We start from the raw sequence: 144179 nt of genomic DNA on the forward strand, positions 1-144179 counted from the left end.
GGGGAGCCGAAACAGACAATAAAGGTCATTAGTTTAGGACAGACACCAACGCCGGTCAAAAGGGCTCTGAGTTGTCGTCGGACCCTACATTGCCAGGATAGAACGACTGCTTGCCTGAACCGTTCGGTGGGATGAGAAGGTAGGAGCCCGTCCGGTGATTAAACCACGCGATGCCTTCCCTGAATGGCTCTGATGAGAAGGTATATCGACTGTTCGGTGAACCGAGCGGTCGATAGCCCTCACCAATGGTTCGGTGTGAAAAAAAAAATGAGGAAGGGCCAAACGGCCCTTCCGTCCGATCGACAGGCAAAGGAAAGGGCTTGACGGACCTCCCGTCCTGCAAACAGGATGGGTAATGAAAAAATTATCCTTGTCGCACGGTGGTGATCCGACATCTTGAAGAGGGCAGGACAACTGACTTGCCCTACATACAAGAAAAAACCAAACGGTGCTAGGAGGGCCAATCAGCCCTCCTCCGCCTGCGCTTGGTCGCCAATCCTAATGGATCATCGTGGCAAAAAAAATATATATATAGTAAAATCATATTTTCAACTATTCAACGAAAAACATGTGCTCTGATACCAATTATAGGATTATAAATTCATCTGAAAACTAAATCAAGATCGAATACATGTTCTCGCTAAACCGTTGAAATCATAAAGAGAATAAAACCAAAAGCAGAACTGATACCTGAATCCATAGCGCTCTGGTTGATCGTTGACAGATATGATCTTCCAAAACCTGTATATTTGGCTCTTTTTCTTTATCTAAATATAATAAGAAGGACTGAATCTCTTTCTGACTTATAGAGAATCTGAAGAAGGAGTGGCTAGATATAAGGTTTGGGGACCATAACCTAATATATTTAAAAGTCTGTCTTCAACTCAACCCATTACAGAGTTATAGACAGGGCAGGTCTCTCTAAATAATGTTTCATACCATATGAGATACTACATGACCCATCTTGATTGGATCACTTGAATCAAGCACGAACCTAGGATAGCCTTACAATGTATGGTATGTAGGCAAAGGCAGAGCGGGAGGGGGGGGGGGCAGCCCAGTCCTGCCTTTCGGCCCAGTTAATATATATATATATATATATATATATATATATATATATATATTTAAAAGCCAAGTCCTAGCTCAACCCTCAATCCCAACCTCAATGCAATGCCATTTAAAATTTTAGTTGGTACTTTTGTATTTTGATTTATTTTGTCATAAATAAAATTTATGCATTGTTATGAGCTTCAATTTACCGCACCAGTGTTGTATATTGCCATTAGATAATGTTTAAGAACTTTTGGTTGAGTTCGAGAAAGACTCCAGTAGATAGTTTGTTTTGTCCATCCGAAATAGATTTTTATTAATAATTGTAGCCATTTTTTATTTTATCTCAAAAAAAAAATGGGGGCGCTGCCCCCCAACCTCCTACTATCACACCAAATTATTATTTTTTGCTACACCCGTGTTTGCCCCCCCCCCCCCATCCCCACCCTCACCCACATGAATCCTAGCTACGCCCCTTATGTAGGCCTCCACGATTTTCTAACACCACGCCCTTCATGGTTTTCATTGAGGTTCGATATAATAGACACTTGCGAGCCTTCATGCGAACCACCTTTGATGCCCTCCCTCGTTTCCTCTTCCATAATTCTTTCTCTCAGTTAATCTCGAAGGGAGCCGACCAGACCTCCAACGTCATCAACGAGACCGCCGTTCACTTGTCAGCAACAACGTATCAATTCACCACCAAGTCACTCTCGAAGGCATCAGCAAGGATGTTGGCGACCGCCACCCCAAGATCGGCGTCGGCTCCGTCGTGCTCAGCGACGTTCCCCCAAGACCGCCACCACGAACGGCAATGACGAAAATAGCAAAACACTCACCACCGTTGTCACTAGCCCCCATCACCAACCCTCCTCTATACCTCCTGTCTCTCCCTCTTAGTCCCTGCTACCGCCTGCCGTCAGCGCCGAAGATAGACGATTTGTCCTGCTCGATTGCTTGCCTTCATTGTCCTCTCCCTCTCAGCCCCCTATTGCTGCCACCTACTTACTTTCTCCCTCTCTTCGTCTGTTCCCGCAAAACCAGGCAAGACCGTCAGGGGTTTGGCAACCGGTTGGACCCGGTCCGACGGCCACCTGTAGGACAGGGTAGGCCGTTGGGAGCCACCCTCGTCAGCGGCATTTTTCCTGCCATTATCGGTTGGAGGGTTCGCTAATTCAGCATGAGGGATGACAGTGGGGGATGCTTGCCCCACCATCCCTCTCATATCGACAGGGAAAAACCCAGCTGGTTGGGTGGCTATCGTAGGGGGAAATCCAGTTGGCGATCGTCTGCCAACTGGATCTTGTTGGCCACCACCCCTCTGACCAATCAGTGGGGTGGCTGGTGTTTGGGAGAAGCAGGTGGTGGGAAGTAACCCCACCGCCTTTCCTCACGAGAGTGGGAGAGCACTTGATGAGTGGCTGGCTCGACCCGGTTTGACCCCCTTCCATTCGGATTCAGACCCTCTCAAGTTTGGTTCAACCCAGTTCTTGGACTCATCACCCTATTTCAATGGGTTTGAACCCAACCCAACTGCAATCATAACCAAATACTCTTAAATTTACCAGTTTTCTACCTCAAATCCACAATAATCTAAATAACCAAAAACTCTATTTAAATCAAATGAATTGTCACGGTACCCATCCATTACTTATCAGAGCTAGTCAGAATCAATCTAAAACAATTCTCTAAATTATTCAACTCAATCCATGGTCTAAAATTAACCCAAATCTTAACCCCACTCAGAGCCGAGCTTGACTATTCTTCCCAAAAAAAATTACCGATAAAGGATCTTGAAAAGTGAGATTTGATCCCTAATCTCTCAAAATAGTGCACAAATGATGCACCGTTACACCACACTAGGTTGTGATTATTATAACCCAGAAAATTTATATATACTGAAAACTCGTTAAATTATCGTACAAAAAAGTTACAAGGCGATAGATTCAAACTCATCACCTTTTGAGAAATTGACTAATGCCTTACCCATTAAGGAAACAACAACTATTGAGTTTTACTTTGTCAACATATTTTATATATACCTCTATTGAGCTTAATCGAGCTCAACGACTTGATCAAGCTCGACTGGTTTATCTACACTGAGTCTAGACTTATGTTCAAGCTCAGCTCGTTTATTTTTTTGAACGTGTTCTAGCTGGGCTTAAATGAATCGAGCTCAAGCTAGCCCAGCTCTTGTGCATCCCTATCCTAGAAGATCATTCACTCAAAGGAGATTCACATGGTATCTCACGAATGTCGAACTATATATGTAAATGTAGAATATAGTATCTTATTTACAGATCGGCAAGAGTGCGAAGGTCATGATATTTGCAACACTAAGATGCAAATGTTTTCAATATTTGCAGGTTATCTTAAAAGATATGGGCACGGTATATTGCAAATGTCAAACTATATATATGAATTTAATACAATATTTGTAAAGTCATGTAGGTTTCAATTACAGGAGGTCCACAAAAAAAAAACACGTGAATTTACATTTTAGTAAGTCTGTGATTACCCAAAGAGCATACCGATATATCGCACAAACCTCACGAAGTTCGCTTGTGTGAAACATAAAGTCCTAAAAAAAATTTACAAATTTTATGAGGCAGATTTTGAAAATTGCAAGGTATTTAAAAAAAATGTCATTTTTGTCATACAATAATCATTTTTCATTAATAATAAGCAAACGTTAGCTTGTTCGACCTAGATAAATGTTCCTCGAGAGATTAGCTTATTTGTATCTAGGACGGAGATTTTAAAATTTTTTGCTGTTCCAGTTCCGATTCCCATCCGAATCACCACATATTTTGCTGTTCCAGATCCGAACAGTTTGCATCCTTGTTGACAGGCGTTCAAATTTGAAACACCTGAAGACCATGAAATTCTGGATATATAAACACCACCGAACAGGCAGACTTATGGAACTTTACAACGTTAAAAATGGCATCGTAGGTAGATCATCAAACTGTGGATGCCATTTCGACCATTCCGAATATGGCCAGCAGTTACTGCACAACACCTTGTATTGGGACGTTGCACGTTCGAACCCCAAATGGTATGGTTGTATAACTGGAAGGGGTCGGCCAAACCCCAGCTATGCCCATCGAAAAAATACTGTGATGCAATGATCCAAATTTTCAGAGTTTTGGGGTACCAAGGTCAACGACCAACTTTAGGGGAGAAATTGGAACAATTAGGCAGTGGTCCATTACACTTTTTTTGGGCTAAAATTAACGAGAGAGAGAGATCATAACATGAAGGGATCGTGTATCTAGAAGATTAAAAAGATGAAATGATAATAATTGGAGGAAATAGAAAAACTTGGCTTATGAACAGAAGATATACATATTTCACAACCAGATACAAGTGCCAAAGCAAATTAACCAATTGAGGGCGCATTAATTAATTTATAAATGGAAGATTAATGGCTGTTGTCCGAAATGGGGCCAGAAACAAGTGAATCATCCACAGACTTGACTGCAGGCCCCCCACACGATCTTGCAACAGAATCAAAGAGCTTCTCGATTTCTGGTGCACATCTCGTAAATGACCGATTCCAAAAGTTGTACAAAGGGTTCTGTAAAACAGATTATATTTTTCCTCAGAAGATAATATTTTTCCTCACACACACACACACAGAGAGAGAGAGAAAGAGAGAGAGAGAGAGAGAGAGAGAGAGAGAGAGATTTTGCCTTTATGAGCTCAATGAAAGTTATAAGTAAGCCCCAAGGATGGGGCCGGTTGACAATCAGGCGCTCCAGTAACACCCTTGTAATCTGCTCTTGGATGATATCCTGAACCAAAACACAACCCAGCAACAACGTAAGGCAAATGATGTATGTAAACCTATGTCACATGGGTGCGGGGGTGCGGCAAAAAAAAAGGACCCGAGTCAGATTCAGATCCAACCCAGATCCAAACCCGACAAAACATACGCTGTGTGCTTTAAATAAGCACGCAGGATAGGGTTTCTATTCGAGAAACCCTCCCCACGCTGCTCACTCTCTCCTCGCTCGCCTTCTCCCCCACCATAGGCTCCCTCTCTCCCATTCGTTCTTTGGACGCCGGCAAGCCCCACATCTGGCGAACCTTGGATTTCCGGCCACCCGACGTCGGTCCTTGTGCCAGCGATGTGACCTCCGGCCCCCTTTCAGGTGAGTTCCCTCTCGCCTCTCTCTTTCCTCGTTGTCTTCTTCAGGCGAGCCTCCCTCGATGGGGTTTTCTTTTCTTTTTTTTTACATAGCGGGTAGACCGCACCAGGTGCCGCACACGCACCTGCACCCGCGTCGTGTCGCATCGACGCGGGTGCGGCACCTGGTTAGCCGAATCCCTGTGACATAGATGTAAACACATGAACATCCTGAACAGGCATGGCAGGATGTAATTGTTAAATTGTATCTTATATATATACCCGATAAGGGTAAATCTGTCTTTTCCCTCTATTTTACACATATTCTACTCTATGAATATGTATGTAATTTTATACCTTTTTTCTTTTTTTGTTCTTTTTCAGCCAAAGAGGGGGGGGGGGGGGGCAACATAGAGGGGCTCCAAGTCCCTCTTTGGTCTCATAAGGTGTATAAATAGGGGTCGTCCCCCTTTGTATTTTTTAAGATTTTGTAAAGCTCTATTTGGTGATTCAATAAGAAAGTTTATTTTTTATGCCTTTGTGCATGTGTATCTGTGCTTTTGTGCACTTGTGAGTGTTCTCTTTGTGCCTTTGTGCACACTTCTTATATCTAGGGTATTGTGTTTTTATGCACATATTTTATCTATAGACATTTTCACAGTAATCAGATCACGAAGACATCAACCAGACATCCTCCAGCTACTGCCTTTAGAACCATGATCTTTCAAATACGGTATTCCAGGTGCATTACATGAAAGGATAATCCAAGGCTTGAATATAAACTCACCTGATTTGCTTCTGCAAACAGAAAAAGGAGAATGCATGAGAAAAAATGTGTATGGTTGTTTGGATATCGCAACTGATTTGCAACCGCATTAAGGAACAGATAGCGCCCTTCTGTATCTAAATCTACAATGAGCTTCTGAAAAATGTCCATGTAGGCACTATTGGTCATCCTTGGTGTTGGCACAGCAAGCTGTTGTGGTGCCGACTTACTCTGCATTTGCTGGATCTCCTGCTAAGGGTGTCAAAAACCATGAGAAATAAAAAGCACATAATACATCTAATTAATCTCAAGACAAAAGATGTCTTAAGAAATTGCTAGGAAAGGGGATTAACAAAAAATCTTTTGTTGCATTCCTAGTATAAAATGGGAAATGATACATGTCCCTTGTTCTTCCACTAACAAAACTAGTTGTCAAGACACCAGACAGGTTATATTGGTTCAATTGTAAAACAGTGTTTCTTATTCAAATTTTAGCAAGCCAGAAGAATAGACAGATGGTAAGTATACTTAAAAGTGAAGCATGATCTAAATATTCATATTGCAACAAAGTCATCAAATAATACCTGCATACCAACATATAAGACAAGTGAATTGATCAAGGGAACATTGTATCTGGTCCCAGCTAATGATGCCTCACTTTGGGGAAGCATCAATCTCTGTTTCAGTTCTGTTAAGAATGTAGATCCAGGCTGCCTAGTCTGAGAAGTCATAATGAGAAACAGAAGGATAAGTACATGCAGGATTGGAGCAAAGCATTATCAAATTAACTGACTTGACATCAACTTGACCGGGAAACAATGAAACCATAAGTACTCATCCAAAACTCTTTTCTGCAACCAGATCAAAAGAGCGCCAATTCCTTAGCACAAAGATACCTTAAGGTACTCATCCAATTCTGCCTTCATCTGTTTCACCTTTAAGGCACTATCGACATCAGAGAGAATTCTTGGTGGTTGGCTGATTTCAGGAAGAAGGTCAACCTGGATTGGAAATTTGTTAAATTTCATCCAATCGTAGTTGATACAAATGAGTCATTAATAATACTCCAATGATATAATCACCTTCAGATTTGGTGTAAAAGGATCAGGCAGTCGCATGTTGCGTGGGAATGCACTGAGAATAACATTTCTCATTTGTATGCAACTGGGTGGAATCACATCACAGAAGCTGAAATGATAATCACATAGAAACTCCGGAAAATCATGAAGAAGTACCAATAGCACCCTAAGTGTGCCTTTGTATAGAAATTGAACCTGTAAGTGTACAAACATTTAAGAAGAAAACTTTAACTTGTAGCTACAGAAACAAATCCAACAAAGAGTATAGAAAAAAGAAGCAGAAAAGAAATTGACCGGCTCTCCAAGCTCAGCATTCCTTAAGTACGGCTCAAGAAATTTGAACAAATCTACAAGTAACTTTTGGATAAACGGCCATCCTTTTGGAGAGTTGCTCATAAGCAATTTTGGCATGAAGCTTCTGTGACTAACCAACTCAAGCCAAGCAAAACTGGAAACAGTTCAAATGTGTCAAACACCATTATCAAGCAATAAAAGGGGGGACAAAAACAGTAGATGGACCACCAGTAGTCAGGGAAAAAAACAAAAGAAAAAAAATCCTCTGCCACTCATGCCACAAGAGCCACTACCACAAAAAACCTGTCACTCTCATGTCTCAGAGTCACTACCACCACGCTCATAAATCATAAATACAAGATATTGATGGCAAATTCATTGGATTCTTATTGCTGTTTTATTGAGTAATAAAACTGTTGAGACTAAGAGGTTTTTAGTTAAAAGTTTTCTAAACTAGAGGTCATTTGAATTTTAATCTTTAATGAGGGACCTAGGTGTAATTTCATTCTTTTGACTATCTCTATTTAATATAGAGATTAGCCCTAATCCAAGTAACGAGTTCTATTTTTTCATACAGCGGTCTCTCTCTCTCTCTCTCTGCCTCGGTTTCTGCATTTGCTTTCAGGTCGTCAACAAAAACAATAATCAATCGCAATGGCCCCAACCTAGTTAAAACTTATATGTTAGAGCTAAGCATTTTCCCCTCACAAAGCATTAGTTTAGGATCATAATGTTCAACTACCAAACAAAAGAGTTTATTCACACAAAGTGGATTCCCTTAATGCAGGCACCCTAACAACTGAGCTGATTGAAAGGCTAGCTATTAGTGGAAGTATGACTTCGTTCAACCATCTAATATTCCAATTGATATGAAAAGTAATTTTCACATTAATTGATGTGAAAAAATAAGATAGTGACCATAACCTCCATTATTCCAGTTGGTAAGCAGATGTCATTTGTGCAGAGGCTGAAGATGAGCCCCATTTGTTTTGGCATTGTTCCTACTGCCAAAGGTTGTTATGCCTAACCTGGCCGAAATTTATAGTGGAAATGAGGGTGGTTTCTCACTTTGCCTTATTGGGCTAAGCAGAAGAAAGGGCACCTTCTTTGGCATTGGTGGCTGGTATTATAGGAGAAAGATTTCAGAATCTTTGAAGAGCAGGCTGCAGAACCTGAAATGCTCCACAGCAAGTTACCGGTACATCTTAAGTTGTATTTGGTTACCAGTGGGATTTGTTAAATTGTAACATGTTTATGTATGGTCATGACTCATGTATGTATATATATATATATATATATATATATATATATATATATATATATATATATATATATATATATATATAAGTATGTATGTCCACATTGTTGTAATAGGTAATACCCATTAGGGGTATCTTGGTCTTTTAACTAGTATGTAATAGGCTGTGCCCATTAGGGACATATGTGCCATTGTAGACTTTTCTTTTTCTTTATTTTTTACATTTTGTAATTTACATATTTGTAATGGGCATTATTGTAAAATGCCCAATGTAGACTACATTTATAGCCGTTGGGATGCTCCCAATGGCTCCATAGAGGCTCTCATGTGTATATATAAAGGGGTCCGCCCCTTGCATTGGGTCATGCTTTCTCAAGCACCCACTCTCTCAATAATATTCTTTATTTTTTACTTGTGTTTTAGCCCATAAGTGGCTTATTTGTGTATGCTCTTGCACTGGCCCATAAGTGGTCATTGTGTTCTTGTAAACCCATAAGAGGCATCTACTTGTATTTTTCCTCTTTCATTACAGGGTTTTTGAACCTGACTTGGATCGGTGTTTCCAGAATAGGGAAGATGTAGATTCTTGCTGGAGACTTCTTGTCACCTAATAAATTATTTTGCTATCTTTGTTTCAATAAAATTTTACTTCTCTTTTGAAACAAAAAAGTTTCAGAGTCTAAAGCCAAGTTGTATACTGCAGTAACAAGATAAGCATAGAATTTGAGATTTTAAATCTAAAATTCAGATTCCGAATTGATGCAAAAATTGTAGATGAAGTGTAGATAAAATTGTGACCACCAGAAAATGCCCAATGATTGCAGGTGTAGTATCTTGATTAGCTGTACAGAAGTAAAAAGATAAATGCAGTTGACTCCAATGCCAGCCTTCACTTTATAAGGCTGATAATCCTCAAGTAATATATGTCCAAGCCATATGGTGAACCTCTAGAAATGATAATATAGAGAACTATAGAGAAGCTAAAATCGACATAAAATGTATGAATCTTGAAAAAAACCATGAAGCAATGCTTTCTTTCAGAAGGGGGTGTTGAAGCCAGTCTTTGAGAACTGAACAAACCAATGCCCTATCCAACTCTATGGGAGAAGAGATTCAGATAAGAACAAAACCCTGAGAGGAGTTTTGCCAATTCCACCTGTATCCCTTGGTTTGAATCCCTGATGCAGGGAGAAAATCTTTATTTTCCCATTAATCTATTTTCTGAATTCCACAAAGTATATGATGATCCCCAAACTTACCATCAAACAGGTGGCTTATCTCTCACATTTGTCCTATCATCTGCCATTATCATGTTGTCCTAGCCTACTCATCCACTGAATAGCAAGATAAGAGAATGCTTGTTTTTTTCTTCTTTCACTAACCATTTTCTAAGATTTTTCCCTTGTGCTTCCTTTCATCAACCAATGCAATATGCAACAATTTTGATTATGATGTGGATCCGGCAAGAGGCCAATGCGCATAAGCTAAACTGGATGGTTTAAACTTTAGACTGACAATTTTCAATGCAGGATCGTTTGGACCCTGTTGCGGTCCAAATTGAAGGACAACGCTAAAGTGGAATTTGTAGATAACAGATTCTCCTTTCTAACGATTCTGAAAACTCGCAAATTCGACCACTGATAGTCGAGATACGGAACGGACACCAGACCAATGGATCGGTGTTCATAGGTGGGTCTGCTGAAAATATCCAGTATGAACAGGATTGTTTCATATGGATTCAGTCCGAAAATGAAAGTTGTAGGAAATTTAGTTTTGAAACCAGAAAAACCGAAATCACTCGAATCGGACGTCGTATGACTCCGATACGACCCGAGCAAGTTAGCGGACTGGTACAGTCCTCAACAGTCACCTGTGGGACTGTTCCGTCCATTCCAAGACACTTTTGACTGTACTGACGGTTGATTCAGCAAGTTTGCTTAATATGAAAGTTGTAGAGAAATTAATGACCAAATCAGATAAACAAAAATCACTTGAATCGAAGTTTGGATGACTACGGTACGAACCAAACAAGGAGTCAGACTGTTATAGTCCAGACAGTCACCCAAATGACTGTTTTCTCGATTCCAGACCAGTTTTAACAGTCAAAACGAATGAATCAGGAAATATGTTAAACATATAAGTTGTAGCCACAAATGTTAGCTTTTCATCAAGCTATCAAACAATAATTTTCATGGAGCAAATTAAGAGTTATACTTATGTTTCTGATACACAGACAGACACAGAAATGTTAGCTTTCCAACATTCTCTCTTGATAAAAAATTGTCTGGAACAAAAAAAAGAAAGAAGAAAGGAAGGCTTCCTCTCTCTTGGATGATTTTTCTGAAGAAACTGGAGTCCACTCCCTGCGTGAATACAGTTTCTGCATCCTCTGTGAAGGACCAGCTACTGTGAAGGTTCATAATGATCGTGTGAAGCCCTTTGAAGCTGAAAAAAAAAGTTACAAAACTGTGTCACGTGAGTTGTCGTGGCCTGTTTAAGGATCTTGACAAGCTCTCTTTAAATCCAATTTAAGAATATATTCACTTATTTTTCAGTAGATCTAGCATCTAGACTGATCAAAAAAATTGCATTTTCTGAATTTGAATCCTATGAAAAATTTCTGCTAGTTAGTTTTTAGAACTTAAACTGTGTTTTAATTTCTATTAGACAAGCTGGAGTTAAGAATAAGGTGGAAGGGCTTTTGACAATTGAAGAATATACGATTAGAAGCGTTTCTATGTGCAGGTTGAACAATAAACCCAAAGATTAAAATTGGATTAACTAAATTTATTGTTAAATCGTGTAAATATAACTCGGTTTTGTGACTGTCTGTCCAATCGAGATATAACTCTTAATCTACTCCATGAAAATTGTTGTATGATAGCTTGTTGAAAAGCTAGCAGCAGTGGCTACAACTTATATGTTTAACATATTTTCTTATTCATTAGTTTTGACTGTCAAAACTTGTTTGGAATCAAGAAAACAGTCATTCGGGTGACTGTTAGGGTTGTAACAGTCTGACTCCTTGTTTGGTTTGTATCAGAGTCATCCGATCTCTAATTCAAGTGATTTTTTGTTTCTCTAAATCGGTAATTAATTTATCTACATCTTTCATGTTAAACAAACTTGTTTAATCAATCGTCCGTAGAGTTAAAAGTGTCTTGCAATGGACAGAACAGTTTCATGGGTGGACTGTTCAAGACTGTATCAGTCTGCCATCTTGATCTGGTCGTATCGGAGTCATACGATGTCCGATTTGAGTGATTTTAGTTTCCCTGGTTCCAAAACTAAATTACATACAACTTTCATTTTCGGGTCATTAACTGAATCCATAGGGAATAGTCCTGTTCTGACATGTTCGTAATAGACAGTTACAACAGACCCACCTATGAACACTGATCCATTGGTTTGGTGTCTAGTTCATATCTCAACCATCGATGGTCGTATTTTCAACTTTTCAGAATCAATGAAAAGGGGAATCTATTATCTACAGAATCCGCTTTGGCGTTGTCCTTCAATTTGAAGCGCAACAGGGTCCAAACGACCCTACATTGAAAATTATCAGTCCAAACCATCCGGTTTAGCTTATGCGCATCATGATCCATTTGGATCTTGGATCTTGGATCTTGGATCGATTCCTTGCTGGATCCACATCAAATTATATCATAGATTTCTCTTCCTGGACTTCATGAGAAATTTGGGTAATTGATTCTTTTCATAAGGATGTAAAATCATTTCTTGTGACATACATGAACGGATGGAGTACAACCTATGTCACATAGGTGCGGGTGCGGGTGCGGGTGCGGGTGCGGGTGCAACGAGGGTATATATATAATTTTAACAATTTTAAGTTAACACTATGTGTACGTGTGTGCATTTATGTATATATATATATATATATATATATATATATATATATATATAATATAGATAAGAATGAACTTGATTAGGGTTAACTGAATCTACTTTTGGATAGAAATGGACCTCAGTGTGGTTGACTTCACCTAATACAAAGAAAGTTGTGTCAAAGTGTCACACTTTCCTAGGTGCGGGTGTGACACGGGTGTGGTGCCCTATTAGAAGAGTTTGTGTGACATAAAGTACAGCTTGTTACTGTTGCATCCTTTGAAAGGCCTAAGCAGGCCAAGCAGGTCATGTTAAATGACTTCAGACACCTACCAAGCTTACTCAAGTTGAGGCCAAGAGTACGTGAAGGGGCCATGATTGACATTCAAAGTTGAGGGGACCCCTACAGGATCGAGGTCCACTTTCAACTCTAGTACAGGCAGATTAGGTAGTACCATTGTAGTTCTCGATTTGATAGGTATGACTCCCAAGTCATATTTGTAATGAAACAAGAGTGCACAATTAAAATGCCAACGAAGGGCTACACAAGTGCACAAATATAATATGGTCTCTAATGGACCAATGACAATTTCATAAAAGAGATACACAAAAGCACAAAATCCACAAGACCACATAGGCACAAAGTCCAGAAGAGCACGATAGAAAAATAAATATTGTATTAACACTTGAAATGCTTTAGAAAAACATTAGCATACATAGAGAGGTGAGGCTCTAGTCGTTGGACTGTCAACCCAGCAGTCCATTTGATTTTACAAATAAAAATTAAAAAATAAATAAAACAAAAAAGACCTTATAGTCCCTAATGTACTGTACTAAAATACATATTATGAAATGACCAAAATACCCATAATATACATATATTGTATAAATATACATATATCAATTAGGTATAAATATATACACAATAGTTCAACACTCTCTCAAACTTACAGTGAAATCACCGAAAGTTTGCTAAGAAGATACAAGAATCTTGGTAGAGGAAGAGTTTTAGTGAAGAAGTCTGCAATCTGAAACTCAGACTAAACATAGTAGAGGAAGAGCTTTAGTGAAGAAGTCTGCAATCTGAAACTCAGACTAAACATAATAGAGGAAGAGCTTTAGTGAAGAAGTCTGCAATCTGAAACTCATACTAAACATATAGTAAAGTAATCATCCCTTTTAAGTATTCATCTCAAACATAGTGACAATCCATCATAATATGTTTTGTTGGCTCATGAAACGTGTGATTGCTAGCTATATATATGACACTTGTTATCACAACATAATTTTAAAAGTTCTGAAACATCAACACCCATATCTGAAAGTAATGATCTCATCCACACGACCTTGGTGGTTATTGCAGTCATTGCCTTATACTCAGCTTCCGTGAAAGATAAAGACACTTTCTATTATTTTTTGCATCGCCAAGAAATGAGAGAATCACCTACAAACAGACAAAAACCTCTAGTTGAGTGACGGTTATTGAGATCTCTTCCACAGTCAGAATCAGTATAAGCAATAAGATTTAAAGATGACGAAGAGGATAAGAATAGCCATTCAGATATAATTTTTTTGATGTATCGAATTATTCTTAAAACGACACTCATGTGAACCGACGTGGGTGCATGTTGAAACAGACTTGCATTATGTACTGCATGCGTAATGTCTGGCCTGGTAATAGATAGGTACATTGATGATCTGATAAGTTGCCTATAAAGAGTTGGATCATCTAATAACATTGTCTTCCGCTCTCATTTTTGCATTTATCACTTTAGGAGTATCGACATCTTTTGTGTCAGTGATTCCCGAACGTGCAACAATATAAAACTTGATTTGAGACAAAATGTACCTCTTGACGAGTATGCTACTTTAATTCCTAAAAAATATCTAAAAAAACCAAGGTCAGTCATATCAAAAGATTTTTTAAGTATAATTTTAATTTCCTCAATTTTCTTCTGATCATTCCCGGTGATGAATAAAGCAGAATGATAAGTGAAGCACCTGTAGATCTTAGAAAAAGAACATTGTCAGTGTAACAAGACTTAATTCCAAGGTTCAACACCAACACAGTTTCACTAAAACGATCATGCCATGCTTTAGGAGCTTGTTTAAGCCCATAAAAAGCTTTTTAAAGATGAAAAATCATTTTATTTTCAATAGTCAGACCAAGAGAGGATCCGTGTACATTTCTTCATTTAAATTTTCATTTAAAAATAGGTCATTTTTTAATAGATGCTACTGCAACTAAAGCCCTAACTGTGGTCATGCGAGCTATTGAGGCAAATGTTTCCTCATAATCTATATTCCATATTCCTAGAAGTATCATTTTGCAACTAATCTTACTTTATATCTTTTTGGAGACCCGTCACTCTTTGTTTTGATTTTAAAAACTCATCTGCACCCTATTGTCTTATTTTCCTTAGGAAGAGGTTCAACTGTCCAAGTATGGGCCTTGTGTAATGTATCTAATTCTATTTTCATAACTTCTCATTCTTTGTAGTTAGATGGTTCATGATATGAATGAATTGCTAAAAGGCAAGCCCTATACTTTTGAGAAAAGGATTCATAAGAGACGAATCTATTTGGAGGCCTATGTATTCATTCAGATCTTCTAATATTAGCTTCTTCAACATTAGTAGATTGATTATACCTTTCAAAAGCACGTGGATGCTCCTCGTTATCTCGTCTAGAGTATTGTAAGAGATTATGAGTTGGTTCTCTTTCTATACTTGATTCATTAATAGACTCAAAATTATCAATATCATTATTATCAACAATTTCATTATTTGATTTAGGTAGCAAATCAAATAAGAAGGCATACTCAGATTCTTCCTTAGGTTTTTCAAAATCAAATCCATTTTCATTTTCAAGAAATATAACATTTTTAGAGACATAAAGTTTATTATTTATTAGATCATAACATCGATAGCCTTTTTTATTTTCGGCAAATTTATGATAGCGAAAAAAGGTTTAAATCTAATTTTGGAATAACCCTCACATTTGGAACAAAATTTTTTTTGAGATATTGTTGAGGTTTCCTACACTTTTAACTTTTAAAGAAGTACCATCCGTGGTTGATACACAAGAAAAATATGAATTAATGCAATCGGATAATATAGACTTATTATGAGTCATGTAAAAAGAGTCTCCCGAATCCAAAATTCAAAAAGTCTCACTTGGAAGAGAAGAAGAGGAGATGGCAGCACCAAATGTAAAAGAAGTGGCTTTAAGAATTTGTGAGACGGCCTGTGCTACTTGGGAAATTGTCAAATCATTGAAGTTGCCCCCTTTCTTAGATTCTTGAGGTTCTTCACTTACGGTGGTCGCTATCTTGAACTTGGGACAATCCGGTCTTATATGCCCTGGTTCTTTACAATGATGACAAATAATTTTACCTTTCCATCCTCCTCCATTATGTCCTTCTCGATTGAATTTTCTTTCAAAGTGAGGTGGTTTATAAGTTTTTACAAAATTATTGGGTCTTGATACGACAAAAACCTATCATTAGACTTGTGCATTCCAAGTCTTGTTTCTTCTTGACAAATTTGAGCAAGAGCCTCACTTATAAAAAGAGTCGAAGTCATATGAAGCAAAGATGACCTAACTTGCTCAAATTTCGATCGGAGACCATAAAGAAAAGAGAAAAGGTTTTCTCTTTCAACTTGTAATTTCCTCATTTCAATAGCCGAACCTTCCAATTTTGGTTCTAACATATCTAGTTCATCCTAAATAAGAGATAAAATACCATAAAAGTCTCCTACACTTTTATCTTCTTATTTAGTATTATGTACCTTGTCTTGAATATAATATAGCCTAGCCATATCCTTCTAGATGAAGGTGCTCTTTAGAAAAATGCATGCATTACATGCACTTTTAAATTTGATAATGTTGGTGAAGATTTTGAACTCCATGGTATTCATGAACCATGAGAGAATTTTGCAAAGCTTTCTCATTTTCTTCTTCGAATAGAACTTTGACTTAATCTCCTTTTCTTCTTGTCAAATTAAGTTGAGGTTCATTAGCGGTTCCACTAACAAAATCCCAAAGCTTTTAACTTTGATGTGATTCTCCATAGTAGTCGTCGACATCAAATAGTTGTTTTCGTTGAGCTTGTAGGAGATGATGGAGGCAGAATCTCTTTCTCATAATAAAGAAGACTTTTATAGGAGTGGTTGAGGACTAAAGGGTGAAGATCATCACCACAAGAAGAACAATCCCAAAATAGCTTTCACTACTCCAAGAGCCTAGCTTTGATACCATGTAATGAAACAAGAGTGCACAATTAGAATGCCAAAGAAGGGCTACACAAGTGCACAAATATGATATGGTCTCTAATGGACCGATGACAATCTCATAAAAGAGATACACAAAAGCACGAAATCCTAAAGAGCTCAAAGGCACAAAGCCCACAATAGCACAATAGAAAAATAAATATTGTATTAACACTTGAAATGCTTTAGAAAAACATTAGCATACATAGAGAGGTGAGGCTCTATTTATAGAGCCTCACGCACCCCAACAGTCCATTTGATTTTACAAATATAAAATAGAAAATAAATAAAACAAAAAAGACCTTACAGTCCCTAATGGACTGTACTAAAATTCACATTGTGGAATGACCAAAAAAACCCTGATATATGTATATTGTATAAATATACGTATATCAGTTAGGTATAAATATATACACAAAATTTTAACAATATCATATCAAGCAAATTCTCCTTTTTAGGCAATCTGAGTTACATATATGGCTGGATTGATGTTGAAAAGGAAGAACTATGTCAGCATTTAACTAGGATCAGATATGAGGATAGATCTGAGTATTGACAATGGAGTTTACTAGATCAACACTTCTATTTAACTAGATCTGATCCTTGTGATCTACCTTTTCTTTTCCAGACACCCTGACTATACATTCTAGGGCACCAGCCCATCAAATTATCACTTGAAGAGGAGAATTGTTAGCTGGAATTCCTTAGGTCACATTTCTCCCTACATCCCTTGGTTCAATTTTCTACAAAGCAATTTCACAATTTCCTCTAAGCACCTCTGCAAAATTCTGTATCCTCTCCAATGTACTAAACCCAATTTTACTGACCATTCTTTCTCATACTCTTATTGAAATTAGGAACTCCGCATAAAGGCAGTCTTACATATTGGAATCTGCAGTAGGTAACCAAAATAAACCTTTCAAAAGAATTTATCAAATGTCATTGTGATGCTTCCACTCCCTGGATCACTAGTTGCTTGAAAAATATTTTTCAACATACAAAATCAATAACAAGCAGCATCTTATTCCTCCATTAAGTGTCTGGGTTGACTATTTAGAAGGATCGGGGATGGGGTGGGGCAGGACAAGGTGGGGATCGAGGATGGGGACGGGGTTGGGGCGGGCGGGCAGGCAAGGGAAAGTGTAAGTCCATCCCCGGTCCAAACAGGGCGAGGAGAGGCAGGGCGGGGCCCCGTTTCCTGCCGGTCCACTGCCATCCCTAACTATCAGCCATGATCCTGCAGCTAAAGGTTAATAAACAAACATGAGCTTCTGGAATCAACCTTTTACAGTATGATGCTGTTAATGCATTTTCCTTCCAAGAGTTCCTGTCTTACCAGGTTTTAAGCTAGTTTGCATGAAAATATTCAATAATAGCAATGCACTAACCTGAAACCAGGAACTTTCAATGGCTGAAGTGCATGAAAAGCATTAGCCAATGCTGTCAAAACCTGAAATGTAGATTCGATATTAGATAAAGACATCATAGTACATAACAACAAGCACATTATGTAGACACTGACCCTTACCTGGAAGTTAATAGCATCGATAATGGGATTAGCAGAATTGAAATCAAATATCCAATTTATGAACAACCTAAAATATGGCCTAGGATTAAAAGATGCTTTCCTTTCTTCAGCATCCTTCTGAATGGATCTCACAGTTACAGTCAACACCTGCACATAAACCTTAATAAGGATAGATAGAAAGAAGAAACAGAAAATTCTGAAAAACATAGTTCCTGAGTATTTTCAACTGGCAATTAGGGTCAAGCCTGCAAATGAACCTTATAAAGATAGAGACAAGGTGGCAGCATAAAAAGCAAAACTTAGGATTTCCAACCTTGGGAAAAAGCATAACTTTGTTTGATCCCTGATCAGCAGCAAGGAACTGAAAGCAGAAGGGAAAGAGAATACTTAGTTATTAGCATGCACATATAGTAACCATCCTAAAGTGTTGTTTTGCCAGCTTTGGATTTTGACCGTAAAATGTATAAGAAAAACAAATAATGTTAGCTCATTACCTTGACAAGCAAAAACACAAGCTTTGCATACATATCAATAGCTGTGAAGCTTAGACTATGCAAATGTTGTGGAGCTTGGAGTGGAATTAAAACAGGAGAAATTCCCTCCGAATTTAAGCAAAGTGACACAGCAAGTTCCTGAAGAAAAGAAAGGCATATTCCAATCTTCAGAATTAACGATCAGGAGCATTGTCAGATCATAAACATAACAGTGTCATTTTAAGAAACAAGTAAATAACCGTGAGTATGCGAAAGAAGCTATCAGAGGCATCGTCTCCTTTCAATATTCCACGTTGTTGCAACTGTGAAAGATAAGATAGATAGGCTGCTTCATTGCTCCCAGGAGATTCACAAATCCGAGCCCACTCCATAAATAGAAGAGAAACCTGCAGTAGATTTTTATTAACAGGCAACCCAACGAGAAAAAACATCACAATCCCTATCTTCAATACTAATCTTCCAAATTCTTAAATCAGCTGCTGGCTTCCAACAAACGCAGGTTTTTGTGCCCAGATCAATGTGGGAAAAGATCATAAACAATGTTGCAGGTCTCAAGGAAATATGTTAAGGCTACAATGGATATATAAGTAGGATAAGATGACGAAGATATCACACCATACTACTCTCACTCTACAATGTGTGTGATGGCTATACAATCTGTGTCCCATAGACAATTATATTTCATAGGCTGCAAGAATGGTTTTGCTCATCAGGCCACAAAACTAGCAACAAACCCCATACGATTTGGAGTTGTATTGAGTAAGGTGAATTTTGCAAAGGTTTTCTGTGTTTAACAGTTGAAGAGTTTGACTGAACCATTTTAACAAGAGGTTAAATTGTGTTGTGCTTGAGTTGAGTATTTCTATTCATTCTTGGATTCCTTGGTGTTTTGCTGGTTTGTAGTACTCAAGTCATAATGAAGAAAGCAAACATCGTGTCCCCAAGTGACAATACCCATATGATGCAGTGGCATCCTAAATGATGTTGCATAACTTGTTCATTTTGATGGCCACTTGTCCATCAGCATGACTTCCTCTTGTAGCATCAACTCATAATCATCCAATTCACAATACCTATTTGGTTGATAGACTCAAGTGCTTTGTGCCATCCGAGAGCGAACGAATTTATTCGTGTCGATTGTTTCCTAGTTTCAGATTCTATTGCATTTCTGATGTAATGTGTCACAAGTACATAAATTGGGACTACACATCATTCTGACATTTCTACTAGAATGTCTATAGATGATTTTTCTTAGTTTAGCTATGAAACTTATTTTGGTCAGCTCATTATTTTTCACTGCAAAGTGAAAAGAAGATGCTATTGGATCTTGGATCCAAGTCGGGTTTGGGCAGTACCAGACCCGGCTTGTATACTAGATCTTTTCCAGTAATGTTGTATTTGTCCTATTCATTAGAGGGCATTCCATACCCTAAAATTGTATTAGTAATGTATTTATAAGCTAATACTATGAAAAACATGCTGAATGGTTCTGGCATGAAACTGCAGCCTCTTCTCTTCCATATTACTCTTATTTCTTCTTCTTGCACAGGTGAGCGTGGAGGCCATCACGTTTTAACATGGTATCAGAGCAGAGTTGAAACTGGGTCTGAGATCGTTTTCAGAAAGAATGACCAAGGAGGTGATCTGAATCTTCAAATCTCAAGAAGACTCGTCCCGCTTCAAATCCTGTTCTCTGCATTCTCTCCCTCTCTTCAGTTTTTCGGTCTGGTAAGGTCTATTCCCCTGTCTCCTTCTCAAATCTGATTCTCCCTTCAGGGTCGGGTTTCTGCACATTCCTTCTTACTTCCTGTTTTACCGACTGGTAAGGGCGTCAACGCCTCTCTGCTTTACCGACTGGTAAGGGCGTCAACACCCTATCTGAGAAAACTCGTTTGTTTCCCTTCAAATCTGGTAAGAACGTCAAACCCCATCTGTTTCTTCTCTCTCAAATCTGTTTTTTTTTCTTCCTTCTAAAGTTTAGAATCAGTTGACGTTAATCCAAAGTTCCTTTTTACTAACCGAAAGGGATTCTCATTTTTTTTTCGACGTGATCAGACGTCGATTTCCTCTTTGTTGTTACCTGAATAATTGATTTCCTTCCAAAGTTTAGAACCTTCTTTTTTTTTATTCTCTCGACGTGAACCGACGTCGATCTGGAATTAGTTTTACGTCGAATCATTTTTTTATCAGACTCTCTCTTAATACTTTCTGATCAAACTCAAATATAATTTTTCTGTCAGAATCTCCTAAAAAAAAGAGGCAGAATATTCGAGTGATTGATTTCTTTGTTTGGTCCAGAAATTTTTTTCTTCATTTGGTCTAGAAAATTCATTTCTTTTTCATTCGAATGGATTCATCTTCTTCCCATTCAGGCCTTTCTTCAAATTTTCTTAGTCAATTGGTCTCCGAAAAGCTAAATAATTCTAACTTCTTGACCTGGAAAAGGCAGATCGTTCCTTTTATAAGGAGCCAAGATCTCACTGGTCATCTGGATGGATCGATCTCAACCCCTCCAGAGTTCATTTCGCAAGAAAAAAAGGATGATAAAGGGGTGATATCTACTGTTCTTGTCAGAAATCCAGACTATGTTGTTTGGATGAAAAGAGATCAAGCATTAGTGGCACACATCACCTTTACACTCTCACAAGAAGTTCTTGTGGCTATTCCCAATGAATTGTTCCGCCAAAGAACTATGGGACAAGCTAGTTCAGACATATTCACAGATCTCTGAGGCAAGGATTGTGTTTCTCAAGCGAGAATTTCAAATGTTGAAGAAAGATTCGATGTCTATTATGGAGTACTTGAATAAGATAAAAGGCATAACAGATCAACTGGCTATTGTGGGATGTTGTGTCAGTGATAAAGACAGAGTACATCAGACCTTAAGTGGATTGAGGCCCGATTATCATGTTCTGGTAACCTTTTTATTATGTCTCCCGAAACTTCCAACGTTCGAAGATCTTCGTGCAAAGCTACTGCAGTATGAGATGACCCTGAAGGGTTTTACTAAGGACACCTATGTGCAGTCAGGAACTCAAGATGTGTCAAATACGGGACTAACTTATGGTAGAGGAAGAGGAGGACAAGGAAAGAATATTTTTGGGGGTCGCGGGCTCCTTCCAACGCCCAATATACAGGACCAAAAGCGCATTCCTACTTGTTTTCTATGTAATAAGAGAGGGCACATTAAGGCGAATTGTTGGTATAATCCTCAAAATAATAAGGGAAAACGCTCACAAACATATGCCAAAAGGGATGGAGGAGAAGTAAAAGAGTTGTTATTAGCGGCCTTAGCAAGGTTGAATATGAAGCAAAACGATAAGGATGTTTGGTACGTCGACTTTGGAGCAACGACCCACGTCACGGGTGATGCAGGTAAGCTCTTGAATCTTACTCCTTATGTTGGTAAAAATAGCATAGTCACAGGAGATGGCTCTCATCACTCTATCTCACACATTGGAAATGTCATTATACCCATGTCTAAGTCTCCTCTTAATCTTTCAAATGTTCTTCATGCCCCTAATATTCAGAAGAATATTGTATCTGTCTCAAAACTTTTTGATGATGTTAATGCCTCAGTTGAATTTACTCCATCTTCTATTTATGTTAAGGATCCTCGCACGAGAGAGATATTCGCTGAAGGGAAGAGAAGAGGCAACATGTACATCTTTCAAGAAGATCCATCTTCCTCTGCATGCTCATCCTTAAAGTCTCATCAGTGTCCATCATTGGTTTCTTCTGAATGTGTGCTTGTTGTCTCTAAATGTAATAAGCCAACTCTTTGGCACAGTCAATTGGGTCATTGTGGTCGTCATTTTATTGAAAAACTTGTCTTGAATAAATTCATTCCTAAGTCCAGCTTGAGTTTAGAATCAAGTGATATAAAGCGTCCTAGTTGTCATTTATGGAAGGGTCGTGTCTTGCCCTTTAATTCTATTAATAAGAGAGCTTCAAGGCCATTTGAGGTCATATGTTCTGATGTTTGGGGCCCTGGCCCAATTGCCTCGGTCTCTGGTAGTAGATATTATCTTATTCTCATTGATAGCTATTCACGCTATAGTTGGATATTTTTCATGAAACATAAATCAAAAGTTTTTGGCTTGTTTCAAAAATTTCATGCTTTTGTCAAAAATCATTTCTGCACCAACATTCTCAATTTCCAATGTGATGAGGAGGAGAATTCTCTTCTAGTGACTTTGTTAATTTCCTCCAGCTTAATAGAATAAAGAGAAGAGTGTTTTGCTCATGTACGCCTCAACAAAACGAGATTGCTGAGAGGAAGCATCGACATATTGTTGAAAGTGAAATGAGCATGATGCATGATAGTAATCTCCCTATCACCCTATGGACGGAAGCTTTTCATTCCACCGTTCATGTGATAAATCGGCTGCCCATGACCATTTTAGAGAACATGTCTCCATATTTCTCTCTGTTTGGTATACATCCTAATTATCACGAATTGTGGGTTTTTGGATTTTTTTGTTATGTTCATATTGACAGCTCATTGAGACAAGTTTCAGGACAAAACCTTGAAGTGTAGGTTTGTGGGATATGCTAAAGACTACAAGGGTTATAGGTGCTATGATTTACTGAACAAACAAGTCAAAATATCGAGGAATGTTATTTTTGATGAGATGAACTTTGATAGCCAGTCTGCGAATCCAAGTCCCAATGCTACTAATCCAAGTCACAATGTTGAGGTTTACTACCCATGGTTAAACTCATAACTCTTTTTCAATAGTAGCAATGCTTGCCCTACAAACTGCATTCAGAAAGAGACATGCGAGGAATCAGCAGATGCAATTCAACTAGAGGAGGTTACTACTCAAAATTTGGAATCAAGGAGGTATAAGGGTGTTGTCTACACACGGCGAGAGAAGGAACCTCCGTCTTTTTCTTGCACTGACATTGGTTCCCCTACCTTTGTTCCACAGACGTTGGATGTTAGAAGATCTACTCGAACCCGACATCCACTTGAAAGGTGGGTGAGCTATAAGAAATTTTCTTTGGATTTTCAATTGTTCCTAACGTTCGTAAATAAAGAGGATGAGCCTTTCACTTTTTATCAAGCTGCAAACTCTAGAAAATGGGTTGAAGCGATGAATGAGGAAATGGAAGCCTTACATGAATGTGGTACATTAAAAGTTGTGCCTAGACCACTAAATAAAAATGCGGATCCAAGTGGGTGTACAAGATAAAATATAAACCAGATGGAAGCATTGAAAGGTATAAAGCTAGACTTATGGCCAAAGGATTTACACAAGAACAAGGACAGGAATTTGATGAAACCTTCAGCCCTGTTGTTGACCATTCGTATTGCATTGAGTCGAGTTGTTGAACATGGATAGACATTAAGTCAACTAGACGTCAAAAATGCCTTTTTACATAGGGATCTAAAAGAAGAAGTTTATATGGAACAACCCACTGGATATGCAGAAGAAGATGCCAATCAATATGTATGCAAGTTGAAAAGAGCACTCTATGGATTGAAGCAGGCCTCTCGGTCTTTGTTCGAGAGTTTTTCGCTGGAGATACAGAAGCATGGTTTCTCTCGGTCTCTTCTAGATCACTCATTATTCATTTACAAGGAACGAGATGTCACCACTCTTCTATTGATATACGTAGATGATATCATTGTCACAGGGAACTGTAGAGATCATATTGAGAGTAAAGAAGTTATTAAATCAGAGATTCAAAATAAAAGATTTGGGAGATCTGCGCTCTTTTCTTGGAGTTATGGACGATACACTTACTCTTACTCAACACAAGTACATGATGGATATTCTTAGTAGGGCAGGCATGAAGGATTGTAAGCCATTGGCAACTCCAAGCATCATCCATCAAAAATTTAGTTCTGAAGGAGATTTATATGGGGATCCTACTAGATATCGTAGCATAGTTGGCATGCTGCAATACTTAACTTTTACTAGACCTGACATAGTGTATTCGGTTAATCAGGTGTCTCAATTTATGCATCAACCTCATATACCACACATGGAAGCAGTTAAGCGAATACTACGGTCTCTAAAGGGGATGGGTTGGTGTATAGAAAAAGCGAATCAAATCAAGGTGCACATGAAATTACTATTTATGCTGATCCTGATTGGGCGGGTGATCTAGATGAGCGACGATCAGTGTCTGGTTATTGTGGTTTTATTGGATCGAACATGATCACTTCGAGTAGTAGAAAGCAAAAGGGGATTGTTAGGTCAAGTACAGAGGCTGAATACAGGTACATGGCCGATGCTACCGTTGAGGCTACATGGGTAAGACATTTCCTAGCGGAGATGGGAGAACCAATTGCACGATCACTATTGTTATGTGACAATCAAAGTGCTATTAACATATCCTTTAACCCTATTTATCATAGCCGAGCAAAGCACATTGAGATAGACCAGCATTTTGTCAGGAAAAAGGTCGAAGAAAAAGAGATTGAACCTGCCTTTGTGCGAACTAAAGAGCAAGTTGCAGATATATTCACCAAAGGGTTGACAAAGGACAGATTTTGGATGCTGAAAGGCAAGTTGTTCATGATCCAGGACCATGTACAACTTGAGGGAGGTTGAAAAGAAGGCGCTATTGGATCTTGGATCCAAGTCGGTTTGGGCAGTACCAGACCTGGCTTGTATACTAGATCTTTTCCAGTAATGTTGTATTTTTCCTATTCATTAGAGGGTATTTCCGTACCCTAAAATTGTATTAGTAATGTATTTATAAGCTAATACTATGAAAAACACGCTGAATGGTTTTGGCGTGAAACTGCAGTCTCTTCTCTTCCATATTACTCTTCTTTCTTCTTCTTGCACAGGTGAACATGCGCAGGTGAGCGTGGAGGCCATCACGTTTTAACACAAAGTTGTTTTCATGTCTATTGGTCCATATGTGCAGGATCTATTTCCAAGGAATTTGAACCTCTCAGTTCAGCTGTGAATCTATTCTGGTCAATTTGCTCGTTCTAACCTCAAAGTTCTTTCTCGTCTATTGGTTTGTATCTGCAGGATCTGTTTCTAAGGAAATTGATTGGATCTCGCCACAGAAAAGGTGGTCTGTATTGCATCTACCATACCGACATTAGTGACTTGCCAATATTGTGGCATCATCGCCTAGAGCATGTATCAACCTCTACACTCAACAATATGATATCTTCTCATACTCTGGGACAAAAGTTGAAAGCCTCTAACAAAGTTCTCTCACAAAGGGTATGTCGTTCATAGTGATGCTTCTCTAACCCAATTGCTTTAAAATGAAGCTCATGATATTTGCAATATTTGTTGATAACTACTCTCAGTAGGCTTGATTATACCTCACGAGTTATAAGAGTGAGTATAAGATAAAGATCATCCATTGTGACTTTGGTGGAGAGTATGAGTGATCATTTTCAGAGTTCTCTTCAGTTAAAGTTCATTCGATTAGTTTTTGTCATTATACACCAAAGAAAAATGGGGTCGCCTGAATGAAAGAATAGAAGTTCTTGGGCAAACGCTATGCTTAATTTGGGCTCACTTTCTCATGCACTATGGGTTAGGTGAATTCGTACTGCAATGTATGTGATTATGTTTCGTGGTCCCTTGCTGATATGTATCACATGTAGATGGGCAAGGGTATTCTTGAATACTTCTACTTTCCCCATTCTTTTGTCTTTATGTTTATACAAGGATAGTTAAGTCATTTTTCTACTTTTACTTTGTATATATGTTACTCAAAACTTAATAAAAATATTTGTTCTTGGAGAATTCTATCCACTGTTCAACAATATCAATGTTACTCATATGCATACAATATCTTACACCAGCTTATATTATGTGACGGATTTCCAAGTTTTAAAATGCCGAAATAACATCCAGGCACGTGGTCCGATGCAGATATACTGCAGATCCATTACTGAAATTCTAAATTGTTGGTCTGCAAAACTCGTCTACTGAATTTCAAAATAACTACATGATACCAATAAAATCCTAAGCAATCTTGAGTTAGACAAAACGTGTGACATGGTGGCAGAAGCCAGCACAGGAATTACAACTCATTTACATGTAGTAGACTTTGATGAGTACCCAAGGAAAGGACTATTGTGCCATGGCAGGGTTGCAAGGTTCCTCGTGAGTATGACACAGGCTAACAGTCAATTGAAGCATATCACTACTTTTGATAGAAACTTCAAGAATCTAATGGTTAAATTCAACACAGAACTATACATCAACAGAAAACTGCTGTCAAGGAGATGAAGTGAATGGATTAGAGAAGCAACCTAAAAGTCGTAAATACAACTTAACTTGATGGAAAAAAACAAACCTGATCACGGAATGCAGCAGAATCTGTAACACCTGATTCAGGAGTAGCCGAGTATGTGCCTTCCCTACCAGAAACTGCACGACCCAAGGGTTGCACCTGCTGCATAATATACTTGTGGTAAACTAACTACAATCAGGTGACTGGTATGGATACTTGAACCTTGTTTAAGTAGATATGGACCAATTTACCTTTTTGTCACGAAGGAATCTAGCTTTATCTACACTTCCACTTACAAGTGCAGGCTGGTTTGTTGCATTGGAAGGATTTCTCGCAATCTCCACTAATTGTTGTACTGATTCTGGAAGTCCAGTCCTCATGGACAACTATATAGAAAATATAAATAACTAAGCAAGAAAATTTGAGAATTTCAGGTAAGCCATAACAATAAAGCTTCATTCAGGAGGCCCTTATTCAGTATATTCACATTCTGTTTTTTCATAAAAGAAAAGAAGCCAATCAAATCAAAAGACCAACAGACCAAGCAGAGCCCCTGCTCACTACCTTTCCAAGTGCATCAAGAAGGGTCTGGAACTCAGATGAACTAACCCCAAGCTCCTGTGCTATCAAACTTTGGACCAGCACAATGGTAAAATCTGTAGCAGGTTCTGCAGACAATAAGGAAATAGTAAGCAACATGTCTAAACATATTCATTTCACTCCATACAGGATCCTTCTGATACATACTATTCTTTCCTCCATCAATCAGCTTCGCCAGGTGTACACTGTACTCAGCAAGGTTAAGCAGTTCAGACCTAATAAGGCCAAAAATTATATCCTTATTGTATTTCCGTTCCTCATCAGAGTATATCACCTGATGTCAAGAGAAACAGAAGAAAGGAGTTAATAAGTAAACAGTTACAAGCTAATACAGTGTCCTTCCATGATGGATAAAAGAAAAAATAGATAACATTCCTAATCATGCACCAAAATCTTTTTTAACATAAACCTCCTAAATTTTTCTTGGTTTAGTTATTAGGGAGAGTTGTTAGGAAGGAGATATGAAAGACAACAGGGGCATTTGGCAACTATGCAATTTATGTTTGTTTGTATCAAAGTGATGCCGGCCCTTTGGTGGCATTTACTGTAATAGAAGGGTAATTATAGCCCTAATATACATAATACCGATAAGGAATTATTCTTTTCTAGTTATAATAAGAGCCATAGGGCTGCCGCTCCCTTTGTTGTGGCTGTCATTATTATCTCTCAACAACCAAGCCTTTCCTTTCTCTTCCTTGCCTAACACAAGGATTTTCCTATTTTGAGTCTTCTTGCAGGGAATAGCCAAGTATGTTTATGGTATGAGAGCCATGAATGAGGATGGCTGTCCATCCCATTGAATCTAATTAATAATCTATCTCACCCACCTTCTCTTTTATTTCTTTTTCCCTTTTTCCTTCTTTTTCTCCTTCCCTTCCCTTTTATTCTTTCATTTGCTCCTCCTTTCTTTCCTTTCTTTATCTAACTTTTTTTTGGTCCAACACTTAATGATTTTTGTATTTGAGCATTGTTGCAGGGTTGTCACATAGATACAGGCGCGAGTGCAGTTCAGGTGTGAGTACATGTACGACAGAGAAATTTCCGACTACATACATACATGCATACATATACATATATATATGAGTGATGAAAGCATGCTAAATGACTTTTTTAGGTTTTCCGGCACTTTTTTTGTGATTCTGACCCCATAAACTCATTCAGCATGGTCAAATTACAAAGAATCGACACCTGGATCATGTGTTTTCGATGGAAAAAATGATATTTGGAGCCTTGAAATTTTACGAAGATTTATAAAAAACTATCCATGCATCGGAATCAAACGCTCCAAGAGCTGATCCTCATAAAATCAGGCACATAGATTGCAGCTGTATAGTCAAATTTTAAAAATAAAACTAAAAAGGCCCAAAAACCCATTTAGCATGTTTGCATCTCTCTCTCTCTCTCTCTCTCTCTCTCTCTCTCTCTCTCTCTCTATATATATATATATATATATATATATATATATAGGTAATGGATCAGGTCAGATTCGAAACTGGGTTGACCTGTACCCATGAAAAACCAAAACCAGTACCAGCGTCAACTCAGGTACAGCAGCCCTAAAAGAGCACCCATGTTACATAGCTGCAGGTAATAGTCTAGTTTCAAGAGTTTCTTCTCTAAACACATAGTGGTAATTGAACAAATTATATAGATCAAATGATGGACTTTCAACTCTTAGAAGCCTTCAAATTCATGAATCATTCTGTAAAATCATATTTCAGTTTAGAAGCACTTCAAATTCATGAATCATTCTGCATAACCATATCATAATGCAGAAGCGCAAAAAATAAACTAAGCTCTCAGCATCCAAGCCTTCATTTTCTACAATCTCAGAAAGTACTGTATGATTACAAACACTATACACAGCCAGTGATCACTTTAGCATTCACACAGAAACTGTGGGCCAGAGGATCCATATTGAAGGAAGACAGCTATATAAACTAATCAACACAGAATAGAGAAAAGATATTAACAATTCAAGCAACGAAATATATCAGCCATGTGTGTTCACTTCATGGGGTTCAACAAATAAGCATTATAACTTGCATAGATGTGAAAGGCATCAAAGAAACAACATTTTATGAAATAGAAATGGAAGAATACATCAATCTCAACATTTATTGACCCAGTAAATCTTGTATATGCCTAAAAGCTAAAAGCAGCATCTGTGAAATGCTTTGACAATATATGAAGCACTATAAAGAAGTTAGATAATAGATTTCACTTAGCAAAGAGTAGTTGCAAGTGAAGCAGAAATCATATGTATGGGTTGGCATCATCTTTAATCTATGCACCATTATTTGTTCAATAACACGGAATCATCGAGCACACATTGCCAATGCAGAAATTTCCAAAAGAACAACCATGAACTCATTCTGAAAACAGAACTTTTTAAAGAAGACAAACATTGAGCAGGAATGAAACAGGTAGAAACATACCCAGCTGGTCAATTCCTTGACAACAAGTTTGCACACATCTCTAATAGCAACCAGAATAGCAAGATTATAAGATACAAGGAGACTGTTTGATGAATACTCATATAAGCTCTTGAAAACCTGCATTTGAAAATAAGCAACCATAATTACAGACAGAAGACAATTATTAACAATGAGAATCCTAGCAAATAGCTTTTGACAAATGACCTTTTGTGCAATAGCCATGGCACCCTCATCTTTGCTGACACATCGGAGAATGATTTCTGGAACTTCAGCAATGACAACCTGTACAGACAAAAAAGGAAAAAAAAACATTTCCATGTAGAATATAATCAGCCATTTCACAGTAAACATGCATGCCATTTATTTAATATCAGCTTTCAAATTATATATTAATATATAATACCACCACTGGTTTAAACATATTAGTACCTGAATTTCAGCATCCCTTGCATCTTTTGAAATCAGATTTTCAAGCTGAAAACAATAAGGCATCTGATTAGGCATAGTTCCTGGATAGGGTTGGTAACTATCACGGGAATCCAGAAATGAAGACAATACAATAAATGTCCATGGAAAAGAAATGACAACAATGAAGGAATGCTAAAGTAGCACGAAGGAGAAAATGGTGATTAGCAAAGTTCAAAAACAAAATTAGGAATCAGAAATTATATTGTGTGTGAACTGTGAAGCAACATTCAGATGCAACTCATATTGTCAAATTGTAATCCAAAACCAGTATGGAAGAACTAGATTTTTAACTGAAAATGCAAATCAGACAAAACACATCCACCATCACCACCCAAAAAATAATAATAATAATAAAGATCAGACCCTACTGAAATGAATATTAGAAAATCTAACTGCATGGCAGTTACGACCTGCATGATTTATTGACATAAATAAGGTAAAAATTATGAGGCTGGACACCATATATCAAGAATGATTCAATCATTCAACATATTAGACAAAAATAACGGGAACAGAGGATACCTTCTGGGCCACTGCCTCATACTTATCTAATGCATCACCAGTAGTCAAAGGTTCAGATATGCCAGTTCCAAGGCGTTCTGCAGCAGATTGTGGAAGTGATTGCTGTAATGAGGGCACAGAGTCCTTGCATCAATTCATAGACAACGATGAAAAAACAACTCTTTGAAAGAACACACTTAATAAGGACAAAGAAACTAAACTTGACCAGACCTTGACAGGATTAGAAGATTCTGTGAGCTGCATTTCAGTGACTGCAGCAGGCAATGATGTCAATGAAAAAGAATTGATCTCTGTAACACCCTGGATAGCGCCATCAGTTGCTCCAGTATAGCCTGAAGTTATGCTGAAGAAACAAATACATGCACTAAATATTGAAGACCAAATAAATGTAAAGTAGAGATGATTTCACAAAACAAGAGAATCTGAAAGTTGGATGCCAACCCAGAGGCCAATTCCTCAGGAATCTGGTCTGAAGGCTGCACAGCAGAACCAAATCCTGCAGCTAGTTGTGTGCTTGAGTAAATGCTCGAATTAATCTGCACTGAGCCAGAAGCATAAGCACGAGACAATCCAGAATCAACAAAACCACCAGAAGAAGCTGGTTGAACAGCGGCCATAGCATTTGAACTCTGACTCGTCTGGTTTTGCCACGGGAACCGAGCAAAATCCTAACCAAATATGATATAAAATCAGTAGAAAAAAATTATAAATAAATAAATGGACACCATCCAGTCAGCAAATACAAAACCATCAGATGCTAAAGATGTGCTCCACAGAATTTACACTTTGACTCAATGAGACAAGGAATATTAGTGGATGCTTTGTACCAACCACGACATTATGGATTAAAGCATATCAATTTATCTATTCTACACATCCTCAAAAAGATTTTCTTTATGCATTTCATTATCCATATGTGTATGTCGATGTACGGATATTTTGCTAGAGTTCTTTCATTTTCAAATGCATGAAAATTATCATCCTAGAAAGGATACCTTATCCTTTTGAATCATTGTGAAATGGTAAGTTGAAAGATGGAATGAATTCTTCCCTCTTGTCCTCCATTTTTAGAAATGCATGCTTGCTTAAACTGAACTCAATAGCCAGATAAGGGAAACTTTTAAATGCGGTACCTATTACCTTGAAACCATCTTGGATGAGTACCTTCCAAGTTCCAACCTATGTTACTTGGACACTGACATAGATGGGATCTCGGACACAACAGGTCTTGAAAAACTAGACACTTGGACATGGCTATGTATCTACATCCAAAAAATTATACTATACAAAAAAAATGAGTGTTATAATCAATTATAAAATGCAAATTCATTTTTATTGAATTTGATCATTGATAATTTACAGGAAATATAAACACGTAACTACAAACAACAAGCATAGTAAATTGAATAAGGCGGCATACATGACCAGGTGACCCAGTTCCATCAAATTTGCCACAAAAATAACACAAATATAGAACCTTAACACATATACACTACCTATATGTTCCCCAGATATTCTTCAAAGAAAAGAAACCTACATTTAACCAATCTATCAAGAAGCTAACACCAGCATTATGAAATTGAATGCTATGCTAGCCAATGCATCACTGCTTTTACATTTTAAGCATTACTCTGAATCTGATACGGATCTCTAATTAGTATATACCTCATATACTCGCTGTTGTTCAGCAGATAATCGACCAGGCTTTGGGCGGAGTGCTTCTGGCAGTCTAGCTAAAGTTCCTTGTGAATAGGTACTGGCCTCAAAGAAGGCAGTACTAAGCCCCTCCCTTTGCTTCCTTCTCATGGACAGCAGTTCAACAAACTCATTTTCAATTCTTTGAAGAGCCTATAAAATTAATCAAAGTTAATTCCTCCAAAAGAGTATATCACAGCAATATGAAATCTATGTAGCTATCAGGCGCTTTAGCATACAAGTCCACATTTTCAAGTTTAAATACAATGAGCAAGAAAGAAAACAGAAAAGATTGGAAAGACTTCAAAGTACTAGATGAGAAGAACACTATATCGTGCCTTATCATAGGGGCCAACCATCATGCAGTTCAACAATGTCAACCAGCTAATTGCAAACATTGTTTGGAATGAGACAACGACTTTAAAGCAATAGATTCACTAGTTTGGCAGAACAATTAAATCTACCTACTAAATAATTTTTTCCTAGACAATGAAAATGAAGCAAAAATGAAGGGCTGATAGATTTTAAATTTTCTCTATGTTTAAAGCTAGATTTTAAATTTTCGCTATGTTTAAAGCTTATTACACGTGCACGCAAATCTATGGTATCAGGACATGTCGTTACAGGCGGCGTACCCGTGACACGAGGGAAGGCACCGGGCTCAATGCAGGTATGCCGCAAGTCGAGTCCCGCACTGCGTCGGGTAGGGTCCAAGGCAGACCCCTGCCCCACCCGATACAATCCTCTCTCTCTCTCTCTCTCTCTCTCTCTCTCTCTCTCTCTCTCTCTCTCTCTCTCTCTCTCTCTCTCTCTCTAACTGCAAGGTCACTTGAAGGAGCTCACCTTCGGCGACCTCCTGAGGGAGGTAGGACCGTAGGAGCAACATCTCTCTTTTTTTTGTTTTAGGGTGTTTTCAATTTATAATTTACATATATTCAGATTGTATTTAGTATCTATTTTCAGTTTGTATTCAATTGATAATTTATAATTATATGTTCAGCTTATAACTTGATATTTAGTTTGTTATGGCCTTTTTGTAATTTTGGACTTTTTTTCTTTTCAGTAAGCTTGTTATTTGTTAACTTAATAGTTGATATTATGTTTATGAATGTTTTTCTATATTTTTGTTTGCTAAGTGCTAATTGTTAGGTATTACTATTATATGACATTGTTATAACTTGTTTCTTCAATTGTTAATTTGTTAGTTGTAGATTGTTGCTTCTCAATTCTTTCTTGAATTTTGATTCTTTGAACAAAAGTTGTTAGCTTGTTACTAGTTTAGTTGGTTATTAAATGTTAAATTAATTTATGAATTTGATTCTTTGAATTTATTTTGCATTTATGTTATATTTAATATATATACACATATATATAGCTGTGTCCCCGTACCCATATTTTTTGGAATTGTCATGTCATACCCTCCGTACCCGTACCCAGGTGACATAGATGAAGATGCATGTGAAGCCGTTTCTGCCCATAAATCTATAGTAGTTCTGCTCATTACTGAATTTATGAGTTCCACTCATTGTGCACATCTAGAATATAAGAGTCAGTGATATTCTCACACCTAGATATACATAGAAAAGAGAAGTGGAATCAGGGCTGAGATTCTAAAGCAGTACATAGTCACCAAGAAGATTACGGTACTAAGCAGTTCAGTCGGCTTACGGGCACTGATATATTGCCTTCGCCATAACCATTGTATCATTCAGTAGGAAGGAACAATCATTTCATCATTTATTTTTGAAAAGGCTTTAACTAGTCTACGGATATCAGGCAGGAGCAGCCCGGCCCAATTTGGGAGCAACAGACCTGACCCATACCCAGGCCTGAGCATGGCTCTGATGCAGTCATAATCAGGCTCAGTCTGGGCCTGTCCAGTCCCAGTTATTTGTAAATGGGCTGGGTCCATCTCAGCCCCGATTTCTTACAGGGCTGGGTACCAATGGTCCAAAGTCCACCCCTAAGTATATCAAATTAGAACCAAACATATCCAATTCCTTCAAAGTACATAAAATTGAAAAGGGTGCCTCCTCATTCTTCTGACAAAGACAAGAAGGGTTCTAACTAAGAAACTAAGATGATCTAGACAAGTATCTGATTTCTTGGAGCAACATAAATCATGTTAGAATGTCGCATATCAAGAAGTACTGGAAGATCAGACACACCTACAAGTATTGAAAATGGTTTGCTCGTATTCACCAAGTACAATCTAATGCTCACTAGGAACAAGAAAAGTTGTCACCAGAAAAGGCAAAAAAATGCAGAGAAAAGCTATTTAAATAGACAAATGGATGGAAACCTGATAACAGCTCACATACTGTTCCTAAAGCTGAATGACAGGTAAGCAGTCAGTAAAATTTAGTAGTAACAATAATTGTTTGTAAAAGATTTTACACATTTGAAATCAGCCAAGGAAGGGTGGGAAAAGATAACTGCATGAACAAGCAACCACTGGCATGTTATACACGGACATCATGTTACCCAAAAAATCGACAGTAAAGAATACAGTTGAGGCATCTTCTATGGTAACCAGGTCAACTATGCATAAAGCGAACATTTGGCCAAGAGAAAAAACAACACATCTAAAAGGCTAATACATAATCCAGATTCTTCCATACACATTAGAGAAAAACATGATAAAAGATGTGCGACAAGATTGCCTGTAATATCACATATTTTCATACTTAGTCATTTTCAGTTTTTTCGAAAATTTGGCTAAGTATAGAAGAAAAATTGTTTGATTCTCGATTTTAGGCCGATGCTTTGGAATCTGGGCTTGGCACAGGTCTCATTGTCAAGGCCTAAACTAGCCAATCAAAATGTGAGAAAAAGTCTTAATTTTGACTTTTAAATTCAAGTGAAATTCGAGCAAAATTCAAGTTATTTTCGAACGAATTTCAGAATCGAAATTTGAGTTATATAACGTTGGATGTGTCATGAAATTTTGAGCGTAACGATATTTTATTCTCCTTGACTTAGGCTACGGTTGGCCTGAAAAACATATTTTTTAAAAAATTGAGCAGTTTGTCGGTTCATATCCATATTTGGATCGGACCGGATCTAATGGATTTGATCCAAAATAATATGTATTTGGACTCTATCCAAGACCCATATTAATATGGATTTGATCCAACTCAAGACCCATTTGGATTTCTAAGATGGATTTAGATCTTGGATCTGAATCCAGATCCAAATACATGCTCCACAATTTTTCCAACTTTAAATTCATCAAAAACCTTTAAATTGGGGTTTATTAATATTAAGAAACCTCCTAAGTTAATTTGGTAATTTTTGAAAACTTCTGAAAATTTATTTAATATTTAACATTAAATAAATAATTAATTTAATGTAATTCTGAAAATTTATTGTTGATACTTGTTTAGGACTCTAAGTAGAGCCCTTAAACCCATGTAAAATCACTTAATAAGTATCCTAGTTCAATAAAATAACTTTTGGAAGCTTCTAGGTATTTATTTATTAATAAATAATAATTAATTAATTAATTAATTTTAATTAATTCTAGGATTTATTTTTTTAGAATGTTTAGGACTCTTTATAGAGCCCTTGTTCATGCCTTAAAAGCTTTAAGAAAGACTTTTAAAAAACACTTAACTTTGAAAAAGTAAAACTTGAGAGTTCTGAAATATTCGGAAAACTCTAGGAGAGAAGAGAGTTTCAGCTAGGGCTGCACTTTCTTCTCCAGCCCATCTAGAGCTCTATAAATAGATCAAAAAAAAGGGGAAGAAAAAAAAAGAGAAGGAAAAAGAGAGGAAGAGGAAGAAAAAGAGGGCTATCTTTTTCGATCGTCCGACATTTTTCACCATTAATCTTGTTTTTTTTATCTACGGTTAAGGTACGGGTTCGTTCTCTTGATTCAAATAGGAAAAAAGAACCTAAATCTGATTTAGGTGATATTTTATGAAGGAAGCCATGAAACTGGTTCGATTTTTCATGTTCAAATTGGGGAAAATCGATATATTCATGGTGGTTTATGTATATTTCATATTTAAGATCTTATTTCATAATGAAAGCATGCTTTATTTAAAATTCATGCATATATATATAATATAAAGTTGTCTGTTGGAATCATAGCCAAGGTTTGGGCCAGATTCCACCCAAGCCATTGATTTTTCTAGAGGTGTTTTGCATTCCAAATGCTACTGTATTCTTCTTTCCATCTGTTCTACCACATGGGTACATAGTATGACATGGATACAGCTGGTAGAATTTGTCTGTTTCAAAGTGGGAGCAGGTGCACATGTACATACATACATATATTTATTTATTTGCTATTTATATATGTATGTATGTATGTCTCATATGAATGATTTATTTGTACATCATCTCCGGTTTAGATGTATTGCCAGTGGAAACCTGATGATGGTTGTTGTCTATAACTTGAAACTATTGTTAAGTATTCCCCTTTGAAAAGCTGACTTATTAGCAGTCAAACAACATCCTAAGTTAAATCTTAAAACTCAGGATTTAACCAATGGACTCACAAGACTCCAGATTGGATAGCTCATTGATAACAGATGCCCTGCCTAGGATGGGTTGGGTTTGTGTCAGGTTTTGGCTTAAACTCTGCCAGACAGTTTATGCGCCAGGGTTTATGCTATTCCAAAAGTGCAACAAGCCACACTTGTATCAAGTCCAAGAAATAAGTAAAAACATATATATATATATATATTCGGACCGAACAGGGTGTTGTCCAGTCCCAGCTGACACAGTCGGCTGGGAAGAACAGTACGTTGTTCAGTCCCATCCGACTGGTTCGGCTGGGGCTGAGTCCCTGTTAAAAAAAACAGTATATATGTGGTTAAACAATTTTTTTATATGCATATCATGCTGTCAAGTGGCTCAGTTTGGCCCCCAGCCAACCCAGTCGGCTGGGTGTGCTTTGGCAGTGAACGGACCCAACCGACTTGGTTCGGCTGGGCCAGTTGCCAGAAAAAAAAACATGGGGAAACAATATAAATATATATTGTTAAATTAATATTTTTATGATACTGGGCCATGTGCTTGCAGAAAATATTTTTAAAATAAAACTACTCGGCTTGTCAAATCTTAATTGTCACCACATGTACAGATTTTTATTAGATGATGTGGAGAATTTGATACATGATCAAGTCTTGTAATTTATGCATATGCTCATGCCTAATTGAGGTTGAGTAGAAACTCAAATTTGTATGTAAAATTCCAAATCTGCTATTTATATTAGGCTTGGTTGTTAGCATGCAAAAGAATGGTATTTTTCACATACTTGTACTTGATATATTGTGTTGAACCAAGGCATTTGGCATGGTCACATAAGCACATGCACGTGAATAGTGAACACATGCTTATAAAGGTTGTGTTCCATGTACATCACTAAACTTGCATATATGAATGTGCATACATGAGATAGATGATTTTGCATGTGTTAATTGGATTACACTGGGTTTTACGCATGCAAGAGAATGACATTGCACACATGTCTAGGTTGTTTTATGACATGCATGTTCATGGTATTAATGCATAGTTGGTTTTTATGCATGTAGTCAGTGGCACGAGTGTTCACATGTTCAGTTGTATGATTCATGAAAAAAGGCAAGTATTGGTTCACATGTTTATTTAAATTGGTTCATGAATGGAAGCGTGCATTTGGCATGAAATGTATATGGATATTATTTATGTGATATTACACTGCCATTCCACATACATGAGAGCACTCACTCCTTTGATATTTTCTGATTGAATTCAAATAATATAATTAGACCAATAAAATACATTTAGCAAAATCAGCATTTGGCATCACAAGAAGATCCTTTGGAAGGGAACAAATGGTGAACCCACCTTATCAGTTGCAACTTGCTCAATCAATGCACACCCTAAATCAAGGTTGTCATTTGTTGCAATCTGAACGACTTGTTCAAGAACATCACTTGAAACATTTGACACATTTACAGATTGAAGATAATTCCTCAGTTGATTTGAAATGGCAACGCGAAGAGGTTCCTGAAATTAACCAAAAAATCCTAAATAATGGCAAACATGAAACTTAAAATAGCTGCGCACCGCTGCAGTGGCAATCAGTCAACTCTGATCCACCACTTCTGTTTTCAGCATGTTAGGCATCAAAGATGAATAGACATAAAAAATGCAACAGCAGACCTTGCATGTTACATGGGCCAAACTTCCTGCTAGGCTTGCAACCATCAAGTTTGCAGCATTGTGTGTGCGGCTCTCATCTGTTTCCATAGCATAATCCTACCATGCCAAAATTTTCAAAATCATATTAGATAGTACAAGATCCTTCCATTAGAATCACATAAGTACCCAAAAAAGCAAGAAGTTTAACAACAGACCTTTGAAACAAGCTCTTTTGTTGTCATGCAAGCTATATTGACACTACGCTCAATAACAGGTGATATTATCTCCCTGATAGCCCTCTCCATGGCCATTGGCACTATTCTGCTATGAAAAAAGCCCCCATCATTAGATGGTACTGCTTCATCTGAAGTCAAAGATAACTGAAGGCACAATTCACAAGTAAATATCATAAAGAACAACTCTAAACCTTTGAAGCTGCAACTGCTGGCCAATGGCATTGAGCTTTTGATTGACAATGACATGAGTTCCAATGTTGAGAACAGGCATTGAAAGCTGCAGACAATGATTCACAATAAGTCAAAATACTGGTATAAATTAAATCAATTTATCAAAAGGCAGTAAACCAACAGAGTCAAGGTAAGACAAATTACTTGATTAACAGAGAATGGGGCCTGTGTAGGAGCAATCTGCGACAAGCCCTGGGCAGAAGGTAAGCGCTCAGGCAAACCTAAGCTTCCAAGTTTATCATCTTCCCCTAATGCACTTGACGCAAGGTGAAGCGAGCCAGCATACTACAAAAACCAAATATTCAGTCATTGAAGAATTGCACAAGTACAACTGCCTTCCATATAGACTAAAATTAGAATCCATACATTTGAATGGCCGCTAGGGTGTGATGGAATGACCACCTCAGGCTGGAGCTCAACTTGACCTAATGAAGAGATTATCCCAGAGTTAAGATCAGCAACAACTTGTTGCTGAGATGCACCAGGATCTTTATTTGAAAAATCAGGATTTCCTTCCACCTCCCGAACACGATTTTTAAGAAGGGAAGTCGGTTTAACATCTTTCATATCCACACTGAGGTTCTTAAATAGCACCTGCACACAAGAAAGATAGTGTAATAAACCAAGTGTGAAAATGCCATTTTGACAGGAAGCATTAACAGAAGCAACAATTTACAAAAACGAGCTGATGTAACATGCAAAAAATCCATACTTCGATATCGAATTTCAGATTCATTTTTAGATTTGGAAGAGCATAAATTTCTGCAAGCAAACCCAGAATGCCCATTGTCCAAGGATTTGGAGGCTGATAGGCCAGACTGGATTGACAGGGTTCCAAGATCTGTAGCAAATAGCAATGTGTCACTTCAAGCAAGATGTTCTATCAAATTCAAGTGAGGAAAGGTAAGGCGTAGCTACCTTTGAAGTAAATGGAATCACCGCAATCATCAACCCTTTCTCATATGCCTGGCAAGACGAAAATATGGGCATCCATCAGAGATCAGCAGAACTTCCAACTCACATCTCAAACCTTCCTCAAACTGTTTCTAACTTCAATGTACATGAATATTCCAGTAAATTTATTAATTCTAAATTGCTTCCTTAAAGACTATGGTTCCCTCAACCATGTATCTTGATGCCTAATCTTTGAAAACTTTCAAACATGTCAGACCTCAAGATACCTCAACAACCATAGATATACAAGCACAATTTGCATACAGAATAGTAATGACCATATCCAAACTATATGGCATAATTTTTTAACTGAGTAACCAAGTGTCTTGATGCTAAATATCATGCTATCTTTTGGATACATTTATAATGTGATCTTGACACTCAAGCAATAGTAATGGACAAATTATGTTTGGGACCAAGACCTCCAAAAGGGAAAAAATACAGGAAATAACCAGCATTCTCTTACAGGATGCAGGATGCTTCATAGTATGAAAGCCCAAATTACAATAACATCTGAGCATTACATATACTGTAAAAGCTTTAGAAAAGGAACATTACTAATATCCCCAAAATGAAATGTAGTATGAGGATTAATTTTCAGATCAGCTTTACAAAACCAGTTCTATGATTAAAAAACGGCAAAACTTACATTAGTGGCATTAAATTCATAGCCACTATAGTTTACAATTTCAATGAAAAACTATGAAATTTAAAAAAGAAGAATCAAACAAATATGCTAAGATATAAACTTACACCAAGTAAATACCACCACTTAGATAATGGGGTTTAATAACTGAAAATATGTCCATAGCTCCATTCCACTAGAGAAAAAAAGGAACTAAAAGGAATAACTGCATAATATGGAAAAGAAGGAAACTGCTTAGATATGCATGTCTGTATGTATATGCACATATGAACTGTAATGAAATGGATAGAATCCAAAACACATGCAAGATCACTCCTTCAATCAAGTGAAATGCTTGATTGAATCACCGAACCACCCACACAAGGGTCTTAACAAATGTTGTTATTGCATATAATCACTCATAAGAGTGTTAAAGAATACATGGCCACTAGTGGCCTATTTATACAGTAATCACCACAAAGGGGGGGGGGGGGGGGGGAGGGGGAGGGCAGCAGCCCAAAGTGGCTGTTGGGCTGCTCCCAACGGTTAGAATTATAACCGTTGAGAGCAGCTCCAACAGCTACTTTGGAGCTGCTTCCAAAAAACAGAAAAAACTACGGTAAAAAGCTGCAAAAGAAACAGTAAAAAAAGACAAAAAAAACAGGTTGTCAGCTCCTAGTGGACTGATGCCTATTACATTAAAAAGACTAAAATACCCTCTATGGGTATTTCGGTTCACACACACACACACACGTATAGGTATATGTATATGTATATGTATATGCATATGCATATGTATATGCATATGTATATGTATATGTATATGTACATCTTAACATGATCAACGCTGCAAAGCATAGCCAACTATGAATGGACTGACAAGGAGCCATAAGGTAAATTTTGAGGTGAACATTAAAGAAGCCTGTAAGAAGAAGGCTGCAGGATAGGGAATCGTGACCATCAATCAACATGAAGAACAAGGTAACTCTTAACTTGATAATGGAACATAGTTCTACCAAACATCCAAATTGCTTAGTTTGCTCCTCAAATCTCATTATAATAACTGAAAGACATGCACATCATGAGCCAAAGGCTAGTAAAAAGAGCATCTCAGAAAGACTCCTTTTCAGTATAATGAATTTTAAGCCATCCAGGAGAAACTTAAAACATAATGAACTATTAGAATGAAATAAATGTCCTCACAGCAGAAAGTCAGCATTAAAAATCATATACCTCAATTATTAGCTGTTTTGGATCAATTTCTCGAGCCCTTAATGCATGGTTCCTGCCAATGGTAAATTTTCCAAGCCAGCTACCAAGGTTTTTGAGTAAAGAACGCTCCTCTGAACTTGATTTTATGAGTTCTGATCTGAGGAGGACCTAAACAAAGAGGGCAAGAAAAAAACTTTGAAAAAGTAGTAGAGATCAAAGCCAAGAACAGAATTGGGGAGAGGTAAAAAGAACAGGGTACAAAACAGTAAAAGTCAAATGAAGGGAATAAAGTAACCTTGCAATTCTCATAAGTAGCTTTGACAATTTCCTTATTTAATGATTTTGAATTGACCTTATCCAAGAACTTCAGATATAAATCATGGAAGTTCGGTTCGATACTTGCTCTGCCACCAAAGAAAGTATCACATTTGTTAAGAGAGAAATCTATATTATAAATATAAAAGGAAAAGAGAAAAGAAAAAGAGAAAGGAAAAGGGGGAAAAAGTAGTCCAAAAGTTACGAAATTAAAAGAAGAAAAGTGTGAGCAGCTCTTAATATTTCCATCACCTTTTCATCACCATATACTGAGCAAACCATGGATAATACTGCTCTTTCAGAATCTCAATAAACTCCTTGGATTTAGCTTCCATGTTAGCTGCTGAAATATTATTAATCATGAAAAATATCTTGTCCTGAACTTCTGATGGGGGCGCCTACAGATCAAAAAGAAGAAATTGAAGCAAGCTAACCAGTAGAACTAGGCTTTGACACAAAAAGAAGAACAAAACCTTAGATAATATAACTGAACAGGATTAAACAAGGTACCTCTATTGGAGTTTCCCGCCTCTCAGCAGCAGCAACAAGTGTTTCGATATTTAAAGCAGCTCCAAAACCAGTACTATATGAGGGTTGTCTTACACCTGTGAAGAATGAACAAATCATATGAATATGCAGAACCACTATATATTCAGAGAAGAAATCAAAATGGAGTATCTGCACCTCCCCTCCCCACTCCCTCCATGCACATGAACCTTCTTGTGGAAGGACACAAGAGTGAGTATAGGAAGTCACAATTTAAGCTCCTTAAGTTGTGATACGCTTAGCATAATTTTTATCATCCAGATCCATTTTACATTACCTCCAGGTGTCAGGCCTCGAGAAGAACGGTGAAGACCAGGGGAGGTTAACATGGAAGCCAGCCCAACAGAAGATGGCTGAGATGGCACACTTTGAGATGACTGGGATCCACTTGACTAGAAAAAAAAATCCACAACTATCCTCAAAAAGTAATCAACTAAAAGCTAAAATGTATCTTAATAAGTAAAGAAAAGATGAATTATATATACATGTATATAAGTAAAGAAATATGAATTATATATATATATATGTATATCCAAGATTCCAATGTCAGTAACTATACTATGCAAAGATTTTCTCAAAAACTATATATGCAAAGATGCACACCTTTTGACTGGCAACCAAGTCAACATGATTAGTAACTGAGGATGTTTGCATAGAAGATGACAAAGGAGGCTTGATATGGCTAACTGGAGCAGTAGAAGTCTTATGACGATCATCCAGATAATTTGGGTGTCTCTGCTGCAGCTGTTGTGCAGAGGAAAGTTGTGGCAACGACTGAACATTGCTCAAAATATTTAACTGCCATGATGATTCAGAGACCTGATTAGCGGAAATAACAATGAGAGAGAGGGAGAGAGATCTAAACAAAAATTTAATAGAGTAACGATGCGTTAAAAAGGATGCAATACATGCTTGTTTGCTTACTTACAAATGTGTCTGTGTGCCTGTGTGTATGTATGTAATATATTTATATTTATATTTATATTTATATTTATATATATAAAGAGAGAGAGTATTGTGGCTCTGCAGCATGAAACCATAATGCATCAGTGGATCTAGCAACTAAAGGTTCGATTAACCATAGTCATGTATTCATCATGGCCTATTTATCACGTTAGTAGGTCTAATCATATTGAATGTACCATAAGATCCAATTTTCAAGATAATGAAAATCAACGGTTCACAATTCATAAAGATGAGAATGGTTTAAAAATGGCCCAAAACATCATGTTGGAGTCAATTTACTACAAGAAAATAGTATTAAAATCAAGATAAACATGATCCAAAACCAAAAGGTTAGTTTTTGCTTTTGGAATTAAATCTATGCAAATTAAGAGTGTACCACCACAAGTAATAGTGATTCAGTACTATAACAGATGCACCCATCAATACATTCACACATGCATACATATGTATATGTATGTGTGTGTGCGTGTGTGTGGAGAGAGAGAGAGAGAGCTTTACCCAGTTCATTATCCTAACCATCCTAACCAATTCAGAAAATCATAGCCACAAGTGTTTTTTTCTTAATCCGAACCTGTAGATATGTTTATCAATGCTTATTTACTAAAAAGCATGGTCTAGATTGAATTGATTTAAAGAAAAAAATTTATATTTTGTGACAGTTTTAGTGCAATATGAGTCATTCATTTTCATTGATTTTTTCTCTTTAAAAAGACATCTGAACAGAAAGACTTTTAACACATGTTTTCCTCCGGTTAGTAGAGAATAATAGAGAATACATCTGTAAGTCACAAATACCAGCAACTATGCTTTGTAACCAGTTAGGATAGCTAGGAGGTTAAATTAGATGGGACTATATATATATATATATATATATAAATGAGTTTTTCGGGCTTAGCTTGTTTTATTTTAAAATTTTGACCTTACAGATGTGATCTACGTGCTTGATTTTATAGGGTACTTTATAAGGTCTAAAAAAACCAATGGCTCAATATCTTCATAAATTTTCGGGGATCCAAATATCATTTTCTTCATCAAAAAACATGTTCAAGTGTCGTTTCTTAGTAAAACGCCCATTCTGGGCACATCTATGGGGTCAGAATTGGGAGCGGACACCAGAAAACCTGAAAACCCCCATTTAGCATGTTTTCATCATTATATATATAAGGTTTATATTTGGTAAAATCGATCGTACCTACAATCTAGTTTGAATCTCACGATGCGAGTTGTTTTGACACAATCTAACCTCAGATGTGTGTGTGTGTGTGTGTGTGTGTGTGGGGGGGGGGGGGGGGGGGGGGGTTGAAAACCTCCCAAACCTACCCAATAAGAAACATTTATCGGATTTTCAGTGTTTTTTCGAAATTCTGACATTACAAATGTGATCTATGCGCTTGTTTTTATAGGAATGAGATCTTGGAGCATTTGATTCCGATGCATGAATATGTTTTTATAAGGTTTCAAAAATCAAAGGCCTAGAATTTCATAAATTTTTGAGGCTCCAAATACCATCTTTTTACATCCAAAATGCATGATCCAAGTGTCAATTTTTAGTAAATCAATCATGCTGAACACATCTATAAGGTCGGAATTTTAAAAAAACACCTAAAATCCGATAATTGTTTCTTATTGGGTAGGTTTGGGAGGTTTTCAATTTCCTATATATGTGTGTGTGTAGAATAACTTGACAATAACGTACGATGGCTTACCAAAAGGTCGTTTCTTTCCTCTTAAGATAACATGATTTCATATTTATCTTTTTCAATTTTCAAAAAACTTGAGCGGAATCAAAGCATAAGCATCCTCACATAAAAACACATTTCATATTTCTCTCTCTCTCTCTCTCTCTCTCTCTCTCTCTCTCTATATATATATATATATATATATATATATATATGTATATATATATATATATATATATATGTATATATATATATATATGTATATATATGTATATATATATATGTATATATATATATATGTATATATATATAGAGAGAGAGAGAGAGTTTGTCATCCATCTATGAGGGACACAGAAAGGGAATGCAGGCTCTATTTGGGAGCTGGCAGTTGAGATAGGAAATGAGGAATCGAATGAAGTTCAATCAAACTACACGGACAATGGCTCTTTGGAGAAAGGAATTGAAAAGGCAATAGAGGAATTTAGGAGATGGTTGCAGCATTTACTGATTTGCTATTGCAATCGAGTATCATTTCAGTTTTATAAACTTCCGCTGAAGACCAGCTCCTAAATAGAGCCTTAAATTTACGAACTGTATGCAACAGCTTGTTACTTTTCTTTCCCTTCCACTATTACCAGATTCTTTAGTAAACTTCCAAATATTTTGAGCATAGCTTCAACCGTCAAAGCTCAAAAGATCTAATGATAATAAAACATACACATAGAAACTGTGGTGGTTTGATCCTACAATAGATTTACTTATGTGATAGGGTTAATGGAAGTTGATAAACTGGCTCTAAGCTGCATGCCAACAGCACCTCAGACACATGAATAAAAGAAGGCAAAGGCATATTTATATAAGTATATGTGAACCAATCAATATTATCCAAACTCTCTCTCTCTCTCTCTCTCTCTCTCTGAGGCATGCTACATTCCTAAAAGAACATAAATACCCCTAATAAAACTCAAACTGAATCAAGTCGGTGTTTAAGGTCATATAAAGAGAAATCATATTCGCATTAGACTTCCCCCACTTCAGTTTAAAAGTGTGAGGCAATCAGTAAGGAACCAACAATAACAAGCAAAAATTGTAGGTGTGTGTAAAATCTACTTCAAACCTACACAGACATTATGACATAAGAGTATTTGAAATAATATTCACAAGGGCTATAGAAACTCCAAATGGTGCTCATTAGGAATCCTTGTCATGCCTGATTTTCTTATTTATCTCATTGATCATGAACTTGTAAGCACAAGCAATAGCTTGAGGATTTCAAATATGAAACCTGAAATGCCGATCCCACTGACATTCCTTACCTCTGTATTTTCCATGGCATCTTGAGGAATATTACTTTGGGATTGATCTGGTGGAGCAGTGTTACCTCCAACTGATTCAGATTGGCTCGATGATATGCGGGCTAGAATCCTTTCGATATATGTGACTAGCTCAGAGTGGGTAGCACGTAAATGAGATATTTGTAAGATATGATTGCAATACTGTGGCCACTCTTCCAAGCGGTCCATGAACTGCTCCAATGCTTTGGACCCAAACAAGAACATCTGAAGTAGCAAGCAAGCAGCAATATCTCAAGAAAATATATTACAAGAAAAGAAAAGGAAAAAGAAAAAGAACATACATACCTTTGAATCAACTGACTTACGCAGAGAATCAAGTACAACTCTTAGAGCAACACCAAGAGTAAGGTGGGATACAAGCTGATGTTTTATGAGCAAACCTGCATCCAGAAGCATAACATAAACATGCACAGGCTACAGATGGAATATCATATCAGCAAACAAGAAAATAAATGCATTTGCAAAATTTAGTATATAAGTTCATCAGTGTAGCATCAAAAAGTTATCTAGCCTTACACATTAGTTGTTGCACATATAAGATATGTTTTTTATTAAATCTTGACATAAATTACCAAAGCACAGGACAAGATTATCACTCAAATATATATCAAGCCCACAACCGCAATCACCATGAAGTTACAGTGATCATGTTTGAATCTTCTTTAAATATAAGACAAATGAATTGGCAAAGCATACTTATAAAAGTCTGGCTGCTGCATGAAATCTAATAAGAGTAAACAAAGCTGTTTCCCATTCGTTCCGGCAGAAAGATCAGACTCAGTTTGGTATGTCATACCAATAGGAAAAAACCTCTCTCTAGAAACAAATGAAAAGGACACAAGCAAGCTAGCTACAAGCGTAATGCGTTCAGCTAGTTGTCCATGCACTTCTGCAACACTCGCAGTGCTCATCTGTTGTCATGATGCATGTTCCAGAAGATCAACAGATAAGCACGATTAGTTACTTCTCAGCCAGGAACTAACACCTTGCCAAGCTGATAATAAGCAACAATAGCGGAGTCCCAAGGCAGCAGAACATGCAATTAATTTAAGGAATTTCAAACCCAATAATTGGTTTTGTTCTGCAGAAAAGTTAGACAATGAGGATGCAGACCAACTGTTTCCACAAGCCTTCATCATGCATTAGAAAAGAAGCAAACTCACAATCCAATTCATATTCCTTACCAAAAAGAACTGCAGTTATTTTCAGCTGTCTCTCTGGATATCTCTGGAAAAACTTATACTCGTCAAATAGGTTATGGATCATACAATCAAATATGGCAAGCTCCCTGCAAATCCACACAAGAAGCATTTGCCATCAACACTTGAGATTGATAATAATAAAAGATGGATGATTAATGATAATACACTTCCTCACAGACAGTAGCTCCCAAAAGTTAACTTCTAAAAATTAACCAAAAACTGGAATGCAAATGGTTTCCCAACAATTAGAAAGCAATGAATCATGGTTATAGTACACAAGCCACATAAACAAGCAGACCACTTTTTTGGGATGACATTCATTTTAAACACACAAACATGCATTCACATCCATCACTATAAACTTGTTTAAGATTATTAGCCCATAAAATTAGTGAAAGGGTATTGTCATCAGGAACTGTGGAATAGCAAACATTATAAAAAAAACTCAATAATATAAAAGCCAAAAAATCTCTTTTTTTATGCAAGAAAAGATATTTACACTACAAGGAGGGTTACAGCAAATGAATAGCTGCCAAAAGAAAGGAAGTGTACTAGAGAAGACAAACAATGACAAAGCAATCTGCTCTATGCTAGCTGAGATTCAGTTGGCCTCGTAGGCCCAAGGTTTTAAGTCATTTTGTAGGTGGCATGAACAGCCTCAAGGCTTGCAGATCCACCATGAAAGTAAAGGATATTCTCTCCAGCCACAGGAACCACCAACTGGTAGTGGTCATGGTTTCCACATTTTCAATCATTTTTCTCAAGGTGTTTACCTCCATGCCCCTTGAACATACAACTTAGGAGTCCAAGATCACTCTACTCCCAGTATCTTTCAAGTTTCAAGCATTTGACATAATGACGGTGACTTGCCATCGAGTAGCCTACCTTCAAGAGGATATCTAAGCTAGTCCATTATCCGCAAAAAAAAAATAATTTGATGGGCATCATTACCTCCATCATTCAAGAGGAGCTTATAGCAAGATTTCACCTGAAAAAGGTACCCCTTGCATCAACTTTCCAGACAATGGTGATATAAAAATTTGACCTTTGCTACATTCAATAATGTTCATAAAATCCACCCACAAGCAAAAACAAACCACTCTGCCAAGTGTGAATACACCATCATCTCACCCCCCCCCCCAAAAAAAAAAAAACTTTCACACAGCAGGAACTTGTTTGTTGACCATTTTACAAATATTTACAACCTCAAAATGTTGGTTCATTCATGCTCATGATGTCACCAGCAAATAAGACCTTGACTTTAGGCCCTTATAAGGGCAGTAATGCTTATATATATATAAACCAAAATACTTAATAAGGGCATTTTGGTCATTTCATAGCTGTAATAGGTACTGTCTACTATGGACAGTTTTCGTATTTTTTCACTTCTATCTTTTATATGTATTTATGCAAAAGGGTCAGTTCCCAACAGTGAAAAATGTGACTGTTGGGAGCTCTTCCCTCTTCTCCTCTATTGTAATGTATATATATAGGGACACATGTCCCCTTTTGTTTATGTTTTTCCTAAGTATTTGTTATTCAATAAAATTATATTTTTTCATCTCTTGTGTAAGCCTTTTGTGGCTCTTGTGTTAGCACTTTAAGTGCTTTGTATGTGTTTTTTACTTGGTTTCTTAGTAAACCTTGAATCATATTATTTTGTAAAATCAGTCTAGTGGTTCATGACTTCCCACCGCTTCGTGACATGGTATAAGAGTCTTGGCGTGTTTGAAGGACAATGAAAACTTCAAGGGATTCATGTTGTGCCTCGTAAAGCGCATCATCACTTGAGTTTGCAAGACTATCATTTTTCTTCCTCTTGAGGGCCTCTCATCACTCTTCCGCATTCTTTGGAAATATTTGGTGGTGTGTTCTTCTTCTTGACGTTAGTGGTCTTTCATATATTGCTTGGTTCTCTTTCAAAAATGGGTGAAAAAGAATCCATGGCCATTATTGCTTTTAAACTCAATGATACCAATTATCTTATGTGGGTGGGCGCCATGGAGAATCATTTAAAAGGGTAACAGCTTTGGGGTTATATTAGTGGAACTACTTGTGAACCCCAACTTATTATCACAAAAAAAGATGGGGATCAAGTAAAAGCATTGAATGATGAAGAAAGAGAAAAGGCATTGGTTGAATATCAACAAAAAGTTGAAAATTGGCAGGCCCAAAATGCACAAATTTTATCTTGACACCTCAATAGCATGGAACTCAAGATTGTGGCAAGTACTGTAAAGTTTAAGAAAGCATGTGAAGCATGGATCTTTCTAAAAAATATGTTTGTTCAAAAAGATTTAGCAAGCAATATTTTCTTAAAAAAAGGGTTTCTACCACAAGACAAGGTGACAAGAGTGTGAGGGACTACTATGGTACTCTCTCGCCTATTCGGGATGAACTCGAATTATTATAACCAAAGTGGGAAGGACCGACTATTGAGCTGAGGAGGAAACAACTAGATAAAGAACATTTATTTACTTTTTTATATAGATTAAGACCAGAATTTGAACAAGTTAGGTCGAATATCCTTCATAGAACCTCTACTACCTCTCTTGATGATGCCCTTGGAGAGATTTATCAAGCCGAAACTCAGCTTAATGTGTCAAAAGGAAATGAGGAGGCTCTAGACCTATGTCACATGGGTGCGGGTGCGGGTGCGGGCGCAGGTGCGGGTGCGGGGATTCGGCACTTCCAAAAAACCCAGGTGCGGCAGGGGAAAAAATGTAAATATATCTATAAGGGTGTCGGGGTTTCCCTGCAGGTTTTTCTGCTGTCAACCCTGACAGACAGCTGCTGTCAGCCCTGACAGCAGATTTTTTTTTTAAAAAAAAAATCAAATTCGCAGCCCATTTCACAGGGCAATTTTTTTTTTGAAAAAAAAATCCAAAAAAAAAATGGACCTAAATGACCGCACCCCGGATCGGGTTGACCGCACCCGGTGCCGCACCCGAACCCGCACCCGCGTCGAGTCGCGTCGATGCGGGTGCGGCACCCTGCTAGCCGAATCCCTGTGACACAGCTCTAGACGTATCTAGGCCAGGGAATAATGTGAGGCCATACAAGCCTCCTCAATTTTGAAAGAACAATGGAGAAAAAATAAAAGTTACATGTCATTTTTGTCAAGAACATCAACACATCAAGCCTGAATGTCCAAAACTTAGAAGGAAGCTTCCTTCAGTGGAGGAAATGTCTAAAAAGAATAATGAAAGCACTATTAAAGGAGAGGATCTAAAGGAGTCTATACATCATCTAACGAAGAGTTCTTCTCCATCTACATCGAGTGTTGTAGTTTTCACTTCTTCAACTCCAGGTATGGTTTCTTGGATTCTCGATTCTGGAGCCTCTTTTCACATGACACCTTTTGAATCCCTTCTATCCGAATGCACTAAGACTTCATAAAAATTGTGTTTCAAATGCTGATGGAACAAAACTTGAAATTAAAAGCATAAAGAGACTTTCAAATACTCAAAAGAATTTTCAAGTACCCAATGTTAGTGTTCCTAAATTGAATTTAAATTTACTTTCAGTTTCATAAATTTTTTATTATAGGTATGAGATTTCCTACTCATCTAAAAAACATTGGGTGCAGGATCACCAGTTAGTGAGGCTGATTGGGGAAGAACATAGGAGAGGAGATTATTCATATCCCAAAAGAATATTTTTATAATTTTGTTAAGGAAGAAGATATTGTTTTATGGCATGAAAGATTAGGCCATCCCAATGTATCAAAGATGTCATTTTTTCCTATTTTGAAATAATCATGTATTCAAAAAAAAAATCATGTAATGATTGTATCGTGGGAAAAATGAAGAAATTTATTTTTTAATCAAGAACTTTTGTTTCATCTAAATCTTTTAAAATAGTGCAGTCAAATGTATGGGGACCAGCTCTTGTCATGTCTAAAGGAGGACTCCTTTATTATATGGTATTCATTGATGACTTCTCCAAATATACCTGGATATACTTTCTTAAACAAACATGATGCTTTCTCTCATTTCAAAGAAATTCACAAAATAGTGTAAAATTAATTTAAAACATTGTTATTTTTCGATCTGATTCTGAAGGTGAATTCTTATCAAATGATTTAAAAGATTATTTAAAGGTAAATGGTATCTCTCACCAAAGGTCTTGTCCTAACACACCTTAACAGAATGGATTAGCCGAAAGAAAATATAGACATATAATTAAAACAACTCGAACACTTCTCATTTCAAAGAATATTCCTAAGGATTTTTAGGTTGAGGCTACATTAACTGTAGTCTATCTTATTAACAAAATGCCCTCATTTGCTTTGCAAAACAAATCCCCTGATGAAAAACTTTATCAAGTAACTCCGGATTTTAAAAGATTAAGAGTTTTTTAATGTAAGTGCTTTGTGTTCATTGATAAAAGAAATAAACTATCTCCAAAAGTTGTTGAGTGTGTATTTCTTGGATATGCAAGTGATCAAAAAGGATATAGGTGTTATGATATAAAAAATGATAAGCTTTATATATCAAGAAATGTAATTTTTCTTGAAAGGGAAAATGGTTTTAAAATAGAAAAAACTAATGATGAATCTGAGTATTCCTTTTTGTTTGATGTATTGCCTAAGAAGAGTACCAATCATATTGTTAATGTGGATGACCTTGATGAGGGGTGTATTAATGATGTAGTTTTCTTGGTGATGATACTCAAACTTATACTCGAAGAACTAATGAAAACCCATCATGTGCACTTGATAGGTTTTAGATGGTCTAGTAGGTCCTGAAAGATTTGTTTCTTATGAGACCTTTTCCCCAAGGTATAGGTCATGTCTTATGTCTACATGCTCATATTATGAACCATCAAAATATTCATAAGCTAAAGGTACTCTTGAATGGATAGAAGCAATGAGAATAGAACTAAGAGCACTTAAAAAAGATAAAACATGGGAAATTGTATGTAGGTAAAAAGGCTATAGGCTATAGATGGGTCTACAAGGTCAAAACCAAAGAAGATGGGTTCCTAGAAAGATACAAAGTTAAACTAGTAGCTGCTAAGGGTTACTCTTAGGAATACATTATAGATTATGAGGAGACCTTTGTCCCAATAGCTCGCATGACCACAGTTAAACTCTCATTGCTTTAGCTTTAATTAGAAAATAGCCAATATATCAACTTGATGTTAAAAATGTATTTTTAAATGGAGACCTAAACGAATAAGTGTACACTCACCCGGTTTTGATATTAAAGAAGAAAAAGTTTTTGGTCAAAGAAAACTTTGTATGGACTTAAGCAAGCTCCCAAAGCTTGGTACAATAGGTTTAGTAGTGTTATGTTGAATCTTGGATATAAATTTTGCTACTCCAACACTGCACTTTTTGTTAAGAATATTGGTACAGACATTGTTATATTGATGATATATGTTGATGACATGATTATTTCAGGTAGTAACAGGAAGGGAATTGGTGAAATTAAGAATATTCTTAAAAAACATTTTGATATGACTGCCTTAGCTATCTGAGATATGTTTTAGGTATTGAAGTTGCTCGTCGAAAGTCATAAATGCTAAATTAAGATTGAAAGATGGAGTTTCACTTGAAGATCCAATTCCATATCGGCAACTAATTGGATGTTTGACATACTTATCGATTATCTGACCAGATATTGTTCATGCAGCTCATTCAGTAAGTCAGTTTCAACATGTCCCTACAATAGTACATACGAGTGTTCTTCACATTATCAAATATATCAAGAATTCAATAACTAAATGGTTATTTTTATCATCCTTAACCTCTTTAAATTTAATTGTCTAGATTTATGTGGATTTAAGAGGTAATCCTAATGACAAAATCTCAACTACTGGCTTTTGTGTGTTTTTAGGAGATTCTCTCGTATCGCAGATATTACCAGACCAGATATTGCTCACGCAGCTCATTCAGTAAGCCAGTTTCAACATGCCCCTACAACAGTACATATGAGTGTTCTTCGCATTGTCAGATATATCAAGAATTCAATAACTAAAGGGTTATTTTTATCCTCTTTAAATTTAATTGTCTATATTGATGCGAATTTGAGAGGTAATCCTAATAACATAATCTCAATTACTAGTTTTGTTTGTTTTTAGGAAATTCTCTCATATCATAGAAATGCAAAAAGCAACAAAAGATCTCATTATAGAGATATGATTGTCACCACCACGGACATCATCTGATTAAGGAATTTTCTCAAAGACATGGGATTCATCATCTCTGAACCTACGAAGATGTGTTGAGATAATAAGAGCTTTATATGCATTGCCTTCCATGAGCGAACAAAGCATATAGAGATGGACTGTCACTACGTTCGAGAAGAATATTTAAGAGGAGTTATTGAATTGCCTTATGTTACCTATGAATGTCAGTCGACGAATTTCTTTAGCTCTTCATGCACCTCGTTTTGTGTCCCTTCTTTGCAAACTTTCGGTGATCTCACTGTAAGTTTGATGAAAGGTGTTAATATATATATATATATATATAATTCATGTAAACCAAAATATCTAATAAGGGTATTTTGGTCATTTCATACATGTAATAGGTATTGTCCACTATGGACAGTTTTTTATATTTTCTCTTCTTCTTTTTTTGTATTTATGTAAAAGGGTCTGGGAGCTGCTCCCAACAGTCAAAAATGTGATTGTTGGGAGTTGCACCCAACAGTCGCAAATGTAACTCTTGGGAGCTCTTCCCTCTTCCTCTATTGTAAGGTATATACATAGGGACACTTGTCCCCTTCTGTTTATGCTTTTCCTAAGCATTTGTTATTCAATAAAAATTATATTTTTTTATCTCTTGTGTTAGCACTTTAAGTGCTTTGTATGTGTTTTTTACTTGGTTTCTTAGTAAAACTTGAATCTTATTATTTTGTAATACCACTCTAGTGGTTCATGTGCCTCTTCCCACCGGTTCATGACAAATAAGACATCACTAAAAGCTATGAGAACATAAAGTAGATATAAAGGAGTGTGGGGAACTCAAAAACACTGCAGCTATTGAGCAAGAAGAATCTAAAAATATGTCAAGGTCCCCGATAAATCTGAGGGGGGAAGTTTTGGAAAATGACCTCAAGGCTCAAGTTTTGTATGTACAAACCTACTATCAGAGGATCTGCTAAAACGGGCAAGCATTTGAATCATGGCATCCATTGACAATTGTTGTGCAAACAACTGGTGAAAGTAAGAGTTAGCTTCTGCCTCAATATCATCTGGATATCCCTCTGGTGATGATGACTCTGTAACTCCGCCACTCTGTAGCCGTGGGTTTGCATGAACTGTTGTTGCATGCAATTTTTTCATTTCATCAAGAAGCTGGCGAGTGACAAGCTGCCCCGAATGAGCTTGAAGAACCTGTTGGAAACAAGATAAGCATAGCAAAACAGCTCTAAATTTCAGCATAATATCAACCTGGAAAATCAGTTGTAAAACAAAAAGAAACAATACTAACCTTGAAAAACGTGGACATGATCTCTGGAGAAAGACCTGAACCACCCCCAGAATGTTGAAAAGGATTGGCCGGTGCATCACTTGTAGCATCAAAAAGCATTCCTTCTTTCAAGAACTTAAGGCAACCCTAAAAGAAATCCAAGAAGCTTGATACAAAGTTACAAACAGTTTATTTTATATTGATTCAATGGTTCTATATTTAAGCATATTAATATACCTCAAAAAATGTGTCTTTATAGACGCTTAGATTTTCACTCAACCATTTTTCAAGATCCATAAATTCCTTCTTAGATGCAAGAGCAGATAACTTAATACTGAAAGAGAACGGGCTCATATCCAACACAGTGGGTAGGATCTGCAAAAAAAATGGAAACATAATCATAATAGATGGACAAATAGACAGGATAGGACCAAAATTACCAGAGATTGACCCAGACAGCAAGCTCAAACAGAAAAAAGCAAAGTGCAGAGGTTCATTCAAACATTATGTGTTGAAACCAGCCAATTCCTTCTAGCCTATAACAGGTTCAATTTCAAAGATGAAAAGCCAAATCAAGGCTCGACCAGCCACTTGCAAGGACCATAATGTACATCATTATCCACAAAAGGAGGACAGCAAGGAAATGTAACTGCAAGACCTAGGCACATTGAATCATCATACATGTGCAAAAACCAACACATTTCTAACAAATGGGAGTTCCAGTTTACCTTCAGCTCATGACAAATCTCCACAATTCTCAAAGCACTGTCTGGATCAGTACTATGAATATCTATAAATCCCCACACAACTAGATCACGGTTAACAAGCCAAAGCTGATGAATACTGCCATTTTTTGTATCATTCCCGACAACCATAGGGAAGATGGTGGAAGATAACTCGTACTGGATAAGGTTAAATGCAGTCTGCAATGAAGTAAAGAACATTAACAGGATCCACTTCATAACAGCACATAATTATTACGAAGTTAGAAAGTCATACATTTGTCTGAGCAACGCCAACAAGCAAAAGCTCAGGGCAATGCTTGAGAGGTTGCTCAAGCAATACTCGCACAGTATCAGCATGACCCCTCTCCGCCAGTTCAAACAACACCTGCAAAAGATCAAGACAGATCCATGACTGATTTGGGAAGATATGTGGGATCCTGCTTCCTTGAGGCAAATCCATGTAAGACTGCAGAAACCAAAGACCGAGTTGGATGTCAGTACCCTTATATATTTGTGAAAGTTGAATTATGATGACATTGAACGCGTACAGTAGTATCACTGTTAGTAACTGTAGTGTATGTATGGTTGATATACCAATTTCCGTGCAGCATGTGAAAATGTGAATATTTCTGGTGGTGCAGATATAGCATACTTCAAAAATGACAGCTGTCCCTCAGCATTTTTCCATGTAACACCAGTTACAGCATGAAGCGGGAAAGGCTCCTGACAAAAGAATGTGCAATTTTCAAAATTTAACCCCACCTTTGTCATAGACTTTTAAATAATCAGTTCTAACAACATCAACACACATGAGATGTACCTGGCATGCATTCCTATATATAGACATGAGAAGCAAGAAAGCCTTTTCATCAGGCAAATAAAATCCTTCGTGGTCCAGGTTTTCCATGACAGATTTCCAATTAGTTTCAGGTGCCTGAAAGTTGCCATATTTAGAAGGCAAAAAAGACACTGAGAATTTGTTTTGTTGTGTGTTTTCTACCATAACTAGTCATATCAAGTTAAAAAGGAAACCACTTCACAGAAACACTGTGAAATCAAAATAAAGAACTCACAAGCTGCTTAATTGAATCTAGAAGGACATCAATGTTCCAGGAATTCATCCATGAAGAATCAGCCACTGAACTGTTACCAAGAGCAGAGCAGAAAGTTGCATACATGTTTTTACTATCGTCAAGGCCAGTATGTGTACGCACAATGGTGCTAATTATCCTTGCAATAGCAACTTCATTAAGAGGTGAATATAGTGAAAGTATCTCTTTACAATGGGAACCACTAAGGGTACATCCATAGCCCAGTTCCTTTATGATATCCACCATGCTTATTTCTTTCTGTATCTCAGTTAACAAAGCATCAAAATCATGTTCAGTGGACTCACAGAAAAAGTCCAAACTCCTGCAAAAAGCAATCACTTCATTTATGGAAAGGAAAAGAGAATGGAATTCAGACCTACCATATCTCCAATATTTGGCATACCTCAAACTGTTGGGTTCACTAAAGGAATCAGAAAGGATTGGGGACAGTATAAAAGGAGTTTTCTCTTTCATCTGCACTAAAGACAACATTCTTATGAAAGCATCAACATGTTTCAAGAGTCCCTCGCACCGATAGAGAAACACAATAATGTTCTGAATTTCATCATTAGATGCTATACAAGCAGGATTTGCACACAATTCCTCGATCTGAACCATGCAGAAATTTTGCCCTGAAAATAGACAAATGCTATTACTCAACAGACTTCCCACACAGCAGACAGCATGCAAATCAAACACACGTGAAAGTGAATCACTTGCCCTTTAGTCTAACATCCATATCGTCCGAATCTGACAAAGCCAGTCCAATACCAATCTTCTCAGGGACTGAGAGATGCAGTGCCTTGGATAGATCTTCAAGATAGCCATCATTTACCTGTGTCCTTAACGACTGACAAAAGACGGTACTGAAATTTGGTCTATCCAACAAATATCTGAATATAACAGAAAGGAGATCTGATTTCAACTTCATGCTCTGCAGATCTCCATCATGAAATTTGATTTGAGCTAAGCAGGTTTGCAGGAGCAAAATGCATCCATCGACTCCATATTCAACAAACTGCATGCAAAAGACACCAGATTGTAATAAAAGAACACAGTAAAGATCAAACTGAAAAGGAATCTAAATTTACCAACATAAACTGTAATAATTTACAACTGATACCATGATAACATGAATGAGTAATCACATACCAGCCAAGAAAATGATTCAAAATTTGCACTACAGTGCAATTATGTTTCTCCAAAAATATAAATGAACTTGCAACGTTTACCACAGAAGAGTAATCACTGTATGCAGTTAAAACTTGACATAGGTTCAATCATTCGACACAATGAAACAAGTTCCTCCAGGACAACATGTTTCAGGGAATTCACAATTTAAAGAAGAAACATAAAAATTTAACTCTGCCAACTAATTTGAGCTTTGAAGAAAACAACACCATACAACCAGTCTTATTTTCATGGAGCATGGTTAGGAAAAACAACTTAATGTAATACCTCAGTGCTTTGTCCAGATAATGAATTTTTCAGAATTTAAATTCATATACTATTTGCAAGTTGGTGGTGCAGCTGGTGCTGGATGTGTGTCGCATGCTGCTCTACTGTCCACACAAAAAGAGGAAGATCTGAACTTTTACATCTAGCAACCAACATAAAACTGGGTACGTTTTTGTATTTTTACCTGTAATGTGTCAAGCCACCCAAGACAGGCTATCATTGTTTTATGATTTTTACCTGAATAACTAAAAATATAAAGAGTCCACGTACATTGATTTTCCTCATAATACACTAAAAAAAAGTCCTAGTCCCATATATAATGAGAAACATCTTAACAGTGAGAACATAGTTGGCAAACCCGGCGAGTCAACTCGGTAATCGCCCTAGTCGACTCAGATCAGGCCCCAAATGGGTCACAGATTCAGGTTACTGATCCTAATGCCTATTATAAACTTTTTATCATGCATTTTATGAATTTAATGCACAAATCTCGTACAAAGGCACTTGTTATGAAGAATCTAATACTGTTCAATGAAAAATGTTAATGATCTTGTATAGTTATATGTTTTTGTAGCTTAACTGTTGACACATTACAGCTTGAAATTTAGCTATTTTCATGTCTTGTTCATGTGCTTACACTATAAAATATATAGTCCTGACTCGTCTGAGTCACTAAGTCAACCCACTGACTTGCAAGTCAAGGGTTGGGCGATCCAAACCTGAGTGACGAGTTTGCCACCTATGAGTAAGTATATGTGTCTAAAACTTGAGCCAGGACCATTGATAGTTCATCAGTTCGGAAAAATTTCAGAACTATTTATATGGCACTGTACGAAAAGAAAGAAGATATGACCATGGTTACAGTATGAACATAAAAGCTGGAGCCATGCTCGCAGATATTAGCTTGTTGATCTGGAAGGTTTGTGGATGACACGACATATACTATAAACTTTAATGTGGACAAAAACTACCTAACAGGCAACTGATTAATGATATCAGAGCATGTACATCAAGTGAATGACCAGATCCAAATTGTAAATGCAACACAACGATTCAGAGATTGAAATCATTGTTTTGCTTCAAATTGACTAAGTATTATATGTTCTAGTGATTAGAATAAATGATTCCCATATTTCCAGTTTTCTTCTCCGTATGGTTGTTTTCAGTTCCTTCAACATGAAGCATCAGTACAAATAAAAAAGGGGTTTGGGTGGCAACAAATAAATCATAAAAGTGGAAATGGCAAACAACCGATAAGCTTCTAACTAATTCTGAAGGTTTTAACCATTAATAGTTAGATTAGCGTTGTTAAAAATGTGCCTCGAGGCGCAAAAATCGTGCCTCGCCACAAGGTGAAGCCCTTATGCCTTGAGGAGCTGTAAAATAGTGCAAATGCCTTGAGGTGTGCCTCATGCGCTATGAGACGTATGCCTCAGGGCGAGGTGCGCTCAAACATTGAGGGAGACCTCTCTCTCTCTCTCTCTCTCTCTCTCTCTCTCTCTCTCTCTCTCTCTCTCTCTCTCTCTCTCTCTCTATATATATATATATATATATATATATATATATATATATATATATAGAGAGAGAGAGAGAGAGAGAGAGAGAGAGAGAGATTTTGTTGGGGATTATGTGTGTTTTAAATATTACATGGTTGTAGACAGTTAGAAATTTGATCATTAGTTTCCCGATTTTTTCTTCAATTATTGCTGATCTTTAGTACAAACATATGTTTATATTTGAATAATTTGATATCAGTAGGATCCTTTTTCAGTTATGTTGTTTTTATTGTGGTATTGCTACTTCTCTATTCTCTTTTTCCTATACTCTCACATAGGAGGGTGGTATTTGTTTAATGGGGTTTCAATATTTTCCATGGAAAGAAAAAACACTTTTAACTTGAAAAGAAGTCCTGGAACTGAAAGTAAGATATAAAAAGGATCTATTCGTAATATGAACAGAGCCTTTAGCCTTTTTTATTCATATATTCATACGTTTACATGTTAATCTCATCTTTTTCGGTATTTATTTGAGAATTTCTATTTATTAATGTTGTTATTTCATCAATAAAGCATTTCTTTTGTTTATTTGTATTTTTATACGCTTTATTTAAGATTTAAACAAAAATTAAGGCTTACGCTTTATGCCTCAATGCTTTTCACAACATTGAGTTAGAGTCTTAGACAAATAGTGGTGGTGTTCTTTAATAATAAGACTGCTGGTTGGATGATGAACTTATTGTTTTCTAAAGCAAAATTTCAATGGAGAGGGCTGGAAATATACAGGAATTGGTAGGGGTGAGTGTGTAGGTTGGAGAAACAACAGGGGCAGATATACAACCTGTAGTGCATAGTATCATAGGCATTATCACCACCATCATCAAGTCTTATCCTAATTACATTGGTCGACCTTACAAATATTGCTTCTCCTTTCTATCTACTGCTATGTTCCGCCACTAAACAACCTTTCGTATCACCTCCTGCTGCATATTCCCAATTCTCTAACGACCTTCCACTTTTCCTATTGCTTTCCACTTGCATCGTATCAAACTTTCTTGGTCAAAAAAATAAGCCCAAACGTTCTTCAACGACATTCTCTAATTTCTCCTCTTTTATTGCTTGTACTCCTATATGTCTTCTAACAAATTCGCTCTTCCTTGTAACTCCATGCATTCATGTTAATGTATGCATTTCGACCATATGTGCATTCTCTGCTGCCACTTTCTAGTTGCCCAAGACTGAGTATCTTCGATTAAAATTACGCAATCTTTCTTCCTTAAATAGGTGGTATGATGACCCAAGTTCTTGACTTTTGTGTGAACTGATTTCATTAGCAAACCAAATTGTCCGAACCGAATGCACATCTGGGCACCAGATTTCACAGACCTTTTTTGTTCTTGCATGACAAGACATCAAGCATGGTTTCATGGACCACCCATACATGTCTCTCCACTAAACAGACCATCTTGATCGTACACTTTCATCCAACACCCAGAAAAATCGCCTACACCGGCAACCAGACAACTTTAGCACCAACGCGAAAGAAATTACGTGTATTCAACAAAGCACTCCCCTACATAAACGAGACATCCATAACAATTACCCTAACCATGGTAGTCAAAACACTGAAAACTACAATAACCCGCAACAACAACGAAAAAAATTAGAGTAAATACGATTCAAGAGAAACGATTTCGATCATCATTGAGCATGGAATTTGCGTAATGGGTGTTAACATGGATTCAAGAAAGGGGTCATTGCCTCGCCCTTCGAGTCGGGATAAGCAAGGACACGGACGTTCAACGACGACGGCGAACAGAAAAATAACTTCAAGAAACCAGAAAAGAGGAAGATAGGGAGTCGGGAAACCTCGTACCTGGCAAAGGTCGTGGAGAACCGATTGGTAATTGGAACTAGTGAGGGAGTGAAGCAGCGAGGAGATCTCGGACGAGAGGGTGGGCGAAAACGGAAGCATCGCGAGAGCAGGGGAGCGAAGGAGTTTGGGGGAAAACGAAGAGGAGAGAGAGGGGTGGGTCTTCAGATGAGGGGACTTTTGGGCGCGCACTGGGAGAGCCGATCGCTTCTTCAAGACGATGACGGTGAGCGAAGAGAGAGAATAAGCCGTGACGAATTCCCTTGTCGCCTCATTTTATAGACGACCCATGTCGCCCAAATTACGATACTGTGCTCGCATTTTCCCATCAAGGACGGAAATGGGTATTAGGTACGACTGGATTTAGTTGACGTGGTGGAACCGAGTATCGGTGTGGGTCCGGGCTTGAATCCAACCTTGGCTTGGTGAGTCTGCGAAGTCTCTGACCCCCGAGTCTGCAAGTGGATCGGATATTTGACCTGGATCTGACCTGAATAACGTCTAACGATTAATTTGACATGTAAGCTCGATTTTTGGTAAACCCAAGCGTTGCACGTATTTGGGAGAATATTTTCTCATGGTGTGAATTCTATTCCTAGTTGCCATAAACGGGTACTGGTATTGATACAGGTGTGAGGTACTGGTACGGGTCCGTAATGTTTAAAAAGGTTTTGAGTACGTTTTTACTTGAAACGCATATTGATACGATTGCAAAAAAATATTAATACGAGCTTCTTCTAATAAGCATTTATACGGTTTCTAAAATGTTAATGTGAAGTATATACACTTGCCTACACATTAGAATAGTTAAATATACTTCTCTCAAAAAAAATAATAGTTAAGTATACTTCTCTCAAAAAAAAAAGAATAGTTAAATATAACGTGAAAGTCAATTGTCGTTGTATAATAATTTATTGTCAATTATAAATTTTAAAAATCTTAGTAAGAATGGTGTCAAGTGATGATGTTTAAGTGTTTGACTTACAAGCAATAGGTTTAGAGTTCGAATCCCGTTACTTACAGGTTTGAAACACTTTTTTAGTTTTAAAATTGATTGTACTTGTTCACAAAATATCACAATATTCTTCGTGTATTCAGCTATTTGTTTTTTGCTAAAAATGTAGTTATTTATGATGATTTTATCCTCTCTTTTTTTTTAAGGATATTTTATCCATTTGCTAAAATGTACAAGCGGCTTTCATTGTCACTGAGTAACAAGACACAATTGTGATATAATAGTGAACTCAATTGCCACAATAGTAGCTAATCTCAACCTAGGGGGTTCCACTTTGTTTGGTAAGAGTACCTAGTGCATGTCACCTTGTATTGGGACGTTGCAAGTTCAAAACCCAATGGTATAGTTGTCTAACTGGTTGAGGTTTGTTCCAACTACTTATTTTCTTCCACTCTACATGGATGATAATGGTGACAGTGGTGGTAGTATTATCTATAGTAGTGGTTTGGGATGCATAAGAATCAGACTTGAGCTGAGTTTGGCATCTACAAGCTTGGCTCGCTTTAAAAAAAAATGTAAAAGCTCGGCTGAAGCGCATCCCGAGCTTGAAATGAGACAAGTTTAAAAGGGCCAAGCTGGAGCCGAGACCAAGTCAATGTTTCACACTTATTACTTATGAGCACAATGGACCGAGCTGAGCCCGAGTCAGCTCGGTTAGTTATGCATCCTATCTATGGTGATGGTTGAAAAATGACGATGGTGATGAGGGTAGAGTGGAAGATAAGTAATTGTAAAAAAAATAGGTCTCGCAATTGAGATTAGCTAATCTATCACCGCATATGGGTTTAGCTATTTGGTATTAGCTAAATTCGCTTTTAAATTTTAGCAAAAGGGTCAAATTATAAAAATTGTTGGATAGCATTGCTGGGCCCAACTGCTAAAAACTCGGCTCTAAACAAGTTAATTATGGTCCAGTGTGGACCAACTAGATTTATCCGATCTGAACATGAGATAATATTTTCAGCCACAGATATTTCAAATAAGATCCGATTATGCACTTAATCAACCTATTTAGGTATTGAATCAATATCTGTGTTGGACCCATGTTCAGTTGGAATCTAATCCAATTTGTTTGCAAATTGTACAGGTAAAATGTTTGGTTTTTAGCCCCCTTCTTAGCAGTTTCATATTTACATAAATATTTCGGACCTGGATCCAGCCTTATTTATTCAGGTATCATTTGGAATCCGGAACTGGGTTTGAATACCTCCTACAATTTCTCCTTAAAATAGAAGAGAACATTTAAAAAACTCTTTGACAATAATAAAAAGCATAACTAAGTGTTTGATGTTATTAAAAACACAAATTTCTGTTGCTTTAATAAAAGACATTTCCTGCAACTTAACTAGGGTTTATCACTAAATCAAATTGAGTTAATAAGATAAAGTTACTTTCTTACCCTCAAAACAACAAAACTTGTAAAAAAATCAATAATAACACGGTAACTTGTGGTAATTATAACACACATTTAACAACTTTGACCGAAGTATGCCCTAGATTATTTTGATTATTCGTGAAAGAACAAAAACCTAGACGTCACTTTTGGCATCATTTCATGTTTTGATCAAGAGCAAAAAATGTGATAGACATGTCGACTTTACTACTACAAATATGACAATTCATGCCAAATAATTGTCCTTTTTTTTTTACAGTTTTAAGCGGAAGCGTATGTTGAGATGGATGTGTGAAAATACAAGAAAAGTTAAGATTCGGAACGAGGAGATACGTAAGAAGGTAGGCGTTGCACCCATTGAAAATAAGATGAGAGAGAATCGTTTACGGTGGTTTGGACGTATTCGACGAAGGCCTGATGCTCCAGTTAGAAGGAATGGAAAAATATATTAGTTAAAAGAGGTCAGGGTAGGCCTAGGAAGACATGGATGGAGGTGATAAGAAAGGATATGAATGCTTTGAACCTCACCGAGGACATGGCATTGGATAGAAATGAATGGAGGAGAAAGATTTATGTAGAAGACCCATAATGATTTTCTTTGTTGATTCATATCGCCGACCCCAATTGTTTTGGGATGAAGGCATAGTTGTTGTGGTACAGTTTTAAGCGGAAGCATGGTGATTTCCGAAGGGCAAGGGGTAAGCTCACAGAGTTTCATGTTGCCAAGATAATGATCATAAGTATGGCAACCGCAGGCATAGCCAACAAACTAGGTCTTTGATCATGGAGGTGGTTTCTCTATATAAGTATAAAAAGTCGCTTAAAAAGTAGACACCCTTGTCAAACACTTGTTTGGGTATCGTATGGGAAAATCAGGTGCCACTTAAGTTGTTTCAAAAAATCATACATTGTTTTTTTAAAAGTCAAGTTGGTGTTAAGCAGCTCTTACATAGTGATCATAAGGGTGGTTTCTCTATGTAAATATAAAAATGTCTCTTAAAAAGCTAGACACCTTGGTGTATTGTATGAAAAAATCAGGCGCCACTTAAGTTGTTTCAAAAAAGCATACATTTTTTTTTGAAAGACAAGCTAGGGTTACGCGGATCTTACCAGAACGACAGTTGCCCCATGTTGGGGAAGGATTGGATGATGGGCTCAAAATATTAGGGACCATGATTCATGATCAATTATATTATTGTGCTAAAAATTAGTGCCATCCACATCATCGTTCAAAAAAATTAAGTGTGATTAACATTTTAAGTTTCTTTATTATCTCATTTTTTTGTTTGTTTGGGAAGGGGATTATCTCCCAAAATTAAGGAGCGTTTTTTTGAAATATTTCCAAAAAATCCTGTAGGACTTCGGGTCGGGTTAGGGTCAACTACGTTCCGGTCCATATCCGTTCCATTTGCACGCGACTCCGGCATCGCCGCATCTTACCGCATACCCAATCAATCAGTACGTTCGAAGGGGAGAGAGAGAGAGAGAGAGATGGCGGCAGTGACAGAGGGAGAGGAGAAATCCGGCGAAGTCCCAACTTCCGGCGTCAGTCCCTTGTCGGAAATCAAGCCGTGGATCGAATACGCGGTCGAGCAGGCGGAGTCGTTCGGACAAATCATCCAAGAAACCGCCGATTCCGCCGTCGTCTCCGCCCGGTCACGCCTCCTCGAGTTCCATTCCATCTCCACCGATCTCCTCCACCGCTCATCCGTACGCTAATCGATCAACCGATTTCTAGTTCTTTGTCGGAATTACATGCATATGTTTTATTAGAGACGAATCGCATGCATTGTCTCACCATTGTTCGAGTTTCGTTTTGTTTATGTATATATTTCTGGTGAAATTGTTTGTTTATAGATTGTCCTTGACGGTTTTAGCAGAGTTCGGAGAGTTTCGATTCGTTCCGGTCACAAGACTCAAAAAAACACTATAATGGCTGTTGATCTTGCCTGAATATGAAATATTTATTGGGAATTGTTGATGTTGTAGGATTTAGATCGATGTTTCGGTCCGATTTGTGGTGGGTTTTTAGCTCAATTTAACACATAGACACACACGGAGGTGACCAAGGGGAAGACACATATCTTGATGTTCAAGATTCGTGTGTTCACCTTCCCATCTTTCTGCAAGAGTGATAAATAGCGTTTATTATATGTGGTTTTAGGATTGAAGATCAACGTTTTTGTTAATTTTTCGTGTAACTGATTGGATTCTCAGGAGGCTTTTTCAGCTCTGAAGTACGAGTTCAATGCTTATGAGGATGCCGCTTTTGAGAAATTGAAAGGTTTGTCTTAGGCACTGTCCAGCTTGGGTCTTGTTTGTCAATGCTCTCATTAGTGTTACAACTTGTTTCCTGTATTCGGGTTTCACACATTTATTCACAAAAAAGAGGGATGCTTTGGGAGATTGTATTGTGCTCTACAATGCAATGTGTGCATGTGTGTGTGAGTGCGGGCATGTGTGCGAGTGTGGGCGGGATGGGTTCGTGCATATTTCGCCCACTGGATTAGTGGGTGCTACAAACACCTCACGGCGGTGAACATGTATTGTTATTTTCTTGCTTTCTTTATCATCATGCATGATTTCTTACATGGTAAATGTTTGCAGAAGGTTTGTTAATTGCAGCTGACCATCCATCTATCACATTCAGTGTTGCAGCTGGTTCGACAATGCTTCTATTTAAAAGTATTCTCCATAATCCATTTTGTTTTTTTGTTTTTTGGCTTAGACGTGCACGTCACAGTAATTGGTGATATGGGGGATACAAGAATATGGCTCCACTTGTTGCATTTGCTTTGAATGGTTTTATCCATGATGACAGCGAACATGCTATATTCACAAATTACATGATTTTACATATTTAATAGTCTTGATATAAAATGAAAAAGAATTCAAAGGGTTATGAGGTCTCATGTACCTAATTGCATGTCTTCTGCTATTCAGTAAATAGTTTTCGCGGGAAATTCATTCTCCTGTATTTGAAAATTTTATCTCATTTTTTATGAAACATAAATAGGTATATGAAAAATTCGGATTGCTCCCATCAGCTCATAGGGTAACTTGTTATTAGCTTAATTATGATTCCATTGGGTCGAACCTCTGTAGTATATGCTACGTTCTTAATTTCTTTCACCTTATGTTTATATATTCTACTATCGAATTCATATTAGGATCTATTTTTTTTCCGGTGACTTTGGTACTCACTTCAAATTAAACTTCTCCAATGCTTAGTTTAGCTGGCGTGAACCCTGTCATGATTTATCAAAAGTTCAAAAGAGTGAATATGAATACTTAACAACCTTTGAATTTGCTGTTTGACAATAACCCATTGTAGGATAATAGAAACTGATGATTTGTTGGGGGGAGTAAATTCGGGACTTTAGAGTGATCCCTTCTTGATCAATGAAACATGCTTTTATGAGGAAAACTCCATACTACTTACATACATACATACATCCATATATGTATGTATGTATGTGAATATGTATGTCCAACTGCCATGTTCTTTAATAAGCAAACTATGTTCTTAATCCATACATGAGGAAACATTTGTGGTTTACGAGAGAAGGGGTCATGTTCAGGTAGTAACAAACTAATAACAGTTTATACAGTTTACGTTTTATTATGTATGTGTACAGCTCTGATTTGAAGCTTGAAATTAAATATTTTGTTGGGTAAGTAGAGTACCTCTCACTTTAATATTCAAAAAGTTGTGGCTTTTGACTCATGCATATGCATGAATTAGATGTTAAACAGTGCAAATCATCTTTTTTTTTTCAGTCAAGGTTCCTTGAACCAATTTTGTTTGAAATGCCAAAGCTGAGTTCTTTTTTGTAATTGGCAGGGCCCAGGAGGTTCTTATTTCATCGTGCATTACGACTCTTTGTGAGTGAAGAGGTAGGTAATTAACATGAGAATCTTGTGCCATTGTTAGTCAGTCCCTCTTCCAATGTTATCCGTTTACATATAGACATACATTCATGCATACATGCATATGAACATACATGTATATGGGCTAGTCCTTGTCTAGAATCTGGAGTATAAACTCTGGCCTAAAATTCTATCTTCGATTCTTCGAGTAAGTTTCTAGTGTCCAAAAAGCCAACATACATGGGCAATAATCGCACGTGCATTCTACCAAGTTTCAGTTAAAGTCAACATCTGGAATATAACATCTCCTATTGCTTTTATTGTGTTGCCTTTTCCTACTGGGTAAATTTCTTTGCAAGCTGTATGAATGCTTATCATTAATTACAATATGATGAAAACCCAAGGGTTTTTCTTGTTTTTGTTGTAGTCCATGATTTCTAATGCAGAGGAAAAAGTAAAGCAGCTCAGGCAGTCAGTTGAACTTGTGAAGAATGAAAGTAAAAAGTTGGAGGTATTCTTGTTATTTATTTTTATTTTTGGGTGTATTTTAATTTTCTTTCTTCATAAAGCATCTGTTAATTGGCATGACAATCTTATGATGGTACAACAAGCTGTAACAATATAAAATCGAGGTAAGCTGTTATTTGCATGAACTTGTTCAAAAAAACCAAAATTCAGCCCAATCCCATTTGGATGTTGTCATGGAACACGAGTTACTGGAAATGAGGCAATGCATTTGTCACTAAATGGCACAGAACCCAAGGCATTTCAAATTGTAATCCAAATGCCAAATCAAAATACATTTGAATACTAACAAGATACCAACTAATACAAGTTTTGTGAATAAATGATTTCATTCATAATGAACAATAAAACACGTAAAAAATAAATACATAAAAACCTCACTATAAAATGCACTGAAGAACACTAAAACATATCTAGAGCTACCCATCTCTCTAAAAAATACAAAGGCACACACCCACCCTTTATACAGAGAATAAGAGGGAGAATAGAGGAATTAAAGGGAGAGATAGGGAAACCAATCTAGCCGTTGGACTAGGTCCAACGGCTAGATTGCCATTGTAGTCCAACAGCCAGCCATCCCCAAGTCAACCAATAGTTGACTTGGGTATAATATATATATATATATATATATGTATAAATATATATATATATATACATATATAATATTATATACATATCTTAACACCCCCCTCAAACTTGCAGTGACTCACCGTAAGTTTGAAACTACAAACGAAGAAACCCATTACATAAAATGTCTCTCATGAACTTCATTAGGTTCTTCCACTTCGTGCTTCTTTAAAGGGTGTTTAATCATACGCTCCACAACCCCAAAAGATCTTTAATAACATCAATGCTTAAAGTACCTGCAAGAAGATATAATAAGAGGGGTCTAACAAGAAACAATTATACTTATATAACTTATGGAGAGAAGATGGCCGAGCACGCAAGCATACAATATGTAAGTCAATTTGACTTTTTAAACAATATTTAAAGTAAAACATGAGTCATTAAGACACTCAACTTTAAAAAGTTCTTAATTCTCAAGAGAACATAAAATTTTTTCAAAGATAGATTTATAAATCATTAATGACTTTAAACATTCCTGAAAAGCATGCATCATTTTAGTACACATATATTTATCACATTAATGCATAATATCATATTTATCTTGAAATATGAAATTTTCAAACAATCATTAATACTTTGAAGAAATAATGCACAAAAGAGTTCAAATCTCCATACATTTTTACACAGTGGAAGGTACAAGAAATGATTTCCATTATTTAATTAAGAGAAGTCAAATAAGCAAAGATCAATTACATTTTTTGAAGCAACATTAAATATGCAACAAAATAGTCACTTATGGACCTATAATATTTCAAGAGTACATGCTTAAAAACAGGTGAAAATACAGAAAGGGATCCCAATGAAGATCCACACAAATACAATAGGATTGCACATGCACCAATTTTACCAAAAAAGGTAATACAAAGTGAGAACAATTTCAAGAGCAATCAAATGCACATAATGTTAAAATAGAGCATGTGTATGGATCTGGATTGGATCCAGATCCATACACACATCTATCCTTCGTTATTATAAAGTTGACGATTCATTAATAGCATTCTTGTAATATGGTCCTTGTGTTTACGTATTTTAGTCTCTATTGTAAAATCGTTCTGCTATAAATATATTAGGGCTCGGTGGTGTGCGCAGTTCAACCGCCCCAGCTATTGTGCCTCTCCTTTTTTTATTTTCTCTGTTTCCTGTACAGGTTGAGCTGTGGAGTGAAGCTCTTTTGATTCCTCATATGGTATCAGAGCCCAGGTTGCAGAACACCAGCCGTGAAGACTCCTTCAACATTCAAGTCTATCTGCGACTTCTCCTTCTTCTTCAATATCGACTGCTTCCTTCAACATCAAGAACACCAGCCGTGAAGACTCCTTCAACATTCAAGTGTGTCTGCGACTTCTCCTTCTTCTTCAACATCGATTGTTTCCTTCCTCAACATCAACGCTGATATCAACGTCTTCTTCAACATCCTTCACTATCTGCGACTTCTCCTTCTTCTTCAATATCGACTGCCTTCTTCTTCAACATCAACGTCTCCTTCGCCTTCAGTATCAATATCATCGTCTGTGTCAACGACTTCTTGATCGGCTGTATCTCCCTCTTCAATAGCACCTTTCTTTTGTCAACAACTGCATCTTCTTGCAGTATTTATCAATGTCAACTACACTTTCTATGGTTTTCCTTCTAAACTTGATACTTTCCTAAGTCTGTGTGCTGTGAGTACTCCTTGACTCCTTGTATTGCTTGACGATTCGTATCACTTTGTTCTAAATATCACTATCATAGTCTAGCATTCATCATCGTATCAGTTTTTCTCAATTTTGTATTGTTTTTCTTCATCCTTTTTCAATTAGCAGTGAATTAGTGTTTTCTGTGCAACATCTATAGGCAGACTGAAACAGACTACATTCTTGTTTAAAAAAAAAGGGTTTTCATTGATATGGATTCATACTCGTCATCGAGTCCCTCTACAAGTTTCTTAAATCAGCTCGTTACAGAAAAACTTACTCATTCTAATTTCTTAACATGGAAGAGACAAATACTTCCGTTTATACGGAGTCAGGATCTCGATGAACATCTGGATGGTTTTGTTCCTGTACCACCACGGTTTATTTTGCAGGAAATCGAGGATGAGAAGGGTGATGCAATTACCAAATCTATTAAGAATCCCGAGTATACAGTTTGGAGAAAGCGGGATCAATCTTTGGTTGCTTATATTACGTCAACACTCTCTCAAGAAGTGTTGGCTACTCTTTCAGATGATTGCACTGCGGCAGACTTATGGAGTAAGCTATCTCAGACATACTCTCAGATATCAGAAGCCCGAGTTATGTACTTAAAGAATGAGTTTCAAAGTTTGAAGAAAGGCTCCATGACAATTATGGAATACATAGGCTGCTTGAAGACTATTACTGACCAGTTGACTGTTATTGGAAGTGCTATTTCAGATAAAGATAAAGTACAACAACTCCTTAATGTGTTGGGCTCTGATTTTGACATGTTTACCACCACTTTGACATGTCTCCCCCACTTGCCCAATTTTGATGACCTTCAAGCGAAACTTCTTCAGCATGAGATGATTATGAAACAAAGGGCAGAAGGAAATGAATCAGCTCGTTCCCATTCAGTTTTGGCTATGGAGACTTCTGTAGGTTTTGGACGAGGGAATGCAGGACATCAAGGAGGCAGAGGCCGAGACCGTTTTGGGCAGGGAGGATGTGGTATCTTGCCTACACCTAATATTTCAGGTGTTTTTAATGTAGGGAATCAGAGGAGAGTGCCCACTTGTTTATTATGTAACAAAAGAGGACATGTAAAAGTTGATTGTTGGTTTAATCTGTAGAATAAAGAAAAAATAAACAAAATTGAAAATAAAGCTTCTACTGTGGACACGAAAGCGCCACCTACAGATATGCAACAACTTTTGTTATCAGCTTTGTCACAGATGGCGATCAAGCAAAATGAGCAAGGCGAGTGATATGTTGATTCGGTGCTGCCACCCATGTCACAGGTAATGCGGGTAAGTTATCTCACTTATTGCCTTATTTTGAAAAAGGTAGTATAGTTACGGGTAAGAGTAAATTTTAGAGACAATGTTTTATTCGACTGAAAATAAAGCAACAACTGAAAAAGCAAGAAGGATTGAAGAAAGAGTCACTATGTCCCCTGCTAAAGCTGTCAAGCCGAAATATGACTCTCATCCATTCCCAGTAGTCAGTCCTACCTCACTGTTCACCATATCATGTGAAAAACCAACAAGGTAAATTTTTTGCACTTATATATGTACATATAAGTTTATACGAGGTAAATTTATTCGTAAAGATCCTTTTATGGGTCTCGGATCCAAAACTTGGATCCAGACCCAAATCACACTGTTATGAAATATATATTATAATATATTTAAATGAATGCCTAAAAATTTGTAGTTATTACAGGGATGCTGCAATATTTGACCTTTACCAGACCTGATATAGTTTATGCTGTCAATCAGGTGTCCTAGTTTATGCATGCTCCAACGGAAGGTCATATGGAAGCAGTGAAGCACATTCTACGCTATTTAAAAGGAACTATAGGAGACAAACTTGTTTATCGCAAGAATGATAACCTAAATAAAGGACATGAACTCATAACTTATACTGACGCAGACTAGGCAGGGGACCCAGATGAGAGACGATCTGTCTCTAGATATTGTGTATATATTGGACACAATTTAGTGTCTTGGAGCAGTAGAAAACAAAAGGCAGTGGCACGATCGAGTACAGAGGCTGAATACAGGTCCATGGCTGCAGGCACGATAAAAGTTACATGGATTAAACACTTATTGAGTGATCTTGGAGAGACAATTATTCGATTATTTCTTCTATGTGACAATTAAAGCACAATAAACATTGCGTGTAACCCTGTTAAACATAGCAGAACAAAGCACATTGAGATTGGTCAACATTTTATACGGCAGAAAGTCGAGATGAAAGAGATAGAACTATGCCATGTTCGAATAGAGCAAGTTGTACATGCTCCAAAACCATGTACAACTTGAGGGAGGTTGTTAAAATAGAACATGTGTATGGATCTGGATTGGATCCAGATCCATACGCACATCTATCCTTCGTTATTATAAAGTTGACGATTCATTAATGACATTCTTGTAATATGGTCCTTGTGTTTACGTATTTTAGTCTCTATTGTAAAATCGTTCTGCTATAAATATATTAGGGCTCGGTGGTGTGCGCAGTTCAGCCGCCCCAGCTATTGTGCCTCTTATTTTTTTTCTTTTCTCTGTTTCCTGTACAGGTTGAGCCATGGAGTGAAGCTCTTTCGATTCCTCATACATAATAGCCTCTACTGACATACATATAAAAGATTTCCTAATGAAATGCTTAGAAAAGCATGTGGAATTAAAAAAAAAAGTGCAAAAAACACATACAAGTCCAAGTATGAACAATGCAAAGGCATAAAGGCATAATACAAGCACAAAAGTGCATAAATACAAGTCCACTATGGGATAATACGAAGAGCCAACAAAGGGCAACACAAGTAAAAAAATAATATATATTTGTTTATTAAATATATGCTTGGAAAAACATAACCATATGCAAATTATTCCAAACAATTAATCATCAAATAACGCATGCAACTAAAGCATATACAATGCAAAATGCATTAAAATATTTCAACAACCATTTTTAATAAAAGAGCAAATGAGTTTAGAAAAATTACGAAGAGATTTTAAAAAATCTCATACATCGTATTGAATGAATTTCGCAAATTAAAACACTAGTTTGACCACCACAATCCATCATCTCCTAGGCCTCAAAACCTCAAACATCAAGTATATTAGCGACTAGAACAATCGCATAATCATCATGCCACTAAAGAGCCAAAGACACACACGAAGGTGTGTATAAACATCTCTTGTCTACATATGATGACAGTTAAAAACAAGTGTATCAGTGACTAGAACAATAGTATAATGCCAACGAAGGGTTAACATCACACACGAAGGTGTGACTAAACATCTCTTGTCTACATATAATGACAAAAAAAAATCAAGTGTATCAGATACTAGATCAAGAATATAATGCCAACAATGGACTAAAATCACACACGAAGGTGTGAATAAACATCTTTTGTGTACATATAATGACACTAAAAAATCAAGTATATCAGCGACTAGATCAAGAGTATAATACCAACAATGAGCTAAATTCACAAACGAAGGCGTGGATAAACATCTCTTGTCTACATATAATAACACTTAGATAAAAGATATAATAGGAGGAAACCCAAAAGGTAAGATAGCTTGTAATTAAAACACATTAATGTTATCAATAAATTTATCAATTTTAACAATCTTTCGAAACACCATGGTTTAAAAAATAGATAGCCATCACAGATAAATAGAGTTATAATCATCCATAATAACAATGACCATACAACAAATGAGCTGTCACACGGACTCTTCTAACAAGGCACCACACCTGCGTCGCACCTGCACCCAGGCGGGTGTGACACTTGGATATAACTTCCTTTGTGTTAGGTGAAGTCAACCACATCGAGGTCCATTTCTATCCAAAAGTAAATTTAGTTAACCCTAATCAAGTCTATTTTTATCTATATTATATATATATAAATACATAAATGTACACAAATACACACAGTGTTAACTTAAAACTGTTAAAAATTATATATATATATATATATATATATATATATATATATATATATATATATATATATATATATATATATATATATATATACACACACACTCCCCACACCCCCGCACCCAAGTTTTTTTAAAGTGCCGCATCCGCATCCGCACCTATGTGACATAGCAAATTGTAATGAGATGAATAAAATCCACTATACATGCAAGAACACAATTTCAATCAAGTAGAATACTTGATTGAATCACCAAACCACCCACACAAGGGTCTAACAAATTTGACATTTCATAAAAGCACTCAAGAATGAGTTAAGTTTACAATGCCTAAGAAGGCATGTTTATAATACAAGAGGAGTCACACGGGGGCAACCCCATATGGCTATTGGGGCTGCACACCATTAGGGCAGCTCCAACAGCTATATGGAGCTGTCCCTATCACAAAAAGTGAAAAAAAAGAAAAAGGTCAAAATAAAAACAAAATAAAGTGAAAAAATACAATGTAAAAAATAAAATAAAGTGGGCTGATGCCCATGTAGTAAAAGGACCAAAATACCCCTGATGGGTATTTCAGTTTACAGTGAAGTATATACACATATTCTTATATGTATATGTATATGTATATATATACATATAAGAATATGTATATTTTAACACCCTCCCTCAAACTCATGGTACAACAACCGAGAGTTTGCCAAGTAGGAAGTGAAATCTGGGTGACGATAGCGCTTTGATGAAGAAATCCGTGAGTTGATACTTTGATGAAACATAAGGCAATATGATAGTCTTTCATAGGAATTCTTCACGAACGTAGTGGCAATCCATCTCAATGTGTTTCGTCCTCTCCTGAAATGTATGATTGCTTGCAATATATACCACACTCTTGTTGTCACAACACAATTTTGAAGGTTCTGCAGTATAAACCCTCAATTCTTCAAGAAGTTGTCTCAACCATACTAACTCAGGAGTGATGGTCGCCATGGCACGATACTCGGCTTAAGTGGAGGAGAGAGACACTTTCTGCTGCTTTTTGCATCGCCATGAAATGAGAGAGTCACCTACAAATACACATAAATCAGTGGTTGAGCGTCTATCATTAACACCTCCTCCCCAATTAGAATCAGAATACACAATGACTTCTAGGGAGGATGATGATGATAAAAACAAGCCAAGGTTAATATACTTTTTAATATATCTAATAATTCTCGTTACATCGCTCATATGCACTGTAGTGGGAGCATGCTGAAATTGATTAGCAGAATGAATAACAAATAAATTTTTTTGCCTTTTTTAAATCATGATCACCCCTCTTTTCATAGTTGTTGGGGTTTGTACCATTCTCATTTCTTACAAAATGAGGTGGTTTATAACTCTTGGTATGATTTTCAGGCTTTGACATGGCAAGCACGGATTCTTCATCCTTAGAAGTGGACGACCTCTTCAATCTATTCTCTTCCATGGTTAATTCTTAAGTGTTTCAACTATGGAAAGAACTCCTCTATGAAGAAGAGCGGATTTAGTCCCTTTAAAGGCCTAAGCTCATTTATGAATTGATAGAAATGCTCCGCTTTGATTTGATTTTTACGAAGCTCAACATCTTGTGGACAATGCCACTTTAGCTCAAGAAGAGCCAATTCGTCTCAAAGGAGAGAGAGTGCACTGTAATATTCCCTTATGCTCATCTCCCCTTGAGTCATGGTCGTCACTTTATTTTGGACGTTACATATATGCGCAATATCCTTAAGACTATATATGTCTTTAAGGTATTTTCATGCATCACTAGCGAAGTCAAATTTCACCAAGCTAGAGCACTTGTGGATGTCCACACTATTGATGAGCCATCCAATAATTTTGGAATGACCCATTCTCCATTCTTTCCATTTTTTTTATATTCGGAAACGATTTTGGTCATTTCTTTTCCTTGAACAACAACCTTCTTGTGAACAATGCCACTTTAGCTCAAGAAGAGCCAATTCGTCCCAAAGGAGAGAGAGTGCACTGCAATATTCCCTTATGCTCATCTCCCCTTGAGTCATGGTCCTTACTTTATTTTGGACGTTGATCATGCATAATATTTGCATTTTATTAATCATTATTGATGCATGATCCATGTAAAAATTGCTTTAAAAACCCATTTTTACCATTAGTTTTGAGAAACCGCATTGCATTGAATTTTATCAGAAAATCGTGTTCTTGAAAGCTTTCCTTGTATATATATATATAATTTTTTTAGTTAGAACTTCTTAATTGTAGTTTAGTTAGCTTAAGTTTGAGTAGCTAATTTGTAATCTTTAATTAGTTTAAGAAGTTTGTTTTCTTTAGACAATAAAGCATGTTTTGCTAAAATGGGTATTTTGGAAATCATTGAAAGCTGTTGGACTTGTTTTGAAAAAATGGTTTTACCCTAATATAATATTATAAATAGTATCATACAACAAGAAAAAAATCGTTCTTTTCCTGGTGGATTCCACGTCTCTCTCTCTCTCTCTCTTGCTTCCTCTCCCTTTTTCCTTTTCTTGCTCTTCTTGATGTATTCCCCATCACCGATTCTTCCATCCTCTTCATTGGGAAGGTGCAACAACAACCAGGATGAACCGGTCTTTCCTCAACCCATCTAGCCGACTGTGGGAAGCATTTGGACGTGTGAGAGAAGCTATTTCGAGCCAAAAAAAAAAAACCCAAAGTGCAAGCAAACATACATTACCTCAAGAAGGGACAGAAAGCCTCAAGCACTGAAGACTTGCTTTTCTTTCTAGATTAGGCTTTTATTTCATTTAATTCAATTCATTTGGGTTTGTAATAAGGCACTTTAATTATTTGTTTAAACCCTTTGCGTAGGGCCGTACTCTCGTAGTTAGTTAATTATTTAATCAATTCTTTTCATTTTGGCAATAAAGAGTAGTTTAGATTGTGTGTTCGAATACGAAGTATTTTCCGTTCCCTGAGATCGACCCGGACTCCACCACTTGTGCGAGCCGGTTTTTATATTTTTGGTGTCTGGCTTTCACTGAATTTTCACTAAAAATATTGTTTTAAAAAGGGTTTTCATAAAACTCACACCAAATTTTGGCGCCGTTGCCGGGGAACGGCGAAATACTAGTATTCACTTTATTGCCTTATGTTTGTTCTCGTATTTATAGGTTGTTAGTTTAATTCAGTTCTTTAATTAGGATTGTTTAGTTTGTTTCTCGCATTTAGGCTTAGAACCACGCGTGTGCATACCATAGAGACAAGCTTACTTTTCTGCACAGCTCACCCATTAGGATCCCCTTAGAAGTGACTGTGTATGATTGGTACCGTGCACATAGATTTCATTTTCGTAAATTCTCTATTGAGTGCAACTGCGTGGTGCTTGTTTATCTCTTGTTTTCAGTAATTGTTTTTGTTACTCGCTTTGTGGTTTGTGTGGTTTGGCCGCTAGCGCGTTAGTTAGGTAGAAAAACCCAATTTAGGACGGTTGCTGCACCGGTCTACCCTTTGGTGCATGCACGGGCGACGTTCGCTTGAACCTGAGCTTGCCGAATTTGTTGAGGATCCCGAATCTTTCTTTAGGAGAGCCCATCAAGCCAGCCCCATGACTGAAGATCAGCAGTTGATCCGTCCTCTTAGGGAGTACTTTATGCCCAACACATACACTCCTGCCTCCTGCATCACAAGACCTGATGTGGGAGCGAACCATTTTGAAATCAAGGCCAGTGTCATCCAGATGTTACCCTCCTTTTATGGCCTTAGCAACGAAGACCCATACCGTCATCTCGACGAATTTCTCGAGATCTGCTCTACGGTGCGAATCAACAATTTTGGAGATGACGCGTTAAGGTTGACGTTATTCCCCTTCTCCCTTAAGGATAAAGCCAAGCATTGGCTGAAGGCCCTCGATACAGTTCAAATTACCACTTGGGAACATATGCAAAGGGAGTTTTTAAAGAAATACTTCCCAATTGGTAAGACGAACCAGTATCGAAAAGCCATCACTAGCTTTTCACAGATCGAGGGAGAAATGTTTCATGAAACGTGGGAGAGGATGAAAGATCTTCTTCGCAAGTGTCCCCACCACCAGGTGCCCCGCTGGCAACTGGTGCAATATTTTTATGATGGTCTCACTGAGAAGAACCGTCAAATGGTTGACGCTGCCTGTGGGGGCACTTTTATGCTTAAAAGTGAAGATGAAGCATGGGCCCTTTTTGAGACCTTAAGCGAGAACTCCATGCACCATGCTTCTGCTTCACGATCTGAGAGGGCCACACCTGTGCAAGATGGCGCGAAGAAGGCTGGTACATTCGAGATAGGGACGCACCTTGAGTTGCAAAACAAGGTCGACCAACTGTCTCAGAAATTAGATAAGTTGTTGTCGGGTCCTTCTCCAGTCCTACAGGTGTGTGCGTTGTGTGCTAGCCCTGCACACCATGTTGTTGATTGCCCCGTTGCGCCACAGTACCCTGAGTTTGTCCAGGAGCAAGCTCAGATGGCGCAGAGTTTCGCTAGGCCCGCACCCAATCCATATTCCAGTACATATAACCCGGGCTGGCGGAACCATCCTAATTTTTCATGGAGAAATCCACAAGCCCAACCTCTCAACCCTTCCCAAAGCCAACCCAGGCAAGGCGGTTATGCGCCTGGATTTCAGAGAACTAGCTACCCTTCAGCTCAGCCTACTTATAATCAACCCCAGTCTCAGGAGCCTTCATCCAGCCAGTCCTTTGAGGACAAGATGCTGCAAGCCTTCTCGGATATCAAGGCAAATCTGAGCTCCCATACACATTCTATTGCGAAGCTTGAGACGCAGATGGGACAACTCGCCGAGGCGCTTAGCAGGCGGAGTGAGGGGGCTTTACCTAGCCAACCGGTGGTGAACCCTAGGGGTAAGGAGTCGATGCATGGCTTGCACATGACAGATGCCCATCAAGAGCAAGCTCAAGCGGTAATAACCCTTAGGAATGGGAAGCAATACCAGGCGAGGGAGGCTGCAGAAGAAAGAGAGAGAACGAGTGAGAAGCAGCCTGTCCCTATCGTCCCACCTCAGGAAAGCGAGAGGGCTCTACCATCTGAGCCTTCAAAGTCCTATACTCCCAAAGCCCCCTTTCCTGAGGCGTTAGAGAGGCCGAAGTCATTAGGCAAACATGGAGTGAATATGCAGGAGATGCTTGAGATATTCAAGCACGTTCAGATAAACCTCCCCTTGCTTGATGCCATTCAGCAAGTCCCTGCATACGCAAAGTTTCTAAAGGAGCTTTGTACGCAGAAAAGAAAGTTGAAGTCACAAGTGCCGAAGAAGATATACTTGACTGAGCAAGTGAGTGCGGTGTTGCAGCACCAAACCCCACCAAAGCTTAAGGACCCAGGGACTCCAATTATTTCGTGTGTCATAGGAGACATCACTGTCGAGCGTGCATTGCTCGACCTTGGGGCAAGTGTCAATATCTTGCCGGGTTTCTTTTATGACAAATTTGGATTAAAGGAGATGAAGCCAACACCTATGACCCTGCAGCTTGCAGATAGATCAATCAAGGTCCCGTGAGGGATTTTGGAAGATGTGTTAGTCAAGGTAGAGGACTTCTACTTCCCTGTCGACTTCATCATTTTAGATATGGAGTTAATGATATGCGACAGACCCCCATTATTCTTGGACGCCCCTTTCTGGCCACTGCCAATGCGTGCATTAATTGCCGCACAGGTGCGATGGATGTCTCATTTGGCAACAGGAAGATGAGGCTTAACATTTTTTATGCGGCGATGGGACCTGCCGGCGATGAGGCTTCTTTCGAGGTCGACTTCATTCAGGACCTGGTAGAAGCAGAGCATACCTGGTTATTGAGTGATCCACCTCAGGAGGAGGTTGATGAATCACTCAAAGAAGATGGCCATGGGTCGATAGAGAGTCAGACAAGTGATCTGAGTTGGACCTGGCACTTCGAGCCGCTTCCTGAATTGGCAGAAAAGCCAGCCCGACCATCCATAGAGAGTCTGCCTGAGCTTGAGTTGAAGCCCTTACCGGCCTCACTCAAGTATGCCTTCCTAGGCAAGGATCAGACTCTCCCCGTCATTATTTCCGCAGACCTGACTGAAACACAGGAGTGTCAGCTTTTACAGGTCTTGCACGAGCATAAAGAGGCGATTGGATGGTCGGTGGCATATTTGAAGGGGATAGATCCCTCCTTTTGCATGCATCGGATTATCATGGATGAGGGGGCTAAACCCTCAAGAGAGGCGCAAAGGAGACTAAATCCCCATATGAAGGAGGTGGTAAAGAAGGAGGTAGTCAAATGGTTGGATGCAGGGATCATTTATCCCATCTCCGACAGTCAGTGGGTGAGCCCTACCCAGGTTGTCCCCAAGAAGTCTGGGCTCACTGTAGAGACGAATGAAAAAGGAGAAAGTGTCCCCATGAGGACTACCACGGGATGGCGAGTATGCATAGATTATAGAAAGTTGAACAGTGCAACTAGGAAGGATCACTTCCCTCTGCCGTTCATCGACCAGATCTTGGAGAAACTCGCGGGCCAGCAGTATTTTTGTTTCCTGGATGGTTATTCAGGATACAACCAGGTGGCCGTTCATCCCGAGGACCAGGAGAAAACGACGTTCACCTGTCCTTATGGCACTTTTGCTTATAGGAGAATGCCGTTCGGGCTCTGTAATGCCCCGGCTACATTTCAGCGGTGCATGATGGCGATCTTCTCACATATGATGGATGATGTCCTGGAGATTTTCATGGACGATTTCTCGGTCTATGGCTCTTCATTTGACGATTGTCTCTAAAAGTTATCTCGTGTGCTTCAACGTTGTAGGGAGACAAATCTGATTCTTAGTTGGGAAAAGAGTCATTTCATGGTGAGACAAGGGATTGTTCTTGGACATATTGTGTCTGAGAAAGGAATCGAGGTTGATAAGGCCAAAGTAGAGACCATTGCTAGATTAGCTCCACCGACCTCTGTGCGGCAGGTGCGATCATTTCTAGGGCACGCAGGTTTTTATAGAAGGTTCATTAAGGACTTTAGCCAGATTTCTCGACCGTTGTGCAACCTGCTAACGAAAGATCAGTCGTTTGTGTTTGATGATGCCTGTCTGAAGGCATTCTTGGCCCTGAAGGAAGCTCTGACTACTGCTCCTATTCTTCGATCTCCTGAGTGGTCAGTGCCATTTGAGATTATGTGTGACGCGTCAGATTACGCGGTTGGAGCGATTCTCGGTCAGAAGATTGAGCGACGATCTCATGTGATTTATTATGCTAGTAGGACCCTCTCTGATGCGCAAATGCATTATACCACCACAGAGAAGGAATTACTAGCCGTAGTTTTTGCTCTTGAGAAGTTTCGATCATATTTGTTAGGCTCCAAGGTCATCATTTACTCAGATCATGCAGCATTGCGATATTTGATGAGTAAAAAGGATGCCAAACCGTGTCTCATTCGATGGATCCTTCTGTTACAAGAATTTGATCTCGAGATTCGAGATAAGAGTGGATGTGAGAATCTTGTAGCAGATCATTTATCCAGACTGACTGTGGAGACATCCACTGATCAGGGGCAGATTGATGATTCATTTCCGGATGAGCAGCTCTTTCATGTCAAGCATTTGCCCTGGTTCGCGCATTTCATCAACTTTTTGGTGACTGGAGAGTACCCTTCGCACTGGAACCGCAATGAGAGAGATCGATTTTTCTCGCAGGTAAAGCACTATTTTTGGGAGGAACCAAAATTGTTTCGATTATGCCCGGATCAGATGATTCGGAGGTGTGTTCCTGAGGAGGAGTATGACTCCATTCTATCATTCTGTCATTCCTTGGCTTGTGGAGGTCATTTTTCTAGTCGAAAGACAGCCGCAAAGGTCCTCCAGTCAGGATTTTGGTGGCCGACATTGCATAGAGATGCTCACGATTTTTGTAGGAGGTGCTTGCGCTGTCAGCAGACGGGACGCATCGCCAAGCGTGATATGATGCCCCTCCTTCCTATTTTGATTGTTGAGATTTTTGATGTGTGGGGCATTGATTTTATGGGTCCTTTCCCGCCTTCGTTCGGATTTATTTATATTCTAGTGGCGGTTGATTATGTCTCCAAATGGGTCGAGGCCGTGGCCACCCGAACCAATGATCATAAGGAGGTGCTCTGATTTATCAAGCATAACATTTTTAGTCGGTTCGGAGTCCCTAGAGCGATCATTAGTGATGGTGGTACGCACTTTTGTAATGTACAAGTAGCTTCCTTAGGAAATACTCGGTACATCATCGGATTGCCACACCCTACCACCCACAGACTAGTGGCCAAGTCGAGGTCTCCAATAGGGAGATCAAGCGGATTCTTGAAAAAACAGTCCGGCCAGACCGCAAGGACTGGTCTCAGCGCCTTGATGATGCCCTTTGGGCCTATAGGACTGCTTTCAAGACTCCGATTGGCATGTCCCCATACCGATTGGTTTTTGGGAAACCATGCCACCTTCCTGTTGAATTGGAGCATAGGGCATATTGGGCTATCAAGAAGTTCAATTTTGATATGGCCCAAGCTGGCGCTGAGAGGAAGTTGCAGTTGAGTGAGCTTGAGGAGTTGCGCAATGAAGCCTATGAGAGTGCCAAAATATACAAGGCTCGAACCAAGCATTTCCATGATCAACATATTGTGAGGAAGCAGTTCGAGCCTGGTCAAAAGGTGTGGCTTTATCATTCACGTCTCCATCTTTTTCCAGGGAAGCTGAAGTCTAAATGGGATGGACCATTCATAGTCCATAGAGTTTTTCCACATGGAGCGGTAGATCTTTTGGACCCTCGAACGGGTAGCATTTTCAAAGTTAATGGGCAGCGACTGAAGCCCTACATTTCTGATATGGTGGTGCAGCAAGACATTGAGGCTATTAACCTCGTGGATGCATGAGGGGGAGCACAGGTTTGTATGTTGTATTTTTAGTAGGATCTAGTAAATATCATAGATGGTTTTTCGTTATTTTGCTTTGATTTCTTGTATCTCATGAGTGTTTTGTTAGATCAGGTATGCATTCTTGTGTAATCGTAGGACATGCATTCATATGTTATCTCAGGTGACTTCTGCTCTTTTCTCCCAATTATTTTGTTCTCAAGTTCAGCCTCTTAGTTTCATACAAGCATGGGGGAGTGCCACTGAGGACAGTGTCATTCAAGTATGGGGGAGGGTATAGTGTGCACACTTAAACTTTTCATGTCTTTGTACTTGCAATTTTTTTGTCAACTCATTAAAATTAGGCTTTTAGGGAATGAGTTTGAACTTATATGACTGCTTTGCAACATCTAACGTCTTTAGAGAATTTTTAAGCCCCACGAAAATTTTTCTAACACGAATCTAGAAAACCATGGTTGTTTATGTGGATTTCAAAGAAATGATTATAAATGCATGTTAGAGTTTATTTTGAATCACAAGTATGAATATGCACAGTTTTTTTTTAAAACTAAGCAAATGAACAACGTTGCAAAAGAGCTCAAAAAGTGAAACGAGCATACGTTTAGTTGTTTGATATCTTCGTACTCCCTAGTAGCTGAGCTTAGACACAAGTTGAAGTGTTTGAGTCCATGTTGAAAAGGATAACGAAGGAAGTCAATTCTTTGTCTACGTTAATATCTGTGGCCTATTTTGTTCGAGCAAGTAGAGCCTGAGGGGTGTTTACACCTGGTGCCCTAAAGCCATCTGGTTTCGGAGTCATCGGCCCGAAAGCTCGTTACATGGACTTTATAGAGAGCCTAATAGATATTGACATTGCACATGACAGAGAAGTAGACTATACGTAAACTATAGAAAATTGAAGGTCTAGTGACTCGAGCAATTAAGTCTGAGGGATACTTTGTATCTGGCGCCCTAAGGTCGTCTGGCCTGGGAGTCACTGATCCAAAGCTCGCTACACGGGTCACAAAAACTGGAAATTGGGTATAGTGCTCAGAAAAAAATTTTGATTGAAAAATGTGGAAAAGTGAAAATCAAGAAAGAGAAAAGAGCGTAAAAGAGAAAAGTTCATTGCTTAAAAGCAAATATTGAAAACCTGTGCAGAACACATATGAGTGAGGATAAGTAAATAATGATATGTATGTATTTGAATTTCTAAGGATGAAACATAAATGATTATGCTATTTAGAAAAGTGAAAGAAAATATTTTATTCTGTGGTGGCAAGTAGAAGACTCTAATCCTGTTTTGATGTTGCAATGGCATGAAATATTTGTGGAAACAAACTCCTTAACTGCCTAATGCTTTGTGTTTTAAAATTCTTATACATACTTGACACAGATGTTTGTGGGTAGCATCACTGCAAACCCTCACGAGACCTTACTCGTCCACTGGGGTAACTCAGGGGTTGAAAGGGCTTGTTGCATATGCTAAATGCAACCGTGATTCCTACGAAAGTGAGTTAGGTTTTTATTGTGTCTAGTTTAGCATTTTTGTTTTTGCTTCAGTTTGCTCGAGGACTAGCAAATGATAAGCATGGGGGTATTTGATCATGCATAATATTTGCATTTTATTAATCATTATTGATGCATGATCCATGTAAAAATTGCTTTAAAAACCCATTTTTACCATTAGTTTTGAGAAACCGCATTGCATTGAATTTTATCAGAAAATCGTGTTCTTGAAAGCTTTCCTTGTATATATATATATATATATAATTTTTTTAGTTAGAACTTCTTAATTGTAGTTTAGTTAGCTTAAGTTTGAGTAGCTAATTTGTAATCTTTAATTAGTTTAAGAAGTTTGTTTTCTTTAGACAATAAAGCATGTTTTGCTAAAATGGGTATTTTGGAAATCATTGAAAGCTGTTGGACTTGTTTTGAAAAAATGGTTTTACCCTAATATAATATTATAAATAGTATCATACAACAAGAAAAAAATCGTTCTTTTCCTGGTGGATTCCACGTCTCTCTCTCTCTCTCTCTTGCTTCCTCTCCCTTTTTCCTTTTCTTGCTCTTCTTGATGTATTCCCCAGCACCGATTCTTCCATCCTCTTCATTGGGAAGGTGCAACAACAACCAGGATGAACCGGTCTTTCCTCAACCCATCTAGCCGACTGTGGGAAGCATTTGGACGTGTGAGAGAAGCTATTTCGAGCCAAAAAAAAAAAAACCAAAGTGCAAGCAAACATACATTACCTCAAGAAGGGACAGAAAGCCTCAAGCACTGAAGACTTGCTTTTCTTTCTAGATTAGGCTTTTATTTCATTTAATTCAATTCATTTGGGTTTGTAATAAGGCACTTTAATTATTTGTTTAAACCCTTTGCGTAGGGCCGTACTCTCGTAGTTAGTTAATTATTTAATCAATTCTTTTCATTTTGGCAATAAAGAGTAGTTTAGATTGTGTGTTCGAATACGAAGTATTTTCCGTTCCCTGAGATCGACCCGGACTCCACCACTTGTGCGAGCCGGTTTTTATATTTTTGGTGTCTGGCTTTCACTGAATTTTCACTAAAAATATTGTTTTAAAAAGGGTTTTCATAAAACTCACACCAGACGTTACATATATGCGCAATATCCTTAAGACTATACATGTCTTTAAGGTATTTTCATGCATCACTAGCGAAGTCAAATTTCGCCAAGCTAGAGCACTTGTGGATGTCCACACTATTGATGAGCCATCCAATAATTTTTGAATGACCCATTCTCCATTCTTTTCATTTTTTTTATATTCGGAAACGACCTTGGTCATTTCTTCTCCTTGAAGAGCAATCTTCTTTCCATTCTCAAATTTTGTAAGCAAGAGTTTAGGCTCCTTTTCGGTGTCATCAATCAACCCCTAAAGCCCCTTTTCCAAAATTTTATGTTTTACTATGGATGCCCACATCACATAGTTTGTGTCATTTAGGCGTACGGGAATGAGAACTATCACTTCTTTCTCATTCTCCGTTTATGACAAGAGAAAGAGGAAAAGAAAAAAAAAAGAATAGAAAGGGAAAAGAATGAGAGAGAGTACAAGACTTTTGGAGATGACTCGCTTCTCGATGCACCAATCGGAATTTGAATGTATTTTGCCAAGTCCACGGTCCTCCTCTTGATCACGATCTTTCTTCTACCAAACGCCCTTTGGAACACCAAAGCTCTGATACCATGTAATGAGATGGATAAAATCCACTATACATGCAAGGACACAGTTTTAATCAAGTAGAATACTTGATTAAATCACCAAACCACCCACACAAGGGTCTAACAAATTTGATATTTCATAAAAGCACTCAAGAATGAGTTAAGTTTACAATGCCTAAGAAGGCATATTTATAATACAAGAGGAGTCACATGGGAGCAACCCCATATGGCTGTTAAGACGATCACATTTGTGACTGTTGGGGCAACTCCAACAATTAGTATAACCAATGATGAAGAAAGGTGTTTCTCTCAAGTAGATTAGTATAATTAAGGATATGTATGAAGGAGTAGTAACCAATGTCCGCACTTGTGGAGGGGTGACAACCAATTTTCCTATAACGGTTGGGTTACATCAAGGATCTGCTTTAAGCCCTTTCCTATTTGCTATAGTGATGGATGAGCTTACGAGATCAATTCAAGAAAATGTGCCGTGGTGTATGTTGTTTGCTGATGATATTGTTTTGATTGATGAGTCTAGAGCTGGGGTTAATGCTAAGTTAGAATTATGGAGACAGACATTGGAAGAAAGAGGTTTTAAGTTGAGTAAGAGTAAGACATAATATATGGAATGTCGGTTTAGTAAGCAACGAAGTAGTGATGGGAGTGTAGTGAAGCTTGGTGAGCAAGACATATCGGTGGATGATTGTTTCAAATATTTGGGATCTATCATTCAAAAGTATGGAGAAATTTATGGAGATGTAAATCATATGATAAAGGTTGGGTGGATGAAATGGAAAAGTGCAACTGGAGTGTTGTGCGATCGTAGAATGCCATTGAGGTTGAAGGAAAAGTTTTATAGGATGACTATTAGGTCCGCTTTGAAAGAATGAAACCCTAATCTACAGTGAGAGAAGAGAAGAGAGGGAGAGAGAAATTCCAGATGAAAGGAGGGTTCAGTCCATCGTGACTGCCCTCTCATTCTATTTAAAATAAAGTGTAAACATTAGGGTACGAAAATACCCTTTTACAAAATGATAATTTATAATACATGAACTGGATCTGGACCCGATCCATTATACAAATGGATCGGGTCAGACATACAATGAAGATAATAATGTCTTCTTTTCAGCCTCCCTCAAGTTGTGCATGGTGTTGGACCATGAACAACTTGTTCTTCAAAAACCAAAATCTATCCTTTGTTAACCCTTTAGTGAGGATATCAGCAACTTGTTCTTTTGTTGACACATACATGGGCTCAATCTCTTTGTCTTCAACCTTTTTCCTAATAAAATGTTGATCTATTTCAATGTGCTTTGCTCGACTATGGTGAATGGGATTGAATGACATGTTGATGGCACTTTGATTGTCACACAGCAACAGTGATCGAGCAATCGGCTCTCCCATTTCAGTCAGAAGATGTCTTATCCATGTACCCTCGGCCGTGGCAGTGGCCATCGATCTGTATTCGGCCTCAGTGCTCGATCTAGCAACCGCCTTTTGTTTTCTACTGCTCCAGGATACCAAGTTTGGCCCAATGAAGCTGCAATAACCGGATACTGATCGTCGTTCGTCTGGATCCCCCGCCCAATCAGCATCAACATAAGTAATAATCTCATGGCCCCCACCTGGATCTAATTCTTCCTTGCCTTTGTATACCAGCCCATCACCCACTGTACCCTTTAGGTAGCGAAGTATACGTTTGACTGCCTCCATATGTGACACACGAGGTTCATGCATAAACTGAGATACCTGATTAACCGAATATACTATGTCAGGTCTAGTAAAAGTCAGGTATTGCAACATGCCAACTAAACTGCGATACTTAGTGTGATCTCCATATATATCCCCTTCTTGCGAACTCAATTTCTGATGAATGACACTTGGAGTTGTTAACGGCTTACAATCTGTCATGCCTGCTCTGCCGAGAATGTCCAGCGTATATTTGTGTTGAGTAAGGGTAAGTGTATCATTCTTGTTATCAACTTCTACCCCAAGAAAATATCGCAGCTCTCCCAAATCTTTCATCTTAAATCTCTGATTTAATAACTTCTTCACCTGCTCAATGTGGCTTTTACAATTCCCTGTGATGATGATATCATCTACATATATCAACAGAAGAGTAGTAACTCCTTGTTCATTGTGAATGAATAATGAGTAATCCAGAAGAGACCTGGAAAAGCCATGCCGTTGTATTTCTAGAGAAAAACTGTCGAACCAGGAACGAGAAGCTTGTTTCAAACCATAGAGTGCTCTCTTTAATTTGCATACATATTTTTTGGCGTCTCGTTCTGCATACCCAGTGGGTTGTTCCATGTAGACCTCTTCTTTTAAATCCCCGTGCAGAAAAGCATTTTTTACATCCAGCTGACTCAATGTCCATCCATGTTTAATGGCTAGACTCAACACAATACGAATAGTCCCCATCTTAACAACAGGACTAAAAGTTTCATCAAAGTCTTGGCCTTCCTCTTGTGTGAATCCCTTGGCTACAAGTCGAGCCTTGTACCTTTCGATGCTCCCATCTGGTTTATATTTTATCTTGTACACCCATTTTGACCCAACGACATTTCTGTTCAGTGGTCTAGGCACAATCTCCCATGTACCACATTCATGTAAGGCCTCCATTTCTTCATTCATTGCTTCTACCCATCTTCTAGAGCTCGCAGCTTGATAGAACATAAGAGGCTCATCCTCTTTACTTATGGATGTCAAGAATAACTGAAAATCCATTGAATTTTTTTTATAACTTACCCACCTGTCAAGCGGATGTCGAATCCGTGAAGATCTTCTGATATCCATTGGCTGCGAAACGGATGATCCAGATGGATCCGTGTTCGTACAAGGAATGAATGAGGGCTCTTTCTCTCGCCGAGTGTACACAATTCCCTTATACCTTGTTGGCTCCAAGTCATATGTGACAGTTTCCTTCGTTTGAGTCTCATTGGCTGAATCCTCATGTGGCTCATTTTGACTGCAATTTTTTGGACAGTCTACTGTACCGTTGGAGAAGAGTTCTGAATTTAACCATGGGTAGTATACCTCAATGCTGGAGCTTGAGTTATCAGTATCTACCATAGTTGAATTAGTATCCTGATCGGCAAAGTTCATTTCATCGAAAATAACATTCCTTGATATTTTGACACGCTTACTCAGGGGATCATAGCACCTGTACCCTTTGTAATCTTCTGCATATCCTATAAACCTGCATTTCAAAGCCTTATCTTGGAACTTGTGCCTGAGAGAGCTATCAATGTGCACATAACAAACAAACCCAAACACACGTAATTCATGATAATCAGGTTGTATGCCAAAAAGCGAGAAGTATGGTGACTTATTTTCTAGGATATTCATGGGCAAGCGATTTATCACATGAACTGTGGAGTGAAAAGCCTCAGTCCATAATGATAATGGGAGATTGCTCCCGTGCATCATGCTCATCGCAGTCTCAACAATATGTCGATGCTTCCTCTCAGCAATCCCATTTTGTTGAGGTGTATGAGGGCAAAACACTCTTCTCTTTATCCCATTATGTTGAAGAAAATTAACAAAATCACTCGAGGAGAATTCACCTCCTCCATCACACTGGAAATTAAGAATGTTGATAGAGAAATGATTTTGAACAAAAGAGTGAAATTTCTGGAACAATCCAAAAACTTCTGATTTGTGCTTCATAAAGAATATCCAAGTGTAACGTGAGTAACTATCAATGAAAATAAGATAGTATTTACTGCCAGAAAAAGAAGTAATTGGAGCAGGACCCCAGACATCTGAACAAATGACCTCAAATGGCCTTGAAGCTCTTTTATTAATGGAAGCAAAAGGTAAAACATGACTCTTACATAGATGACAGCTAGAACATTTTGTATCAACGACTTCTGAACTCAGACTGGACTTAAGAATAAGATTATTCATGACAAGTTTTTCAATGAAATGACGACCACAATGGCCAAGACGACTATGCCAAAGTCTTGGCTTATTACTTTCAGAAACATTAAATATAAAATCAGAATCAAAGACTTGACGTTGGTGAGGCTTCAAGGATGAATAGTTGGAATGAATGAAGGATCTTCTTGGAAGATGTACATGTTGCCCCATCGTTGTCCTTCAGCGAATATCCTCCTCGTGCGAAGATCCTTGACATAAACAGAAGAGGGAGTAAATTCGACTGAAGCATTAGCATCATCAACAAGTTTTGAGACAGAAACAATGTTCTTTTGAATATTAGGAGCATGGGTGACACTTGGAAGTTTAAGAGAGGATTTTGACATGTGTATAATGGCATTTCCAGTGTGTGAGATGGCATGATGGGATCCATCTCTTGTGACTATGCTATTCTTTCCAACATAAGGTGTAAGAGTCAAGAGCTTACCTACATCACCTGTAACATGAGTAGCTGCTCCGGAGTCGACATACCAAATTCCTTTGTCATTTTGCTTCATATTTAATCCTGCCAAAGCTGCCAACAGTAACTCTTTTACTTCTCCATCCCTTTTAGCCTCTGCTTGTGGACTTTCCCTTTGTTTTGGGGATTAAACCAACAATTCGCTTTAATGTGCCCTTTCTTGTTGCATAGGAAACAAGTGGGAATGGGTCGTTGTCCCTGGACATTGGGTGTTGAAAGAATGCCACGACCTCCATAGTTATTTTTCCCTTGGCCTCCTTTTCCTCGAAAGGAACTTCCTCTACCTCGACCATAACTCATTCCCATAGCCAGCACATCTTGTGTCCCGGAATTCCCATGGGAGGTTTCAGAGGAACCTTTCAAATTCATCTCATATTGCAATAATTTTGCACGAAGATCTTCAAACTTTGGAAGTTCTGGTAGACATAGTAAGGTTGTCGTCATAACATGATAGTCTGGCCCCAATCCACTCAAGGTTTGTTGTACTTTATCTTTTTCACTGACAAGACACCCAACAACCGCCAACTGATCTGTGATGCCTTTCATTTTATTCAGGTATTCCATAATAGACATGGAATCTTTCTTCAGCATTTGAAATTCTCGCTTAAGAAACATGATTCTTGCCTCAGAAATTTGTGAATATGTTTGGACTAACATATCCCACAGTTCCTTTGCCGAACAATCATCAGGAAGAGCAATAAGGACCTCCTGTGAAAGAGTTGAAGTGATGTATGCCACTAGCGATTGATCTCTCTTCATCCAAGCAACATATTCTGGATTCTTGTGAAGAACAACAGATTGTTCTCCTTTATCGTCCGCCTTTTCTTGCGAAGGGAATTCTGGAGGCGATGGGACTGATCCATCCAAGTGACCAGAGAGGTCCTGACTCTTTACAAACGGAATAATCTGTCTTTTTCAGGTTAAGAAATTGCAGTTATTCAATTTTTCAGAAACTAGTTGACCAAGAAAACTTGAGGACAGGCATGATTGCCCGTGAGTAAATTCCATTTGATGAATATGATTGAACTGACACTTAGGTAAAACAAAGAACTCGGCTAACTTCTTCAGATTAGGAAAGACAGATGGCTGCTAGTAGACAGTTCTCTTTAAAATCAACAAAAGATGCAAAGTAGAAGAAAGAAAATTACAGATTGACAGGGATTAGCAGGTAGCAGGAAAACACATATTCAATGCAGGGAAAATCAGCAAGAAAAACAGCAGGGGAAATCACAGATCAAGAGAGGTAGATTGGCAATGATTAGCAGAAATTAACTATAGGAAAAACAATAAGAGAACAACAGAAATTAACCACGGATAGAGAGATGATCGAATTTTCACAAAGGAAAGGGGGAACCTGATTTTATTAGACACAGATTTTGTTGACAGAAACACACAGATGAAACTTCCAGAATCACGCTGATTCACGACCAGACATTCTCCACTGGGTATTCAAACTGATGAAACTTCCAGAATCACGCTGATTCACGACCAGACATTCTCCACTGGGTATTCACGCTGGGTATTCACACCCAGATTCACGCAGATAGCTGATGCAGATCCACGCTGATGCAGATCCACGCTGGGTTCTCTTCACACAGACTCACGCAGATGCACGCTGTGCTTTCTTCATGCAGATCCACGCCTTGCTTTCTTCACGCAGATTCACGCAGATCCACGCCCTGCTCTGATACCATGAAAGAATGAAACCCTAATCTACAGTGAGAGAAGAGAAGAGAGGGAGAGAGAAATTCCAGATGAAAGGAGGGTTCAGTCCATCGTGACTGCCCTCTCATTCTATTTAAAATAAAGTGTAAACATTAGGGTACGAAAATACCCTTTTACAAAATGATAATTTACAATACATGAACTGGATCTGGACCCGATCCATTATACAAATGGATCGGGTCAGACATACAATGAAGATAATAATGTCTTCTTTTCACGCTTTACTATATGGTACGGAATGTTGGGCTGCCAAGAGACATCATATTCAAAAAATGAGTATAGCTGAGATGCGTATGCTTAGATGGATGTGTGGAAATACAATAAAAGATAAGATTCGGAACGAGGAGATACGTAAGAAGGTAGGCGTTGCACCCATTGAAAATAAGATGAGAGAGAATCGTTTACGGTGATTTGGACATATTCGGCGAAGGCCTAATAATGCTCTAGTTAGAAGGATGGAGAAATGGGAAAATATATTAGTTAAAAGAGGTCGGGGTAGGCCTAGGAAGACTTAGAGGGAAATGATAGGAAAGGATATGAATGCTTTGAACCTCACCGAGGACATGGCATTGGATAGAAATGATTGGAGGAGAAGGATTCATGTGGAAGACCCAAAATGATTTTCTTTGTTGGTTCATATCGCCGACCCCAATTGTTTTGGGATGAAGGCGTAGTTGTTGTTGTTGTTGTTGGGGCAGCTCCAACAATTATATGGTGTTGTCCCTATCACAAAAAGTGAAAAAAAAGAAAAAAGAAAAAGGTCAAAATAAAAACAAAATAAAGTGCAAAAATATAATGTAAAAAATAAAATAAAGTGGGCTGACGCCCATGGAGTAAAAGGACCGAAATACCCCCGATGGGTATTTCGGTTTACAGTAAAGTATATACACATATTCTTATATGTATATATATATATACATATAAGAATATGTATATTTTAACATAAACGAGTGATACAACACACTCAGATCCAGAGATTAAACAACTATCAGAAGCCAAACCATAAGTTAACAATCTAAACTGACATAAAACGAGGTGCACACAACTCACCCCAACATCTTCGAATAAAAATTAATAAGGCCAAGAGAAATGATGAATCATATAAAATTTTGTGATGAATACAATAAATGCTATAAGAAGGCAATAAATACTCACAAAAATCATTTTCTAAATAGGCGAGTTTATAAAAGGAACCGATTTAAAAAGACAAAGTTTCAAATAAAAAATCTAATAAAGAAGATGAAATCTTAGAATGAATGTAGTGCAATCATATGCCCAACAATGTCCCATGACAACTTTTACAATCTTTAATAAGCAAACAAGAATCATGCTTAATATAAGCAATTATTCAAAAATGAATTCATAAATCCACCAATCAAGGAATTAGTGCACTAAGGCACATCACATACAAAGGATCCAATAACTCTTAAAAAGAAGACAAAAACAATATCTATGATCTAAAAAAGAAGCCTTTTAGATTTAAATCATAAGTGTATTATGAGACAACAATGGCATGTAACATTAAGGAAATAACACATATGGAGATTCTCGAGGAACTATTTATAAACCTAAAAACATACATAATTATCACTAATCATGAATACTCAAAGCAATAAGATAATCTAATAACTTATAGCCACATAGGCTATACAAAAGATATGAATTTTAATACTACATTACTAAATATCACTCACAATGCATCAAATATAAACCTTTTAGGAGGCACAAGTATTAGAACCTACTAAGTGGCAAAATAAGGGTTACCGGAAGCGCCTAGCTAAAAGGGGAAGCGCGCTTCGGAAGCGCGGAACGTCGCGCTTCCGAAGCATGGGGGGAAGCGTCCCCCTTTTTTGGGAAGCGCGCTTCCCTTTAATGGGGGACGCGTTTCCCTTTAATGGGAAGCGCGCTTCCCCCTCACTTCCCCCACGCTTCCCCCTCGCTTCCCCTTCGCTTCCCCCACGCTTCCCCTGTTTTTTCAATTTTTTTGTATTTTTTATTTTTTATTTTTATTTTTTTCGCTTCCCCCTCGCTTTCGAGACACTTCCTATGTCGCTTTCGAGACGCTTCCTAGATCGCTTCCGAGACACTTCCCGAATCGCTCCTAAGTGGTCCCACGCTTCCCCGCTTCCTAAAATTTTGAAAGTGCCTCGCTTCCCGCTCCCGCTTCCTCAACTGGCAACCATGGGCAAAATACAATTTGTAAGGAGAAAACAAGTTAATATTATGACATACAAAATGCATTCAAGTACATGTGAACAAAGCATCCAATGCAAGAGTCATTTGTAATACAAATGATAAAGATAAATGAATAAAAGTCATATATAAAAATATCTAAGATCATTATCAAGTATAATCAATCAAAGATGTTTTTCAAAGAATTAATTTAGCACAATGAGAGCAATATCTTAAAGTCAATCATTGAAGCCACATAAAAATATGGGACATGAGCATGTCGATATGAGATCATACAAAATATTCATGGTATTACCAAATAATTAAAATTATGATTTCTCAAGATATACATTATACAATAATTTAAATTTCTTAAGGAATACATTTTTAACATTAAATTTACATAATATACCTAATAATCATGCTTTGACACATACTTAAGGGCACCAATGATCATTACGATAAAACAAAATATATACAACAAAAAATTAGTATTTTGCAAACAATATGAAAAAACATATAAGCATAGTATTTAAGATTTTAAAGAAAACCACAAACTCTTGTAAAATATAATTTTCATGACGACATTTTTCAAAACAAGTATACATATTCATAATCAAAACATATATTCCATGTAAACATGCTTATACAAAAACATATATCAAAAGTCAATAGTTTTTCACAAGTTCTAATTTTAATTAACTTGAAAACATATTCATTTTTAACATATTAATAAATATCTACTATATTTCAAACACATTTTTTTTAATATATACCATTAAATATTTAAAGTAGAGAATCCAAAGAAAATACATACCGGAATTCGAGAGTCTCAAGTCCAAGCCATTAATAAATTCAAATCTTTCTTTCGAAGCACAAACACGAACAAGATACCAAGACCAAGTTACCTTGCTTGTATACCATGTCACAAAATGACTTGGAACCCAAGACATTCCAAATCGTAATCCAAATGCCAAATCGAAATACATTTAAATGCTAACAAGATACAAACTAATACAAGTTTTGTGAATAAATAATTTCATTCATAATGAACAATAAAATACATAAAAACCTCACTACAAAATGCACTTAAGAACGCTAAAAAATATCTAGAACTAACCATCACTCTCTCAAAAATACAAAGGTACCCACCCACCCTTTATATAGAGAATAAGAGGGAGAAGAGAGGAATTAAAAGGAGAGATAGGGGAACCATTCCAATCGTGGTCCAACGGCTAGATTGACTAGCTGTTGGACCTAGTCCAACGGCTAGATTTCTAGTTGGACCAGCATCCGCAAGTCAGCCATCCCCAAGTCAACCAATAGTTGACTTGGGTATAATATATATATATATTATAAATATATATATATATATATATGTATAAATATACATATATATACATAAATATGTACATACATATACATATCTTAGCAGCGTTACCACTTCAGCCATTTCTCTTTTCATGCTGTCACCTACTACTTTGACATGACATGTCTCAGTAGGTTAAATCCTCAAAGACTAATATAGATCCAAAATCTTGCATTTAGCTGAATCGATTGTAGCCCATCAAACCATTATTCATTCTCAGAGAGCAAGAACCTTCTGACCATTAAGGTTTTGATCCCATAATCCCTAAAACACCAAATGGCTAGGTAAAACTATCACATCCAGTTCACCAAATTTACCCCTTCTGCTGATACAGTTCTATAGCATGTAGCATGACTTTGAGGTCTGGTCTTTTTAAACTGTCAACTGGGAAGGAGAGGAGTCCAAGAGCATGAGGCTACCGACTTGTGCTGCAGATGGGTGATAACGATTCAAGATTTTTGTGGTTTACTGAACTTGTTACTTATACATTGCCAGTACAACTTCCGTTCTGTGCCAAATGAAGTGACAGGCCATTGCATTTGAATGACAAAACCTCCTTCTGGCAATTGCCGATGTCAGCAACTGCTTTCCTAGTGTTGGATCATGTAAAACTGGATTAACTTGAATTTTCCTTTTCTATCAAATATTTATGTGCTTATTTATTTTTTAGAATGATTTTTCTTTGTTAAGGCTATGTTAAAGAAAATGAAACAGTCCTTGGGGCCAACGGAATTGAGTTCCCTCCTGAATACTAGAACATCAACTGCATATTTCAGATTCATAAGTGAGGAAAAAAGAATTTGTATCCCACTAATGATGTTACTGATGTACTAACTCGATGTACAAATACGAGACCTAATGATAAAACCAAACACAGGGATAATCGTCTCTTCCTGCCTAATCCTCTCTGGCAGTTCAATGAGATGATATAAGCCAATTCACATGAGCCTCCGGTCTGGGCCATTTATTTATTGATGTAAACGCGGAATAGGATTTGCAGGAAAATCTATGCAACTATGAATCTATCTAAGAAAAGCAGGAAATAATGAGAAAATGCAAGAAATAATTGGAAATAACTTAAAATTAACTTGAAACCTAAAACTGAAAATTAAATATCAATTTCTCAACTCTCAAAAACCCTGCCTAACCCTATAGATCTTCCTCCTATTTATAGGTGAGGAGAATTTGGTTTGAGCTGTTCTTGGTCAAGCTCTACTTTGACCAAGCTACTTCTCCAAAATTGGTCCACTCCTTGGATTCCCACAATTCCTTCTTTAGAGAGCTCTTAAAGCACCCTACACGCCCTTCCTTGTCTTCTACAAATAGACGGAGCGCCCAGGGGGTGTGTCCCACTAAGCCTTGAGCTCCAAAATTAAGAGGGGACGTCCCATAGGTGGGCCCCACATGTTCTAACACTTGGAAAATTGAATTTGGATCTGGGACTTGAAAAATTGGATCCACATCATCCCTTCCCCCTTGAGAATTGCCTAGTCCACTAGGCAAGAGTCTGCCATGGTAGATGAACTTCTTAGCTGTCGTTTTCACAAGCTTCTACAATGAGGATCTTGATAGGCCTTGGTTTCCTATTTCGATAAACCTAAATTAAGAACACAACCTAGTCTAATAAATTACCAAATTAAGAAAGCAACCTAATCTAATAATTTACCAAATTCAGGTTCGGATCTGTTACATAGATTCAATACCCGTTACAAGACCCAAAAGGGCCAAAACAAAAAGCAACATCCAAACTATAAAAATGGATCCAATTGAATCTTACTAGACCCGGTTTGCTTTGCTTCACTATTGCATCATTCTCCCTGAGTTGGAGAAAACTTGCCCTCAAGTCTGGATCTCACTTGCGTTTTTTCTAGTTACACTCCAGCCATGGGAAACAATGAACTATTGAACCTTTTGAAAGATGTAGATCTGCTAGCACTGGTGAGATCTGATCTATAAAGTGTCGAAGCAAGTGCAGAATAATGATATGATCTTCTGGTAGTTGGTGTAGCATGTAAACAAATGGATTTTCTTATGAGACATGGGTTAAACTAGGAAGATCCAACATAAGATGCTCTTGGTTTCAATTAGAATCAACTGGATCCAAATGGATTAGAGTAGGCTCCGGGTCAAATGGATATGATACACTAAGAATATGGGTTGGGTTTGGGATGTTCATATTCGGTTTGGATCAATAAAAATGCCAAAGGTGATGAACTGGGTTTGGTTTAATTGGTTTTGGATTTGATCCGAAAGGGTATTTGGACCAAACTCAGCTGAATTTAGGTAAGGATTTGGATCCAGGTTCAAAATTAGTGGGGATTCGTTTTGGATCAAGGAACCAGTTTGAAAAGACCAGGAACTGGTCGGTATGGTCTCTAAGCCGGTTTGATTTTGGGTCGGGCCGGTGGCAGCAACAACAGGACCAAATTAGTTCACGAGACCAATTTGGCTTGTGGTGGCATCAGGTGGTCTGCCACCCGAGTTAGGGAACCTGGTGGGGAAGGCCCTTGCCGCCTGTGCTCCCTCCACTGATGATTCCGATATGCAGTGGGGGTGGCGGACAGCCGACAGACAAGCATCGGTTGGGATCCCACCAGTGGCGACCCCAAGCCGGTCGGAAGAAGCTCGGCTTGGCCTTGTGCCGCAATGGGTTGGGAAAACCCCACACCGGTCACTAGAGCATCCCTGACCGCTGATTGGGTATTTTTCTTGCCTGTCGCTGGCGGTGGTTGTCTCACCGGCGTCCTCATTGCTCCTGGGTACCCCTGAATGGAAAGACGGGGCTCCATTAACCAATCATGGTTGCTAAAGTTCCGCCAACCATGGAGGGATGCGTAGAGGCCCGGTCATTAATGTTTTGGCCAGATCCAACCAGCACCAAAGGAACTTGCTGTTTTGAAGTCACCAATGTTTGGATGAACCCACTGCCATACAAAGCACATTAAGCACACTTTTTAGGTTGTGGTTCAATCAAGAGGTTTATTCCTTCTCTTCTCAAAACCAACAGTTCTTCAAAGATTGTCACCTGCTGTTCTTGTCAGGTTTCCCAAAATCTTCTGAAAATTCACTAACTCCTTAGTATTAGATCTTGCACAATCTGGCCTATGATCTTGGAGTGCATGACATTTGGAGCTCTCAACCTTTAGTTCCTTAAGGTGTTACTAAATACTGCGCATCAGAATCTTGTGCAGTCACATTTATGGAATATGTAAAGATTAAGTTGAGTTGTGTAAGTGGATAATGGATGATAACATGGAACATCTAGCATTTATAAAAGAATTTTTACTGCCTGTAAGAGTACAATTGAGCATTATTTCCAAGTAAATTACATGCAAGCCTATTTGTATGTTTGGCTTCTTCCAGATTCTGACCCTTTATTTTCAACATGTGGAGGATTGTGTGATCATGGTTGTGACTTCATCTTTTGTTGTTTTGCTTGCTGTTGTAGTATATGGCTCTTGTGAATTCTAAATTCATGAAATATCATGTCGGGCCAGTTGATTGAATGAAGATTGTTTAGTTCATTGGATTTCGATATAATGAAATATCATGTGTCAAGTAGCACAGGGCATCATACTTTGCAATATTTTGTCTATTTTGGCAGGAAAGGGCTAGATTAGCTGAGGAGGAAATGAAACGAGGTCAAACAAAGCTTAGGTTTGTTTTGCAAGTTCCTTCTCAGTTTTAAGATTCAATTCTTTCTTTCGCTAGAACTAGTGGGCCTGATATAATCGATCAAGTTATAGATTGTGGTGTGTATGTGTGTTTTTTTTTTCCTTTTTCAGACAAGCAGGACATCAAATTCAGGGAGTTATTCGTTCTGTGGATAAGATTGAGAGACAAGTGAGAGGTACCTGAAGGATTTAAATCCTCTGAACATTTTGATATATTTCATAAATATTGTATGTCCTCATTGGAGTTCTTGGCTGATGTAATAGGCCTAAAAGATATACTTGTAGAGCTTCCTCGAGTAGAGGCATCTCGGTTCCGTTCACAAGTAAGTTTTATGCTAGTTTTTGTAAGCATTACATCATCTTAATGTTTTTTCATTTTTTGTAGTAACACACGTAGGCATTCCAAGACTTGCTCAAAGTTGCAATTTGTACGCAAACATTGTTATATGGAAAAGCCTAGTCTGTGGTGGCAATATGTCTTTCGCATATATATATATATATATATATATATATATATATATATATATATATATATATATATATATATATATATATATATCTGGCTAAAATATATTCTCACTGACCTCTTTGTTTAGCACCTTGCCTCTATGAAGAACGTAGGCACTGATTACTCATGATATTAGTCTAGTATATGGAGTATTATATTTCATTCGTGGTTTTTAGTTTGTAACTGAAAACTGCCTTATCTTGGAAAGCAGCCATTGGCCTAATCCAAGTTTGTCATGCTAAAATAGAACAAAGTTCATTTCCAATGTCATCATTGTATTCACATTTCGGTTGAATCCTTTCTACCAATTGGATGGATTCTGATTGATAGTAATGATAAGATTTTTTTGGTGTCTTGGATTGCAGGTTTCTTCTATTGCCTCTGAAGCAAGGCATGAAAGAAGTGCTTTGGGGAAAGCAGTTGCTAAAATTTCAAATTATGGAATTTCCATTTGAGGTTTTCTCTTTTATTTTTATTTGGTCTCTATCTTTACTGTATTTAATTTCAGCTCGTCTCTTTTATTGGGCATGTCATTATGTATTCATATGTTGAATGACATTAAAATCTTTTGACAGCATGAGAGGCTTTACAGATGCGAATAGGAGTAATGAGTTGAGCTAATCAGCTGAACTAGTTGGAAGGCCTTATTGGGGACTACTTTATATGTGGAATAACGAGAGTTGCTGTTACTGAAACCGGGATTGACCAAGGTGAACATTCCTGTGTGTCGGAATTTAGAAAAAAGCAGGAAACCATGGATATATTTTCTAGGGACGGTTGAGTCTACCTTATATCATTTTAGAGAAACCAAATATTACTTCATGGGGCACATAAAATGCCAACACTTGGATAACTGAAATAAGTCGCTTCTTTGGGGATTAGAGATTGAGGAATTTTGAGCTATGCAGATTGTACATTAATCAATCTACATAACATTCTAATATATTCATGTTATAAAGATAAAATTAGTCTTTTTTTAAATCTTTACATGTGGAGTGAGAAAATCATTTATTTGGATGGTTCTTTGAAAAAGTACATTTTTACCATTAAAATAACCTGTTCCATTATGGGTTTGTACCAACAGCTGGTATTGGTCTGTCATTGAGTGCATGGTCCTATAGCTGTAGGTGAAAAATTTTGTTATAAGGCTATTGGGTACAATCCTGCCAGGGTTGCCCAAGTGGCAGCGAGCCTGGGGAGAAGGTGCTGACCCCTTTGTTCCAGGTTGACTCCCACCGGGTGTGCAGTTGCCTTTAACTGGTGCTCTCTGCAAGGGCTGGCTTGGGTTTCTATGACCGCACCCAGGGTTGACGATGCATAGGGGCGGACCCATCAAGTGACCCAGTTTTCGGCGAGCGATCCTCGTCATAAAAAAAGGGCTCTTGGGTACAAAAAATAATTCATCACGTTTTAATGTGGGTATTTATCTTAATTAAACAAAGTAATTCTTTTAGCATGTTTAAACATGAATGGAATGAAAAATGGGATTGCTGTTTTGTTTCTGCAAAATCTCGCATAGCTTGCTGTTGTTACCCTGCTAAATTCATGCAGATGCGTGTAAATTATGTGATAATTTTACTCTAAAGGTAGAAAGGCACATTAGGTACTCTTATTCAAAGGTGCAATTTGCACGCTCATTTCTGAGGCACTATCAATTTACTACCTGTTCTACTTTTTGACTAACCAGCTTACTGCAAATGGGTACTTGGCTGGCTGATTGAGTTGGCCACTAGGGGTTGTCAGGGTGGTTTTGAGTCTGTTCTGAAGTTTCAAAGTTCGTTTTATAAGGGGGGGGGCTCAAGGGTTTTACCAACCAGAGGCCAGTCAATGTGTGGTTGATGATGTGTGTTTTTCCCCTTGGATTATCCTATATATATATATATATATATATATATATATATATATATATATATATATATATATATGGGGTATCAATGGGGCAGGCTTATGTCAGAATTGGGTGGATCCAGACTCAGAAAAAAGTGCTGGTACTAGGTTCGAACAGATTGTGGAACTACCTGAGACATTTCTGAGTCTTTGAAAGGGGATAACGTAAAGAAATTTTCTGCAAACATTGATAGGTCGTGTATTAGCAAATGATGTATATCTAGGTCTACAAAAAAAAAAACCCAGTCTGTACCCAATAAAATAAATTTTTTTAATATTTTTATAAGATTGCAACCTTAATGGGAACCGATGTCAAACCCAAACCCGGGGTGTGAAATTTCATGAACTATACCTGGATCTGCGTGCTATCTGCACCACATGGGTTTGATCCGAATAGATAATTGGACCCTTCCTTTTCTACCAAACCCTGACCCTACTGGATCTGGTACAGATTGGTATTGGGTCATACTCGACCTGTGGATACCCCTAATGCTTGGAGTGTAAGGTGCCGGGATCACTCAGGTAACATCTCTTGGCTGACTAACCAACTCTTTCTTCATAACCTGTTTCTTCACATTTATTTGTTTTTTGCTAATCAACTTCATCTGAATAAGAGCTCAAATTGTGGTGCTTTTTGTACAAACAACAACAACAACTACGCCTTCATCCCAAAACAATTGGGGTCAGCGATATGAACCAAAAAAGAAATTCATTTTGGGTCTTCCACATGAATCCTTTTCCTCCAATCATTTCTATCCAACGCCATGTCCTCGGTGAGGTTCAAAGCATTCATATCCTTTCCTATCATCTCCATCCAAGTCTTCCTAGGCCTACCCCGACCTCTTTTAACTAATATATTTTCCCATTTCTCCAACCTTCTAACTGGAGCATCATTAGGCCTTCGCCGAATATGTCCAAACCACCGTAAACGATTCTCTCGCATCTTATTTTCAATGGGTGCAACACCTACCTTCTTACGTATCTCTTCGTTCCGAATCTTATCTTTTATTGTATTTCCACACATCCATCTAAGCATCCGCATCTCAGCTACACTCATTTTTTGAATATGATGTCTCTTGGCAGCCCAACATTCCGTACCATATAGTAAAGCGGGTCTAATAGTCGTCCTATAAAACTTTCCCTTCAACCGCAATGGCATTCTACGATCGCACAGCACTCCAGTAGCACTTTTCAATGGCATTGTGGTGCTTTTTGTATTGCGTAAAATAAGGCAACACAAGAAATGATTTTTGGGTTTCTTGTTTCGTGCGGATGGTCTGCTATGCTCCTGTTATACCAATCTGTTTTTTTTTTTATGACGAGGAACCCTTGCTGAAGCGAGGGAAAACCCCGGGTGGGGCCCCACGACCACCCTGCCTTACGTGGCCCACCTCTGAAAGCTACGGACCCACCCACCCCGTGTGCCAGTGGGGTTTGATCCGGCGACCCCGTGGTGGTCCTGGCATACCAATCTTAAAACACAAAAAGTTATATCTAAGAATTTGCAAATTCTGTGCGTGCCTTGTGAAAACAGTAACAAGTCTCTGTCTTGGTTCTGATCTTCCTTTGCTTCCTCAAATGCAAATGGGTTTCAATAATGGAGCCATGCATGCTCTTACCAGTGAATAGTCTTAAACTTCACTCTTTATGGTCGACATTGTTTGAGAAAATTGTGTGATAAGTGCTTTAATATGCATAGTGGTTGTAGGGCTCCTCTCACTCCTTTTCCAAGTATGTGAAGAAGAATTAATAATGAAAGTGGGTTTTTATTAATGGTAAGGATGAACACCAACTATTAATGGTAGATAGGTATGCCAACTATAAGCTTGTTGATGCCATGTTATTGTGAACATGGTTGGTGTAAAACGGTTGAAAAAGAAATATAAAGACCAATTTACAAGAGCACACCCAGATTTTTGTCCATGCTTAGCATTTCCAAAATTACATCTAATAGGCTCTTGAGAGCACCTCCATTAAGATAAGCACGATTTAGTTGTTTACCAATGGAAAATATCTTTTTACCCCTGATCTGATAGGCTTGTAAACTTCCTTTAGTTCCTGTTTGGAAACTAGCCGTTGGAGGTAGCCAGAATGGGAAGTGGGGAATACCCAGCGCCAAAGTAGTTTAGTATGGATGCAGTTGTAGAAAATAAGGGAATTGGAGGGGAAGTGCCGACTCCAGTTGCACGTTTCACTTCCCACCTAGATGAGGTGGTAATTACCAATTTCTACACCAGTTCCCACACCAGTGACTACTAGGGATGGCAGTGGACCTGAGGAAAATGGGGCACCACCCCACCTCGCCCCGTTTGGACCGGGGATGGAGGTTAAAATCAAAACCTGGGCGGGGATAGAGGCGGGAATGGACTTACGCTTTCCCCCACCCTGATCCACGTCCAATCCTTCTGCTCCAACGACCTTCCCAATGCTTCCAGTTATAGTTTCAGTTTTTTAGCTGCACAAGTGAAAGTGGTAAATTCCCAACTTCACAGTTCTATCCTTAGCTGCCACTGACTGGCAGTTTCCAAACAGGGCCTTACGTCTTAATTATTTTCATCTTACGGCATATCTTACCAACAAATCTGACAAAGTTCTCGATTTTTAGGTGCATCTCACATCCAAATAGGATAATGTTATTTTTAGCCAGTTATGTCAAGAATCTTCTGAACCTGCCAGACCCTTGTCACCGTAGTGACAAAAGTTAAAAACGGCAAAATATCGGCAGCCAAAAATTTGCCAGAAATTATTATTTTTTTTTGAAATTTGCATTTTTGGCAAAATCTCAGCAATAAAAAGTAAATAAAAAATATAAATAATTTATTTTTTCATAAATAAATGTTAATAAAAAATATTTTAAAATAAAATCTATACGATTTTTTCATAATAAATAGCAGATAAAAACATAAATATTGCGTTTAGGATGTGATATTTATGTTTTTGATGAAAACTCACAAGAAATTATCGGTTTTAACTTTCGGGTAATTTCTCATGAGATTTTCATAAATCTCGCAAGGTTTGTCACTATGCTTGTCACATTATGGTAGGAAGATCATCTGTTTCAAAGGAGAGAGGATCGCATCAGAGGCACCTTAGATGTGGTTTATCTTAAAAATGAACGCATCCATCAAAACAATGAACACCACTTTGAAGCGTTCATTTTTAAACCATTCCAATGCCGTCCATCCAAAATAAAGTGGGGCCCATCCAAGTGATAGGCATCTCATTCGTACAGGTTTTGGATCCTGTTCATCTTGAGATCAATGGCTTCCAGCGGCCGTCAGAGCAGTCTGATCTGATCCGGTCTCTTTTCAAGGCCCTCGATCGTTGGTTTCCCTTGGCTACTACTACCTAACCAAAGAAAGAAGGGAAAGGTGAGAGTGACCAGTAAAAAGTGATATGAATGGTGTTTTGGACATTTTACCATTTAGGGCATAAAAGTAATTTTTGTATCCAAGGTAGGCTTCACCGTGTGCCAACGGGTGCTGGTTAACCCCTACCTAAATCAAACCCTATAGGGTTCAGGTATGGTGATAAATAAGAAGACCCGGGTCCAAATCCGAAGGTTCGATTAATATATGGCCTTGGGTATAGTTTGTGAAATTTTATACCAGACCCAGACCCGACTCAAGTTTCGATTACGACCTGCAATTTTTCAATGTAAAAATGATAACAAAATATAGTTTTACCGGGTTTGGTTCATGTAGTTCTTATTGGGTCTGGGTAGGATTTTTCTTATAGTGGACCTGATTACACATAGGTCTGAACCCGATACCATACCCAAAAATCTGGTCCAAGTCTGGTTCTACTTGGGTTCTAACCAAACCCTACCACTTGACACCCCTTTATTCACCTAACATTAGCGGGGCGGTCATTTGGAATTTTCTTTCTTAGTTCAGGTAGTTAGGTTTATTTTTCCAAAGCTTAGGTTGGATTTGTCAATAAGCCAAAGTTTGGGCGTGCTTTTGTAAATTGCTGAAATAAATAAATATTTTGAACCAATAAAATTGCTGAAATATCAATAATTCAAGTTTTGTCCTTTTTGATAGTCCGGTTTTATACGAGGCATCCCTTTCTTTTAACCCCTTTCCAATCTTCTCAAAACGACAAGAAATGCATTGCATTGGAAAAAATGCTATGGTTTTTTTCACCTGGGGTAAAAGCATATCTCTCTCTCTCTAAAAATAAAGGCTTCACGTTATATGCAGCCACCTGCTTGACAGCCACCCATCTTGGCATTTCTAGAGATGATGGTGTCTATTTAGGATGGTCAACAGAAACAAATCTACATGCTAAGCATGCAGCACCGCTGCATAAAAAATGACCTCAAAATAAATGGGACATTAGGGTAATTTCATATCAGATGCATATGATGACTATGAAATCATACTGTAAATCTTTGGCCGGTTGCATTGTTGTAAGCAATGTGCAGTTGGCATTCTTTTTTTTATAGGCAAGCTGAGGTTAGGCAGACCCACCAGTTATACATCATACCATTGGGATTTGAACTTGCAACATCCCGACATAAGGTGACATGCAGTAACAGCTCCTACCAAACAAGCGGAGCCCCTCCCCCACCCCCACCTTGGTGCAGTTGGCATTCTTTGTCATGCAGTATGGGCTCCATTAACAGTGATTTGGATAATCATCAAGCTCTAAAGCATCCAAAACATAGCTTGTACGCCACTCAACTTTGAACTTGGAGCTGATGTTACTTTTATATATCCCAAGTTCACATTCGGCTCCTTGATTTAAGCCAAACCTACTTAATGTGGGTTTTGATTTTTTTTCTCATAAGTCTAATGGTGATGGAATCTAAATGATTAAAGCCCTCATTGTACACATTTCCCCAATTCTATGAGCCTTAAGATGCCAGCAGATCCCACTTGTGTTTAGGACATGTTTGCATGAACTTTTAGAGAGAGAATCTTTTTCTCAGAAAAAGAATCAAGGGCCCAATCAATTATTGTGGATTTTGGATCATACAGTAAATATTGCCTACTTCTTTTTTTTTTTTTTTGGCTAGGCCAAGGTAAAAAAACCCTTAGCCCGGCCGCACATTGGCTGGCCTTTGACACTTCTTGTGGGTTTCAAACTTGTGATGTCCTGGCAACTTGGTGATGCTCACAAGTCGGCCCTACCAGATGAGCCGAGTGCGCCTTTTTGGGGCAAACCATGTTCACTTATATATCATGATATTATATAAAACTTATGAATCCATTTTATGTAATAGAGTTGATCCACTAAGGTATTGAGTCCTGGTGTAGTATCAGATCCTAAGGAGAGTAATTCTCTTTATTTATTGAAGAAAGTCTTTTCAAGGATTCTATATGAATTTTTAGACAAAGAAATAATGAAACCAATGCCTTATTTTCTCTCAAAATTGGTTATTTCTTTTTTGTCATGTTTGGAAGCGTGTGAAATTTTGGTTCTCCTACATTAAAAATGGAGAGAATGATTCAAAGGCATCTAACCAACCGGGCCTCTTGGTAGGAGTTATCAGTGCACGTCTTCTTGTGGTGGGAAGTTGCAGGTTCAAACACCAGCAGTACGTTGAATAATAACTGGTGGAGGTCTGTCTTAACTCAAGCTTGCCTTTCAAAATAAAGAATCTCAGCAAAAGTGTCCTTAGTTGATTTAATTTTCTTCCCTAAGTTGGGGTAGGATAATAAATCATACATTCCATGGAAAGGCCAGTGGAAGTCTGGTATGCAGTTTTACATCTGAATTCAATTTCAAGCCTGAACTTAATATTAATCCGGTGGATAATCTGACCCGACTATACGGAACACATATCCAATTAGCTAATCAGATCCATATTTAGTATTACCTTTCCCATAACTCAGAATTAGGTTAGGCAAGATCTGATTAGGTTAGATTTGGAACCGACCCATTTACATCCTTACACCAACAGGATCCCGTTGAAATTTAGTATGATGGGTAATCTTGTAGAAATAAGAACAAAGCAATGTCTCATGCGATTATTTTCTATGATTTTTTTTTAGTTTTAAATTTAGATAAGAAAAAATATAGGACCATAGATTATTGAAATTGGATAGAAAGCAACGTCCTACTGTAACGACCCGAACTCATACCTATGAAAAAGTGACATTTTTTTTGCTTTTTTTAAGTGTGAACATTTTCAGAAACCCGAAACCTTTACAGTTTAAAACACAATCATCATTACAAGGGATCTTATACCCATATTTCAACACAAACCAACTTTATTTATTAAAGTGCATAGAGTCTGAGATATAAGCAAATAAAATATAAATAACCTAAAAAGAAGAGTCACACAATTCCAAAAAAAGTTTGTTAAGTAGTCGTATAGCCCTCATAGCTCGTCTCAAAGCAAACCCTTTCATTGAGACTCAGAGACTGTAAAAACACAAAAGTAGAGATGCTAGAATCCAAAGAATTATATGTATGAATTTCTTTAATGAAACAAACAAGTAAAAAGAATACAAATAAGATTCATGCAATATTTTAGAGGAATGCAGTTATGACAAATTCATAATTCAACTAATTATTTAAATAATAAGAAACAATTACTAAGCAAGATGAAACAATTATTAGACAACAGGTACATCAATTAAGCATTAGGGAAAATCAATTGAGCATTAAAGACATTTATCATACAATAGTGAGCAAATATAATACAATCAACAATACATCGCAAATAAGAAAATAAGTAAATATGCATGATCTAATGCATAACATGAATAGAAATAATTTTAGTGCACATGTATGAATAAATTATTATCTTTTATTAGAGTTTTTTTTCATATCCATATCCATATTAAATGCACATAATTTAAGTTATTTTTTTTATTACCATTGCCCGCGGATACTCAAAACAAGTAAAAATTTTTGAAGTCAAGTTAAGTTCCCAGTTGTACCTTAACACACAATTTGTATTTTATTACTAGGTTATATACTCAACCCTAGACCGATATCGGGAATCAACACCATCCATCAGAATATTAGAAATCAACATCTAATGCCGACACACTATAAAAATCAACAACCAAAATGTCATTTTCTTGGTATACTAAAACAACAGTTGTGTCTACACACTATCCATAGGCAAAGTGACAGATTCTCCCTAAAACCGTGGTCAGGAGAATAACCTCAATATCGGGTTCAGGAGCACAACAACGCATACAGAGTTTTAATATCCTCACAATTTCTTAAAACTGCAATATCCAAGATGCCCATACTATTACACTGTTCTTTTAAATTTCTTTTATCTTGTTATTAATTCATCTTCTTTAATTTGCAATTCAACATGCATAATTAATAACACAAGCTCACAAATCAACATGTGAAGCTCTTTACGGGACCACAACCCGTGGCAACATAGAATAGTGCAATTAAAACAATAATATCATATTTGATTTTTGCAATGCATAACATCTCAAACAAAAAGCAATATATGCTCAAGTCTTGCATGACCTACGATGATCCATTTTGATCATCGATACATTCATATGCAAAAATCATGAATCACATGTCACTATGCATTCATTTCACATGTTTTTCAATGCACAATCATGTATGCTATTATAGAGATGCGCATGATTCAACAATATTCATATGCATGAGTTCACGTACTCATGCCAAATGCATGCTTTCATTTACGTATCATCTCAATTATAACATGTGAACATTCATGCAATTACATATATATAAAAACATATCAATTCAAGTATGCACATGTACATGAAAACAACCGTACATTAACACTTGGATTAATCATGATAGACTAAGTGCAAGCATACGAGTATTTCATTCTCTTGCATGCATAAAGCCAACTTGAACTCAATTACTAGTCCAAAGATTCATAAATAAATCTTAATTCCATTCAAGTTATAATAGGTAAAATTATTATGCATGATTAACAAGTAATTATATGCACTCTGGCCATATGTCAACATCCATGGCAGGACATATAATATATTAAGCACTTAAGCCATTAACGGGTGACACATACATACATTTGCACATTCAAAACTTAAGCATGGGTAAGCACGTAAAAACTGAATGGTGATGCATACAAAACAATATATATATATATATATATATATATATATATTTAAGGCATGCAACCCAGCCGACCCAGTCGACTGGGGCTGGCATGCCGCCAAACCCACCCAGGCTGGATCAGTTCCTCAGCCCAGCTGACCGAGTTGGCTGGAGGGCTAACAGACCATGGCCCAACTGACTGCGGATCGGCTGGAGCCCAACGGCTACAAAAAAAATAAAACTTATTATATATATTTTTTGTAAGCATCTACCTATCCTAGCCCATTCGCCTGACCCCCCCCCCCCCCTCCCCTGCGACTTGGCAGGCCATGCCATACCAACTAAACTGAGTTCAATTGGACTTGGCAAGCTTGTCAAAGCACTGCCAGGTCTGGTCGACCAGACCACTACCCCAAAGAATATATATATTTTGAAACTTACCTGTTCAAGCTGAGTGGATGGCCTTGCAGAGTCTGCCAAGCCTGCGCCAGTCGAGCCAGGTGGCTAGGCTGGGTAGGACACAGGTCAGCCCCTGCCGAGTCACCCAAACCAGAAAACCCATAAAAATTTACTTCTTCCATGCATGAAATACCATGTTCAAAAGTTAAATATGCATGCATATGCACCATCTTGATCAAACTGCATGTGTAACCAAGATTTCATTGCCCATGTATGCATGAATATACATATACCCATTTTGTCATGCATGATTCACAATAAACAAATATGCTTTTATAGATTTTCAGATTAGGCATGCGTCTACCAACAACTCGAATTACAAGAATACATACATCTACTTATTGTTACATCCCATTTTTAAGATTTCACATGCACTAAATCTAGGCCATATTCCCACATGTTGTAAACATAGTGAATCTGCCCTGATTTAGAAATTCTCGAATGCTAACATGAATATATGTATTTTTTTTTCAAAATAAATTCTGAAAAAGGAAGCATAAAACCCATATTAGAGTAAATATCTAGATTTACTTTTTTCTCATGAATATTTACTAAAATCTTGCATGAAAATCAAATTTATGCCCTTTTTCTCATTCGAAACAAGAGAAAGACCTGAACCTTGATCGTAGATCGAAAAAGAATAAAAAGACAATGATGACAAATGTTGGATGGTTGGAGAAGAAGCCCCCTTCTTCCTCCTCTTCCTCTCTTTTTCTCTATTTTTTTCTCTTTCTTTTTTCTTCTCTTTCTCTCCCTCTTTTTTTATATTTATATAGGCAAAGAGGGGGGTGACCCCCTCCTTTTCCAGCTCCTTTTAGATGGGTTGGAGAGAGGAAACTCTCTCCAAGTTGGACTCTTTCATTTCTTTAGAGTTTCAAAATTTTTTGGACTCTTAAGTTGATTTTTTTTTTTAATTTTAATTTGTTTGGACTCTAAGTCTCTTAAACCTGCTTAAGTTCTTCTACACGTGTTTAAGGACTCTACTAAGATTCCTAGACAAATGCTAAAATAAAATTTTAAAATTAAATATAATTAATTAATTAATTATTATTTATTAAATAATAAATAATTTTCTAAAATCTTTCAAAAGTTATTATATCAATCCGGGAGACTTCTTAACACTAATTAACTTCAATTTAAATGTATCTAATGAATTTAAAGTTGAAATTTTGTTGGGCATGGATTCGTATCCAAGATTCAAATTCATCTTCAAAAATCTAAGTGGGTCTAGTGCTGAATCAAATCCAAATTAATATGGATCTTGGATAGAGTTCATGTCCATATTAATTTGAATCAAATTCATTGGATCCAGTTTGATCCAAATCCTGACTCGGCCAATTGAGGCAGTTATTTTTCAGAAAAAAACTATTATTGGGCCAACCGTAACTTGAATATGGAAAAGTAAAATACTGTTACGCACAGAATTTTGAGACATATCCAACGATATATAATTTGATTTTTTTCTCTAAAATTTGTTTAAAAATAACCTAAATTTTGCGTGAATTTAAAAGTTAAAAAATAAAACTCTTTCTCACGTTTTAAGTGGCTCGTTTAGGCCTTGACATTGAGACCTGGGCCAAGCCTAGACTGAAAAGCATGGGCCTAAAATCGAGAATCTATCAATTTTTATTTTATACTTAGCCAAATTTTAAAAAAAATTCAAAATGACTAAGTCTAAAAATATGCGATATTACACCTAGAGTCCATGGGTGATGAAGACAGATTTAAGGTGATGATAACTGATAATTTTTCTATATTTTTGCTGGGAAAAACTACATTGAGGACTTTTGACAATGTTGTCATCCTGACAGCGTAAAACACTAGGGCTAGGACCCTCACCCACATGGCTTATGTTGGGCTTTGGCTTATGCAAGGAGGTTGCGTCGACAGAGATGATTGAGCTATTTATGTTAATAGGATACTACAATTCACTCTTGCATGGTGTCCTCTTGTATGACAGAGGTCATTTTTTATGCAGCGGAACTGCTGCTGATGACCATCCATCTCAACATTTCTCAAAAGGGACACCACACTCATCTTGAGAAATCCAAGATGGTTGGCTGTCAAGCATGTCGCCGCATGGCCGCTATGCAGGGACTTTGCATATAATGTGAAGTCTATATAATATTTTTAGCAGAAAATTCTGCAAAAATGGCATGTCACTCAGCTCATTTCTCTCTAACTAGACAGATATGTCACTTAGAGAGGGGACTGGCAAACCATGATACTATATCTACAAGTACTCAACCTGCTTGCTTGGTTAAGTATGGATCAAGGTTTTTGAGTTGCACGAAACAAACGTATTTACTAGTGGCCAACTGAGGCAGGCTACGAGTAAATTTGGATTCATCGAATCATAAATTTGTATCTTTTTTCTCCTATTGTACACTTTATTTGTTGAGTAAGTTCCATTTCTCTAACTTTAAAAGCAAATTGAATTGAATTAACCCTCCAATTAACCAAACACCTCTTTCATCCTCCACCTAAAAGAATTCTTAAAAATCTAGACATCAACTCTCAACCCTCAAAACTAAATGCATGAAGGGTACGTTTGGTTCAATCACATGAGATTCACTTGTTAATATACTTTAGAAAGTGAATTTTATTTGACAGTACCCAAAAATAACTAAACATAAAACTTTTTTGGCAAGACCAAAAAAACAAGTCTATTATAAAATAAATTGGCAATTAACCCAAAAATAAGATTTAAAAAGTAAATATCAATTGGGTGAGATTGAGGTCTCATGATATTTTAAATCTCATGATATTTTGAAAGTATATATCTTTTGAACAGTATTTTCACTTTTAAAAATACAACCAAACGTACCTGAAAACACCACATCCCTTGCCGCATGGTCGAGGTGTACTCTACTATGGCCGGAGACATCAAACGTTTTTCTATATATATTTATACGGAGAAAACTCTTCCAAGATGAAAAACCTAGCTTGACTCTAACTGACCTACTTATGATCACTGTCCTCACTGTCCTGGCAGATTAAAAGTCACTGAGCTTACCCCTCGCTCACACTTGGGCTTGTACAAAGGGGTGACGCCCATGCCTCAAGAGTTTTAAGTTTAACAACCTTATTCCAATCAATGTAAGGTTTTTATGAAGTTTTTTCTTGGATTATTAAAAAAATATATATTTCCAAAACACCCTTATCAAATTTATGGTATTTCCAATCTATCCTTCAAATATTTCACTCAAATTTAAAATCCCAACAATGCCCTCCTTACACCATGCATCATCCACCCTTCAATTCAATCATTCATCCACCGTACGTCCATGTGACAACCAGTTTAGAATATTCCCCTCATCATCCCCCAACCATAGCATCACGTGGCCCATCATCCAAACGCACCATCACCCACGAGAAAAAAACCAAACAATATTAATTCTCAAAAATAATCAAATAAAAATAAATAAAGAAAAACATCAATTAAACCCTTAAAAATTCCAAGTGCCCACAAAAAAGCCACCATTTAATAATTTAAAACCAATAATTTTGCGTCATTAGAATCTAACAAAATCTCTGCATCAGCAAGACTGATTAACACAAAACACACCGTTTTCCTTGATTAACTGAAAAAGAAAAAAGAAAAGCACCCTAAGATTAGAAGGAAACAACATTTAAACAAACCATATTAATATCAAATTAAGAGTGATTAATGGTGCCTAATTAGGATTTTAAAACACCTTGAAATCTTGGTGCTGCCGTTCGTGGACGAAGAACTCCCGGTTCTGTTGCCGGAGTTCCTTCTGACGCTGGAGTTCCATGACTTTCCGGTGGGAGTTCGAGTGATGGCTCACCACGAACGTCGGGCTCGCCGCCGGTCGATATTCCGGTACCAATCGGCCGGATTTGTACCGAACCCCACAGGCGTTGCAGAGGGTTTTGGGCCCCATCGGCCCCGCTCTCCATTGGGGGGTCTTCTCCGCGGCGCAATGCGTGCATTTCCGTCCGGTGACGCCGTCGGAAACCGACCGACCCGACCCACCCTTTCGACCGGCCTTGCCCTTCCCGCCGGACTCTTGCCGGTGAGTCGCCGGAAAATACGCCGTGACTATCCGCGTCGTCCAATCGCAGACCGCTGCACGCGAACGCTTGCTCCTCGCCCGACCCGGGACGGCTGTCTCCGGCCAGAAACACGGCCCTCCGCCGGAGCTCCGGCCAGGAGGGCACGAAGAGCCGGCGGCCGAGAACGAGTCCTCCACGAAGTTCGATAACCACTCCAATTCCGCCACGTCGTCGCTCTACCAATCCCAAAAACCAAAGAGAAAATAAGCCACAACGAGCTCAAAAAATATAACACCCAAAATGAAAAACCCCCAAAAAAGGGGAAAAAATCCAATTTTTTTCATACCGGAACGCATAACTCGTCCGTAACGACGTGATAGTCCGAGAAATTCCCGTGGGTCTCTCCGTTTGGGGACTGCCGGACTCCGGCGTGCTCCGGCAGCGTCATTGAGGTCGGTGGGGAGTCGATGTCAAGGGTGCCGAAGATTTCCTCGTTGGAGAAGTCAAGCAGGTCGTCGATGTGCAAGAAATCTGACGACGGAATCCCATATACGTACGACGGCGCTTCCATTTTTCCGGCTTCTTCTTTTTCCGTTTTCCGCCTTCCGCTCCCTCCCTCTGAATGAGAAGGGGTAAGTGTGAATATATGGAGAGAGAGAGAGAGAGCACGGAATTATGGTAGGTAGGAATATAAAGTGAGAGAGGTAGAGACAGTAAGGAATTATGGATACGTAGAAATAGAGTTGAGAGAGGGACAAAAAAACAAGAGAGAGAGAGATTACTTGATATTTCACTTTCACATTATCACTTAAATGTCCCCCTATATATAGATATAGATTCATTAATATTTAACATTTACCTTTTTCTCTCAAAAGAAAAACATATGTGACATTTACCTTATCACATGAAACACACACACACTTATATATATATATTCTTTAATATTTGACATTTACCTTTTTTCTCAAAAAAATGATATTTGACATTTACCTTATCATATGAAACCACACACATATATATAAGAAAATGGGTCCATGCTAAACTAATTTGGTGCTAAACAGCATGCTAAACAGCATGCTAAACAGGTTTTTCGGGTTTCTCCAGTGCTTTTTATGCGGTTCCGGCCCAATAAATGTGTTGGGGATAGTCGATTTACTAAGAATCCATACTTGAATAATGTGTTTTCCATGAAAAAAATGATGTTTTGAGCCTAAAATTTTACAAAGATTTTGGACGGTTGATTTTTCAAACTTTATAAAAACCCACCAATGTATCGGAATCAAACACTTCACGAAGCTGATCTCTCTAAAATCAAGTACATACATCACATATGTACTGTCAAAATTTAAAAATAAAATGAAACCCCCCCAAAAAAAACCCATTTAGCATGCAATTTAATACCAAATTGGTTTAGCACGGATCCATTACTCTCTCTCTCTCTCTCTCTCTATATATATATATATATATATATAATATATAATATAATAGAGAGAGGTTTCACATTCACATTATGGCCTATAGAGGCCCATACATACTTACATAGTAAAGAAAGTAACGAATAACGTGCAACGGGCAGGATTTAATTGTTACAATATTTGGTGGTGAAAGGAAATAAATGGTTAAAGCCTCAACTGTTCACGAGAAATATACTTATTCTACCGCTCATGTAACGTGGGTTACCTCATGCAAGGGCCTTAAATAAATCAGGGGCCAAGGCTGGCCCGTCCATTTCCTCCGTTTGAATCAACATGGGACGTCAGATCTCCTCGGGATTCTTCTTCACGAGAAGGGCTCGGCTGGGTTGCATTGCACAGTGTCCCAATGTGTCCCCAAAAGTGAACCATGTGAGTGATGAGCCACATGATCAGATGGAGGGGTCATGCTGCTGTCATGATTGGGCCTAAGATTTTTGTCCCTCATAGTTAGGGAGTCCAATCAATCACCATATAGCTGCTGGCTTGAGAACGGATCGATTTGGGAGTATCCTAGAAGAGTTGGGATAAGCAGAGATATTGAATTGTGGTAAGAAGAACACAACTCAATAATATCCCACTTTTCAGGATAAATTAAGTGGGATCTACAAAAACATGCGTGTTGGTTATGGTTTCTGAACCTGGCTCCTCAAATGTTGTATACTTTAGGAAGAAAGGAAAGGTTTGGTGACCAAGTTTGTGATTTTAAAAAAAAAACTAAGTCAAAACCCTCCTCATGGGAAGCCATCAATGAAGTTGGAGAGCTTTTACCCTCACATTAGCCTCATCTTCTTGTTTGATTTCTAGGTCAAAAATGACACTTTTTTTTTTTTGCAGAAATTCATTATGACATTATGTGCTTGATTTTAGTGATCTATCCCCCCCCCCCAAAGATGCAGCAGCCAAGTCTCTCTGCCTGTTTCCAGTACTGGGGCCAATCCAACTTTACTATAGGCGTCAGTTATCAAATTAAGTTGGTAGGAAATTATTTTATGACCAAGTAGCAAGTCTCAAAATTAAGTGCATTAAGTCAGACTCTACCACTTGAAAATCCCCTTGCCACTGTACTTCTCAATCAAACTCATCATAACACTCGTACCCATCGACTTTACCAAGATCCATTGGATTCCAGAAGGCTCTTAGCATTGGTCCTGATAAACCCTAATTTATTGCTTCCTCCTCTGCCTCGATAAAACCTGCCCCTTCAACAAAGGTTTCACAATATTAATTTTTTCACAGATCTCCTTCATCAATTATTTAATGACAATCATATCCCTAATTTGTACAATTTGCAAAATGACATGTTTAAACAAGTCATATGCCAACACTCCACCTCCATCCAAACGAAAGTTGTCAAGCCTCAAATTTCAAACTCGACACCTTGGTTATCAAAATGTTTGCCTTTTGTGGATGAGCTTTATTAACCTATTTTTGCTGCTTAATTTTCTTTCTAAAAGGGATATACCGACTGATGTAAGAGCATATATAGTAGAAGACCTGAACCCATAAGGATTCATTTGAATCTATTTTAGATTTTTGTTTTTAGATATTTGTATTTGAGTATCCATATCTTTAAGATAAATGTTATTTTTTTAGAAAGTTATCAAAATAAATAGTTTGCTTTATTTAGAATTAGTTAAAATCTCATCTATTTATAGATGAAGGATCTCTATAGATGGACAACTGATTTGAGATATAAAATTATTTTATTTTATTTTTAGTATTTTCTGCATTTTTTCTTCACATTTTTTTGCTTTTTCTTAGATAATTTCGTGGTTGGTTAGAATATCTCATAAATTCAGAGTAGGATTTATATCACCAACCAACTAGCCAGCCAGCAAGAAAATCCGTTTTCATATTTTTTTTTTTTTTTTGCGATCTCAAAGGTAGGTTCCTAGATCGTCTTTGTTTGAGCCAGGGCATCTATAACTTTTTTGTCCTTAAGGAATATTGCTTAGTGCAATGACAAAGTGGGTTGTCAGTGTGAAAATATGGATTCAAGCTATTAGAGTAGTCACTTCATGAAAAAGGCAGAGGATTAAGATAATCTTTGATTAGCCCTTTCAACACCAAGAGAATGCACTGAGTATGGTTACTTAAATGGCTTGGTTTAGAAGCGAGAGGTGCGTTGCAGTTTTTTTCCAACACCGTTCACTGTTTGGGAGCAACCAATTGTGGGGCCAACACCATCTCTTGTTTACGTTGCCCAAACACTGTATCAAGGATGGAGTTGTCAACTCCAATACACATTTCAACACCATACACAAGAGAACAGAGTGGAGTTATCAACCCCAACACCATACTAACACCATTCACATGAAGATGTTTTTAGCAACTTCATCCTCAACCTCACATTTTGCCAACACATAGAAAGGGTATTTCCATTTCAATGCAAGGCTCCCTCTTTTCCAGATGGAATTGTGGCATTGCCAATGCTGGGGTTTGGGAACATCAACTTTTATAGGAAAGCAATTGGACCCTTGTACCATAATGGATCTATAAAGTGGGTTGGAGCCATCCTTGACCTACAGTGAGTCTAAATGTCCCATTAGATCCTCGTGCCGAACCCTATCGAGTCAAGCTAAGCCTTAGACCTTGCAATCCACGGTCAGCTTAGAACCTCTTGAGAAAGCAACCCTAAGAAAATGAGTCCAACACAGCCTTGATCCATGTTTGAACTATGGGGGCTCTGCCTAAATGGACTTTTTTTTTTTTGCTATGCCAAGGAAAATACCTCCTCACCAGTCACCAGCGCCTTTGGTTGGTAAAATCCCTGAAGTCCCCCTGCTAACTAGGGAATAAACCCAGTTCGATGAGTTTTTAACTCGTAACATCCCGTCAACTTGGTGACATTCACAAATGGCCAAGGCCGAGATTCAAATCCCTCTGCTACATGGAGCTTAAGAGATATCTAGTAGGGGTCTGTCTAACCCATAGGGATGGCATTGAACCAGCCCGCCCCATCTCAAAATCCTGCCCTTCGTCCCTGCCTTCATCCTCGCACGGGCTTTGATTTTAACCTCCATCCCCGCTTCCATCCCCGTTTTATGTCCTCCATCCCTAGTCCAAAGGGGGTGAGGCGGGGCGGGCCCCCATTTTCCCTCGGTCCACTTCCATCCCTAAAGAAGGATTGGGAACAGGGTGGGGCGGGGCAAGCCAGGGATCGGGGACAGGGCAGGGCACAAGAAAGCGTAAGTCCATCCCCCGCACGGGTTTTGATTTTAACCTCCATCCCCGTTTCATGTCCTCCATCCCCTGTCCAAACGGAGCGAGGTGGATGGGGGGCGCATTTCCCCAGTCCATTGTCATCCCTACTAACCCCAGCTTGCCTTTCAAAAAAAGAAAGCCTTTGGGGCAAAGACCTAAGTGGACATTTTTTTGGCTAAAACTAGATTGCAAGAACCCATATTAGACCTAGGGGTGGCAAAACCTGACACGACCCGCCAACCCGCCTCTTAGGCGGGTTCGGGTTGGGCTTAAGCCAACCCGTTTAATAAACGGGTCGACCCACCTAACCCGTTTATTAAACGGGTCAGGTTCGGGTTGGGGGTATGCCAACTCAGCTGACCCGTTTAATAAACGGGTTAGGCGGGCGGTCCACCCGCCAACCAGACCCGCGAACCTGAGAACCCGTTTACCCGACCCAACCCATTTATTAAATGTGTTGGCGGGTCGTGTCGGGTTACCCGTTTATTAAACGGGCCGGGTTCATGTTTGCCACAGCCGACCCGTTTAATAAACGGGTCGGGTTGGGGTTGAGGTATGCTGACCCGCCAACCCGACACGATTGCCACCCCTAATTAGACCCCGGTTGGTCTTCTGGGAATCAAAGGCTAGCCTCGTCAATCTCCCACAAAGAGAGCCTTAATTTTTACCCTCGGTCGTGTCATGTGGGGACCACACCAGTTGTTTACTGCTTTACTACGTAACGGAGAGCGACTTCCGTTACTTTCGGCGTCCTCCCGTTGGTCGGTCAACGACTTTCAGCTGGCTGACATCCTGGCATCCTCATAGTTGACTAACGATTAATTGTTCGGACAACGGTTCGTGATGACGAGTTTTTCACGATCTAAAGAAAAAGTGCAGCCCGACGTGGGACACCGTGTGTGCATGATCATGCATTTTACCATCTTACATGCACGCACATCCTTCCAATCATAACCTGATTTTCTCGGCAGCAGAAAATCCCGTGATGAATTGAAAAAAAGTTTGTTTTCAGTATATGTAAATTTAAATTCGATACTAAGAATAAAAAATGTAGAAATATCCAAATCATGTCAAAGTGAAATGAAAAATCACAATAAGGTCACAACAATGTTGTGATATTTAAAAAAAAACCTTACCGTGTACCGGGTCACTTAATGGGCCTGTCACCACATACACTTACCACCAAAGTGAAGTTCTCTCTCTACACGTTTTAAAGATGAGAGGTTCATTTAAATAGAACTGGGTTACCCGATTTTTAGATCTTTCTTATCATAATCCCTTTAAAATACACTCCTATTTGCAATAGACATCTTTCTTGGATTCACATCACATTCAAATCTTGTTGCACTTGAGCTTTGAAGTGAGCAACATAGGTTATCTTGAGCATGTTCCACACGCTATATGAAATGGTTAAACCGAATCACTTGACAATGCATTGTGTCAGCTTAACAACTTATCCATACATTCATTCCCATTCTCAGGGTTTTTCTCTGTTTCCCTTTTAAGTTCTTTACAATATTCACTTGGATAGGGTTGTGATCCATCAACGTAACCCATAATGTTGTAGCTTTTCATCAATCGGATAAATTGTGATTTCCACAAAAGAAAATTGTTCGTAGACAGTTTGACGAACAAAAAATGTTGTAGGCTAGTAAGACTGAGGAGTAAGGGAAACATATCATTCAAACCTGTTACAGGAGAGCTGATTTATGCAGCCATGGCAGCACACGATGATGTGACAGGGAGGTGCAGAAATTGATCAAGATATTGCAGAAGCGCAAACAAGAACCAGATTGCAGGATCACAGGTGCTCTGATGTCATAAAAGTGATCTCACACACACACAAACACTGGATTTAACGTGGTTCGATTCAAGAAGAGTCTACGTCCATGACCAAAGTGAATTTATCTTTCTCTCTCTCTCTCTCTCTCTACACGTTTCATAGATGAGAGGTTCCTTTAAGTAGAAGTGGGTTACACCATTTTTAGATCTTTCTTCTCCTTCCTTATCATAATCCGCATAAAATACACTCCTGTTTGCAATAGACATCTTTCTTGGATTCACTTCACATTCCAATTTTGTTAGGATTCTTTTAGTTGTAGGAGTCCTCTTCAAATCGACCTCTTCTCCCTTTTTACGTTGTGCACTTGGACTAAGAGTCCTGATGGTAGTTTCCTTATCTTCATTTTGGGACGTTACCTGGTGGACTAATTAAGGGTCCTGTTCAAGCTGTCAGCTTTCTTAGCTTCATTTGGGACGATCCCTGGATCTGGATCTTTTGTTTGGATCTGAGCCAGATCTGGTCTCTCCTTAACAACCCTGCAATATAAAACTGCGGGTTGAGGATAAGACCACTCAGCCCTATGTGGCCCAGTTGTGATAAAGCAACGGCAGCCCTCATGCACCACTGAATTGGATCCTGGGCCTTTAGCTTGACACAGGATCCCACTGACCACCACATGGGTAACCACTGCGGTGTTTTAATAAAATCTGACATTTTGAACTCAGTCATTAATACCGTTAAAACATCTTGATTTTGTTGCGTTGTTTTTTCAAATATTTAACGACTATGTAATTTGCAATTTTTTTCTTTACTTTTTTGTTGTTTTATTTTTTAATATTTTATAAAGTTTATATATGGGGTACTTTATCAAGGTTCTTCGAGAAACCCAAGTTTTTAAATTTATCGTGAGATGTTTTTTTTGCCCAAAAAATGCCGATAACAAGACCAGTGATTGGTTTCGAAGATTAAACCTAACTCGGTTCAGCATGCTTCGTTAGTTCAAATTGTGGATTGGACCGATGGATCCATCATGGGTTTGCTACTAATTGGTCAGACCTAGGAATGAGTCCACCTAGGCCTACGCCACACCACACACTTTGTGGTCTTGGCACCAATTTGGTCAAACTATCCATGCCTTTAAAGTTACTCTTTCTAATCTTTAATAGACTATAATAAGAATATGAGGTGACTTTGACCAGCACTAGATCCGATAGAATCCAGGTTTGGTAATAAAGAAAGAGATCCCATAACTATTTGGGTTAGACCCTTAAGGTATGCAATTTCATATGAGACCTGGACTTGACCCAGAGTGAAGGTTTTTTAAATGTAAAAGAGGTACACAAATATTACTTTACGACTTCACATTATATGCAGCATTGCTGCATGACCACCATGCAGCCCCACCTGCTGGTCGCTTAACAACCGTATATCTTGGCATTTATCGAGATGAGTGCATTGTCCATCTCAGGAAATGTTGAAATGGGTGGTCAGCAGTTGTTGCACACGAAGTCTCAAAGAGCCTTTAGCAAAAAATTGAGCCAAACCATTTATGACGGCAGTAGTGGAGCTGATGCACGCCAAGCATGCAGCGCTGCAGGATTAAAAATGCCCTCTTACTTTAGTGTTCACATTTTATGCAGCAGCATTGACAGCCACCCATAGTGGCATTTCTCGAGGTGGGTGTGGTCTAAGTTCTATGTACTAATTAATGAGCCAAAAGTGTAACTTGACTCATCGTGCACCCCTATGTTCAGGGTTCCATGCCCTACTGACCTAGTCAAATTAGGGCACCAATCAGGGCTGGGAAACAAACCGAGCCGCTTGTAGCTTGGCTTATGTTCGGCTCGTAAAAAGTTGGTTTGAACTCTTCAAACAGGCATGGCAAGCTGAATATGAACAATAAGTAATCAACTTGGCTCAACTCGACTTGACTCATATAAGCTCATTAATCATCACAAATATATATTTTACATACATTTTGCATGTATTATTTTGTAATCGCTCTAAAACAATACATTTTTTTTCCTATAAACAAGCCAGCTCGAACTTAGCTCATTATAAGCTCCAATTCAGCTTGGCTCGCCACAAGAATGAGAAAAGGTTCATTCGTCTCGTTTATCAGCCCTAGAACCAATTGACTAGGCTCAACTTGACCTCTCAGTTGGAGAGCAGATACGTGATGACATTGCATATGACCAAATCACGGGTTATATTCCATCACCATTGAACATCTCACTTGCTGATGGTGTGAGTGGGCCCCACTCTCACGTATCCCAAGCAAAATGCACAGGGGATTGATTGATATAACCGATGACCGGTGTGCTCTGGCTCGGCCCTGTGGAGATGGGATCAGGTCAGACTGTGCGCTGACGGTATTCTGTCATAGCACTTCTGGATGCCGTTGATCTCAACATGAACCTCATCCAAAACCTGTACTAATGAGATGCCCATCACTTGGATATGACCCACTCCTTTTTTTCAATGTCATTCGAGTTACAGATGGACGGCATCGGAATGGTTTAAAATGAATGGTTCACAATGAGCTTATTCACTGTTTTGATGGGTGGTGTTCATTTTTAAGATGAACGACATCCAAGGCGCCTCTGACTTGATGCTCTCTTGGCCCTGTCCGACCCACACGGACTTGTTCTACGCCTCGCCTAGTGTAGGTGTATTTTATTTAACCGTTGACTGGTGGTATCCAAACTTCGAAAAGGGGAGTACTTGGGGGCAAGGTAAAGAGAATCAACGGCTCTGATGATCCCGAGGCGATCTCATGATGCTCCGGATGGTAGCACGTGGCTACACATTCTCATCGTTTTTGTATCCCTAGAATCATGTCAAAGGTCTGACATTGATTTTTTAAAGGCAAGCTGGGGTTAGGCAGACCCCTACCAGTTAAATAACTATACCATTGGGTTTTGAACCCAGGTCAGAGGGTGTATATATCTTCCACTAGGGATGGCAGTGGATCCGGGAAAAATGGGGCCCCGCCTCGCCCCTTTTGGACCGAGGATGGAGGACATGAAACTGGGATGAAGGTTAAAATCAAAACCCCCATGTGGGGATGGAGGTGGGGATGGACTTATGCTTTCCCTGTCCTGCTCCGCTTCGCCCCATCCCCGATCCCCATTACTAAAATAATTAAAATACCTTTAAGGATGTTAGTGGATTGGGGAGAAACAAGGCCCTGCCCTGCCTCGCCCCGTTTGGACCGGGGATGAAGGCCGAGATGGAGGTTAAAATCAAAACCCGTGCAGGGATGAAGGTGAGGATGGAGGACAGAACTTTGAGATGGGGCGGGAGTGGAAACCTTGTCCCCCCTGGTCCACTGCCATCCCTATCTTCCACCATCTATTGCACCATTTTACCTAGTTAAAAATCATAGGTGTTACCTTTTTCTAGTAAATCTATAAACTTGATGCAGTTTATTTGTTGGAGATTGCAATTTGGATCACAGATGTCAACTATATGATTGATTTAGTGGAAACCAACTTTTGGATTCTGTATAGGTTTTTCAAAATATCATACTTTACATCAGAAATCATGGTCCATACTCCACAGTGCAATGGCTACCAGACAACCATTTTAAACAAATCATGAGATGGCTACCAAACAACCATGCTGAACACATCTATGAGATCAGGCTAAGTCAATCCAGCTTGCACCTATAATTTTTCAACTAGGGATGGCAGTGGAGAGGGAGAAAACGGGGCCCGACCCACCTTGCCCCCATTTGGACCGGGGATGGAGGACATGAAACAGGGCTGGAGGCTGGGATGAAGGTTAAAATCAAAATCTATGCGGGGATGAACTTATGATTTTCCTTGCCCCGCCCCGTCCCCGTCTCCAATCCCCACCTTGCCCCGCCCTGCCCCATCCCCGATCCTTCTTTAGGGATGGCAGTGGACCGAGGGAAAGCGGAGCCCCGCCTTACCCCGCCCCGCCTTACCCCGTTTGGACCAGAAATGGAGGACATGAAACGGTGATAGAGGTTAAAATCAAGACCCGTGCGAGGATGGAGGACGTGATTTTGAGATGGGGCGGGGGTGGAGACCTTGTCCCCCGTCCCCGGCCCCGCCGTGGTCCACTGCCATCCCTATTTCCAACTTGATAATGCATTCAGTGGCTTTAAGAAGATATGATATCCATTGAACATGGGGAACTCCGTATGAACTGGGAGAATTTTGGGCATGTAAACTACCGATAGATACATGTTAGGTAAGGGAAAAAGGAACCATGATCTCTCTCTCTCTCTCTCTCTCTCTCTCTCTCTCTCTATATATATATATATATATATAGGTGTTTTATGACGGGAAGAAACCACACCTGAGATTGAAGACCTGGTCACACTGGCTCAGCCTACCGTGCCTATGCTCGTGGTTCCAGAAGAGTAAAACTAGGAGGCTAAGTCCCTCATCCCCATGGCATATTAGGAATCGGACCTTGACCGCCCGTTTGACGGCCTTGGCCCCGCCCCACTATGCCAAACACACTTGGGGATGCACCACTAGTGTTCTTGAGGTGAGACGTGGAGCAGACACCATTTGTGGATCAGGTAGAGCTGGGTGACTTGAAAAAAGGATAATAAGCCACTTCAGATGATTTAGACACGCACCATATTTCCTGATGATTCACTACTTGGTCAGGATCGATAGGAGCATTTTGATCACCTTAGCTTTTAGGACTCACCATGGACTATGGGTGGCAGGGTGGGGGCTTCACCCAAATATTTTCTTTGACAAACATTGGGTCCTATTTCTTTATACTTTGAGAAAGTGCCCTATTTCTTGACATTTTGAGAAAGTGTAAATCCATGAATTTCAAGGCCTTTATCAATTATTCAGAGTCTTGCTTTTCTAAAACAAGCACCAAGAAAGATTTGAAACACTTGACTATAGTTATTGGAAGCTTTTAAAAAGTGCGTCTTAAGAAACTCTATTTGGAAGTGTGAAACCATACATTTCTTTTAGGACAAAACTTTATGAAAAACTTTCTTTTAAACGAAAAGCTTACTTTTTAGTATGAAACCTAATTTCACTTTTGGGCTTTGTTTGGTGCCCTTGTATTGGGAGGGAAACACTTCTTCCATGTGTTCCCCAAAAAGGTTGTTGCAAGATATGGTGTTACAAAAAAGTGGTGTTGGGTATAGAGTTTTTGAAAAACAACCTCCTGTGACAAATATCGTGAGATTTATAAAAAAATCCTGCTGATATACTGCAAGAAATTGCCTGAAAGTTTAAAACAGCAATTTATCACGAGTTTTTCAAACCGTGACAAATATCACGATATTTATATTTTTAAAAGATATTTATCGTAAAAAATCCCTTAGATTTTTATTTTTAAATGTGTTTTATTTATATTTTCTTATGAACATTAATTTTTTTATATTTTTAATTTATTTTTTATTCCTGAGATTTTGTCAAAAATGCAAGATTTATGAAAAAATTCAAAATCTCCCGAGTTTTTTGCCTGCCTAGATTTTGACGTTTTTAACTTTTGTCACTATGGTTAGGATTACCAACTTGCAATGCATGTTTTGGCAATACTACTTAGGGATGTGAAGGAATTGGATTTTATGAAATACCTACCAAATTCAATTCCGTTTAGTTGCATTTGGTAAGCCAAACCTATATTTGATTATAATCAGATGTGGATATGGTTTTAATTTCTTGTTACTAAATCCAACAAATATACAATTTTGATTGATATCCTAATATGTTTGCATGTAAAAATGTGTATCCGGTATGAGCTTTTTACCATCCAAATTCGGAACCCTTACCTTTTAGCTAACATCGACTTAGTTGGATATGGTATTGGTTACATCCAATCCGAATCCAAACCATTTACATTCTTAATACTACTGCTTTCAATCAAGTGGTATTGGGGGAATTGCCATCCACTGCTCCCAAACAGTCGAGTGTTCGGAAAACCACAATTAATATACCTCCAATTCAAAGCTCCCAAACAAAGGCGCTTCATGCTAAAAAGAATTGCAATTCCATTTAAAAACAATGGTTTTTACTGTAAACCTGTATGTGTGATCGGAATTCTTGATACAAAAGCTGAAGAGGATGTATTTAGGGAGAATTGGGTCCGTGCTAAACCCATTTTGTACTAAACCGCCTGCTAAATGGGGTTTTCGGCTTCTCCGGTGCTTTTTATGCTGTTCCGGCCCTATAAATGTGTTGGGCACGATCGATTTACTAAGAATCCACGCCTGGATCATGTGTTTTGGATGAAAAAACTGATGTTTGGAGCCTAAAAAATTTACAAAGATTTTTTATTTGTTGATTTTTCTGACTTTATAAAAACCCACCTATGTGTTGGAATCAAACACTTCAAGAGCTGATCCCTGTAAAATCAAGTACATAGATCACATCTGTATGGTCAGAATTTAAAAATAAAATTAAAAAAACCCTCAAAATCTATTTTATTTATTTATTATTATTATTCGATAGGTAAAAGGATGACATTTATCTACAAATTTATGTAAATTCTCGCTTCTCATTATGGTTTTTAAACGGTAAAGGCATTTAAGCATTCCTGAAATTTTCTGTTTCCCTCCGTGCTATAGATGAACGTTCCATTGCAACAGGGAAATGCACGTTTGCGAAGCCTGTTTCGGGATTCATAAGAAAATTAGGGGAGTAATGTATGCCTACGAGCACGAAATAACGTGGGTTGATGCGCTTTTCCTGAAGGGGAGCGATCTTGGCATTTCTCGGTGGGTTAGCATTGCTGTCTTTCCTTTGCCGGTGAGGCATATATTATCGCAGTCATGTCGGTGAGAGGGCTATCAGAGAGAGAAAACCTACATTTTTGACCTTAGATCAGCAGGGGGGGCATTCCCTCGCCCCAAGGCAGTTGCAGAGTTAAGAGATTTGTTACTTTGTATTTGTTTCTGGTTGGTGATTCCTTCTTTCCTAACATGTCTCTCTGGTCCAAAAAAAAAAAAGGATCGCCGAACAACAAAGTATTGCCAGAGTGACAGAGTCAAAACCAAACGTAAGATCTACTGTTTTGTTTTCAGTCGCTGGTAACCTCTTTTTATTTATTTATTTATTTATTTATTATTATTATTATTATTATTATTATTTGATAAGCAAACTCAAACCCCTACTAAATATACAACCATATCATTGGGATTTGACCTTAGATCAGCAGGGGGGGCATTCCCTCGCCCCAAGGCAGTTGCAGAGTTAAGAGATTTGTTACTTTGTATTTGTTTCTGGTTGGTGATTCCTTCTTTCCTAACATGTCTCTCTGGTCCAAAAAAAAAAAAAAAGGATCACCGAACAACAAAGTATTGCCAGAGTGACAGAGTCAAGACCAAACGTAAGATCTACTGTTTTGTTTTCAGTCGCTGGTAACCTCTTTTTATTTATTTATTTATTTATTATTATTATTATTATTTGATAAGCAAACTCAAACCCCTACTAAATATACAACCATATCATTGGGATTTGACCTTAGATCAACAGGGGCCATTCCCTCGCCCCAAGAGATTTGTTACTCTGTATTTGTTTCTGGTTGGTGACTCCTTTCTTAACATGTCTCTCTGGTCCAAAAAAAAAGGATCGCTGAACAGCAGAGTGACAGAGTCAAAACCAAACGTAAGATCTACTGTTTTCAGTCGCTAGTAACCTCTTTTATTTATTTATTTATTTTTATTATTATTATTATTATTAGATAAGCAAACTCAAACCCCTACCAGATATACAACCATATCATTGGGATTTCACCTTAGATCAGCAGGGGCCATTCCCTCGCCCCAAGGCAGTTGCAGAGTTACGAGATTTGTTACTTGTATTTGTTTATGGTTGGTGATTCCTTCTTTCGTAACATGTCTCTCTAGTCCAAAAAAGAAGGATCGTCGAACAGCAGAGTATTGCCAGAGTGACGGACTCAAAACCAAACGTAAGATCTACTGTTTCCAGTAGCTAGTAACCTTTTTTATTTATTATTATTATTATTAGATAAGCAAACTGGGGTTAGTCATATACAACCATATCATTGGGATCTGAACTTGCAACGTCCAAATACAGGGTGACATGACTCAATGCTCCTACCAAACAAGTTGCTTGGCAAAAAAACCTTGGCGATTTTTGCATCTCATCTCATGTCACTTTTTACTCTGGTAACTATGTACTTGACCTATCCAGAAAACAATGTACTAGCTTAACTACTAAGATCCTATGTACATTAGTGGACAACAAGATATAGTATAATAATAGTGTGATACATGCTGAAAGCTTGGTTCCATTCTAGGGCCCACACATCACAGCTTGAGAGTAGGGACGGCAATTGATTGGATTTGGGTTGGATATTCAATTGAATCCAAAATCCGACTCATCAATTTAGGTAAAGCAAGTAGAATCCAAATAATGATTCGATTTGGATTTGGTATGCAGCTTTGATTTTCGGATATGGATTTGGGATATGAAACCTCTGACCTTTGCCTGCATGGCGAGTAGGGTGTGAGGGCGTTAAGATGAAGATGCTGGATGGGATCCTACTGGCATTATGGGCATGTCCGGTACATGGGACAAGTAAGGCAGGGTGGTCGTTAGAAGTGTCAACGGGTCCTGTTTGGTTCAGACCCGGGTGAAACCAGACTTGGACCAGATTTTTGGGTATGGTATTGGGTCTGGGTTCAGGTGTAATCGGGTTTACTATAAGAGAAACCATACCCGGACCCAGAGCCAGACCTAGACCTGTAAAGAGGCCAATGAGGCTTGGGCCTCAGGGCCACTGGGCCCAAAAAGATTTTAGGGGCCCATTGTTTGGGTAGTTTATATAAATATTTTATACATTTTTATTTAATATAATATAAATATTTGGAATATTATAATTGTTTAATGTGAATGCAAATTTTATTGATATTTTGATTCTTTAAAAAAAAATTGAAGGCACTCCCACCGAACTCCTACTATTAATAGGGGGGCCATTTTTTCCCTCCGCCTCAGGCCCCATAAAACACAGGTACGGCTCTGCCCGGACCCAATAAAAACTACATGAACCAGACTCAGACCATACCCGGTAAAATAATATTTTTGTCATTTTTACATTGAAAATTTGTGGGTCTTAATAAGAACTCAAGTCGGGCCCGGGTCTGGTATAAATTTTCACAAACTATACCTGGATTCCATGTATTAATCGGATTTTCAGGTCTGGACTCAGGTCTTAATCAGGTTTTCTTATTTGTCACCATACCCGGACCCTATAGGATTTGGTCCAGGTAAACCCGACCCGTTGACACCCCTAGTGGTCATGTCCTCATCTGGGGTTTCACTTCATAGGGGACCTAGTTTGGGTTTCCTTTTCATAAAATAAACCTGACTCAAAACCAAATAAAATATCAAATCCAGCTTCGGGATTATATTTTCTCACTTGACTCAGAACCCAAATCAGAATCAAATTAGGCTGATCCAATTATGTTGGATTCAATGAGGAATCGATCCGCCATCCACGTCCCTACCTGAGAGACATGTTTCAAGTCAAAGGCCAACTATGTCCAATTTTGGTCAAGATGGCATATGTATAAAAGAATCTGCTGTGGCTAGGCTATTTTGGCCAGAGGAGGAAATTTTTTGAAAGTGCTGCCCTGGAGTAAGAAGAACCCTCTAGCTCGGTGGCTCCGAGTCATACCCCACAAGACGGACGGACCCAGCACCCAGCCCACATGGCTTGCATCACCAAGGCGTGGTGTGCCCACCCCCTTCCCCTACAAAGGGCGTGGCCCTCTTTGTTGGGACTCACCCTTATCCCCGTCGAGGCCACTCTCACGTGCCTATACATGCCTGGGATATGCACGTGTGAGGTTTCACACGAGAAGTTTGAAATGCTGACTTGAATTTGGAGATCAAATCCTAAGTTATATATATATTTTTATATATATATGTGGGTCTGTGCTGAATGAAACGTGTTAAATGAGTTTTTTTATATATTTTTTTGCAGTTTCAACCTCATAAATATGTTGGGCATGATCAATTTACTAGGAATCCACTCCTGGATCATGTGTTTTGGATAAAAAAAATGATATTTAGAGCTTCAAAAATTTACAAAGATTTTGGACTGTTGATTTTTTCAAACATTATAAAAACCTACTTATGTGTCGGAATCAAACACCTCAAAAGCTGATCCCTATAAAATCACGTACATAGATCACATCTGAATGGTCAGAATTAAAAAAAAAAACCCTGAAAAACTCATTTAGCACAAACCCATATATATATATATATATATATATATATATATATATATATATATATATATATATATATATATATATATATATATATATATATATATATATATAAAATTTTGGGGTATGAACTTGGATACACTTTGCTGTATTCATATCCTCAACTTTCAGGAATTTGAATGTGGTAGAGCTAGGGGTGTCAATAGTTGGGTTTGACTCTGATCCCATCCATACCAAACCCTATAGGGTCAGGGTATTAGAATCTGGGTCAGACTCAAAACAATCCGATTAATATATGGAGCTGGATATGCTTTGTAAAGTTCGAACAAAGATCCACAAATTTTCAATGTAAACAAGATAAAAAAATATTATTTTACCGGGTATGGTCCGGGTCTTGTTCATGTAAGCCTTATAGGATCCAGATATGACTTCTTTTATGTTAGGTCCGACTAGACCCTGATCTGAACCTGTATTAGCATCTCAAATCAAATCTGGTATTGGTCCCACCGGGGTCTGAACCCATTGACACCCCTAAGTAGAACCCCAATCTAACCCCTACATTAAGGCCATGCAAGGAACCCGTAACTACCAGGGTTGCCCCAATCTAGTGATGTAAATGGGTCGGATTCAGTTCTTGTGTGAGGATCACCAAATCAGCCAATCTGCCTGATTGAATATGTTCTAATCGAAATTGGATTTGGGTTTGGACTTGAATAGGACAAAACAAAAATTGAATCAAAGTCCAATCGGGAATGAAATAATATAATCCAATCTGAGGGCCAATTAAATCAGTTTCTCTTGTAGTATATGTTTAATGGTAAAATCTTTTTATTTCTAAATCTTAAAACAATGCACTTTTCTTTGCAATCCTATTCCTTCCAGCTCTAAAACAACATTTTTTTTTAAGGCAAGCTGGGGTTAGGCAGACACCTATCAGAAACAGCCACCCCATGTGGCTGAGGAATTCCATCCACCTCCGTGGTAATTTGTAAATAAACCAGCTGGAACTGGGCTTGTTTAACTCGGGCTCATTAAAAGCTCAAACTCAGCTTGGCTCGCCACAAGAATGAGTCAAGCTTGGCTCATTTACCTGACCTAATTAGGGCTGGCAATTGAGCCTTCAAGCTTGTCTCAATCTTGTGGTGAGCCAAACAAAGTTGGTGCTTATAAAGAGCCTGAGTTAAACTACCTAAGTTTTGGCTGGCTTGTTCATAGAAAAAAGGCATTGTTTTAGAGTCCTAGGATTACAAAAAAATTACATGCAAAATATATCCAAAAAATATTTTTTAAACACCTAATGAGCTTACATGAGTCGAGTCGAGCTGAGCCAATTGCCTATTGTTCATATTCATCTTGAGGGGCCTATTTTACGAATTCAAACGGACTCTTTACAAGCCAAACATGAGCGGCTCGGCTTCTTTTCCAACATAATATACTATGTATAGATATGGATTGGACATAGGGTTTGGTTACTGAACAATTGACCCATATCAACAATGCTAACCATCTAATTTTTTTTCCTCGTAGAAACTGCTCCGGATCATAGACTTAACCGCACTGGCTTAGCCTGCCGCACTCCGGTCTTTGTCTATGTCAGTGTAAAACTCCAAGGGCTTACCCCTCAATCTTAGGGAGTCGCCAAACATTGGCTTACTCTGAGGGATGACGCTCATGAGATTTAAACTTATTGGAATAAGTGGTGACCAAAAACAGAATTTTAAGAAAATCGAGATCCCAAGCTTAGAGGTACATTCTTAAGTTCATTATCTTTAGAACTTCAATCATCATACTTTAAAAATTTTGAAGATGCAAAAAAGGTTTGTTCAGGACTCAAGATACAATTAGGCTTGAACCTCAAGAGAGTCACTGACAAGTTCTTCCACACTTAACTTTTCAAAACACTTTGGGTGAGATACAATAAATCACCAAAAACTTTACAAATATACTATATTTTAAAACTTTTTTCAACAAAACCTCGCCCCATTTGCATGGAGGTTAAAATCAAAACCCGTGTGGGGATGGACTTACACTTTCCTCCACCCTGCCCCGCCACATCTTCAATCTTTCTTTAGGATGTCAATGGACCGAGGGAAAATGGGGCAATGCCCCATTTGGACCAGGGATGGAGGACATGAAACGAAGATGGAGGTTAAAATCAAAACCGGTGTAGGGATGGAGGGCATGATTTTGAGACTGGGTGGGGTGGAGATCTTGTCCCTAGCCCCCCTCCCTGGTCTACAGCCATCCCTACTTAAGAGAAGCAAAATTCAGTGGGTCATAATGTGAAAAATAAACAGTACCCTAAGATCATATGTTTCCATCTTTTGACTGTTAAAAATAGGACACAGTTAAGGTAGATGAGCCATTTATGATCAAGATAAGTGTCAAATGAAAGTGCAGTAATGTATGATACTGAAGCACACTGACAGAGTAATAGAACTGAACCATATTCCTACAAGGGCATGGATACAAGCGGCACTACACCCATGTCCAAATAAATGCACCTTTTCATCAGGTCAGGATCTGGTTGGACCCAAGTTTTAAAACAAACTTGCCACCAAATTTGACATTGAAGTACTGGATCAGTTCCTGGTAATATCAGGATCTGATGCTCTGATCCTTTGGATTTGACTCGAGCTGAGTGGATACACGAACATATTTTGCTGGTAAAGCTCTAGATTGACAGCACCAAATTAAAATGCTTATGAAAGCAGTCAGGAAGTAAACATGAATATAGTGGTTGGATCCAACATGTGAGCGCCTTTTAGAGATTGAATAACAAGGGTCTAGAATAGGGCTGGCAGTGGACCGGGGCAAAAAAGGGCCCACCCCGCCTTGCCCTGTTTGGACCAGTGATGGACATGAATGGGGATTGAGGTTAAAATCAAAATCTGTGCGGGGATGGACTTACGCTTTTTCCCGTCCTGCCCTGTCCCCGTCTCCAATCCCTGCCTTGCCCCCGCCTCGCCCCGTCCCCGATCCTTCTTTAGGGATGGCAGTGGACCAAGGGAAAATGGGGCCCCACCCAGCCTCACCCTGTTTGGACCGGGGATGGATGACATGAAATGTGGATGGAGGTTAAAATCAAGACCCGGGCAGGGATGGAGGGCATGATTTTGAGACGGGGCAGGGGTGGAGACCTTGTCCCCTGCCTCCGACCCAGTGCCATCCCTAGTCTAGAATTTTTGTAAGCCTGAAAATTTCCTTTTTTTTCATCAAAAGAACATGATGCAAGTGCCGATTCCCAGCACATGAACCATTTTAAAACATACTTCAACTTCAAGCTCCACTGCTCAGCATAAATCAGGCTAGTAGATATGTCAAAGGAACCAATTTTATACGGACCGAATCCGACCCTATTGAATTGGACCTGGTAAGCCAAATCCATACTTGATTATAATAGAATGCAGATATAGTTTTGAGTTTTTGCTACCGAAACCGATGCATATCTGATTTAATGTAAAAAATCAAATTTGATGTAAGCTTTTCACCAGCAAAGTTCAAATCTTTTTATCCAATATCCAATTAATGGAATCTCATATTGTCCACATTCAACCCAAATCTGAACCTTTTGCATCCATATATATGCTAGGTATGCCTAACAGTACTTGGGTTTTTGACAGTCTTAAATATCAAAGCCCGAATTATGTGGGACCGAGCCTGAACCGATAATAGTCAGGATGGGCTTTCGGCACACCAGAGATTCAGTTGGGCCTCTCGGGCCCTAATAGGGTCTGGATCGGGACAGACCAGCCCAGCCCGATGGCCACACCTAGTTGGGAGGGTGAGACACTTTTGCATTAGGGAGACTGCGACTTTACTATGCAAACATGATGATGCAGTCAGTCAATTAATGGCTGAAACTTGAATAGATGGGACCAGTTCTGATGAACTTGGGTTTCATCGACCTCGCCCATAGTTTTGTGGGGCTTTTACGACAGGCCAAGTTTTAGATAGAAAAAATAGTCATTAATAAATCAACCACATTCTCTGTAGCCAGTGGTTGCAAGTTTTGGATGCTTTGGATGGTGACTAGTGGTGTCAATGGGTCGGGTTTACCCAGACCCGCCCCGAACCAAACCCTATAGGGTCTGGGTATGGTGATAAATAAGAAGACCCGGGTCTGGACCCAAAGGTCTGATTAAAATATGGACCCAGGTATAGTTTGTGAAATTTTATACCAGAATCAGACCCGACCCGAGTTCCAATTAAGACCTGCAAATTTTCCATGTAAAAGTGATATAAAGCGAAAAAGGTAACAAATAGGATTCGAACTCTGCACCTTTTGAGGAAAAACTAACGCCCTACCCATTAGGGTAACAATGAATTGTTGATTTGTTTTGCAAACATATGTATCCAAGCCTTATTGAGCTCGATAGGCAGATCGAGCTTGGCTCGTTTGCTCGTCCGAGCCTCAGAGCCATGAACAAGATCAGCCATGTACAAGATCGGTTTATTTAAAGCACGGACGAGCTTCAGTCCGAGCTTGAGCCAGCTCGGTTCGTTGTGCATCCCTAGTGGGGGGCGGGGGCACTAAAATTAGCAGTTCATATTTGTTCTTTTGTTATGTTTAAAACATTACTATAATGACCTGATTGTGTATTTAAATCATTAAAAAAATCATTTTTCTTATTCTTTATGATTTCTATATTTTTACATTAAATAATTATATTCTTTTCTGGCTCAGAAAGTGATACCACTTAACCAATGTTTGTTCAGATGGATTTGAATGTCAGAAATGTACTTATGTTCTAATTATTTAATTTCATTCATGATTATTCGCAGTTCTTTAGTTCAATTGTTTAGCTTCATAAATGGCAATATTTTCAAATTTTAGTATAATTTTTTTTTCTATTTTGGTCTTAACAAAGACAACCAGCCAAGCCTAAGAGATGACCAGGCCTTTTAGGAGACTGTCGCCCATGCACCGGCTAGCGCTTTTGGATATTTAAAAACACCTTCAAGCTGAAAGAATGATTAATTCAAAATTCATAGAAAGGGCATTGCAAGCCTAAGAAAGGGAGTCACAAGGAGATGGACCTCTACTGTTTTCAAACGAGAGAACTTTCTCAAGGCACAATTCTCTCAAGCTTGCAGTGGCCTGAGAAAATGGCTTTATTGAGAATCATTCGATCAAAAACTTACAAAGAACATGTCTCACACTAAACTGTACCATGACTCCCTTGGCTTGGTTTGTGCCACAAGTTGGCCTATGACTTTCTGATTATTTTGTTCCATTTTGTAAACTCAAGTCATCATATTTTCATTTACTGTTTAAGATTAACTTAACTTTTAACTTTTCTTTTATTAACGTGGCTTCCCAAGTCATTGAGTCAAGCATGATATCTACTTTTGGCTAAGCTGCACCATTCACTCCCTCCTCAATAGTCCAATGATTCGAGCTACAAAACCAATTTAAATAGGGAAGACCTTAACATCGTTCACAGTCCCACCATCTAAGGCATCACAGTAATCAATCTTTCCCTCCTATATAACTGAAGGTCTCACACAAAATTTATAATGTGCTTGGGCTGAAGTAACATCAAAGAACAAGGAGATGAGTATAAAACTCAAGTCCAAACTAATGAAATTGTTATCTCAACCTCCAGAAGTTGGGATCTTAGGCATAAATTCAGTGAGATGTAACAATCTAGAAACTATTATGTCAACAAGAACCAAGTCAAAATAATTGTTTACCAAGCCATAGTTTGATAAAGAACAGCATCTCCAAAAAGCAAGAAAATGGCCTCGCAATGGTGATCCATTTACCTTGGCACAGATACACCAATCTCTGGGAAAAGGAGGAAAAAGGAGAGCAAGAGTGGATTATGAGAAAATTACTTGAAGCAATGAAAATAAATTCTAGAGATTTAAAGTAAATATTACTCGTGCTATAGATGAAAAACATCTACAAAAGTTGAATATTACACCAAGGATTGCAGTTTTTATAACATGTGATTTAAGTTAAAGCCAAGAGAAAAAACCGATAAAACTACAACGACAACCGTCTTGTTTTATCTGGATAAGCACATTATGATCCCTTGGGGAGGGGAAAACAAAGGTAGGAGAAACACAGACATTTTATCAGCAAGGCAAGTCGTCATAACTGCTAATGAACAATGCTGCTGAACCCACACCATGAAGCAAAATGAGTTCACGTATCATCAGTGTTATCTGGGAAAGGAGACATGCTGTTACAAGTATGCTATTTAAACGTAAAATTCGATAGAGAAAAAAAAAGTTGACTGACTACAGCTCTGATGTAATAGAACTTGATGGGTATTAGAAGCCTGGAAAACTAAAATAGAGAGAAGTTTGACTAGGCAAAGAAAAAGGGTGAACAGCATACAAGAACCACAGGCCCTGACACAGACCAGCAATCATGACCAAGTCCTGAGATGAATATTCAGAACATTTCAGGCTTTATTCAAGCCTGAAGACAAATTTGGGTTTAACCTGATTTAGTGTGGAACCATATAAAAGGCAACCCAGTAATCCAATTGGGTTGCAGACTCCAAGCCAATCCGCACTATTTATACAATACTTGGATTCCAGGATGTCGCCTTATGCTCAAAGTCAAAGCTGTAATAAGCAAGTTAAAAACATATGAAATCCATTGAAATGATCTTATAGTGTATCTAATGGGAATTTCCTCGAAGCAGAAGCATAAATCAGCTGCCCTTAAGACACTCCAGCATCTTGCCACTGCCTAGGTCTACAAAAATATCCATTAGCAATCTACTCAGTTTACATTCCGAAGACAGTTTTGTGCCGCTCAAAAATATAGCAGGCAACTGATCCAATGAACTACACCTTGTGTTGATATATTGGGATCCAATGAGAAAGTGCAGATAGCAGCAATCTCCAGTGCTTTCGAATTATTCTTTTGATTTTGAAACTTTCTTATTTGGCACTCAAATTTATAAGATCCAAGCTTTCTGCAAAAACATTTGATATTATTTTATATAAAAATATTAATTTTCCTTTTGATTTGCTCAAGGTTTCTTTTGTTGCTTGGATCTTTTAGTATTCTTGATTTTCTTATTAAAACTAGATTGTTGAAAACAACTTTGTTATTCAACTAAATCATCTAAGCACTAGATCAGACTACACAATGATACGAAATATATTCATATCCAAGTGTTAATCATACCATGATTAACTTTTTGTTTGCCAGTTTTTTATGAAGAAGGAACAGACATGTAAAACATTAAAGTTCTGGTTCCTCTATGTCACTCATGATTTTTAGTTTTCTAAGAATTTTGATGCTTCCACAGTCACTGGATGAAATTTAGCTTGCCCATAATGAGACAAAGTTGCAGAAAACATTGCAGACACTTCCTGAAGCTCAAGAATAGGTCATTTCAAACAATTCCAGGACCACAAGATCCTCATCTTTGCAGCCGAGGTAATACAGGGCAAGACATTCCAGTTTTTAGCTCATTTCTCATGCTCCCTTTGCTTAATCCCTTTCTTCCTGACAGTATTATACAATAAACCTACAAACTTTTTCTAGATAATATACAAAGCTACAAGCTAAGATAGCAACTACTATCGTAACACTTATTAAACAGAACCCCCTTGCAAGAAACAAGAGTACCAGAATCAGGCCAGAGTGACCAGCATGACTTATGTAACATGTAAATAATGCTAGATTTAACCAATCTTGCACTATATAAGGTTTTTATTCATTTTTGAATAACAATTTTTTTTGGGCATCACCCAACCACGTGACTCAAGATAGCACAAAACCCAATGAATATGCATTCATGGTAAGCACCCTTGGGTTGATTCCAAGCCAAAATATTCATGGCCACAAGCAAAATCAACTGATCAACCGAGATATCCATTGGCTAAAAAACTGGCAAAAATCTTCCAGATAGGTAGATTGTTAAAACACGGAACATATGACAGCACTAGCAATGCCTGCATGCATTGCTTTTTTAAAACAATTTGAGAAAAACAGTACTGAAAATACAGGGCACGATTGAATGGTCAGGACTGTATTCTTCATCATATGTTTCCATATCTAGTTACTTTTTGTAATATAATACATGGAATAAAAAAATGTTTGAAGTCACAATGAAACAACTTCAACAAACATGAATTTGCAAGGGCAGACCATTGAGATATGAAACAATAAAGGAGTAAAACCAAATGACAAATTTTCCATAAAATTACAGCAAGAAAAGAAGATCTACATTCACCAAGGAAGTTTTGTGCACTTATTTTCACATAATTTGAGCGTGAAAATACTCATTAACCAACTGAAGTAGAAAAGGACATTGCACACAAGCATTTACTTAGCATGCAACATGGTTGATATAGCAGTCTATGTTAATTAGGATGCTCCATCCTCGATGATGCTGTGAACTGAGAAAGGTGGTTGGCAAGTCCACAAGAGCCCAGATTATTTCTTTCAAGCAAAGGGAACATCATGTGCCTGCAGGAACCAAATATTTGCAGTTTCAACCAAATAATAAACCAATTTGCAAAGGGACAGGTGGTTTCCTATAAATAATAGAAGATTGTCTCGTAATTAGAATGCAATTTTAAGCAAGAAATTTTCATTTCCACCTCTATGGGAGCTGCTCTCGTGTCCTATATAAAGACTCAAAAAGAATATAAATATTATAGGAAGAAATGATTTGCATCTGCTTATATACCAAAATGGCAATAGATCTGGGCCTAGACGAGACTGGTCAGTGGACAAGAGAACCCAAAAAATTTAAGAATAATAAAAAACTATATTAAAATATTAAAATACTAAAGCTAACACACACACACACATATATATATATAGGTATTTCAAAGTCATATTTGTAGGTGTTTTTTGCTAGATTTATATCAATAGATGTGTTTATCACAATAAATCCGAAGAAAACACAGCCTTTTTACTTGAAAAGTCAAAATAAAGAAGGAGATCAGGTCAATAAGGTCCCTAGCAACTACTTGCTAGTCAGGGACTATTCAGCCAACTAGTAGCACTTTTGACTACATAAGACATTAAGATGGCTCACTCCAAGATGAAAAAGTTATATGTAAGACTCCAAGAAAGGTGTACCTCTGAACTAGCAAGTGAATTACGTCATTATGTGGTATGGAAGACCAATGTTCACATCTTGTACTTTTTGGCAGAAGGAAAACAGAGTTTGCACTCTGTTATAACTGTGCCAAAAGACAAGTACAGTTCAAGGATTCTCAGTCATATACAATTCTCTTAGCTTAGAAATTGATCCAAATTGATCCCAGATATATAATTTATACATATATAACCAAAATTTGCGAAAATTTATATGCATAACAGTTTCCTGGGAAAAAACCTCCAACAATATTCAACGATGTGATAAATTTTCCTACATGCTTTCCTACCACATCTTCTCAAGTTCCTATGATAAGCAAACATGTCATCGTTTTACGAACCTCTCTCTCTCTCTCACACACACACAAACTAATGATCAATATCTACAAATAATATATTTATACATAAATAAAACATGTATTTGGCTCAGCAGAAAAAAACACAGCGCTCAACACAAGCCATGGCCCAAATCAAGACCATGGTGTGACTCAAGCCAAGCTCAACTTGGATCTAGCTCAGCAGATTCTATTAAAAAAATTTCAAAGAGAATTGTGGAGGGCGAGGATTCAAACCAGAGTTACCGGAAGCGCCTAGGCATATGGGGAAGCGCGCTTCCCTGAAGCGTGTTTCGGAAGAATGAAACGCCGTGCTTCCGAAATGTGCAGGGAAGTGTTTCCCTTTTTTGGGAAGCACATTTCCATTTTATGGGAAGCGCGCTTCCCTTTTATAGGAAACTCGCTTCCCCTTTTTTTCTTTTTTTTTTAAATTTTTTTTCCTCTTTTTTTTGCTTCCTAGGTCGCTTCCGAGACGGTTCGTGATTCGCTTCTAAGTCTTCCCACGCTTCACGCTTCCTAAAATTTTGAAAGTGCCTCGCTTCCCGCTCCCGCATCGCTTCCTCGACTGGCAACCATGATTCAAACCCACCACCAGTGAATTCAAGGAAAGTGTCCTACCCATGAGGGTAGAACCCATTATATGATTAAAGAAGCCAATCTTAAACGAGCACAAATACCTGATCAAGCTCGGGTCATTTAAATATAACAATACTAAGCCCTTGATCAAGCTCGAATCATTTGTCTACTAGGAAGAGCTTGGGCCAGGCCTAAACAAATTAAATGCACCCTATTTTATCATAAGTGAAAAGTTGGGGATCGCCTTTTCCTTGAGATAGCTAGAGAGAAAAGCTAGATGTCAACTAAGCAACTGATGCTTCTGCAAAGCATAGTGTCCAGGTTGGCAGGAAATGAAAGGACCCCTTATTTCCTACTTTGGAAATGCAAGCGAGACAAACAGAAGATTGACATGACCAGGTCTCCAGGAAAGTAACAAATTGCACCCCAAAACAAACCCAACAGTGCAAGCAAGAAAAAAAAAGAGAGAGTCGAACAAACAAAATGGTGCAAAGAAGGAAAACAATGAAAAAATAAAGAGAAAAAGAGTCAAATAATTTGCACCATTGAACACAAAACATAGGGTCAAAAAATTTGGCAGGAGAACTCGACCTCATCTAATAGTTCCTGAGAGATCAGATCCTGAGAAATGACAAGGAATCACTATTATATAAACAAACAATTTCAAGCAGGGGTGGGACCAAGAGGCATAGTTGGCAAACTAGTGACTCAGATTCAGATTGCTTGACCCTTGACTTGCGAGTCAGCAGGTCAACTCGGTAACTCGAACAAGTTAGGACTATGCATTTTCTAGTGTCAAGATATAGAAAAAATCAAAATCCGTATTGTATAATCACTAAATTTAGTAGATGACATCAATGACTAAGTTATATAAGTATTAACTATACATAATTGTTAATATTTATGATTTAAAAACATGATCCTTTATAACAAGTATTCTTTTATAAGCATTACACATTAAAACCACAAAATGCATGACACAAAACACATAAGAAACATGTGGATTGGTGGTCCTGAATCGGTGACCCAGTTAGGGTCTGATACGGTGACCCAATTCTGAATTTCTTCTTTCTTCTTCTTCTTGCCCTAGCATGCGAGAGAGAGAGAGAGAGAGGAGAGCTCACAAATAAAAGGGGGAAAAGGGACCCCTTTTATAGTCATTGACATTAGTCAACAACTTTAAAAAAATGCCAACCTAGGCTATCGCATAGGCAGTCCCCGCCTAGCGCCTTTGACAACTAAGGGCAGGGACCCTGGCCCCAAGAATTTACAAAAAAAATCCTTAGGTTGTATACTTGACTTACATGACTCAGGGGTTTGGCGCCCAAAAAATAATAAAATGCTATTACTCTTTCTTTGTTTTCCCTCCCAATGCCTTTTCAACTTCCTTTTTACCTTTTCACAATATACCAGCAATACCTACCAAAAAGAAAAAAAGAATTTTTTACCTTTTTCTAATATACCAACTGCACCTACCAAAAAAAAAGAGAAAAACCAACCATTAGCCCTTCACCTTTTTGTTAAATTATGTAAATAATCATGGAATGTAATATATATATATATTTTATATATATAAGGTAATACATATACATATATTAATATATATGTATATGTATCTACTTATTATATATAAAATATATATTTCTATTTGTTTAGCCGTAGGGGTAGTTTAGTCTTTTCCACTGTTTTACGCACATTCACTTTATGAATGTGATTGTAAATTTATTTTATTTCTTTCGTTTTCATTTTTATTTTTTATTTCTTTTAAAGTACCAAAAGGTACCTTGGGGGGGCCACTCAAATAGACGTTGGGCCCCTCCAACGGTCACATTTGTGACCGTTGGAGGGGCTCCAACGTCTATGAGTGGAGCCCCTCCAAGGCTCCCTTTGTGTTGTTATAAATAGGGGCTCTCCCCTTTGTATTTCTTCATGACTTTGAGTCAAAGCCCAAGTGCTCAATAAAGTGATTCCATTATTTTTATGCCTTTGTGCATTTGTGAGTTGTGCTTTTGTGCACAAGTATTCTATCT

At 38.1% G+C, this 144179-nt stretch overlaps 4 protein-coding genes across 10 annotated transcripts in view; 1 reads left to right on the forward strand and 3 right to left on the reverse strand.

Moving 5' to 3' along the window:
* Positions 1-4355: 4355 nt before the first annotated feature.
* LOC149819439 (uncharacterized) lies at positions 4356-62430 on the reverse strand. 7 transcript variants are annotated; one of them, XM_089985355.1, is made up of 51 exons: positions 62190-62430; positions 58080-58377; positions 57763-57991; positions 57342-57681; positions 57089-57202; positions 56863-56991; positions 56543-56734; positions 56272-56466; positions 55781-55918; positions 55565-55690; positions 55214-55467; positions 48106-48209; positions 47207-47301; positions 46883-47125; positions 43525-43719; positions 43199-43313; positions 42886-42980; positions 42628-42773; positions 42356-42464; positions 42082-42228; positions 40188-40235; positions 39982-40110; positions 39636-39863; positions 39414-39554; positions 39230-39315; positions 39018-39123; positions 38824-38919; positions 38506-38667; positions 32638-32820; positions 31414-31640; positions 31183-31315; positions 30973-31074; positions 30412-30456; positions 30187-30264; positions 29983-30099; positions 27692-27818; positions 27509-27612; positions 27196-27330; positions 27008-27118; positions 18958-19104; positions 18719-18856; positions 18538-18585; positions 18225-18371; positions 18085-18146; positions 7322-7475; positions 7031-7222; positions 6845-6949; positions 6533-6667; positions 5970-6197; positions 4746-4847; positions 4356-4630 (listed from the first exon to the last, which is right to left on the reverse strand). In XM_089985355.1, the coding sequence occupies exons 1-51, from the start codon at positions 62286-62288 to the stop codon at positions 4475-4477; spliced, it is 7335 nt and encodes a 2444-aa protein (XP_089841481.1). In that variant the 5' UTR covers positions 62289-62430; the 3' UTR covers positions 4356-4474. The 7 variants fall into 7 exon arrangements, with proteins under 7 accessions (XP_089841481.1, XP_089841480.1, XP_089841476.1 ...); XM_089985354.1 differs by having other exon boundaries at positions 5970-6200; positions 39018-39126; XM_089985350.1 differs by having other exon boundaries at positions 5970-6200; positions 43525-43740.
* A 3608-nt stretch (positions 62431-66038) lies between these two features.
* On the forward strand, positions 66039-102064 carry LOC149819440 (alanine-tRNA ligase). Its single transcript, XM_089986458.1, has 10 exons — positions 66039-66304; positions 66812-66878; positions 67202-67279; positions 68439-68491; positions 68892-68975; positions 100522-100574; positions 100703-100767; positions 100856-100914; positions 101465-101555; positions 101675-102064. The coding sequence occupies exons 1-9, from the start codon at positions 66086-66088 to the stop codon at positions 101552-101554; spliced, it is 768 nt and encodes a 255-aa protein (XP_089842584.1). The 5' UTR covers positions 66039-66085; the 3' UTR covers position 101555; positions 101675-102064.
* A 12866-nt stretch (positions 102065-114930) lies between these two features.
* GATA2 (GATA transcription factor 2) lies at positions 114931-116171 on the reverse strand. Its single transcript, XM_089984124.1, has 2 exons — positions 115834-116171; positions 114931-115723 (listed from the first exon to the last, which is right to left on the reverse strand). The coding sequence occupies exons 1-2, from the start codon at positions 116056-116058 to the stop codon at positions 115157-115159; spliced, it is 792 nt and encodes a 263-aa protein (XP_089840250.1). The 5' UTR covers positions 116059-116171; the 3' UTR covers positions 114931-115156.
* A 21411-nt stretch (positions 116172-137582) lies between these two features.
* The window catches only part of LOC149819442 (protein NONRESPONDING TO OXYLIPINS 2, mitochondrial), an 11695-nt gene continuing 5098 nt past the window's right edge, over positions 137583-144179 (reverse strand). The window contains exon 3 of the mRNA XM_089984511.1: positions 137583-137947. The gene's annotated coding sequence lies outside the window, so the exon portion shown is untranslated. The remainder of the gene's footprint in view (positions 137948-144179) is intronic.

This window comes from Nuphar pumila, chromosome 13 (assembly GCF_984573655.1).
Source record: "Nuphar pumila chromosome 13, dmNupPumi1.hap1.1, whole genome shotgun sequence".
NCBI lineage: Eukaryota > Viridiplantae > Streptophyta > Magnoliopsida > Nymphaeales > Nymphaeaceae > Nuphar > Nuphar pumila.

Coding starts and splice junctions, on each gene's coding strand:
- LOC149819440 (XM_089986458.1), top strand. CDS start 66,086: ATGGCGGCAGTGACAGAGGGAGAGGAGAAATCCGGCGAAGTCCCAACT. Junction 67,280..68,438: donor GACAATGCTTCTATTTAAAA/GTATTCTCCATA, acceptor TGTAATTGGCAG/GGCCCAGGAGGTTCTTATTT. Junction 100,575..100,702: donor CGAGGTCAAACAAAGCTTAG/GTTTGTTTTGCA, acceptor TTCCTTTTTCAG/ACAAGCAGGACATCAAATTC.
- LOC149819439 (XM_089985349.1), bottom strand. CDS start 62,288: ATGCTTCCGTTTTCGCCCACCCTCTCGTCCGAGATCTCCTCGCTGCTT. Junction 18,372..18,537: donor AAGTTATGCTTTTTCCCAAG/GTTGGAAATCCT, acceptor GTTTATGTGCAG/GTGTTGACTGTAACTGTGAG. Junction 4,848..5,969: donor TGTTTGCAGAAGCAAATCAG/GTGAGTTTATAT, acceptor GTTTTGGTTCAG/GATATCATCCAAGAGCAGAT.
- GATA2 (XM_089984124.1), bottom strand. CDS start 116,058: ATGGAAGCGCCGTCGTACGTATATGGGATTCCGTCGTCAGATTTCTTG. Junction 115,724..115,833: donor CGGACGAGTTATGCGTTCCG/GTATGAAAAAAA, acceptor TGGGATTGGTAG/AGCGACGACGTGGCGGAATT.